Here is a 106,732-nt window from a genome sequence, read left to right as displayed (position 1 = left end):
TCGACCTTTAACTGCCAAAATGTAAAAGCATCGACTTCCATTATATACAAGCTAACTTTCCAAATTTCATTTCTTAATCATTATTTCATCTCGAGATATAAGGAACATTAAACAAAATAGACACAACTATACACGTACATGTGTGTAAATGTAAATACACACACATATCCACAAATATATTTTATTCGCGTTTTGAGTTTTACTTTCCGGCTGTAATATAACAGAGAGAATGTATGACAATCCGTCAACAAATCACACCCCAATATTCTTACATTTTCAGACTAGAGATCTTGAATCGTCGATAAATGAGAAAAAAATTTAGAGGTAATTTCTGTATGTATGGAGGTGTGTGGGGCACAATTTGGATCACCCTGTTTGAAGCTTAATAGCGAGATTGCGGCAGAAGTTTTCAACGCGAATACGTGAACGTTGGACGTTCACGTCACGTTTTAGCGTTGAAAACTTCGGCCACAACCTCGATAATAACTCCTGTGCTTTCGAAAATTTCTGAAATTCTGCAGGGAGATTTAATAAGGGAATAGATGATATTACATTCTGATGTTTAAAGGTCAAAGGGATGAAGAGATAAAACAGAGTCGTGTGTCGTATCTTCAGTAAAGTAAGACTTAACCAAGATTGCACTCGTTATTAGCATTTACAATTATTTTTATAAAACCTATCTCTACCATGAAAATTAAGACATTTGCCATTTTATAATAGTTTAAAAAATTTTAAAAATTTATTTTAATAAAATATGATAAACAGTTGGCTTCACGAAAATTTTAAATGTTGCCAGGAATGTTGAGCTACTCGTTGCTGGTTTATTTTGGGTTCGGCGTCTCAAAACATAAAAATTTGTAAAAACTAAAATTTGACACGATTTCAATACTTCCCCATGATATACACGTCGAGAAAGTAAAAGCTAGAAACCATCACTTCGTTTTTAAGTTAAAAGTAAGTCACATGTCGGTGCAAATAAAATACCATTCACATTAAGTGAATGAATTTCCTAAATGTTCGGGTACATTGGGTAAGGAGGTAAGTATATTTCCAATGCATTATTCAATTAAAACGAATTAATCGTCATTAACTGTATCCAAATTTTTAAAGCCATTTATTTCATTTAAAATATAAGACCAAGACGACAATATATATTTCAGAAAATGTACAATCATACAACATTGAACACGTAGAAAAACCACTTTTCAAGTTTTACCACCTCTGAAGCACCATCAACGACATCGGAATTGACCTCGTTTTATAGGTTCTTCCCTGCCTGTATTTATGTCAATTGTTTAAAAGTTTCGTGATGTCGGATGACTTGAAAATTTTCTTTGTAAAAAATTATGTTGCAGTGTTTGTGAAAGGATCTTCTAAGCTGTATATTTGTATATTTTTAAAACCATTATAGCCGTAAAAAGTATTTAAATTAAATGATAAAGAGAATTAGTTATTAAAATGTATTTATAATATCCGACTTGCATAAATAAATCGAAGCGTAGTTGTAAAAAGTTTGTTTATATAAAAATCTGTCAGCGTTTCTCCATCGGATAAAATGCATCTATTTGCAAATCAACTCTATAATATACGTATTTTGCTCTGTGTGAACATTGTATTCTGTTCCTTATCGAATCAGAGGTTTATTTCGTTTTTTTTCTTTGTTTTTTTAAAAACAAAGTCTACTCTTCGCCTGTAGACACTGAGAGAGACTTAAATTTATCTTTGTATACGAGTACATTTATCAACTAACAGGACTTATTATACTGGAAAATTATGGATGCAAATATTTTAGTCTTACAGATCAGAAATAATATTTTTTATTTAGTTCACCTGTTAGTTCACCAAAGTAAAAAATAAAATAAAAAAAATATTATTTCTGATCTGTAAGACTAAAATATCTGCATCCATAATTTTCCAGTATAATAAGTCCTGTTAATTGATAAATGTACTAGTATACAAAGATAAATTTAAGCTATGATAAAGGACACAAAGGCATAATAATTGAATTAAAAGAGACTGTTTTTTCAATCCCATTAAGGGTTCTGCCAGACCCAAAATGCGACAACCAGGATTTGAAAGACGGGGGCCTGAATTATCTGGACGGAACACTTCCCGAAAAATTCCAGGGGAATTTTCGACCGTACTGGTCCCGTAGAACAGTAAGCTGACACCTTGACTGCTTGGCTGTCCCACCGTCACACAGTTAGATGTATATTATCTGATATAAGCTGGAATAATCTGATTTGATAAATAATGAAAAATTTATTGTCAAAAAGCTGTTGTCTATGTGTGTGAATTCTTTATAACTCCTGCAATTTCTATCCAATCCATCTGAATTTTGATTATGTTCGTTTTATGTTTTGACGGAAAGTACAGCCTACTTATTTTGCAAAAATATTAGCTATAGAATAAACGTTTAATCGATTTCGAATCGGTCATTGCACTTACTTTGCAGTGACATCAGTGACCTGATTTAGTTCTTGCTTCAGGACAGAATTTCTAGTTGTCTATAATCGCCAGTGCTGTAGATAGTAAAATAATATATTCTAATATTATGCAAACTAATATAATATTTTGCATAATATTAGAATAATATATTTTGAGTAGTGAAATGGTGTCAATAAACTAATACATAGTTTATTGACACCATTTCACTACTCAAGTTTTTGGTAAGCAATTTGAAAAAACTGTAGACCTATAAATTTTCAATGTAGTCTCTCTGTTGTCTGTCCTTCATTATACTCGAGAACTTACTAAGATAAATAAACGCTGAGACGAGAGGTGGAAACCATAGAAGCAGGAAGTCAGGATGAACTATATACGTACTTCTGGTTTGCACTGCAAGTCACGTTACTTCAATCAAAACTTTTTTTTTTATTTAAGAGTTACTTAGATGACAGGCACGACTCTATTGCTGACAGGAAAAGTATGATGTGTAAGGGCAAGACGCTACGAATATTACACCGTATAGTTTAAGTATATACAGGTTTATATAGGTTTTAATTGTATATAGGTTTATATAAGTTTTATTATAGGTTTTATGGTGTCCCTTTCTGCTGGAGGATACACTTAGTTCTGCCGCAGTGTTGTCCATAAACGTCCTGCTACAGTTTTAATGTATTATATGGAGTGCAGAGCATTCCATATAATAGATTAAAACTGTAAAGCACTCAGTACCTGGAGCGGTACACGAGATCATCACATTACAGGCTGTAAGCGCATAGCACTATAAACTACTGGCGTGACCTGTATGGGTATGGTGCATAAGGTCTAGTAGAGGGTGGTGTTGCATAGAAGTCGATAGGACTTTCTGATACGCTCACGCAGATACAGAAAAGGGTGGTGGTAAGATCACCTAGGACGGGATGTAATACCGTTGATTTACAGAATATATCTGCGTAAAACTCCTTTTTTCTAATTTAAGGATCAATTTATCCTTTTTGTTGTCGTTAACCATATTAACAAGAGTTCCTGCACACAAGCAATGAGAGATGAAAACATTGAAATAAGCAAATTAACATACGGTTATATTAATTAATGCAAGAAAATCAAAAAGGGATAGTTATACATATATATATATATATATATATTAAGAGCGAAGCGAGAGAAGACTATGTAAAAATAAAACTACTAGAAAGATTATGCAAACAATAAAACTAAATAAATTACTGATAAAATGAATTTAATAAGCTGTCATAAATATAATGTTACTTTTATATAACTTTTGGCCGATAATGAAGTATATCGGCCAAAAGTAATTTACTAGATATTATAGATCTAAAATCGAAGATTTATAAATATCTAATGCATCAATATTCTCACAATAAAACATCTCCCATACTAATTGCAGCGTGCTGTGAACGGTATTTAAATTTTGCAACGTGTACAGTACTTTCAACAACCGAATTCTCATCAGAAAAAATCAAATACAAAAAAAAAAAAATCAAATAGTATACACAGAAAGAAGTCTAGCGTGAAATATAATGACTGCTTTATTTCTTTCATCTGTTGAGTGATTGTTCGTATATTCAGTAATATAAGTGTGTAACTATCTTTTCACCAAGCATTATGCTGTGTACGCTAATAAACTCTAATAAAGAAGGAGGGGCTGCCTGCTTTTGCAAACTTACAAGGAGACCCTATGGCTTTGGGGAAAAGGATTTTGATGATCTTCGGTGTGAAGGTAGTACACCGCGTGAGTGTACTACCTGTAAAATACTAAAGTGCAATACTCAAATGTAATCGAGAAAAATGAACGTAAAGTTTTCTTTAGCACTTTATGTATAAGTTACGCGTACTATCGCTTGAGCGTGCTGTGGCATGAGTGATAACGCTCCTGACTTATGCCTTGCATGCTCGGGTTCAATTCTCTTGTGTATAATTTTTTTTATTCATAAATACTTATAATGTATTTATTTATTTACTCATTCATTTATTTTTTATTATTTATTTATTTTAATTTAATTTCTACTGTTTCAAGTCTAATATTTTTACTTCGAAAACCCACCTTTTTCAAGTTGAGAGAGAAGTATTAATACTTATGCCAGGTTTGAACATGGGTCTAGAGTCTTTTTCACTCACTCTTTAACTCTTTGTTGACCAATTTCCACGCATCCAACACATCCAATGTATTATTGTATAATTCTGTGCCTATCAGCATAGCATCTTCAGATAGTGTATCAGAAGATGTTGCAATTAAATTATTTTCGAAAAGTAAACTCTCATAATACACTACGCCATCGTTTAGCCGCTGCTTCGATACATCACTGTATAAAGAGTGATCATCAACAGTCTTTTCGTCACAACGTGAAGAACTTGCTTCTCTTGATGACATTTTTATAATTATAAAATAACTTTTCAAAATAAATTTCACCACACAAATACGTCTATTCGTGTCAGAAATAAACTGTTATTTAGAGTTGTACAAAACAATATTCTACGTCTTTCTAGCCTAGTGCCAAAAAATAACTAGACAATGTTAATTTTGACAAAAAGTTACAAATTATCAAGTTTAAATGTCAGTTCAGATATATATATATATTCTTATTAATTTCTCTAATAAAATGTATTGAAAAATATCGTATTTAAAACTAAAGATATTAATAAATGTACGTGATTTTCTTTCGTACGAATATAATGATAATTTGATTTTTGGTGAATTTTTAAAAATAATATTCCTGACTGACCAGTATTGCCCTCGGTCATTTTACAAACTAAAGGTAAACAACAGGGCGTGCAAATTGGTCAACAAAGAGTTAAAAAGTGAGTGAAAAAGACTCTAGATCCATGTTCGAACCCGGCATAAGTATTAATACTTCTCTCTCAACTTGAAAAAGGTGGGTTTTCGAAGTAAAGATATTAGACTTGGAACAGTAGAAATTAAATTAAAATAAATAAATAATAAAAAAATAAATGAATGAGTAAATAAATAAATACATTATAAGTATTTATGAATAAAAACAAATCATACACAAGAGAATTGAACCCGAGCACGCAAGGGCAGGAGTCAGGAGTGTTACCACTCACGTCACAGCATGCTGAAGCGATAGTACGCGTAACTTATACATAACGTGCTAAAGAAAACCTTAACTTCATTTTTTTCGATTACATTTGAGTATTGCACTTTAGTATTTTACAGGTAGTACACGCACACAGTGTACTACCTGCACACCGAAGATAATCAAAATCCGTTTCCCCAAAGCCGTAGGGTCTCCTTGTTAGCCTACTAAGAAGAAAAAGAAGTGAAGAAAAGATTGAAGAAAAGGTTCTGAAGGGAAACGTATAAAAGAAAAGGGGGAAAAGTAAAAGCGAAAAAAGTTTTTAGGACCTCAGAGCGCTGTATCGGAAATTATTAATACAACAGTTGACAAAACCGTTATACATTATCAATTACAAGAAATGGTCCGGTTGCAGTAGTGCGCAAAACTCATCACTTGTGGGTAGGTAGATAATAATCTTGATCACTGCAAGGTTACAATAATAATAATAACTGATTACGATTTTAATACGCAGAGAATGCAAATATTAGCTTACTATGATATAATAATACAATTTCTATTCGCAGAAAAGGTAAGTTATTTACAAGTTTCCTTACAATTGATAAGTTAACATGCCGAACGTATATAACTGAAATGAATACATATTTTTTTAAATTCTAGAATCTAAAACTAAAATAATACTAGACAAATATACTATGTACAGAAAAATTCTACATGGCCGATCAATCGCGGATAACGTCACTTTTCCGTTGTTTCACTGATTTCCTGGTCATCTTGTCTGTTCTTGTTTTCATTCTCAAGAATTTTTTGTTTCCTGTAGAAGTCTGGCAGAAGAGCCCTGGTGCTTTCAAGAAACCTTTCAAAACACTTCCAGAGATTTTTCTTATCAAAAATGTTTTGTAGTGTTGGTGGCCAATTAAGTCCTCCTTGAATGCATTCTCTATAGAATGAAATGTGTTGATCATATCGTTCACAGTGAAATATAAAATGTATGGCATCTCCTACACTATTATTGTCGCACTGCCATTTATTAGTGTTTCTCTTCTTAAAGCGGTAGCGGTAGGCTATAAAATTGCCGTGCCCCGTTAAACATTGGGTGGTTTTGGATCTAGGTTCGTAGTAATTAGCATTGATGCGTTTAGTAATAGAGGGAATAAACTGGTGGCAAAGTCTCCCCATTGTAGAACTAGTCCAATATTCCTGCCATTCAACTAGTACCCATTCGTGTAAGGAATTTTTCAGTGTTGATTTTGGTAACCTGGTATATTTATCCTGCTCCAACCATTTTGGATACCAGCTCATAAAGGACATAAAGGAAACGAACTGGCCGATTCTTTAATCGGCCAGTTCGTTTCCTTTATGCGGCCAGTTCCTTTATGAGCTGGTATCCAACTGAATTGGATATTGCGGGTAAAACTCAGATATTGTGCTACATTAATAACTTTTTTGCCCAGTAGTGTGATGTTTTCAGTTTTTGCCAAGACATGAAGAAGCACCTTACTGTCAATATGGAATTTTATATTACCTTTGTATTTATTTATCTTTTATTTGAGTGATTGCTTTGTATGTGGCCCATAGTTCAGCTTGCGTAATGCTACAATGTTTAGCACGTTTTAATCTGGCCTGATATATTATCTTATTGTTGTTGTTTTGAATGCACACACCAGCTCCCAGTCTGCCCTCTTGCTTAGAGCCATTCGTGTACACTATCCACTGAAAGTATCTGTTTGTGTCGAGATTATAATCAAAACTTATTTCGTAGCTGTGCAGTGGCGTGCCGTGACATTTGATGACAGGGAAGCTGTGTTTCTGTAAGAAGCCGACTTCCAGGGGCAATCAGTTAATTGCGCGTCAGTGATGGTCTAGGGCAGTGGTTCTTAACCTTTTTATACTCGCGGCCCACCAAATATTTCATAATTTTTTTGTGACCCCCATTTTTTAATAATAATTTATATTTGATAATTTGATAATTTATCTATAATAAATTGATTTTTTTATTATTGCTTTATTTTTTATATAATAAATGTAAATCATAATTTTATTATTTCATTATCTATTTAAATAACATTCAAACTTCACAATTAAACATGAAAACTCATTAATTTTTAACAGAAAATAAAATAAGAAACATGTCGATAAATCGATCCAATGTCGATGCTAAAACTAAACTAAAACGCCCACTTGTGGTAAGGATTTTGCATAACTTTTGCAAAAATATTTAAATTTTCAAAGCCTACTATTTTTCCTAATTATTTTTAAAATTTCAAGCATTAATAGTTTCTTAGAATTGCTTTGGAAAAAAGAAGTAAATACTACGGTGTAAGTAGCATATTTGCATTTATTTCTTCTGTACTAACAAAGTTCTATGTAAGAAGAAATACAAAATAAATAAATAAAAACTAAATAGAAAAACTTTATCTTTCTTATTTCACTTTTCAATACGATATTCGGATTATACATCAATTTTCTTTTTATTATATTCTGAAGGAAATTTTGCATAATTTGGCGGCCCCGGCAAACTTCTTATGGACCCCCAGGGGACGCGGCCCGCTGTTAAGAATCACTGGTCTAGGGTCCATTCGTATTCATTTGTTCGATAAGCCAGTAAAAACTGTAGACTTCTCTAAATGTATTTTTAATATCACAATTACATTCTGAATCGCTAGCCACGATATAAGGGTTAAAATTAAAAATAAATTATAAAAACTTACTCGGTGAAATAAAATGTGCGATGGATATACATACCTGGTACAATGTATTGTTCGATTGTATTAATATACTTTTAAAGAAAATTATAATTAAAATATAGCTTTGTAAAGAAACGTACTGTACATAAAAATAACATAAAATATTCTTTACTTTTTAAATCTTAAAACAATCCACTTTGTCAAATATCTCGATACGAGTAGCTAATGGATGGAACTAGTGATGGTCCAGATAGGTGAGTAGTGAGTGTGTGCGTGCCAAATCCCGAGGGTGCCGATACCGGTCAATGTCAAATGCCTCTTTTGTCGCATCACTAGTATATCTCAAAGGACGCCACAGGGCTGTTGTAAATTTTAAACGTTTCTCACCGTAGTTGTAAAAATCTAACTATGTTAAACTTAATAGTCATTCGTTTTCTAACTAATTCGTTTTAATACCAGGTGTACACGGAAATCAGTTTCCCACTGTACTGAGTGAGTGATTGGGTCTGTTAAGCTTTTGTTGAAGTAAAATTCTGGCTCTTTCAACAGGATTTTATTTATGTCCCCATTCCCTAATCTCTTAATTATTTAGTCACTTCTTAAGTAGAAATAAGTCGAAACCAGTTACTTTGTACCTGAATATCTGTAGTCTTGGGAAAACAGTGGAAAGACAAATTTTTATGACAACGGATATATAAATCGTAAATTTAAGGAAAATAAATTCTAGAGCTTTTTTTTGTACCATTGTATGTACTGTACGTCTCATTCATTAAATTTGGTTGTAAATGATGCTGCCAAAGTAACAGTTAATTTTTAACACTGTACTAGAATTGTACACGTTTTTTCTGCATCCCCTTACAGATGGGACATACTAGATCGTAATATTACTGGTTTAACATTGAAATCCGTAAGTAATATAAGATGGGAGAGCGGAATAAACGCAGAATAAATATATCAAATATTTTAATGGAGTTTTTTTAAACTCCTGTCAACTATACAGAACTATCATAAAAACGTGCCAGTAAACTCTTATCGGTTGGGTTGTTATAAATCTAGTCTAGGGTGGGCAACCCATTTTATAACATGGGCCAGAATAAATTTTACGTTTTTTTCCGCGCCGTAGTAGTTAATTGACGCCTTCTTGTGACTCGTAATTTTTTTAGTCTGCAAATATGAAATAAATAAATAAAAAGTTAATTACTACATTTATTTTTTTATCGTTTTCGAAAATTACAAAGAATTGGAAAAATAACTAATTAATAGTTATTTTTTCAATTTAATAATCTATTAAAGATCTCGCGGGCCGGATAGAAACTTTTTGCCAGCCGTAGCTGGCCCGCGGGTTGCCCGCCGTTGATCTAGTCTGCTCACGATTCACATAATCGGGCGAGGGTGGCCGAATATCTAGCAGACGGCTAACAGCCCACAACCGCTCCGGGATATAAAGTCGCGTACTCTTTACGCGTGTGTCGCTTCTACCAGCTAAACCGTGACGTTGGTGCTCTGTAAAGCGCATGCGCCAATGCCTATAATCTGGCTGCTTGGAAGTTGACAGGCAGGCGGCTAACAGCTCAGAACCGGTCCGGGTTATAAAGTTGGACTCTGTACGCGTGTGTCGCTTCTACCAGCTAAATTGGGTGAGGTTGGTGCTCTGTAAACTGCACGTGCTAATGCCTATATAATCTGGCTGATTAGAAACTGACCCGGTTTCAACATTCCTTCCGCCACCGAATTATTCGAATATATCATACAATAGCAATCTTATCGTTTTTTTTTCACATGTAGTATAGAAATTTGTAAAAGATACATAATGCAGTTATAATAAAATATTCATTTTAATTAATTCAAAGTACGTTAAAATATGAAAATTTATATTTTATAAAATACAAGGGAAGGTCATTGGAAGGTGGAATCGGCGCTTCCATCGCTTCCAATGACGGCACGCCACTGTAGCTGTGCATGTCTGCTGGGTATAATTCGAGGCATATATCATTACTAGTTCTATCTTATTGCTATTCAAGTATGATTTTAATTTCAATTTTCTAAACTACATAGTACTATGCGGGAGCCTTGCTGCTGCTTCTGCAAAGGAGATTCCCATTAATATAATTATTAATTAAATCAGAGTAATCGAAGTTACATTAGGTAATATGCCGTTGATGAGATCAGTAATAGAATACAATTTTCGTACAGAGTAGGATACGTATATTATAGAGTTGATTTGCAAGTAGATGCATCTTATCCGATGAGAAAACACAGACAGATTTTTATATAAACAACACTTTCACAACTACGCTTCGACCTATTTATGTAAATCGGATATTATAAATACATTTCAACTGATTTACTTAATTTGTTTATAATTTAATGATCATTTAATTTTAATAATTATTCTTACGATTGTAACAAATGGTTTTAAAATGTTTAAATATACAACCTATAAGATTTATACCAAAAAAAAAAAAATAAAATAAAATAAAGTTTTGAAGTCTTCTAAACATCCTTTTATAGTCTTTGAAACACAGTTTTATGCAATGAAAATGTTTGTCATACGACGTCACGGAACTTTTAAACAATTGACTTAAACACAGGCGGGGATGAGCCTATAAAACGAGGTCAACTCTGATACGGTTTATTGTGTTCCAAAGGTAAAGAATGAAAGTACTCTCCTTCTTGGTATTAGTTTTGAATGTTGTATAATTTGTACTTTATTTAAGTATACAATTTTTCTTAGATTTTTATTTTAAATATAGCCAATGGCACTCTTTTAACATTGCAGTTAAATAATAATAAAACATCGACCAAAAACAACCTTTAAAATGCAGCCTTTTATTAACTGATCGATCGTTTTCGGCCATTTGAATGATGTTTCTCAGGAATAAAATCCTTTTTTATTCTTCAGGAAGGTCTCAAAATTTGTAGTATTCTTGTATGTGTATATATATATATATACAGTATATACATAAGGTACGTAAAGCGCGTGTCTGTGTTTGTGTCTATTTCGTTTGATATCTCGGGATGAGGTAATCATTAAAAAACGAAATTTAACATGGTAGTTTGTATATAAAGGACATCAATGCTATTAAATTTTTGTGGTTAAAAGTCAACGGGGTGGGCAGACAGAAAGAAGTCGTGTTGTATGTCGAGTGGGGTCATATTTAATCAAGAACTATTTTTTGTTTGTTAGTATTTACGTTTTGTTTTATGGAAACCTATTTCAACCCTCAAAATTCAGCTTTTTTGCTATTTTATAATTATAATATAAAAGCTATTTTTTAACAAAATATCACGTTTGATAACGCAGGAAAAATATTTCACACTTGACAAAATTTCGAGGTTTTCTGAACACAAATAACACGCTAAACCTTTACACTTTAATATAAATATTATATGTTATCTGATAGAATTGTAGATTTGATGAGTAATACTACAGACGCGATGTACAGAAAATTATAGATGAGAGAAATTAATAGAGAATGGAGAGGAAAGAGAAAAGTAACCCATTCGATACAGTTGGTGTTTTTTCTCGTATATTTTTCTGGTATGTAATATTTTTTTCATTTATAATTGAAATTTTGTAATATAAATAACTACTAAGCTATTTATTCAGGAGTAGTCTTTTAAAACAAAACATTTAATATTTTCATTCCGTTATTTCATGTTATAATACAAATTTATGTCGTACATACAAATTATATATTATTGTTGTATTTAATTTTTCGATTTCCACCAAATGGATGATCACACGCAAATCTTTTCGTGTGCAGGATACATTGTGAAACATATAGTATATATTGACAGAAATTTATAGATTCTTAAGATAAATTAAAAAGATTTAATTAAAATTATTTTGTTTATCAAACACGAGGTATACTCTGTATTCGATGTGTGTTTAATTTTTCGTTTAATTAATGTAATATATTATGCTAAATATAATTAAAAACATAATTTAATTAGTTGTTAAAGTTATTATTTTAAGTAATAAAAATTTTTATCGTTTATATTATTATCACTCAATCAATCTACAAACGTTTTATGTAGGTCATAATGTAAAGGTTTCTAATATATATACAGGGTGGGCCAGCGAAAACGAAACGGCAGTGTGTTCGTGTTCGTCCAAGTAAAGCGCTTGGACAGGTCGATTTTACTCTCGAGGGGACATCTTTTGCAATAAAGTTTTTGCGATTCTGAATATTAACTAAGCAAACATTTTTTTCGAAATAAATGCTTGTTTAGTTATTACAAAATAAATGAGTTTTTAAAATTTTTGGTCGTCTGTTGTATTCAAAATCGCAAAAACTTTATTGCAAAAGATGTCCCCTCGAGAGTAAAATCGACCTGTCCGAGCGCTTTGCTTGGACGAACACGAACACTCTGCCGTTTCGTTTTCGCTGGCCCACCCTGTATAATTACGTAGCATTATTCTTGGTGAAAAGATAGTTACACACTTGTATTATTAAGTATACGAACAATCATTCAACAGATAAAGGAAATAAAGAAATATTACAGAAAGAAGACAAGCGTGAAATATAATTATATTTATATTTTACGTAATTATATTTCACGCTAGTCTTCTTTCTGTAATATACGTATTTGATCTTTTCTAATAAGATTTCGGTTGTTTAAACCACACGTTGAATAATTTAAATATCGTTCATAACACGTGGAAATTAATAAGGGAGATGGTGCATTGTGAGAATCAGTTAGATTTCTTTATGTTTCACTAATCTTGGATTATAGATCTAGAACAGTGTTACTCAACCTTTCTTTTTCTCGGGCCACATACACATGATAGCTATTACACGCGGGCCGCAACATAACAATTATAATAAAAAACTTATATAATTTCTCACTCACTCCAGAAATTTAGTGTGACTGTTGATATTGCAAACATTTGTTCACAATTTCATTTAAATTTGGCTTGTAACGGGGGACGCTTTGATCGTCATGGAGACTGGTGAGTTTTCGAATACACCCGGTTTCGTCAGAAAATATTTTACCCAGTTCATTTTTCCTGTGTTTTTTTCCACTATGTTGATTCTAAAATTGACTCAATTATTACTACTAATGTCCAGAATCGAGCCTAACCCAGGCCATCTTTAAAACTCCAACGAAAAGAGGTAGACCTCCAACAATTCGAGCTACGCAATCTTCGTCCAATACAAAGTCGGTTGAAGGTGAAAGCAACTTGATTACCGAATATACTCAACCACGAAGAGTAGAATCGACACTTCGGTAAGTGAATACTTTACTTCGAATTCTTCATTTGCAACTTCAAATATGGAACTATCGGACTCGTCAACTGCACTTCTTTGGACGAAGATAGTCAATCTGATTACTTCTAGTAACGAAAAAATTGAAAACCAATTTTCTCTAATCCGCAATGAAATCGTTACTATTCATAAAGAAATTAGTGACTTTACTGATCAACTCCGTTCTATGAGAGATAGAAATGACAAATTCGAATCCGAGCTTACAAAATTAAGAAACGAGAATGAGTTGCTTCAATTTAAGATTGATGCACTGCATAATAAATTAAACAATAATAATTTAATAATATACGATTACTCAAAAACATTTGCTGACGGGAATGAAGACTTATTGAATTTCTTGAATCATTCACTAAATATTCCATGCAAAATGGATGATGAAATAAAATCCATTCATAATATTTCTAATTCTAAGATTAATATCAAATGCTTAACTTTAAAATCTGATCAATTGCGAAATCAAATTATGATCACCTTCAGTAAATTAAAGCAAAATTAATTATTGGGACCATGGAAAAATTTAAACATGTCTGTAGATTTGGTTATTAATTCTTGTAAGAGAAGAAAAGCTTTACTACCTTATTATATCGATCTAAAAAAACGAAATATACAGGTTAAATTACGAGATGATTTTCTTCTAATTAAACAGAAAAAAGTAACTTATAGCTTCTCAACAAATCAACTGGTAAATGCAGAGGATTTTTTATAATATACGATTTAAATAATTCCGATAATTATCAATCTTTGACAACACTCAATAATGAAACCGATTGCAATAAAAATCAAGAAAAACCTTACCTGAACATAATAAACTGGAACTGTAATGGTTTATTGAAAAAGATTGATAGTATGGAGTTTAAATGTTTATTGAACAATGCCGATATTATGGGACTAACCGAAACCTGGTTGACTTTCCCACATGAAGGTTTAAAAAATAAACACATGGAATATACTGTTATATCAACCGTGGCGCATAAACCAGTCGGCCCGGGTCGCCCATATGGTGGATTAAGCTTGCTCATCAAGAAAAATATAGAAGTATTTAAGAATTTACAAAAACTTGATAACTGCATAGCAGTCTTAATCTAAATTACCAATCCAGACTTAGTTTTTGATAAACAAATTAATAGCCATTATACTAGTTTATATCCCTCCAGACCAGTTTCAGATTTTAAAAGATGTCTTTAAACTCATTGAACAATGGAAAATTATTACCCCTTACGTTATAATAATAGGAGATTTAAATGCGAGAATAGCTCAAAAAATGGACATGGAATACAAGGGACCCAACTTATTAATTCAAAATACTCGTAAATCAAAAGATAAAAAACATAACAAATTAGGACTGCAATTACTTGAATATATGGATCAACTACAACTTTATACACTGAATGGCAGAATCAAAAATGATTACCCGTCTGAATTTACTTGTCTGACCAACTCTGGCTGTTCAACAATAGATCTAATCATATGTTCAGAACTAATTATAGACTTATGTATGCAGATCCAAGTATTGAATTATGATCTCTCTGACCATTTTCCAATAAAAATGTCTATTCAAATAGCAAAAACTCAACTACATAAGAATGAATCAATATCTCATCAAATAATCAATTATAACTATCAACAATACCAACTTTCGATTAGCAACAGAATTAAACATTTACTGAATTATGCTCCAACAGAGGGATTAGAAAAATATTTTTAATTTGAATCAGTAATAAAAGAATTTATTCATACACGTAACTCAAAGTATAATATATCACATAAATTCAAGAAGCCATGGTATGATTTAGACTGTTACAAGCTCAAAACTAAAAAGAATAAAGCTTTAAAACAATTTAGAATAAGTTATTCAGAAGAATCTTTCAAGCAATATAAACAACTAAAAATATCATATTTCAATCTATTAAAAGCAAAAAAATTAAACTATTTTAAAAGCCTACAACAACGAATGCTAGCAAACAAAAATAATCTACTTTTCTGGTCATCAATTCAAAACTTGCGTAAAATTCGTCCAGAACGCCAACCAGATATAGACTTTTTAATATGGTTTAACTATTTCAATAGATTTCCGATTAATGAAAATCTATCAAATAATTACCAAATAGTCTTAACGAATGATTTTCTTGATTCACCCATTACCTATGATGAACTGGAATACTCCATTGGAAAACTAAAACTAAAATCATCGCCAGGATTAGATTTAATTACCAACAAATTCATTAAACTCCTACCTCCGTCAGGAAAACAAATGCTACTTGAACTATTTAACTATTTTTACGATTCGTATCAACTTACCCGTCATCGTGGAACTCCGTTAAGCTACTCATGATTTACAAAAGAAAAGGAAATAGATTAGCACCAGAGAACTATCGCCCCATTGCACTTCTATCTACTATAAGAAAATGTTTCACATCCATATTAGCAACACGTTTTCAAAAATGGACTATAAACCAAAAATTGAACTCGAAATTCCAATATGCTTTTATCAAATCTAAAGGAACTGAAACGGCTATATTCTTGCTAACTTCCTTAATCCAAATATACTTAAGAAAAAAACGAAGGAGAATTTTTGCCGCATTCATTGATATTTCTAAGGCCCTTGATTCTATACAAGTACCCTCTTTGGTTAAAAAATTAACAATATTTGGAACTGGTAATAAATTCGAAGCTACCATTATGAATCTTTTTTCCTCATATAAAATCAATATTATTTATGGAAATCAGCGATATCCTGAATTTACTATAAATCGAGGAATTCTACAAGGTGAGCCATCTGTCTCCTTATCTGTTTAATTTTTATATTAACGATATCGATAAGCTATTTTTAAATGATTCAGAAGGCATTTATATATACGGAAGAGCATTTCATTACATTCTATCTGCAGACGACCTAGTTCTATTGGCCCCACCCAAAGTTACTTTACAACATAAGCTTTATAAAATCAATGACTATCTGAACACTATATTCTTATCGATTAACATCTCTAAATCAAAAATAGTTATTTTTAGAAACAATGTCAAACTTGCAAACCAAGAGAAATTCTTCTACATAAATGATCAACCTTTAGAACTGGTCAATAATATAAAATACTTAGGTACGTTTTTCAACTGAAACGATAAATTTCAGGTGCATTTGAAATATCTTAATGTAAAAGTCAATCAACTAATCAATAACATTCTCTATTTGGGTGCTAGTTTAAAAATTACGAATCTAAAACTTCATATGAGAATGTTTAATTCAATGGTAATGCCAACTATTCTGTATGCCAGTCCGATTTGGGCCATTGATTTATTTTATGACTTGGAAAAATTTCATATCATATTCTTACGAAAACTATATAAACTCGAACGTACTGTTCCTGGATACGCTATACGTGCAGAAACAAACAGATGTCAACTTTTCCCCTTCTTTATGAAAAGACTAATCAAATTCTACTACCGATTATTGAACTCAAAAGATGATAATGTTAAATTTCTATTTCACATTATGAATACTCAAATAAATAACGATAATATCAACAAAACAACATGGTGCTATAAATTTAATAAAGTTTTACAATCTTTCGGAGTATCTAGTTCCTCATTTGACAACGATATTGACAATTGTAAAAATGCCTATTCTATGATGATGGACTCTGCATTCTCGCAATCGATGATTAGTGATCAAAATGCTATAATTAATTCAACATATCATCCTTGGTACTTTCATATTCTAAGCCTTCCTACTCAATCGAATATTATCACAATGACCACATCTTTAAATATCAAACGTATGTTACTTCAACTGAGACTCAACAAATATTCCTTAATTGTAAACAATACTTATATTGACTTTTCAAGATCATGTTCTTGGTGTAATTCCAACACATTTTCTGCACTTCATCTTCTCAGAGATTGTACAGCCTTGAAAAACTACCAAAAAAAAAAATTTCAAACTTTAGACCTATTTTCTACAAATAACGAATTAAATTATAGATCCACTTTGGCCAATCTATCTAAAATGACTATGTATAAAATTGCTAATTTTTTTACCCAAATTGTTAACGATTTGAATGTTCATTACACGAATTAATTATATGTTAAAGTAAATTATCATCATCTTTACAATTAACCTAATATTTTGTACAGTACTTACAATCCTTTGTACTTAATCAATTCCCCCTGTAACAAGGGCTCCTTTATTATGAATAAAGACTATTATTATTATGTTAAGTGAGATATACTCGGTTAACACCGGTGGCTGCGTACTATGCCGGACCAAAGTCAAGGCATAGTAACCAAGACAGAAATTAAAGAAGTGTATCAGTGTGTGTGTCTGTATTCAGGAATTTTCTCACAATATGACATGTATTTAATATAGTGGCTTTCTGCAGTGTGATGTATGTGTTTCTATTCAATTCCAATGTGCCCAGGCTTTTGTGTAATATGTGTGGTATGACACCTGTAGAGGAGAGAACAACAGGTACAATAAGCAGCCTATCCATCCTCCACAGATGCCTTATTTCCTGGGCGAGTTCTGTGTACTTGCTAATTTTTTCAGTGCTTGCGTTTTGTATATTGTGAGTGTTTGGAATGGATATGTCTATAATGTATGTGATGTTATTGTGTTTGTCAATGAGTGTGATGTCTGGTCTGTTGTGGTAAATTGTTTTATCTGTGATTATGGCTCTGTCGTAGTACATTTTGTGCGTGTTGTTTTCCAATACTGTCTGTGGAATGTATTTGTAGTATGGTTTGTGGATGTCTACTAATTTGTGTTTCTTTGCAAGCTCTTGGTGTATTATATTTGCTACTTGATTATGTCTGTGTAAATAATCTGTCTGTGCCAAGAGCTTGCAACCAGAGGTGATGTGTTGTATAGTTTCTGGCATGATGTGACATTTTCTGCATGTGTCATTTGTGAGTGTTGCATCTTTGAGTATGTGTTTTGTGTAGTTTTTAGTATTTATGACCTGATCCTGTATGGCAATCATGAATCCTTCCGTCTCCCCAAAGAGGCATCCCCGAGCTAACCAGCTGTTTGACGCAGTTTTGTCAACAAAATCCTGGGCCAGATCGTAAGGATGCCTGCCATGGAGTGCCTTTCGAGCCCACGATTGCTTAATGGTGTCTATGCTTTTTATATGTTGTGTTGTGTCCATATGATGTGAGTGTAAGTTTAATGGTGTGTTATTCGAGTCTGCTAGAGTTACTGCTTTATGTAATTGTGATGTTTCTTGTTTTTTGTAGAAAAACTCTCGCAGTGACTGTATTTGTTTGTAGTGAAGGTTAACTATGTCAATCAGGCCACGTCCGCCATCTTTACGTGGAAGGGTTAATCTTTCTGTGGCGGATTTAGGATGATGTTGTTTATGCTTAGTAAGTGTTGTTCTTGTTTTCCTTTGGAGTTGCTCAAGATCTGTGTGAGTCCAATGTATAACTCCAAAAGAATATGTGAGTACTGGGATGACATATGTGTTTATTGCTTTAACTGTGTGTTTTGCATTTAATTGTGTTCTGAGAATAGCATTTATCCTACTTTGGTATTCTTTAATTAATCTTTGCTTTATTTGTGTATGTTCTGTTAGTTTGGCCTGTTGGAATCCTAAATACTTGTAGAACTCGCCCTCTTCCATGGATTCAATAATGTCTCCATTTCCAAGTGCAAAATCTTCTTTCTTCAGGATTCCTTTTTCTATGTGAATTGTTTTGCATTTATCTAGGCCAAATTCCATTTGTATGTCCTTGGTGTATGAATGTGTGATTTGTAGGAGTTGATGAAGTTGTTTTTGTGTGGATGCATAAAGTTTTATGTCATCCATGTACATGAGATGTGACAGTGTAAACTGTGTTGTTTTTTTGTGTCTAATATTGTAACCATATTGCGTGTTGTTTAACATGTTGGATAATGGGTTCAAGGCTAAGCAGAACCAGAGAGGACTCAAGGAATCTCCTTGAAAAATTCCTCGCCTAATAAAAATTTGCTTTGTTTGTATGGAAGTGTTACTAACCCTGAGATGTAGTGTTGTTCTCCAGTGCTGCATAGTGTTTTGAAAGAATGCAATGAGTGATGGATGTATTTTGTACATGTGTAGAATATGTAGCAGCCAACTGTGTGGAACACTGTCGAATGCTTTTCTGTAGTCTATATATGCCATGTGTATGTTTCTGTGTTGTTTGTGTGCTTGCCGTAGAATGACTGAATCTATGAGTAACTGTTCTTTGCATCCCCTGTGGTTTCTACGACAACCTTTTTGCTGTTCTGTTAGAATGTTGTGTTCTTCAACGTGTTTGTATATTTTGTTTGCGATACAGGATGTCAATAATTTGTAGAGTGTTGGAAGACATGTAATTGGTCTGTATTGTGTGGGGTCTGTGGTATTGTTGTTTTTAGGTTTCATGTAGGTGATGCCCTGGGTAAGAAAATTTGGCATGTCTTGTGGATTGATGATGATGTGTGTTAGATGTTTAGCTAGTTCCTGGTGCAGTGATGTAAACTTTTTGTACCAGAAATTGTGAATGTTGTCTACACCAGGTGTCTTCCAGTTGTGTGTTCTGTTAACAGTGTATTGGAAATCATGTATGCTTATTTCAACACAGGGCATAGTTGGTATGTTGTGCAAGTTTCTGTTCTCCTCCTCGATCCAGCCTGCATCAGCATTGTGCGTGACAGCACTGGACCAAAGAGAAGACCAATATGTTGTGAGTTCTTCTTCTGTTGGTGTGCCACTGTGCTGTGTAACAGTGTTTGCTTTGTTATTGATTTGTCTGTAAAAGAGTTTTTCATTGTTTGTAAATAATTTATTTTGTTGTTTTCGTAGTGTACATGTTTTGTATCGTTTGAGTCTACGTGCTTTGGCAGCAAGTTTTTGTTTTAGTGTATCAATGTATTCTGTAATGTGTGTGTTGTGATGTTCATGTTTTGTGTGTGTTTTTATTTTCTTGAAAATGTTTTTGAGCTGTTTCCTTAATTTGGGTGTTATGTTGTTTTTAGCGTATTGTGTCAGCTTGCCTAATTGCTGTCTAATGTCATTTATTTGTATTTCTATTCTTCTCTGCCAGGCAGGCTTGTGATAGAATTTTGTTTTCTGTGTGTTTGTCTGTGATTGTACTTTCAGCCCATGGTGTGTCACTACTGTGACTGCTCCAGCATAAACTAATGTATGAATGTCTGCGAGTGTAGAAATTGAATGAATGTAGTGTGGTAGTAAGTGAGTGTTTACGTAATTTAGTGTTTTTCCTACTTCCTTTGACGTGTTGATTTTTGGTATTCGTGGTCGTTGTGTGGGATCTGTGCCTGTATATTTAGTGAGTGTTTCCTGAAATATATGTGAGAGTGTATTAACTAAATCCATGTCTATGTTATCAGTGATGGATGAGGAAATGTCTGTAGTATCATTAGTGGTAATTGTTGTATGTGTGTTATTATCAATGCTTGTTGCTGGATTATCCTGACAGGTTACATGATCTTCATTAATGTTAGATGTTTCTGTCTGTTGATGTATTTGATCAGCAACCTGTTGTTTGATAAGTTCAAGTGTTGTTTGTGGAATAAGGTTGTTGTGTATAATTGTTCTTTTTTGATCAACAACCCTTTGTTCAGTGACAGTGAGGTGAGGATACTGTTGTGTGAATCTATGGTGTAGTTGTTGTCTGTATGCTGTCATGTTTGTTTCGAGTTTTGTGATGGTGTAGTAACTACGGATGATAAACTTGTTCATTTCTACTGTCCATTTCATCCGTTGGCGTGGTTTTCCAGTCTTTGTGGTCTGTGGATGCATTGCCACAGAAACACCAAGGCTGGGTTTGTTCCTCACATCTGTTGAGGGCATTGCAGTAGCCATGCTTGGGCCGGTGCTGCTTTCGCCACCGGTAACCAAGGGAGACTGTGGCCTATTTTTCGAACGTGAGCCTCTGCCTAACCCACGAACGCGGACCTTGTTAACCCGGGCGACGTCCGAGCCGGTATCACACTTTGATCTAGTTATTACCATAATAAATATCTCCACAGAATGTGGGTGTGGTCACTCTTAGCTTCATTTCTCCCCATAAACCTTACTGGCATGGGTGTCCCTACCAGGAGCTTATGCTCCAGCCTGCATTGCCCTATGGATCAGTAAAATTACTGGGCTCTCCCACCACGACCAGGTGGTGACCACGGGAGAGCTATTATTATTATTATTATTATTATTATTATTAAATTTGGCTTGTAACTGCTGCATGCTACTCGTAAAACGGCATCCATTTGTGAATCAGTAAGCCGATTTCTATATATATGTTCTTTGCATATTTCATTTTTGAGTATGACGTTTCACGCAGATACGTTGATGCGAACAACGAAAAATTTGAGCACTTTTTTTTACAGAAGGGATAAAAGGGACTTAGCAGTGTGGGCGAAGTGACCGAATCTATTTTTTGCCGCAAAAATTTCAAAATTTATATTTTCACTGCATTATTTACTGGTCACGTCCGGGCCACTCACAAAAGCTCAGCGGGCCACAAGTTTAGTATCGTGGATGTAGAATATCTAGTGAATTATTTTTGACCGATAATAATTTAATGTTACATTTAATGCAGTGAATTTATTCATTTAATCGATAATTTGTTTATCTTTCTAGTACTGATTTTTATGTACTTTTCTTTCTCTCTCTTTTAATATATACGTGGTACGATTCAAAAGTTCGGGGACTGCAGTCTATGACAACAAAGGCATGTATTTGAAGTTACAGCGTATGAAATGGATTCTACCAAACCACCTCTACGTGTTCAGGTTAATTTCACCCATGTCATGTGATTAAACCGCGAGCGCTGCTGTTTTTTTCCGGAGATAGTTACCTTTGTTCTGCGACGTAATAAAAGTGGAGTTTCAAGAACAACCTCCAACATTAAATTTTGTCAGCGTTTAGGTAAAACACCTACGGAGACTTTAAAATTGCTAAGAAAGGTGTACGGTGATTCTATTATCGTGAAGTCGAAATGTTGGAGGTTGTTCTTGTCTTGAAACTCTACTTTTATTACGTCGCAGAACAAAGGTAAATGTCTCCGGAAAAAAACAGAAGCGCTCGCGGTTTAATCACATGACATGGGTGAAATTAACCTGAACACGTAGAGGTGGTTTGGTAGAATCCATTTCATATGCTGTAACTTCAAATACATGCCTTTGTTGTCATAGATTACTGCAGTCCCCGAACTTTTGGATCGTACCACGTATATATTAAAAGAGAGAGAAAGAAAAGTACATAAAAATCAGTACTAGAAAGATAAACAAATTATCGATTAAATGAATAAATTCACTGCATTAAATGTAACATTAAATTATTATCGGTCAAAAATAATTCACTAGATATTCTAGATCCACGATACTCAACCTGACGTTCGTTATTCAATGTATATGCATTTCTTTTCTTCAGAAACACTGAAAAAATAACATTGAACTTTACAATAAAGAAAAACTTCTTTTGTAGACAATACATACAATGTGTTGTCACTAGATATACATGCAAAAGTAGTTTATAAAAGTTGTTTCAAAAGTTGCAATATAATAAAATTTTTTAATAAAATAATTTTTAATTTAATAAAATAACATTGAACAATTATACTAATTTCTTACCTGAAAAAAGAATAAATAGCAAAATTTAAAACGTCATTGTTTGGGAAAATATTTTTGCAATGTTTATCAACACAAATAATATTTGTGTTGATAAACAGTTGTACGATAAGTTCAGTACCACCATAGCAATTTCAAAATTATTAGGACAAGAAAATTACGGTAAACAACATTAATAATTAAATTATGTCTTTTTTTAGTTGGGTTTTCCCAATAATAAACGAGGGAAGAAACCGAGTTTTAAAGGAAGAAGATTTATACAAAAGTTCAAAATATCATACTTCAGAGTATCTTGGCGATCTGCTTCAGAAGTAAGTTACTTATTATTTAGTTGTGGACATCGATATTTCAGTTACTGCTACCTAATTCTTTCAGATTAATTTATAATTTTGATAAGTCTAATCAAATTAAATAAAACAAGCGAAGGTTGTTTTATATAGGCCTATATATTAGTCATTATTACTTTTGTACTGAATATATGTAGCATAGTACTTAACAATAAAAAAAATATTGCAAAATTTATAATATTTATTTGATTTACAGTAAATATTTTACATGACTTACAACTACAATAATATTTACTTTTCCTAGATTTCGTTCAAATTTCTTTACTTCAATTTTTTTACAGACAAAATAATTTACAAAACACTTTTTAATACTTATAAATAGGTGAATGATTAATTACATTCATTGTATTTAGTGCTCTGAGTTACATAAACTGGGAGAATTGGTCGATGTTTCGGGTAAAGTATTTTATAAGTTATAACGCTGATACAATGTTAAACGTGCAAGATTTTCAATAAAAACAATTTAAAACTTAACAGTTGTATGTTTATTTTTTACATTTAACAGTTATTTTTTACAAATGATGTGTATAAGTACATGTACAGTTTTGTAACATTTTATATAAGATTTTATATAAGAATATTCTTAACCGGCAATTCGCATTGTTTGAAAAGTAGTATAAATATACCGATACTAGCTCACCTAAAAAAGAACGTCTCAAACTGTAAATGACTTTAAATCATAAAATTTAAAACACTCATAAAATTTTAAAATCAAACAACTTCAAAATCATGAAAAATCATGAAAAAATCATGAAAATCATACAATTTCAAAAATCGTCCACATTTCAGAAAATTTCAAATCATTCACATGCTCAAAACGTTTATAACTCAAAATTAGAAAATAAAATAATTACATTAATACTCAAAAAATAAAATAGAATCAAAAATAAATAAACTATCTATCAATATGTAAAAATTTTCCTTGTGGTGTACATAAATATCTTCCATGAGGTGTATCAAAAATTATATATTTTAAATTCATCCTGATAATATTATGAAATATATTTCAAGAGACTTTATAAAAAGTACATCTTCTTTTTTAAGGTTTTGTGGAGTTTTCTTCTATTGTTGTCATTATTAAAGTTGGTGAATGTAACAATGAAATAATCTCTAACTCTTTAAAAAAATGAATATTTAATAAAAAAATAATTTTTTACACTCAAAGTTTGAATATCTGTAAGAACGAATCAAAAGTCTCGAATATCTGTAAGAACGAATCAAAAGTCTCGAATATCTGTAAGAATTTCGTCGACTAACGCGGAAACTAACTGCTATTATTGAATTGTACTGTACCTGTAATTGTAGCTTTATCGGTCATGTTGTGAAAAGCGTCGAAAAATCTACACATACAGCATCACGGAAAATAGATGTAATTGGAAATTATAGAATGCCTGATGATATGCTATATATATCCATACAATTCGTTGACGAACGAGAAAATTAGCCAGTCTTTTTATCATATAACTAGGCAGACTCTAAAACAGACTACTTGTTATGTAAAAATGTAAAATTACCTAAAGATTTTTAAAGAAAACCTCTTAAATTTGTGATCTCAAGGTACGTTTCAAACAACTGTAAATAAGGTTTTATATATTGTATATTTAATTTGTATGTATTATGTATTTTAGTTGGCTGAGGAGGGGCCTTAATAAGCCCGAAACTTGCACAAAACACAGGTGCATGTATCGACTGAAATAAACTTAAGATGAAGATTGCCAATTGTTCGAGTGTCTGCACTTTATAGTGTTTAGAAGACAATGATTTATAAATAATGAAATATCACATCTAAAGATTTTTTCGTCATCTGCTTCCTCATAATACGGATTTTTCCTGTATTTTTAATTGTAATTATATCTGAAACAGAAAGAAACAGTTTCATTTATCATAATATAAGTTTCTCCTTTCTGTTTTATAAAAGAAAATACTAATTTATCATTGATAAATGTACCCACAGATATACTAGATAATACATAATCGCTTGCAAAATAAATTTTACGAATGAATCCATTAGGTTCAAATATGTATTTTAAATTGTAATTTATTCTATCACTATCATTAATAGGAAAATCACCTAAAGTTAAATAAAATCTGAACCATAAAGAGGAATCCTAGATTCACATAAATACAAAAAACCCCTTAATATGAATGAAAGGTTACTTGAAGTATCTACATAAAATTTTGTAGCAGCATCAAAGTCAAATGTAGGTTGTGATAAGTTTATTATTTTTTTATTTTTCGCGTCAAACACATCGTCTTTTATAGTTAAAGCATTATTCTCTAAATATCGTTTATTCACAACATTTTTGTTTTCCGTTAGATCATCAACATTACCAATTCTTATGTTTTTGCACTGAAAGCACCATTATGTAATTTCAGACAGACATTTACTAGCTAATTCCTGAAGTCTTTTACTCGTTTCTTTATGAAATTATTAACGCTTAAATCTAAATCATTAATATTGTTTTGTAAATCAGTTTTATCAGTTACCGTATTTTACGAACTATAAGACGCACCTTAATTTTTAAGCAATTTTTTAAAAAAATACCTATAAGATGCTACGGACTATAAGACGCACCTAAATTTTGGAGGCAATTTTTCGAAGAAAAAAGTGCGTCTTATAGTCCGTAAAATACGGTATATGATCTTCTATTATTTTTAATTTATTAGCATTTTCTTTAGCAATGCTTGAAAATCACTATTTAATTCACCGATTATATCTAATTTATTATCAATATATTCCTTAGTTGCAGCATCGTTTTCATTCATTGGATTCTAACAATATTTTAAGATCTTATTTTGCATTGCCTGGAGGACCACGAAGACCTTCTTTTACTTCATTATAATATTGACCAAAAGGAAACCAAACAATTTATTTACTTTAAAGTTTTAATAGTTTCAAAAGTCTTGTACATATTCATAAATCCTTATCTTTTTTCGACTGAAACGAAATAAAATCTATACGATTTAGCGGGTGTTTCTCTCAATTGCCAAAAGAGTTCAACTTTCAGATTATCAACATTATTATAAGAGGGATGATTAGAAACATCGAAATGAATTATAGGATAAAGTCCCCCATAGTTTGTATAACTCATTAAACAACCAGATTCTGTGCTATTTGTATTTAATCCTGCTGTTAAGAAATCTGAATAATATCTCGAATAATCTAATTCTCCGTGTTTAGAACTAACATTATAATTTACTGTTGGATATTTATCGTTATTATTTCTTAACCAGCTTCTCATAATATCTAAGTTATCGAATATCATGTTATTTTGATTCTGATCGTTTTCCTTTTCTTGATATTATGGGATTACAAAAATATTTTTAATTTCATTTGTGGTCGTATTCGCAATTATTCTACTGCTAGAGCCATTTTGAACATTGCTTTTAATTAATCTAACAGAACACCAATTAATTTCTATATCATATGAGGGATTTAGAGATAGACTATTAAAATGAACTTGGTGTTTAGGATATAGCTTAATATGTGGTAATCAAAGCGAAATGTCTGATATTATAACTTTATAATTTGGATTGTCAACGTTAGCATATATCATATCATTATTCGAATTTCTTCAAAATACAAATCTAACATCAATGTTTGTTATTATTTTCCTAAAGTTATTGAAAAATCCAAACATCCGTTTAATTGGAATCCACAATTTGATCTTGTTGCTATTTTTAGTTAATATCCATCTTTCTGTAAATCCTTCGTTATAATTTGCATTTTTCTTCAATCCTTTTAGAAAATTCTCCATTTTTGCTCTAGTTCCAAGATCTTGATCATCAGATCTGTCAAATATTAAAATTTGTTTATCTGGAAATTCTGAGGTATCAATGAAAAACCACATATTAGTTGCTTCAGAAGTAGAATAATCTTTTGTAAAGTTTATAAGACCATTAATATGATGAACCAATGAGGGAAATTCAATTCTTTCACTGAATGTCTTTCCAATGTGTAATTCTAATTTTAAGAACACATTTCCTGTATTTACTAATGTTACATTATCATTTTCAATCGAAGAATTATCTTGCTTTGTAATTTTCAATTCTGGACAGATATAACCGCTAGAAAATAAAATCATATCATTTAAATCTTTAATATTAAATTCATATTTCGCTGACTCCTTTTCATCGACTGTAACTTTGTCTTCTCTATGCTGTTTGTGTTCAAAACTTTCAATTTCATTGTTGTAATAATTTGGAAGAGTTAAATCTCAAATATTTTCCATTTATTGATGTAAAAATTTATTTAATCCTGTTCCATATAAACTTTGCTTAGATAAAATATTTCTTACTCTATTTTCAACAGTTGCTAATTTTTAGATAAAATACTCCCAAGTTTATTTTTTACAAATTGCTTCGTCTTATCCTCAACAACAAATTCGGCTTGACTTCCTAATATTTGTAATATTTTTTTACCGACTGTCTTAATTGCATCAATAAATATATTTCTACCATAATATTTTTTACTTCGAACTAACAGTCTATGCTTATTGAAATTCATTTATTTAATTTAAAATTAAACGATAAACAATTCTCTATTTGTTAAGATCGATCAAATTATCATCCTGATCGGATCTTGTGAATCTCCCTACCCCAGGTGACATACACTTGGAGTAGGGAGATTCACCTGTAGTTTTCACACTCCATTTTATTTCCTTTCTTATGGATGGGGATTATGCCTGCTTCCTTCCATTTCATCGGCATTCTTTTTTCCTGTCTCCAGATCTGCAGAATCAGATTATGGATTATCTTCGCATGCTGCTATCCACAATATTTGATGAGCTCGGGTTCGATATTTTCAGTCTCTGCAGCTTTGTGATTGTGGAGATTTTATATGATGACCTGAACTTCACTCTGAGTAGTCGACAAAAACGGAGGTATTACTGTATTATATTATTCAGTGAAAAAGTAATAACTGTAGATATTCTGTATGACAAAAGTACTTTTGTCATAGATAAATAAATTGTGCCTGATACTAATATGGTTTTCACTACAGTAGTGGCAAAACCATATAAAGATGAATTCTTTGAGGAGCTGGAGAACACAATGGCAGGGGTTCCAATGCATGACATAGTGATGCTTCTTGAGGACCTTAATGCTAAAATAGCAAAACACGGTGCTTCCAATCCACCATAGCAAAGGAGAGCCTGTATGAAACAATCAATGATAATGGAGAGCGACTTATCAATTTAGCCAGCACTAGAGATCTGATAATCCATAGTTCTAATTTCCCTAGAAAAGATATTCACAAACAAACATGGATATTTCCAGATGGCAAAACTACGAACCAAATAGATCATATACTCATTAACCGGAGATATCGTAATAGCATACAAAACATACGTAGTTTCAGAGGAGCAGAAGCAAGAACAGATCATTTCCTGCTGAGAGCCAACATGAAAGTGAAACTCCAGGTAATGACGAAGGACAAGCAAAACTATCGTTTTTCATACGATGTACTGTACATAAACTTAAAGCTAATGATACTAAGCGACAATACCAGGAAGAAATAGGAAAGGCTCTAGAATTGAATACAATAAAGGAGATGGAAATGGACCAAGCCTGGAAAGCAATACGCACATTCATCTTAGAAATAGCCATAAAACCTTACCTAGAGAATACAGACCAAGAAAACCATGGTTTAACAGAACATGTGAAGAACTGGAAAATCAAAAAAAGAAAGCAAGAATGAATTGACTGGACAACCAAGAAGACCTACACATCAAAAACTAATATGATGAGGCATCAAAACATTCTAAGAAGACTATTAGACAGCAGAAAAGGAAATTTCTCACAGATTTGATTGAAGAAGCAGAGAATAATCATAAGAAGCAGAAAGTGAGAGATTTCTTCAGAGACATTTAGACTCTATACAACACATATCGACCAAAATCTCTAGTCATCAAGGATGCATGCGGGAGACTCTTAGCCAACAAATAGGAAGTTCCAAAAAATGGAAAGAATATTTCCAAGATATTCTGAACTATCCAGAGCTAGCAGCCTTCGAATGCCATGTTAAATGTTCAGTTATTCATTATATTAGTGTTTAATATTCATTTTATATTAAATTATTATTGTTTTTAGTATTAAAAAATAAATTTATTTTATATAAAATGTGTTTTTGGTATGTATTACAGAGTGTCTAGAACGATGTAATTGGATTTACATTGATTCATATGGAAATAATTGCCTCGGTTTTGGATTTCGACGATTTTTTTCGGACGGATTATCGACAAAAACCGAGGTGTCACTGTAAATAAAAAATATTCAATTTAATAATAAGTTTTATAACTAATAGATTAAAATTACCAAAAGATAAGAAAAAATTCTTGATTTTCTAACTTTTCAATCTGAAGAACATGCTCTGTGAATTTTCGAGTTGAACACAACACACGGAGTTTCCGAATGAAAAAATGCTGACGTTTCACAGGTGCCACGTGGCTAAACTCGTAACTAAAATTCAAAAGAATATCGTCTTGACGTAACTCTTGTTGGAAATGTGGAACAAACTTCGCATTTGTTCCCAGCAAGAAACTTTCATTTCTGCATAGATTCATGTGTCAATACATGAAGCACTTATGTTGAAAACATTCAAAAGAATTAAGTTAAAAAAATGATGTAAAAAGGCGTTTCACATTAATTCATAATAACGATTATAAGAACATTGCAATAAACTTCTGACTTACTTTTGTATATTTAAGTAAGATGTGTTTTTTGTGTGAGAAATCTTAATAATTTTGAATTTTCATGAAGAATTACAGTTGTTTTATTATTATTTTGCATAAATAATATTAATAAGTAAAGACCGGTAGAAGACATAAATTAAACATTTCAAACGTATATAAAATTTAGTAGCAAATTCAATTAGCCTGGGACAAAACTGGCCTGGTTTGGAGCCATTTAAATCGATAGACTTTGAGTTTTTCTCGTTACTTTTCCGGTTGTTGGATATAACAGAAGTAAAAGATAGCGATCGCTCAAAAACGTGACTCCCCAAGTTTTTACTTTTGAACATAGGACACTAAAACGTCGAGAAAATAATTCAGAGGTAATTTCTCTATGTCTGGATTTTAGTATATGTGGCACAATTTTGTTCACTCTATTTGAAGCTTAATAACCCCTGTGCGTTCTGTTGAATATTACTGAAATTTTGCAGGGCGGTTTGTTTGTTAATAAAGCTCATGCAGTTAAATTTTGACAGTTAAAGTTTGAGGGAATAAGGAGATAAAGGAGGTTATGTATATATCTTCAATAGAGTCGGATTTAATGACGATTTTACTCGTTATTAACATTAAAATTTTTTATAAATCCTGTCGCTACCTTCCAAATTAAGCTCTTTGCCTTTTTTTGTAATAATTAAAAATATAAAAAGTTTTTAAAATAAAATATCGTAACGATGGCGCCACTAAATGTTGCCGAAAAAGTTAAAATACCGTATTTTACGGACTATAAGACGCACCTTAATTTTTAAGCAATTTTTGTAAAAAAATACCTATAAGACACTACGGACTATAAGACGCATCTGAATTTTGGAGGCAATTTTTCGAAGAAAAATGTGCGTCTTATAGTCCGTAAAATACGGTAAATATTCTTAGATTTTTTTTTCTTTTTTTGAAAGTTACGATTTATACTCCGAGTATATACTCGGAGTTATAAATCGTAACTTTTGGGGCTGTAACGGGTACTTTTTAAATCCATTCAGTTAATACTAACTTGAACACTTTTTCGTCTCTTAAGAGCAATTTAAGCAAGTCTTATGTGAAGTATTACGGGCGTTACAGTAAACAACTTGGAAGAAGAGGAGATCATCACAACCTGTCTAACACGGATCACTTTTCAAACAATAATGGTAAAACAGTATTAATTAGTTGCCGTTCACCATCCTCTCTCCCGGGAAGTGGTCAATGACTATTTCTGGTCTAATTAACTTTAACTTCCTTCTGCTGCAGTTCATTCTGTCTGCAACAGTGGTATGGTTCCATTCGAATAGCAAAATTACATAAGAAAAAGTTGCCGGCGAGCACAAATTATGTTTTATCTGGTTTACGAGGATGCCGAGTTTAAATATTTGGTCATTTTTTCGCGAACCCTGATTGGTTTCCAAATTGCCATTTGATATTCGGCTGTGAATGGTATAGTACGTTGAATTTCACATTAGAAACAAAATTAACATATATTTGCAATTTTATTGGTCAAGTAAATAAAATGTGACATTAGTATGAAAAATAACTAAACTATTTATGTTGTTTTCGTTTTAATCGTTGTTGTTTTTATTTTTTGCCCTGGCAGCGCGTCTTATCTGCTAGTAAATTGATAAATGTCTACATGCACACATTAATCGACATGTTTTGCTTACTGAACTGCTTATGAAACAAACAATATGATAATAAATTTTGCGAAATTCGTATTAATCCAACTTGCGTATTAGAAAAGTAACAATAAAATCATTTATCAAATTGATTAGTAAGTATTAAAAACAAATTTTCACTTATATCAATTAAAATGCTATGGAATTTATATTTACATACTGAAAAGGTATAAATTAGAAGAATGTTGATTTTAGATTTAAAAGTTTCTAAATCTAGTAGACGTTCTTTAATCTGTTGCGTCCTTACTTACAGGGGAGTCTAGGTGTTGAAAACGCAAAAATATTGTTATATTTAGTAATAAATACAAAATTCAATAAGTTCAACGCCACGTTTCCTGCAGACATTACTGTGCATTCTGTAAACAACACATGCTGCTCCAAATCTGTGATCTGTTTAGGCATGCTATTTACTCACGTATCAATCTTAGAATGAAACATTACATGGCTATACTGTTTTAACGTTACATTCCCTTCTGTAGTGCAGTAACGTATATAGAAGAACTCTTCATTTTTGTTTAGAATGTGACTACAGATTTTTAGCGCATCATGTGTCTAAATACATTCCGAATAGCAGAATATTAGCATGACCGGTTAGTAATAGATATTCACGTGAATAACCTTTGACTGCATTTTCAAAATAAAATAATTGTTTTAAGAGCATTACATTAATTCATAACTTTACAAAAATTCTAGAATAACATGTTGATTGAAATATTGTATTTAATTTTTAGGTTTAATTGCAATTTCTTTTCAGAGAATGGAACCAGGAATTACAGAAGAAGAATTCGAGCATACTGAAAGCTTTATTACGTTTTGTTAGTTGGAAATACTTATTAATAATATTACTTGTGCTCATTCAGGTATTATGACAACTAGTTTGAAAGACGTCAAGGATGTACTAAAATAATTAAAATAATTGATATTTGTGTTAATCTGCAGATGACAGCGTTAGTTGCAGGCCAAGCATACTTCGTAGGATTAATGATAAATTATTTTGAGAACAGACAGGAATGGAATCAATACAACGTCTATGCTACAGTTGCGGGATTTTTTATTCTACTTGCAATTTATTTATGTGTATATAATATTAGTGCTTTTATAACTGAATTATATGCAATGAAGTTAAGGATAGCTTTCTGCACTCTTATATATAGAAAGGTGAGTAGCAAATATAATGTGTTATACGCATTAGATTTATATTCTTTTTACGTTAGTATATTTTTATGAAGTGGATCGAAGAAATTAAACACAAATGCAAACTATTTGTAAAAGAATTGTTTCAGCAATTGATAGTTCTGTATTTTTACTTTTTAAAGTAATTTGAAATATATTGTCAAGAAATAAAATCGTAGTTTATATAAACTATATACAAACCCTTATTTTGCCAAGGAAAACGTTTAATAATCATTAAGGTTTTCGGCTTTTTCTACAAACCACCCTCACGCGTTATATTACATTTTGTCGTTAGAATATAAAATTCTAACGTAATTTCAAATATAATAAATTTAACTAGGAATAAAAAAACACCAAACAATTTTTAAAAGACAAACGTTACAGAAAATCAAATCATATTAATAATAAAAGTAGAACATAAAGATAAAATATAATTACAAAAAATGTTTTAATATATAAAGTGAAGCCATGTTTGAAAATGTAATATTGTTTCGTTTGAACGAAGGGCAATCTATAAATTGATACGCTTTAGTTTTTGCTCCACCATGTATTTGCTCCACCATGTACACATAGTGGAGAAAAAAAATGAGAGATTACAATCAACATAGAAGCTGATGATAATCTTACATACTCCCTATCGTTCAAACACCCGTCCATCATCTTGCTTCTGTGTTTTATAAATTTTCTGTACTCATCGCTAAGGATAGTGAATGCAACGGTTTTATAATGTTGGACTCCTCCCATTTTGCAATTGAGCGTTCCACTTGAGCCATGATGGAAAACACCATGTAACACTGTCCTATTTTGATGTTGTGTTTATGTTGTTTAAGGTGTACTTTGAGATTTTCCTTGTGAATCGGATTATTCGTTCTTGATTCCCAACTGTTCGTTTTCGTATGGAATTCTATAAACTCCTGCTTGCGCTTCTTTATTTGACTTTTTTTTATTTCTAAGAAGTCTATAAATGGTAGATGCTATTCTCAATACTAGTTCTGTTTCTTTACGATCTTCAATTTCATTCATGATGCTCTTTAAGTTTTTGTTAAATGTGAACTTAGATATTTCGTTGCTTTTTGTTTTGTTCCTACAGTGATATCTCCTTTTTTGGTAAACAATAAGTTGCAAAAACTTTATCGACAACTGAAATGCAAGAAACTGAAGAATTTTATTTAAATTGAATTAATACGATCCACAGTATTGCACTTCCTGTATTTGTTTGCTTACTTTTACTACAGTAATTATTTTTATTACTGTAGTAAAATTAAGCAAAACTTCTAATAGAAATAAAAACATTAACAATATTACAATTTGTCTTAACCGAATTCTGCCTTTTATGCAATGTTTAACGGCTCTGAATAAGTCTATAGAATTGAACTGTAGTATTTAATTACATCTCAAACGTAAAGATAGATTTGGTTTTAGAAAGAAAAGCAAATTAAATACAAAATTAGTTGCGTTTTTCGAAATTTGTTTTAATGTATCATTTTGAGGAATTGTTTTTATTATTGTTCTTATAATTGTTCTTATTTTGTTTTTATTAAACTCCCTCAGCAACAAATAGGGTGTTAGTTACTTGATTTTCTCCGTTTTGCTGAGTACGATTTTGTTTAACGTTCTTATTATCTTCATATAGCATTGATTCATAGTTTTACAATATCTATAAATGTTAATACAGTCGGTTTTTTATATCTATATACCGTATTTACTCGCATATATCACGAGGGATTTATTCATTTATCACAGCTTTAAAATCCCAGGTCGTCCTATACCCGCGAGCGAAAAATTCTTTACGTTTTTACGAATAATTTTTGTGAACTGTATATTCGCATTTTTTACCGGATGCTTACCTTCTTGTATTTGAAAACATAAGTATTTTATCTGGGTTGTTTGAATCGTTCTTGTATAATGTCAGGAATAAAGATGAATAGCAATAGGAAAAGCAAAGCTTTTGTATTGAATTCCAGATGGAAATTCCAAAATCACAAGGGGAGAACGATATAAGTTTTAATCCAACTGCAAGGATATTAACTGCAAAATATCAAAGGAAATTGATGATGATTTTCATCTTAGACAAGTTTTTATTGTTAGAAAATTTAATCAATTAGTTCGTCTGAGAACTTTACTAAGAATTATATTCGTACTTTTTTTTTATTTAATGATGATATAATTTCCTGAAAATATTTAGTCTATATAAAACTTTCATTTGCAGGCAATTAGGTTAAGTCCTTCGTCTCTGGAAAGATCGAATGTGGGACAAATGGTAAATCTTCTAGCAAACGATGTCGGCAAATTTCAAAATGTAAGTTAAAACTAAATTTCTAAACAACCTGTTTGATTAATGTATACTGCGTGAACCCGTATATTTCTCCTGTGTATTATACAATCTCGACAAAAACCCCTCGGACAAAAAGTCTTTTTAATATATCCTCAGTAATATCGATAAAAAAATTTTTTTGTACTTATAATTATTTTATATCGCTAAACTTTGAATATAAGTAACTATTTTTACAATTGGCTTATACAACAGCCTTCATACGATCGTTTATTGTGTCAACAAGAGCCTGACCCTTATTTCGAGTAATTTCACTCCAAAGTTTCTTGACTTTTTGATTAAACCATTCCCACTTTCATAAGGACTTTCTTAACACGTTTTTAATTCTACACCACATATTCTCTATAAGGAAAAGTTAGGGCTGCTAGACGAGCATTTTAATGTTTTCATGTTACGTTGGGGCAGCCAAGGGTTAATGGTTTTAAAAGTGTGGCAACTGCACTATTCTGTTGGAAAATAATATGTCCGTGATATTGTAAATTTTTAATGATGGTAGCAGATTTTAGTCAAGAATTTGTAAGTATTTTGCTGCATTCACTGATCCCATTTGTTAATTAAAAAGATAATTTCTCACATCTTGTCAAACATGCAACCCCTCACTATACTGCTTGCTGTGACTTTTACACTGCGCAATAGACAGTAATGATTGAATGCATCTTCTCGTTTTCTGATGACTTCAATTTTTCTAATTGCTTCTAATGCAGACTTCAAACTTCGCGTGATAATTATAAACAACCTGCTTTCATTGTTGCTGTATCTGGCAGTTGTGCTCTTTGGCCCATTTCAATCGCTCTTTTATTTGTGTTTTTGTGAGAAGAGATATTCGCTTTTGTCTACGTAAAGAGATCACATGTGACTATTGTTTTATAAAAATAGTATCATTTTCTTACCTGATAGAAACTGTAGCCAAGATTCTACAGATGGATTCTAGTTTCCTTTGTTACTTCCTTTGTAGTAACTTTTTTCTATTCGTTCACTAATTCAGCAAATGATGCACCTCGATTTTTAAAATTAATTTTACGATGATGCTTGTGATCTGTTTTTATTATAGTTCTTGGCCATTCAGTTGATTTTTGTACATAAATTTTACCAGTTTCTTGATATTTTGAAACAATGCTCTATACCAGCAGTTGGCAACCTTTCTGACCTAATGGACCACTAAACTCACAATTTTGAATTCCGCAGACCACTATCATTAATTTTTTTAAACGATACAAAATCTGTAGAACAGGTCTGGCCAACCAAAATTGTTTCGCGAGTCACTTTGACCACGCGTAACATTACGGTGGGCCACAATTTAGGCAAACATGCTTTTAAAAAAGTAAAACAAATACAAAATTAATAAGATTTTATTGTTATACCAAGAGTTCGTACTCATACTTGCGCATTATAACAATGACACATGCAAATTTTCATTTATTTAATTGTTTTGGTATACACATAACGGGAAACAAAAGTCATAATAGATATATAATATCGCTTAGAGGGCCACAAAAGTGTGACGGGCCGCGGGTTGGTCAGGCCTTCTCTACACTGTCTACTTAGGAATTTTTAATTGTTTTACAATTTATTGAAATGATTGGCCATCTATACGAAAAGTAAAAATCACTTTATTTACATTAACACAGTTTTTCCTATAAAATACGTAAAAATACTTGGGGCCATAGTAAAGAAACATAGATATTATCTAGGAAAGCATCTTTGTTCTTAAGTCTGGTGACTGCGGTGGCCATTCAAAAACATTGATATCATTTTCATTGAAATATATTCTGAGAAGCAATCCTGTATGTTTGGGACCATTATCTTGTCAAATAACAAATTTATTTTCAAACCCTATTTTTCTTGCTGATGCCGCTAAATTGTCTTCAAGAATCTGTTTGTAATCTACAGGCGATCGAAAAACAAGCCTGACTGTGAGAGTGCTTTGTGAGAAGCAAGCAAGAAATATTGCTGTGTATATATTGTAAATAGTCATCAAATAAACAGACTTAGTCTGAGTTCAAAAAGTTGTAAGGTGCTATTTTTGACAAACATTGAACGGAAATCAGAAGGCACGATTCCAAATTTTTTCTTTCATCCACGCTTTTCGAGTGGCTGTTTCTCGTTACTAAGTGTAACGGGACTCCCACCTGAAACGCGGAAGTGTTAAACTCGAAACTGAATTCGATGTTTTAATCGGAAATGAACAACATTCCTTTTACGATTTACGAGTCTACGTCGCCGTTTTAATATGAATAAGGGGTTTCTGACTACACATTTTTCTTCTTGCCTTTTTACAGAATTAAATATTTCTCTAAATCAACAGAGTTTCGCAAAGTTTGTGACGGTTCAAACATGTCCGGGACTTCCCATATTTTCGTAAAAGTCCCAAAGAATAAACAAGAACAATTTGGTGACGATCGACCTTTTCGGTAGAACACAGCGACGGATACACTATTATATGTGTTCAGAACCAATCAGAAACCGTCGAGTCCAAAAGCAATTCCGACAGAACATAATGATTCCATGGAACCGTCTAGTCCAACAAACTAAGCAATTCCGAGAAACCATTTGATCGGAATAGTTTCGTACTTCGACCAGTTCCAGAGAAGGAGCTGTACTTTTCTAACCTGTAATCCAGAGTTCGAATATCATTTAATATCTCTCATATGATCTGAATAGATTCAATATTTTGTTATAATTGTCATAAAAAAAATAAAATTAAAACGATATACATAATGACCAGTGCGCCCCCGTGGGCATTTCGAAAAACGTACCTTTTTTCACTGAAGTAAAAAATATGGATAAAAGTCAATATCTCTAGAACGAATGAACGAAGCTAGATGAAATTTGACACTCGGGTTGGGAAAAAACAACGATGACGACGATACTCAGACTTCGTTCGGGTGAGGCGTATACCTTTAGTTTTTTAATATAATGTGAATTGGGATAGACAGAAATTGTTCTGATTGTAGTATAGTAATGTTATCTGTGTTAAGCCGATCGCTCGCTTAATTGACGGTGTCTCACTACCGAGCCTTATGTAGAAAGTGCACACTGAAAGGTTACCAATTATCTGGAGCTATACAAAATGTATAGAAAAATTATAATCAGACTAGTTTTGTTTCTAAATACCATAAAAGAAAATGAAAATAATACCAAAAAACATAGCTAAGATTACATGGATTAGGAATTATACAAAATTTAAAGGAAATATATACATAATGTAATTCCTCGTACATTCATCAAACTATGTAAAAATTTCAATCCAACACATTTTTTCCTGCATTATCACAGGTCCTAAGAAGTCTTGTGTAAATTTGTCTAGATACATACGCTATTATCTAAACGTTATATATTGTCAGAAGATTGCCTTTGTAACGGGGCAATTTTCGTTATGACATTATTTCTGAAATTATTTACATTTATAAAAGAATAACCCTTAGCGAGTAGAACAAAAAGTGTGGGACAGTGCAGTATGTACTGTATGCCTGGAATATAAATATGGATTGTATGCAAGAACATATTCGTTTAAGTTTTACAAGGTTTTCGATCATTTTTGAAACTATATGGACATGCTCTCTGTAATCTTTACAGTGATAAAACAGTGGAGATAATCGATTCAAAAATGCAACAAAATGCGCGCATACAAAATGTACCATCTGCCACATTGAGAACACACAAAACTTAAGAATTTTTCGAAAATACACAAACCCAGTAACTTGCCATTTTCAATAATCTTCAACACCCTTGTACTGTAGGTGCCAATATTACGATCTTGTACTGTAAAAACAAAAGTAGTACATGCATAACTTAATACGTTCATGATATAGGCTATTTTATGATTTCAAAAATAATTATATTGAAATTTATATTTATTTTTATCAAATGAATAGTTATTAGGTATAACATTTCTATTTATTACAGAAAGTTATCTCCTTATCACTTTTATTTACGTCGCCATTTTTCATCATTACTTCGATAGTCATGTTGTGGAAATATTATGAATGGACTATTCTAATTGGATTCTTAGTCATATTTCTCTATTTTCCTATACAAATTGCTTTGAGTAAACTATATTCAAAATTGAGGTAATTATTATTTTAAATTATGTAATTGTAAATTATCTGTAAATAAAGTAAAGAAATTATTCATTATTTAATAATTATGAATAGAAATGGAATTGATGTATTTAACATACATAAAATGTTATGTACTTAACTGATATCTATTGTACAGTACATTAGCTGATATTAGAAATGATGGTCAACGTGTTATCAGAATGATCGGGGATGCCACGGTTCGAATCCATTCGAACAACCCAAGAATTTCTCATGATACAAAAATACTAGATGAAGGTTAGCATATGCAGACAAGCCATTATGGATCTTACCGAATCCATTATGGCTATATTATGATTAGAAAGACCAGAGGATTTCAAAAAACCAAACATTAAAATAGTTGTTTGTATAAGCGAAAAAATATATTTGAAAACAGGCTTTTTATTTTTGAGATGTGAGTAATTTGTGTAAAATTATACATAAAGTATGTTTGGAAAAGAAATACAGTAGAGAGTCGTTAATCGGAACCCCGGTAATCGGAATCGCCGGTAATCGGAACGATTTTCAGTCGCACTGTGTCGTGCTGAATCGAACGTTTTTGATACTAGATTTACTTCTAAAGTATAATTTTTATGTTTTTATATTGACAGGTTAATATATTTTTTCGTACATAGACCATAATCGGAACAAATCCCTAATCTGAACAACCCCAGTCCCCAATTGATTCCGATTTTCGACTCTCTACTGTATTACACGCACACGAATCATGGCGAATGCCTATTTGGATCAACAATGTGTTAATTAAAGTTCTTGTAAGATTCTATTTTTTTTTTTAACTTGATATTAACAGACCATCCAAGAACAAATCAAAAGTATAGCAGAGTGTGCTGCTATAAAATTAAAGCATGGAAAACGTTTGCGCTTATATCTGCATGATTCAGGCTAGAGTTGGTCTGATAAGAAAATAAAGATAATTCTGTAAAGATATTAAATGTTGTTTTAATTTGCATCACTGTTGTAGAATGCTTAATGTTTTCACTGTACAATTAATTATTTATTATTATTGTAATTATAATACTAAAGTATCGTTCGTACTTTGCTTACGGGCTGTTTACATGAAGTTTTCCTTGTTTTCTTCAAGGTTAGAAATATTGAAATAAGGTCAGTTTTTCATGAAAGACCTCCGGGAGGCGTTTCTCCGAGCAGATCGTCCAAATATCGCGTTGCCTTAAACAAATAAAACCTGAAACCAGACGTCGAGAGAGGACTAAATTTTATGGCATTGTCTAAGATGGCTCAAGCAGAAAGCTCAATCGTAAGAGTGAATGAGGCGAACATTATCACTCTAGTACACTCGTCATCTTTAGCAATAAACACAAAGTTTCAAATTTACAAAAGCAAATTAGTGAATAAATGTCTTGAAACACTAAACTGTAGCAACTTTGTGAACAAAAGAAACTGCGTCTTATAATAATTCACAATAAGTAAATTGATTTACAGCCTTAAATCATTCTCCAAATGCATTTCGTCTTTAGTCTAGGCTTCTTCAGTGCATTTACGTCAATCACCTGATGATGCTATCTTATCTCTTAATGCATCCAGAGTTATTCCTTTATTTAAATTAATATTATTTTCATATTTCATTATACTATAATATTATTTAATTCTTCCTTTAATCAAATTACTTTCTTTATGTAATATCTTTATATTGATTTTTATCAATTTTACAATTGTATTTTCTAGCGCTGAAACCACTGCGAATCTGTATTTTTCAATCTTACAGATGTCTCGTGTTCTTTAATTCTATTTTCTAACTTTCGTTTTGTTTTTTCGATGTAGCAGTTTGGTTCGGTGCATGTAAAATTGATTTTATATACTACTCCCAAAATCTTAAGTTCGTCTTTTTTTCTTTTTGTTGTAGTTTAGGAACATAACTTTAATAGCCTATTGCTTTGAATTGGTGTGATTAAGAAGGATAAATTATTAAAATGTTTATATTTTTATATATATTCCTTTTATAAGCGGAAAAACAAAATACCTTTTAGTTGGTTTTTCGGTTTCAATATTATGTCTAGTTAGTTAGATAATAATTATGGGAATTTTTCAAAATTCTTTCAGGTTATCGATTTGGTAGATATTTCCTATGCAGCTGCACCTTCCGCATCTTTAAGTGTTGTATTTTCATTATGAGCATAGTTCTTTTGATGTTTATAGCGCAGTAAGATTTATAATTATAGTTATTTTATTTACATTACAGATATTTTCGTACTTACTAAATTGAATTCCTTTTTCTGATTTCTTAATTGTAACATCCAAATAATTAATTATTTTTTGTTTTCTTTTTTACTTGTAAACTGTATATTTCGATCATGCAGTTGGTGAATTCTTCTATTGTTCTAATCGTAATACCGAAATTTTTAAATCATCATCAACATTCTAGCAAAAATATTATACCTTTTAAGTTTGCTATTTTTTCCTCTATACTTGACACACTAATTTCTGCTAACTTTGTTCCAAAAACTAATACCATTGATAAATCACCTTATCTGTATAAAACGGTGAAATATTTGAAATAGTTTTTATCAGGGCTGTGGAGTCGGTAGATTTTTACACGACTCCGATTTTTTCTTACGATTCGACTCCGACTCCGACCAGAGGCGGACTTGTTAAGAAAGTAAGCCCGAAAATTCTGATGTCATCAGAATATTAGCATCAATATATATAGTTCTAATAAAGATAGAACGTAGAAACTTTTTTTATTCCAAAACTAAAATATTCCTCTAAGTAATGAGTCAATAGGATAATTTTTACATTTCTGGCTGTTATATATAACAGAGGAAAAGTGTAGCGATCGGTCAAAAAATGATCGCATCCCAAATTTTTGCATTTCTGAGCTCAGAGCACCTCGAAATGTCCAGATATGCAAAAGATTCGGATTTTTTTTCTGTGTGTACGAATGTTAGACTGCATGGGAAGCACGATTTTGAATCGGAGTCAGATGGTTTAACACAGGAGTTATTAAGCTTGAAAATAGTTGAACTAAATCGGTTGTTACACATTCTAACATCCATTTGTACTTCTCTACATTTCGAGGCTTCCCGAGTCAAAAGAGTAAAAATCTGAGAAAGTCATTTTTTGACTAATCGTCATTCTTTTCCGCTGTTATAGGCCTATACTGTATAACAGCCGAGAAAGTAATAATGATGACGATTCTGGTTATTTTTAAAAAAATACAAAATAAAACGATTTTAAAAAATTAATTAAACATTCAAATTTGACACATCTACTGAATATATAAGTTCACATTTATTGACTTGTTTGATGATGGCATTGGTATTTAGTAAGCATGTATGAATTAACATAGTAACTACATTCTTATACAAACAAATTTCTTTAATAAAAATATTGTACATAATATACGAGTATATTGGGTAATATAGGGCCTATAAGTATACAGATACATTAAACTAGATCAAGAATGAGAAATATAACATTTAGACTGGTAAAAAAAAAAATTGCTTATTTTGCCACGTTGATTAATTTATTATTTTTCATCTCTGTTATAATCTGAATTACTCCTTACAAAAAAATCACTTCTATTAAAATCACTTCATTAAATGCTGAAGCTTTTAAATCATATTTAATAAGTTTAAGAGCGAAAAATAAATGCTCTACTGAAACTTGGTTGGTAGCAATGCTGTGACAATCAATGTTGTATTAATATTTTGGATAATGTCTGGATAGTGCAGTATTGCCGTTTTAACATCCAAACTTAAAGAGTGGTCAATGTGATTTATTTTTTCCAGTGCATAATAAATATCATCTTCTTTTATAAAAAAAAAAAAAACCTAGCAGATGAGCCAGATGTTGCTCATGCAAAAAGTAACGATAACGAAGATTAAGATATTTAGATTATAGCCAATTTTACCCATTACACTGAGTGCAAGAATTAGGTCCTCTCTGTTCTGAGACTAATAGACAATTTTTAGATGGATCTAAAAGTATGTTCGATTTTTCACAAAAATGCAAAATACTGTATCTAAAATAGTACAGTAGAAATGGAGTTCTTCAGGGTAATTTTTAACCCTCTTCTTCTCCCCCTGTGAGAGGAATTTCAAAAAATTCCTTTTTCGTGTACATTCTTATGATGTATCCTAACTGTGTACCAAATTTCAACTCTTAATCGTTTGAACTCTGATCTTATCATTATTATTATTACAGTATTATTATTATTGACCCATCTCGATTATATTATAAGATTGTGAATGCTAATAACGAGTAAAATATTCATTAAGTCTGACCACACTGGAGATATGACACATGACTCCTTCTATGTCTCTACCCTGTCGACCTTTAAAAAGAAACAAAATTTAATAGCATGAATGCCCTTTATACACACGCTACTGTGTTAAATTTTGTTTCTTAAACTTTACTCATTCTGAGATATTGTTTACTAGTTCGGAACAGAATAAAGAAATTAAACAAATTAGACGCCAACATACGCGCGTGGATGCGCGAATTTTTCCCTTTATTTGACATTTTTTGAGTTTATAGGATTTCCAAACGTATAGATTTGCAAAAAACTCGGAGAATCAAATGTGACACGATTCAAATACTTTTTGTTTTTTATATACATAACAAGTTGAAAAAGTAAAAAGGAGTCGGAGTCGGAGGGATTTTTGACGACTCCGACTCCGACTAAAATACCAAAACTTCACGACTCCAACTCCACAGCCCTGGTTTTTATTTAAAAACAAATGCTATTAACTCTATGATATGTCCGAGTATATTACACTTACTTAAGCTATACAGGATCATTCTAAATTTCATGGACGTATACATAAATTTTTCATCCAGGCTTATTAATGTATGTTTATATTTTCCTTTTAATATTTTATTTATTAATCAATTTGTATTTTTTATACTAAAGAGAAATTGTAGTATTATCTGTAAACTACTAGATAAGCCCAGCGTTGCTCTAGCAAAATGTAAAACGATAGTGAAGATTAAGATTATTACATTATAGGTACTGTACATTACATTATATACTTACTCAGGTCATCACCTACATGAAACCTAAAAACAACGATACCACAGACCCCACACAATACAGACCAATTACATGTCTTCCAACACTCTACGAATTATTGGCATCCTGTATCGCAAACTAAATATACAAACATGTTGAAAAACAAAACATTCTTACGGAAGAACAAAAAGGTTGCCGTAAAAATCACAGGAGATGCAAAGAACAGTTACTTGTAAATTTAGTCATTCTGCGGCAAGCACACAAACAACACAGAAACATACACATGGCACATATAGACTACAGAAAAGCATTCGACAGCGTTCCACACAGTTGGCTACTACACCTGTACAAAATACATCCATCACTCACTGCATTCTTCCATAACACTATGCAGCACAGGAGAACAACATTACATCTCAGGTTTCATAACACAAACTATTCCATATCATTTCATACAAACAAACCCAATTTTTATTATGCGAGGAATTTTTCAAAGAGATTCCTTGAGTCCTCTCTGGTTCTGCCTATCCTTGAACCCATTATCCAACATGTTAAACAACACACAATATGGCTACAATATCAGGCATGAAAAAACAATACACTATACACTGTCACATCTCATGTACATGGATGACATAAAACTTTATGCATCCACACAAAAACAACTTCATCAACTCCTACAAATCACACATTCATACACCAAGGACATACAAATGGAATTTCGCCTAGATAAATGCAAAACACTTCACATAGAAAAAGGAATCCTGAAGAAAGAAGATTTTGCACTTGAAATGGAAACATTATTGAATCCATGGAAGAGAGCGAGTTCTACAGTATTTAGGTTTCCAACAAGCCAAACTAACAGAACATACACAAATAAAGCAAAGTTTAATTTAAAAATGCCGAAGTAGGTTAAACACTATTCTTGTAACACAGTTAAATGCAAAACACACAATTAATACAATAAACACATATGCCATCCCAGTACTCGCATATTCTTTTGGAATTATACATTGGACTCACACAGATCTTGAGCAACTCCAAAGAAAACCAAGAACAACACTTACTAAGCATAAACATCATCATCCTGAATCTGCCACAGAAAGATTAATCGTTCCACATAAAGATGGTGGACATGGCATGATAGACATAGTTAACCTTCATTACAAACAAATACAGTCACTGCGAGAGTTTTTCTACAAAAAGCAAGAAACATTACAGTTATATAAAGCAGTAACTGTGGCAGACTCGAATAACACACCATTAAACTTACACTCACATCATACGGACATGACACAACATATAAAATGCAGACACCGTTAAGCAATCGTGGGCTCAAAAGGCACTTTATGGAAGGCATCCTTATGACATGGCCCACGATTTTGTTGACAAAACTGCGTCAAACAGCTGGTTAGCTCGGGGATGCCTCTATGGGGAGACGGAAGGATTCATCATTGTCATACATAGTTTCTGGCATGATGTGACATTTTCTGCATGTGTCATTTGTGAGTGTTGCATCTTTGAGTATGTGTTTTCTGTAGTTTTTAGCATTTATGACCCGATCCTGGTCATAAATATTAAAAACTACAGAAAACACATACTCAAAGATGCAACACTCACAAATGACACATGCAGAAAATGTCACATCATGCCAGAAACTATACAACACATCACCTCTGGTTGCAAGCTCTTGGCACAGACAGATTATTTACACAGACATAATCAAGTAGCAAATATAATACACCAAGAGCTTGCAAAGAAACACAAATTAGCAGACATCCACAAACCATACTACAAATACATTCCACAGACAGTATTGAAAAGCAACACGCACAAAATGTACTACGACAGAGCCATAATCACAGATAAAACAATTTACCACAACAGACCAGACATCACACTCATTGACAAACACAATAAAATCACATACATTATAGACATATCCATTCCAAACACTCAGAATATACAAAACTCATGCACTGAAAAAATTAGCAAGTACACAGAACTCACCCAGGAAATGAGACATCTGTGGAGGATGGATAGGGTGCTTATTGTACCTGTCGTTCTGTCCTGCACAGGTGTGATACCACACACACTACAGAAATGCCTGGGAACATTAGAATTGAATATAAATACATACATCACACTACAGAAAGCCACTATATTGAATACATGCCACATTGTTAGGAAATTCCTGAATACAGACATTAACACTGACACAGTTATTTTATTTTAATTTTGTTTTGATTGCTATGCCTTGATTCGTCTGGCATAGTACACAGCCACCAGTATAATACTGGGTATAACTCACTAAACCTAACATAATAATAATAATAATATCAAGTATACGTCACATCGAGTATACACGATTGGAGCATTGTGTATACTCAAAGTGACGTATTCCTGAAGTCAGTGTAATCCGTTCTCTCTGCCTGAAAAAGAAGAAACAGAAATATTTGGCTTTCAGCGCATAAAAATCATGTGCATGCAATTTCTCCTTAATGAAGGTGTGTTGCCTCCCCATTGCAACTGACCGATAATACTAAGTAGCAGTCATCAGAAGATGTTCTAACTCGAGAGCGACTCGAGCCGGCGTTCTTCTTACTGTTCGAGTAATTTGAAATTGGGTGCACAAAAGAAATTACAGAATGGCAGACTCTGCAAAATTGAGCAGCTTTTTCAATAGGTTGACCGGATTCTAACCAACCCACGGCTCGCCAGCCATCTTTGACCATCATCGAAATGACTTCTTTGGGACATAGCAAACAAACTGCTTATTTTAGAATTTTACTGTCATGTTCATAATTGAATTATCAAAGAACAGAATAAAACACAAGTTTTCACGTATAATTTCATTTGTATACTTCGAACAGAGGTAATGTGCACTTCACTCGTGTTTTAATGTTTGCTTTCACACTGAATGTATACAAAAAATTCCATACAAAAAACTTACACATTCACTCTTTATTTGAGAATTAGCATATTGTGCTTGTTTTTGCAGGAAAGTGTAGTGTAAAAAGTTATTGAAATAGCATAAACAAAATTTTTGTAATATTTAGTGATACATAAATGAAGGTCTTCGCTTTAAAGTAACAATGTCTTTAGATATGAAATATATATTCAGAATTTAATTTTATATAATTTCATGACAGTATATATTTAAATATAATTGCATAATAGATTACAAGCAGCTGTATTAGCAGATGAAAGATTGAATCTGTTGAACGACATGATTGCTGATATGAGATTAATCAAGATGTACACCTGGGAATTGCCGTATGCTGCATTAATAAAAAAAATAAGAGAGTAAGTGCAATAAAATTCTGTAAAACCTGTGCAAATCGTAACCAAAATAATACAAATATCTTTCTAAGAGGAAAAATGTTTCAGAAGCATGTTTCTGTTATAAAAAGTATACCCTATTCAGAACATAAACATCCCAAACTGGAAAAAATATTTGACACCATCTGATTCCGGTTTACACGGGTTTTATTGTAATTTAGACACGCTAATGTGTTGACCTTTACGTAATTACTTTCAGAGGTTTACAAGTAGTACAATTTAATTGTTTAAATTTGCAGGAAGGAAATAAAAAAAATTCGAATGTTTTTATATGCAAGCGGAATATCGTACATATTGGCGTATCCTATATCGAAATTATTCATTCTCCTCACGTATCTCGCATTCTTTTTAAATGGAGGACAATTAAATGCCGAAATTATATTCGTCACAATGACTTTTTCAATGTATATCTGCAGCAACATTGTTACTCTCTTTTCTCAAGCAGTGGGTTTCGTTGCAGAAATTTTGGTTTCGTTAAAGAGAATACAGGTAATGAACAATTTTAGAATTATTCTTTTCATATTTTATTACTGAAATACTAATTCAGAAATAATTTGAAGATATCAACATATAATTATTAATATTGTGGATAAAGATATCAAATATTAAAACTTGTCCATAACGAAATCTGAATAAATTGAAAACCTGCCTAGATAAGAAAGGTTACTAAATAGAAAATATTGTGTTAAATTATACAACAATCCCAAAATGTTTTTAACTCAAAACTGTAAAAGTTTTTATGTATTAAGATTGTCTGAATAAATCCTGAAATTAGGATTCCGTTTGTATATGAAATCGTTTCTATCTACCACGTACGTGGTAGATAGAAACGATACGATATCATGATACGTGGTCACCATGTATCATGAAAATGTATTCTGTGAACAAGTTTGAATCATTTAAGATTAACGAATGCCACGTGATGATCTAATTTCTTTTAATGTTATTGTTTGCTGAATTTTATTTTAGAAAAACCAAAAAATATAATTAAATACTTTTTAGAATGGAGAATATTCAAGATTTAATGAACTTTCTGGAAACAATTCTCATAAATAAGCAACGAATGAAATTCATTGAATATAATAAGAATAATATAACACAGCGAAGTCAACTTGCATTGTATGCAAAAATTCTTAACTGAAAAGCACGCAGTAATCGAAAGAAAGTTGACTGAAATTATTTTATTTAAGAAATATTATCTGACTACGTTGAAGACGATTAGATTTTTTCAAATGAGACAGAATCACTGTTATATGTTTTTGTTTTTTCTTCCTTAAACTCTGTTTCTTGTATCGGTTTTTAAATGCGCTATTTATGCCCATACGAGTTTGGTCAAGCCCATAGCATGAAGCTTATACAGGGTGGGCCAACGAAAACGAAACGGCAGAGTTATCGTGTTCGTCCAAGCACATCGCTCAAACAGGTCGATTTTATTCTCAAGGGGGACATCTTTTGCAATAAAATTTTTGCGATTCTGAATACAACAGACAACAAAAAATTTTAAAAACTCATTTATTTTTTATTAACTAAACAAACATTTATTTCGGAAAAAAGTAACACAAACTATTAACAAACATTAAGAAAATCTTTTAAGCTAGATCGCATATGCAAGGAAGAAAATTAATAATAGTTTTTTTTTAAACTTAACAGTTAATCGTCACAATTGTCGATATTGGTCAGATAATAAACCAAGCATATTTCATGAAGTTCATAGCCAAACTCCGCAAAGGCTAAATGTGTGAGCCGGAATCTTTGGAGATCGACTACTTGGCTCCATTTTCCTAGGTAATCAAATGGGAGAAAGTTATTTAGATTTACTTGAAAGTGTTGTACTGTACTGTACTGTACGTCCATTACTTGTTGATATCGTCGAACATGACGACCGATACTTAGAAGATCGCCTTACTTTTCAACAAAATGGAGGCCCCCATTATGCAAGACCGGTTACATAGTTTTTGAACACGGCTTTTTCTGGGTATTGGATCGGACGTAGAGGTTTTTTAGAATGGCCCGCTAGATCCGCAGATCTTAGTCCTCTTGATTTTTTTCTTTGGGGACATTTAAAAAGTAAGATCTATGCAACCGAACCAGGATCTCTTGAAGAATTACGACAAAGAATTATAGACGAGTGTTGTCAAATAACACCCGAAACATTCCGAAGTGTAAGAAACCGTTTTGAGTACAATTTGTATTATTGTATGGAGGCTAGTGGTGATCAATTCGAACATTTATTGAATACTTGATAACTCTTTCTTATGTTTGTTACTTTATTTGAAATAAATGTTTGTTTAGTTAATAAAAATAAATGCGTTTTTAAATTTTTTTGTGGTCTGTTGTATTCAGAATCGCAAAAACTTTATTTCAAAAGATGTCTCCCTTGAAAATAAAATCGACCTGTCTGAGCGATTTGCTTGGATGAACATGATAACTCTGCCGTTTCGTTTTCGTTGGTCCACCCTGTATATGATGGGTTCTTTTCAATAGAGTATTTCATAAATGAATTATCGGAGACTGGCTTGCCTGCGATCAATCCCATATTCCTCAGAATGATAGGCTGACATTTTCACTACTCTTCAGCAGTTCCAAGAGTGAAAAATTGGTGTCTTGGTTTTTCGGCTTGTTCACTGTTTTAATAACTCACTTGGTTAATGTGCGAGAACTTGTAACATACAATTATTCAGCACAAGTTTTACCAACATAGGGCGAATGGTTCTATCTTGAAAAAATTTGAAAATCAACTTAAACACTTAATGTCACATTTAATCAATAGATTAAGTATTTAGAGATAAATCGGCTATTCTGGAGTTTTTCAGTCGCTCGTAGTCGATTCTGGAGGAGTTAAAAACCGACTTAATTTCCTAGTTCATCTCGAGCTTGTGTACAAACTTTCATTCAAGATACTAACATTTTTGAAATTTTAATTTAGGATTTTCTCCTCCTTCAAGAAAGAGAGGACAATGCAGTCAAAACTGCGGGAGAAAAAGAAAATTCAGCCGTATCCAAAATACGGATGGATAGTGTCACAGCTGCATGGAAAAACGTAAGACATGGCTTCAAATTTAATATAAGTTCTGGGATAAAAATCATGTTTTTTACGATTTGTTTAACTCGATAATTTTAAAGTCGAACAAATAACACTAATAGTCATCAATTAGAAGGTTATTAAGCGCTTCTTGTCTTTAATTAGTTATATTATGCTTATGTCCACTTTTGAAATTCTTGTGAAATAGTACTGCCTCAGTATAACAAGTCCTAAATACACAAAAATGTGCGGAGTGGACATAAGCATAATATCAATTAGAAGAATTTTCACGTAGAATGTTGTGATTGTCACTGGTTATTTTTTTAAATTTATATCTGTTAAAGTGATCAAATGAGTTGAACGCGAGGAGTTTTTCGAGTTTCGTTACGTGTGTGATTTCTAAATTAATGAAGCATTTTCCATCGAAAATAATTCCAGAAGACATTGTTCTCTTCGCGGATTGCATTTGGAATTCTACAAACATTTCATCACTTTCTAAATTCTGGGGTCCCGTGCATAAAACCCGTAACTCACAGGTGTGTTAAATTAAATAAAATGGGAATACACTTAATGAACCATACCTTTGTTGTGTCACTGCAGGTAAAGAAAATTAATTATTTTTATTTTATTTGTAAAATTCAGATACCATTGCATTATGCCTATTAAAAATTCATAATATTTTAAAAAGTGGGTGGCTTACAAATGGCAAATCTTAACGTAAAAAAATCTGTATCCTACAGGATACTATCTCAAAACTAAAATCTATCTCAAACGACCAGGAAGCTGTCTGAAAGAATGATTACTCTATTTGTAATCAGATGTGTCTGTTCGAACTTGATGCCTGCTCAACGTCTGACTCTTTTTGAGTTACTGTTGCGACTTTCAATGTTCTTCCACAGTTTTCTGGGAGTGTCTTTTCTGATATAAGCCAAGTCAGATGTAGAAATTGGTTACCTTTCATTGTAGAGGTGTGGAAGTGAAACATTGCTTCTTGGAAGTCTTCTCTTCATCCTGATAGGTGCTTTCTATAAGACGTTCATGGCATTGTGAATATACCCAATGAGCATTGTCCACAGTTTTTTTGGAAGTTTTTATTTATTTAACTTTCTGCCTTCGCAGAGGCTCTCACGAATTTCTTTTGTTTTAAAGCTCAGTGCACTTCGCATTTCCTGTATTGACAGAAAGTGTGTTCACCGTGATATTCTGGCTTGCCTGAAACATTACCATAAATTAATTTATAGTTTATTATTATTATTATTTCTGATTTATAATTTTAGATTAGCTGTGTATATTTTAATAGCTTTGCTTTTGTTTAAAAAAAGGGATTCGAACCAACATTAAATGGGATATCACTAAACATGCAGCCTAGAGAATTATTGATTGTTATAGGTCCTGTTGGATCAGGGAAGGTAAATATCTGTTTTAAATTTTAAATTAAAATTATACACTTTATGATTTTAAAATTGTTTAAAAACTTAATAAAATGAATTAAATAAATAGTTACATTTTCTTATTTATAATAAAATAAATTTTTAAATTTTTATATTTTTACGTTTTGTTTATATGATTTGTCTGTTTTTGATTTTATTTTGATTTGAGTTTAATTCTTGAAAGGAAAATATACATTCTGTGTACTTATCAGACAAAACGGCGGATGTTATTTGTGAGGATACTCAGCCGGGGACACGGAGTTTTGGAAGTACTCGTGTGCCACTTAATCGGCAGTGCAGTCGACAAGACTGACACTCAGTTGTCTAAGAGAATGGCTTTAAATAAAAATGAAGTGCGGAGGAAAAGGATTGTAAGATCCTGTCTCCTAACGTCAGGATTCCTTGAGACCAGGTTATCAGTTTTCTATAACGAGGATAACCAGGCGTTGGTTATTATTCTTTAGGAAGGTTTTTTCTATTTGTGAGTGGAGCGGAGACTAATTGATAAGACCATTTTTAAACAATAACAATATATTTAATAAACTGATTAAATAGATAATACAATAATATATAGATGATCAAATAAAATACAATTAGTATAAGAATGAAATAAATAGATTTGCTATCGATATATCCAGGCGGCCTATCCTAATGGAGCTACTAAGCTATCTTATACACCAGGGATGGCCAACACGTAGACCGCGGTCGACCGGTCAACCGCAAATGTTTTGTAAGTAGCCCGCGAAGCTAAAGTTGAACAATTTGCTTTCACTTAAATTAATGTTTAAAAATTTTAATTCGATAACTTATTCTTATAATAATAGACTGTCTGTGCAACGTGCACATGCTGTTTGTATTTATCCCGATGAACAATGCAAATGAATATTAACTTTTAAATTAATTGTAGTCGCCATGCATGCGCATATAAATGGCAATCGCATAAAATGTCGCAAAATCATGTGTCAGACAGTAACGTGACAGCCTCTGGCTTCAATTCACTTGTTACTCCTTGTTTGTGCACTTAAATTTACTTTCAATTTTATTTATTTATTTGGGTGTACTATAGATTACCACCTATGGAATTTCAGAACTTTGATTATATATTTGAACTCAGGGGACCGAGACGAGTTCAACGGTACCCTATTTTTGGACCGGAGACGAAAAATAAAAAAGTTATCATACTTTTTAAGTTGTTATACTTTTTTAATGCTCTCGTGAAGACGGCACCATAGTTACTAGTACTGCCATCTTGCGATAAAGTCTGCAAACCATGACGTCGGACTACGGTCGTCTCCAGTAGGGTTAAACACGCGGAGAGAGCGACGCGACTTCCGATCATCGCGCGATCGCCATTTCGGTTAATGTTACTTAAGACAGCGAACATGGCGGCCGTTCCTACTGTTCGTGCTCCCGACTGACCTCCCGGAGGGGAGCCGCCGGCAGGCCGCCATGTGCTAAACGTCACTAGTTATTGATTCACGGTAGTTCTTGAACAAAGTAAAAAAATAAGAGGGAAATGTCTACTAAAGGCAATTTTAACGGCAAGCGACGCGACTCCCTATCATCGCGCGATCGCTGGAATAAAGTATGATAACTTTATTATTTTTCGTCTCCGGTCCAAAAGTAGAATACCGTTGAACTCGTCTCGGTCTCCTGAGTTCAGATATATACGCAAAGACCCGAAATTCCATAGGTGGTAATCTATAGTATCCCCATTTATTTATTTATTTTTTATTTATTCATACAGCGAACAGAAGCAGATATGTTAGTTTAGTAATTATTGTTTTAAATGTTATTAATATTTAATCCTATTATTTTAGAATGAATAAACCAAGTACAGACCGGAAAAAATAAAAACTTATCATTATTTATTTATCATTATTATTTTTTTATTAAAATATCTATGAAAAATCCTAAAATTGTCTGCCTATATTCATAGTCGCCCGCAGACTATATTTTACCGAAAAAGCAGCCCCTAGGGGGATAAAAGTTTGGCCATACCTGTTATACACTATGCCTAACTCGCGTAGGAGAGTTTCTAGGCGCGTGAGAGAGAGTTTTACATCGATCTATTTAAATTATACTACCTTAATAGTTGATTTAGCCGATTTCATTGTCTTCATGTTGGGAGATGATCTTGAAGAGACAAACTTATATTTGGGCACAAAATTATATCCGACTACTATGTGGATTAATGGTAGTTGTAGGGTTCATTCTGGTGTCGAATTGATCTCCCAGGAACTGCGCGGAATGGCGGGAAAATCATCCCATTTTATAGTCTTTATTTCTTCCAGCTTTCCTTCAATTAAGACGAAGTATTTCTTATACGTCAATGAGGGTGACTGACGTTTAGACTTCGGTGATGAAGGGGAGATAAGGACTCTGTCAAAAGGAAGTTGACTTCCTCTTTAACGGAAAGGGGTGAAACTTCTTTCCCTTTTACAAATCGATGTATTTGGAGATTTTAGGACCTTTTCCTGTCAATTCTAACATTATTTTTTGTGATATAACATTTTAAAACTGAATATAATATTTTTCCTCTCTCCCATTTACACATAATAGAGAATTAAACCCAAGATGCGAGAATCGAAAGTTCAGCACACTTTATCCCGGACGTTCCTGGTTGAATCATCCTCTGAAAAATTTGTCGAAATTAAATTAATCTAAATTTTAACGTAAATTTTACAATAATCCATTAAAATATCGACCCTGAAATCCTTCACATATTTATGTACTATAACTCGTGTGCTTAATCCCTTATAGAATTTTCTGTTACGTTTATTTTTTACATAAAACGAACTGACTGATAACAAGGGAAAATATTATCGAAAAACTGAATGTAGGAATATACAATTACGTGTAAAAGTCATCTTACAAACTCAATTTAAACATGAATATTTATATGTTCTTGAAACCGTGTTTTTACTGTATATTGAGCATTGAACACAAGACCGTGTTATTTATCAAACACCTGGTAAAAGCCAGGTGTTTGATAAATAACACGGTCCACCTTTATTAGTTGAGACGAGGTCTTATTTACGGGTACATTCACTCGTTTCGGGTACTTCTCCAGATAATTTCTATACAATTTATTGGTGTATATTGTATGATTTAGAATACCGTATATATTATTTTCTATTAGTTGGCTGAAGAGGGGCAAAATACCCGAAACGAGTGAATGTACCGGTAAATAAAACCTCGTCTCAACTAATAAAGGTGGAAAAAGCCAGGTGTTTGATAAATAACACGGTCTTGTATTCAATGCTCAATGAATATTTATCTAAAATTATCATCACCGAAATTTTTATCATTTCACTTTCGTCTTAGAGAATTATCTAAAATTATTCATAACACATAAGTTATTCTTATTGCTTAATTAACAATTGTGTAACATTATAACAATTTATTTTATACAAATGTCTGCAATCTGTTTTCATTAAGCCAATAAGTTGTTATTAACACAAATAAGTTTTTAAAAAGAGAACTGTAGAATCATATTTGATCTTTAATTTGAAATTTCAGCGGAATCATCTTAAAAAAAGATTAGATTGTATCTACCGATATGTTTAACTGAAGGGTGCCTGATTCTATTGATATCACTACTTTTTAGTTTGATTATATTTACGACAGATTATTTTTTGGCATAGTTCAGAGACATATTCATGAACACGTCTAACGTTGTCACAAGAATATTCTGCACGTATGATTTAACTTCCATTATGATTTAATTAATATATCCTACGTAAGTCCAGATTAAATCTTAGAGAATGAATGTGATGTGGGAGTTTTCGTTACCAATTGATATAGTATCTTTTATCATCCCTTCAAACTACATGCAATTTAAAAAGAAATCAATTAATAATTGAGAAAATATTCTTATACATATACGCACATAGTTTTAAAATGTTTATGTATATTATTTATGCAAAACACTTCCTATAAAATAATGGAATGACATTAATTTTCTTAGACGTCTTTATTAATGTCATTGTTAAAAGAGATTCCAATTACTTCTGGTGAAGTATCTGTGAAAGGAAAGATCGCTTACGCTTCTCAAGAAGCTTGGGTGTTCAACGCAACTATCAGAGAAAATATCTTGTTCGGAGAAGAATATCAAGAAGACAAATATATAAAAGTTTTGGCATATAACGGCTCTAGAAAAGGTAAGATGTATTCTACTCTCAAAAGCCCTACTTTGATTTTCTTACTTCGTTTCTAGACGAAAATTGATTTGATCAAAACTACAAAAGCAATTTTTTTATTAAAAAAAACTTTAATAAAAAAGTTGATTTTGGTCTTTACTAAAAAACGTTATAGGAGGCATAACATAAAATTGAATGTTATTAGCCCAAATAGTGCTTTTGAATACAAAAGACACAAATTTTTTAATCAAAACACCATATTTGTATATTGTATATTTGCATTACCAGTTCAAAAACCCATTTGTGAACATACCAGTAATAAGATTATAGCGAGGTTGCGGTCGAAGTTTTCCTCTCTAAATCGTGAAAGTCAAACGTCAAGCGCCGCTATTTTGTAAGCGGCGCTTGACTTTCGACGTTTACGTTTTAGAGATGAAAACTTCAGCCGCAACCTCGCTAATTGTTATCGATAAATTCGGTAAAAAGTCAAATACTTTTAGAAATAAATAGTTATGTTTAGTTTTAGTAAAGTTGTCAATGCACATTACGTAGAACATAATTATTTTGTATTTTTATATTTACTACTTTTAGGATATTAGCTTATTTCCTAAAGGAGACCTGACAATTGTAGGGGAAAGAGGAGTGATAATGAGCGGTGGTCAGAAGGCAAGAATTAATTTAGCAAGGTGAGACAGGTCTTACCTAAAATAAAATTTCTAGGTGTGCAAATATAAAAGTACAATTTTAATAGGAATAAGACAAATATACCGCAATAATAAATACATTTTAATGAAACTAAAATATTGTTTATTCGTATATTGGTTTTGATTTCATTTCATTCTGATAAATAGTGTCACCTAAACCTATATCGTTTCACTTCTCAGCGATGTTTTATTAATTCCCCGTGGTGTATTCCTGTAGTCGCTACAAGATAGAGAAGTAAAAATAATGTAAAATTTAAAAAGTATATTTTTGTTCAAATAAAAACAAACGGAGTATTTTTCTGTTATCAGATAAAACCACTTTAGACTGGTTATTTTGTGATCTGATAGTACGGGCATCGTGTGCTTGACTTCTATACTTTATCTGACGCGCTCTCTTCTACTTCGTAAAATAAAACACGGAAAATACTATTAAACGATGGAACAAAAAATGGTTTTATTTATTTATTAATGGTGATACATTTTTATATTTTCCAGAGCGCTATATTTGGATGCTGATATTTTCCTCCTGGATGATCCACTGAGTGCAGTTGATGTTCCAGTGGCAAAACATATCTTCGAAAAGTAATTATTTAAATAATACTTTTGAACATTTCAATTCATTTTAACTTTCACTCTATTTCAGGTGTATAATGGAATATTTGAAAGACAAGATCTGCATTCTCGTTACGCATCAAATACAATTTTTAAACTCTGCATGTAAAATTTTAGCGTTAAAGAAGGTAAATACATTAATTGTTTATTAGTTTTGTTTTGTAAATTACTTCTTAAGGTAATAACGACATTCTTAATCTATTTTAACAACTTACGAATTTTAACACGAAAGTGCAAATAACTCAACACAAAATGTTACGAAGTTCATTGAACTTATTAAATAAACCATCACAAAAAATATTATATAATGATTGCATAATAATATACTGTATATGGACAATACATCGGCTATGTACAGAAAAAAATATTCGGGAGGGACGTTTTCAGGAGAATGACAGTTATTTCAGTGTAGATACATGTTGAAAATTTGTGAAGCTGCATCAGGCCAGTCTTTGGGTGAAGCAAAAATCTATGACAAAAGACTAGTGTTAATGATTTATAGCCACTGTACTGTACTGTGGTGAGTTTGAAAACAGCTACATTGTTTTTTTTCTATGTACGGAAGTAAATACAGAATAGAGATTGCATTACCAGTTCAAAAACCCATTTGTGAACATACGTAATAAGATTATAGCGAGGTTGTGGTCGAAGTTTTCCTCTCTAAAACGTGAAAGTCAAACGTCAAGCGCCGCTATTTTGTAAGCGGCGCTCGACATTCGACGTTTACGTTTTAGAGATGAAAACTTCAGCCGCAACCTCGCAAATTATTACCGATAAATTCGGTAAATATTGGTAAGCAAGTAATAACTTTTCGAATTTAAATTTGTGTATATTTTCAGGTATACAATATTTGTATATATAAAAGCATAGAATTAATTGTATTTATATACACCATTAATATACTTTAGGGAAAATGTGAATTTTTTGGAAATTTCAATGAATTGGAAAATTTGGAAATGCGTACAGGAATACTACAAAAGGAAGAAGTCTCTGAAAATAGCATTGATTTAGAGACTGCGGTTTTTAATGATGATGATATAATTGGAAGGTTTCAATGTGATATGAATGATGACATAGAAGACAGAAACAAGAGTAATGAGGTAAGAGTTATTTATTAAATAATTATCTGAGTGAAAAATTTCAGAATGAAATAAGTGATGTTCAGCAGTTCACATTTTTCGATTGATTTCTCCAAGTTTTGTACATAATGAATTTATAATTATAACAAATAATAATTCGATTTTTGGAATAAATTACTGTTATCAGTCTATTTCTAAAATTTATCAATATAAACTTTTTGATCGAGTAATACTAACATCAATAGACGTATTTATATTAACATTACAACTTAAATGGCAGAGCCATCAGTTTGAATGCAAATCAATACAATACTAATTTTAAGAAGGGGCTACTTTATATCAGTATTACACAGAAAAAACAAAATACTTTTTGTGCGTTTCAAACGAATTGCAAACTTAAATACTTCAAGTCTTTAAAATAATTTTGTTATATTTTCTCTTACTTCGGGATATTCTTAAAGTATTTACTCTTTCAAAGCTATTTTATATCTAAGATTTAAATCAGAAACAGAATTTTCTTACGATGTTCGTTATAGAATATTATTCTATAACGAACATCGTAATAATATTCGTAATAATATTCAACTATAATAATATTCTATAACATCGTTATAGAATATTATTATAGAATATTATTCTATAACGAACATCGTATTTATTATTATAATTTTATTTTAAAAATTTGCTGACAAATTTGCACGTTAATAAAAATACGAAAGACTAAAATGTTTTCACTCTCGCCATGTCCGTTAGTGAAAACATTTTAGTCTTTCTACGTATTTTTACGAATATTATTATAAAGTTGTATAATAATTAAGAATACTTCTAATTTTAATAATTAATTAAGAACAACTCTATAATATTTTCGTTACAAAGTGTAACGAAAATATTACAGAATGTAACGAAAATCTTGTTAGAATATATCGTCGATTTCGAATCATATTCGTCATTTTATATGGAAAACTAACATTGGAGATATAAATATTATAATTTAATATTCTGATCTTTTCCACAACAGAAAACATTAGAAGTAACGAATATTTCATACGAAATATGTTACGAAGCATATATTGTTCTTCTTAAATTTTTCTCAAAATTATTTAAAAAACTTAAATAATTTCTGGGAAAATTAAACTGAGCTGAGCGGTGTAGGTTTTACTATTTCGGCCGACACGAATACACAGATCTGGTGACATGTTTTGTAACGTTCTGTCTAAAGCAAGTGAAAATCCACAAGTTCAAGCGAAGACGTGAATGTCCAACGTCATAGCAGAAAGAAACTTCAAGAAACTTCTCAAAACACTGAATGTGCAACTAGCGGCATACACGTGAATTCAGAATCTGGTTAAAACACGCACATGTGCGTGTTTTAACCAGATTCGTGTACACATGTGCGCGTGTTTTGGAAAATTAAATTTTTTCAACGTCGTACATGTTAAACTCCTGTCGTAAAGAACAAAATAAAAATTGTGGTAGAGATCGATGTAAGTTGACAGTAATCGTAAGCTCGATTGACGTATAGCGCGACAATCAAACCACAGGATTTACATGGCAAATTTTGAACTCAAATGTCTCATAAATAAATATTAATAGATAAGTCATATAATAAATAACTCTCCATAAATAAAATTTCAAAATTCGTTTTCTCATCACATCGATCTTGTCAGGTTAATAAAGAAATAACAAGCAGGTTACAGAACAATAGAAGGGAATTTCGCTATTGGGTTATTATGACATCATATAATAATAATTTTTATCAAAAACAGTAATAAAACAATAACGTATATGAATTTTAATAACGTTTTGTAGGTTATACTTGTATCTAAATGACGAAACCTCTTCAACACTTAATAAACAATACGTTTACCTTATTAATTATTCGTGAACTCTATCTGGCATTGTTTTAATAAGATATTTCTACTTCTCATCTGTGAATTCGCGCCAAGCATCAGTTATTGCCTTATCTTAAATAATTCTACTGATATATATTGCTTATTATTCCTATATAATTTCCTTGATAAGATACCAACATATCTTCGATGAGAATAATATCAGGTGAACATGTAGACAGTCAACAACATGCACACCATTTGCTAAAAAGCAGTGCCGAGTTGATTTAATTATGGGTGGGTTGTTTTATCCTGTCGAATTTAGAAAACTACTCTCCAATTTGTCCGCAAATAGTATTATTTCATATCTCATATGTAGTATTTGCTGATATCCTATAGCAGGGGTTCCTAAATTTTTAAAGAAGTCCACATTACTAATTTTGTACCCGCTAAAGGCTTGTATTTGTAGTTCTTATTTAGAGGCAGAATTTGTTTCATATTCTTATTGCGTATATGACTAGATAACTGTACACTGCTGATCTTAAAGCATTTACGACTAGATGAGGTGTAATTTGCTTCAGCGCATTGTACAATTGTTGTTTACAGCGAATTTAGTTCAGGGTGTTTTCCAGATGAAATTTTGTTGTTTAATCTTCACTACATTGATTTAATTTTCCACAAAATGATGAGAATGATGTTTATCTTTCTATAATAAAACCTATAATTTATTAGGTGCATTCCAGAACTATATTTTATAGAAATTCACTTCTAATATACCTGCGGGCTATTTTGCATATTATTTGCAATTTGACGGCAGAAGCACGTATTTCTTTATTATTTTGGGACAAGTATATCCTATCTAACATTATTAAAATTCATTTATATTGTTATTTTATTACTATTTATTGATAAAAATTATTTTTATTATTATAGGATATAATAGTGAACCAGTAATAGATTTTATTTTGTAGTTTTGAAATGGGTGTTTGAAAAAGAATAGTGAGGGAAAGAAATAACTGTTAATGTGACAGAAATGACGGGAAAAGGGAGCTAGGTAAAGTAACTAAATCACAGGGACGATTGATTACATGTTAATTTAGCTTATAAATATATATTTTTTACTATTATGTCTAGATTTATTTATAATAGCAATGAAAAACCCCTATAATCAATTTAAGAATGTTTTATTTTTGAGAAGTAGGGGAGAGCGGAGCTACAAGTTCCGTTTTTTAATCAACCTTATATTTTGTTAAGGAAACATAATTCTAGCATAAGTATTAAGAGATTAAAATTTAGTAATATATCTAACTTTGCTATAAATACAGTTTTTGAGGTTGATTTTTTATAAGTTTTTTTTATAATTAATAATACAATACCTAAAGTCGGAAAGTAACAACTTACCCCGATTCGGGGCTAGTTGTTAACAGGGTGAGGCAAGTCGTTACAAGATCTATGGAAGGTGTAATATGTAAAAAAAAAATAATTTATTTAACTAAGTATGTATTTAAAGACTAATCAATAATATCTTATCAATAATTAGTTGTTTTTCTTAAATTTATTATAAAGAAAACATTTTTACGTTTCAACATTTATAACTTTTACTTAAAGAAAAGGGAGAAAGGAACATCCTTTCCAAGTTCTTGTATAACACCAGAAGTTGCAGGCAAATTTACAACTCCTGATGACCCTGGCTGACCCAAGATTTGTCTTTCGTCAGTAAAGCTTACATTTAACAAATACTCTGCTAACTTGTTTTCCTGTTCTTCAATAAAGACCAATCTTACTTTTTTGTAGCCAATCGCAGCGTTTTCTACTCCAGATTTCAACTTCTTTACAAATCTATATAACGTCATATGACAAATATCTAATTCTCTGGCAACAGTTTTTATTTTTTAATCATCTTTAATAACTGCATCTGCTGCTCTTTGCATCAACTCCTGAGATACAGAACCCCGTGTTGTTTTTCGAATATAAGTCTGCATACTGCAAAAGGAAAAAAACATTATTTTTTCTGCATTACCGGCACAGATGAACTGGGGCAAGTTGTTCCAAGGTCACAACACGCCCCCAAAGAAGGGAACATCTAGCCCCGATAACATATGGGTTCAAAACAGCAACTATTCGATTAGGTTACCAGACATATACAGTTTTAGCGTAGTATATCAAGATACTCGATATATTTTTGAATAAAAATACCAAACAACTAATCGCTAATTATTAAAATTCGCCAGATATACCAAAAATATCAAACACGAAAATATTTACTTATGTGGATCAGCGACGTACAGGGTCTCTTTCCAATGTACCGGACGTCACTGGCTTGATTAAGATAGCTGCCGTCGGTGTGCAGAAACGTTCGATTTCATGACATATTTACTAATTATATATATTTTTTTTCCTTGTGGAGCTATTTCAATCGGAACAACTTACCCCGGGAACTTTTAGCCCCGCTCTCCCCTAAACTTATTGTTCTTTGGACTTCTTTTGAAAATAATCTACAGTATTTACGAACCTTTAAAATTTTCAAGGCATACCTACGCTCCTTTTGCGGCACACCGGTTGAAAATCACTGTCCAGACGAAATTTTAAATTCCGGTTTTGTCACGACATCGATCTTGTCGAGTTGTACTATACATACTTGCAAAAAGTCATCTTTAATGGTTGCGTAGTTGCTTGAAACTTCGAAAACACTTTCTGACTTACAAAAACCTCTGCTTAATCTTCGTCTTCGTTGAATAAATAGTAGAACTAAACGAACATTTTAAAATTTATATTAATTTACTTTTTAAATCATTGACATAGAATGAATTTTATTTTTAAATTAAGAATATAAATAAATATTATAAATGATACAATTTAACCTTTTTTTATCATAAAAAATGGCTTTTAAAAGAGCTGGTAGTTGGCCAGTTTTAAAAATATCGGCAATTCTGGCCTTTCTCATAAGAACGAATTCCTATTTAACTGCATAAAATACCGACTTGACAAATCTTTTGTTCGTCCGCACGGATTTCTTCTTTCAAACTTTTTTTGGGCCCGCAACTCCGGGTTCGTCTCCACTTCATTCGTATCTTTGTTTTCGATTTCTTCCTTTGCCGAGTTCTTTCCTTCTGGCCCTCGATTAGTTTGATAGAAATGGAGGCTCTCTTCTTGTTTCTATTTGATTTCACCTTTTCGATCTCGGAAAGATCGATGAGCTCTTTTGTAGAAAAATTTTACTGTTGTAAAACTAATAACTAAAGTTAAGTTTGTTAAACTGATTGTTCAAAAATGTGATCATTTATTGTATTTACTTTGTTGAGAATAATTGACCATTAAACATTGCTAGTTTTTAAAAAAAAACTGAAAAATTGTAGTGGTCTTATAATTTCTTAAAAGATAAGACATTTCTTGACAAATCTCTTGTTCACAATTTCTAGCAACACACAATCCTCGCCTAAAACAACCGTTTTGTGGAGGGTAAACGTCCTCAAAAACGAAAACTGGTTAAAATGTACTCTGATAACAAAGCCGCAATTAAAAACAAATAAACAGAGTGCCCAAATTATCAGAGACAGTATTGAAATATTTTAATACATTTCAATACTCTTCTTATAGGGGTTTTTCATTCATTTAAAAATTTATGAAATATTGTGTTGCTGGATCAGGTATCAAATGAAGTTCGTTTAGTATATGCTTACAGCTAATTTTTATGTTTATATTGAAAATATAACAAATCTGAATCTATGTATAACCCCGCTTGTAATGTACTTTTTTCCCATATAAACTTTCAGAAATTTACGTAAACTAGCGTACATATTAAACCAGTTGCTATAAGTAATTCTGATTGCAAATAAACAAGTTTATTCCCATAACTTCCTACCATGGATTTCTTTAGTTCATCCAAGAAATCGTAAAATGTTTTCGAGAAAGGGGAAACACTCTCCAGGGAAAACTAGGAAAAAAACTACATTTTAGTTTTACACATCCACAGTTCTTTGAACTATTTCTTAAATCGGGAAGTTTATGTAGCAGATTTGACAAAGTTGCCAAAAGAATACATAAAAATTCTGTAAGCTGAATGCATAGTGTGGAGATATATCCGAAGGTGTAAATACAATCTGTAGAAATCCGTAGAAAAAAACAAAATTATAAATTAATCATGCAAGAGCAGGCGTATTGTTCGGACCAGAAATTATCTGATGTTGACAAACGCTGACTGGAAGAAAATAAGAAGGTGAGACAAAGCACCATTTCTTGTTTATTCATCAGACTATATACCTAAAAGAAATATAGGCAAGAAATCTAACTCTGTGATGAATGCCCTGGGTCTCTAAGACCTAGCGCGACTTTTGCGAAAAAATTTGTATTTTTATTTTATTAGGAATATTTTGGTCTACTAGGTACTTCCTAACTCTGCTAATACTTTTGAAATCGGGTTTTACTGAATGGCCACCTTGCACTTGCTTCACTGTATTCACTACATCCTGGGTCTGTGAGAACTTAGGCATTCATTTGTGTAAGTGATTGTGTGTTTTGATGTAGATGAATAATGTCTTATTTTAGTTATTTCTTTAATAATTGATATTTACATAATACTAAATTGAGAACTGAAAATTAGTATTTTATATTTATTGATCGACGTATATAAATAACAGTGTTTTCTTATCAAACACGTAGTGTTATGCTAGAAAACCACATTTACGGGTGCAACATTCGATACAATTGAAATATCTCGTTTTATATTGCGGTTATTTATGAAAATATTAAAGAAACAAGTGACGAAAATGCTGTTTTGGAAGTTTTATTTCAATGCACTGAAAACATCTAACTCCTTTTGCTCTGTTTGTAACTTTCTTATGCTGAACACAGTGTGAGAGTCGGGAATTTTAGAGAAAATACTCTAGAAAATTAATAGAAAATTTGTTAAAATTTAATGTAATAAATCGAAAATTTTATCAATCAAAGAGAACAAGGAACAAATGTATCCTGTGTTGACAGCCAGTTCCTGAGAGAGATCTTTATCTCCCATGACTAAAAGGCTGACTAAAACCAAAAAGACTCATAATAACACCCAGTCAGATGATCCTTAAGCTCGATCTCCATTGGAAGAGATCTGGAGAAATTAAAATGAATAAATAGAGGACACACGCTAAACTCGTGGCAGATATCCGTAAGAAGGTAGCCACATGTAATTAGGCAGTTCAACAGAATCCGAACCTTCCATAGGAGACCATAAACTGCCATAAGAAAGTCTTCCCGCCAAACTTAGTATAAGGTGTGCATAGAAGATTGTTCCACTCATTTTGCATTCTCCTCCCGATCTTCTCCCTACGTAAAGAAGAACGTAAAGTCAACTGAAGCCAAGAATAAACCTCAAGTGAAGGTAATATGAATTGTTAGTTTAATGTAAACTCTCTCTCTCACGCTCATAGATTAATTAAGAATAGGATAAATAGTTTGATCTCTCTCCCCAAGATAGGTTTTAATATATGATATTTCATTTATAATCCAATTTATTTGTATTTTTAATTCATTCGATTTAATTACATTTTATTGTTATTTGTTTAATATGGTTTCACCCTTGTCTCAAGTCTTAGCCTACGTTCACTCCACTTACTCTCAACCCTCCCACTCGACATTCCTCGCGAACGAACGTTAGCGTGCTTAACGCTATAACTAGGCTGGTGTCAGGAAAATCAAACTTACAGGGGATCTTTCCAAACACTTGTTTCACATTAAGTCTAAGGAAGCCATCCTTCGACAACCGCGAGCCAGTCTTACTGACTGCACTACCGATTAAGCGGTAAAGAGTACAATCTAAACTCTCTACCCATGGCTAGCCCCTCACAACAGCATTTGTGAAAAGAAAAAAGAGCCCGATGTAGATATTGAAAAGAAAGGAAATCTGAATATACCTGTAAAAAGTGCAATATATACATCTGTTAACAGCATTCACGTTTTGTTTGTGAAAGTTCGATAAACTAAATAAATAAATAATAATAATGAAACGATTTTTTATTGCCTGTTAAATAAAAGTCTAAAAAAGTTATGTAAAAAACATAATATGCAATCTTACGTATTAATAAAATTTTTATAAGTATATTTGTTACTTGTTTGTTTTATTATACAGTTCCAAATTTTTTTTAATAAAAATGTTACGTAGTCAGTTGCGCTGGTCTGTCATTCAGGGTTAATAATCCACCATGTTATTACAGACGAGTTAAGAATACACATTCTTAAGTGAATTGGCGCATAGGAAGTTAGAGGTTTGTTTCCTGCGATGGAACTACGAAAGATTAGAATATATATTATTCTTCGGAAACATCTACACAAATTAAAACGTAAACTTTTCGAAACACGAGCCTTTAATTTCCAGCACGACAACGCCGTCTGCACTATGCTTGGACCAAATCCTGGCTGCAGTCTTTGATCATATAAGTGTACTCACTCCCCTGACCAGAATTAACCAAGACATGTCTTCGACAGAAAATATGTGGAGATGTTTTGCTGCAGGATGCTTTAATTTGGCACTAAATACATACATACATTATTCAATACATAAACATATTTTAACAAACAATATAGTTTTATATAGTGATGACAATTTGGATCCGTTAACATAAATAACGAAGATATACATGTACATTTTTATTTCCGTCCGTCTCGTGTATAATCTTGGCATATTGGAGGGACTGGTTAGTAAAACAATGACAACTGCATTTCAAATTCTCCAACTTTATAAACGTTACTTTACAAGGAAACGAGCTGTAAACATCTTTGTAAATACATACGTTGGTTCGTACCTGCTAAGTTCAACTACAGGAGCGAAAACGTTGGGATATAACAGATTTTATGGGATATCACAAACAAATATTACTTTGTATTATATCACTTGCCTTCTTTCATCATGTCCAGTAACGTCTGAAAGTTATTCGCCTGTGACGACATAGTACGTAAAATGTGTGAAAATAAATGCTAAGAAATAAAAGTCTTATTTCACAATGTTAAATAATTAAACTTACATTGGCCTTTTTTTTTTTTTTTTTTGCTATATCGAGTGTTTACCAGGTCCTCCAATTCGGTTCAAGGAAGGAATTCAAAAAAAATATTAGGAGTTAAGAGTTATACGGAACTTATACAGAATGCAACTTTTGTTTACAGCGTTTTTTATTCTTCGATTGTCAATGATAATGTTTTATTCAGATATATTTCTTATTCTTCTGTTTTGTAATTGTTCATTTTGTATTAGAAAAAAAGCAAATATTCAAAGAGTGAATAGTCTTTCATTCGTCTGTATGAAATAAGAATAACATATGTAATTTCTATTTATATTAAGAAATTATCTATTAGGTTCTTATAGTCCGAAAAACATATTAAAATATTTATTCCAAATTTAAGCAAAATTCAACGAATAATTTATATACGTTTTAAAACATTATTCCTTGTAGGAAGCCGAAAATAACGAAACACCACTTGACAATGAAAGAGTTAAGAAACCAGGAATTTCAGTTTATAAATCATACGTGAATGCCGGAGCGGGACTTTTCTTCAAGATTGTTATTTTATCCATGCTAATTATATCGCAATCCCTTACAAGTGCCAGCGACTATTGGCTAATCAAATGGTATGATATTATTATAATTAATGTATACTTTGAAACGTAAACTGAATTTTTATATAAAATGTTTAATCAAAACATCATTACATTATGTAAAGTCCCATTCAATTCGGTATGAAAACAAGTTACCTGTATAATGAATGAAAAAATTTTGTGAGTTGCAATGAATATAATTTTGGATCTCTAAATATTTCCATACAAGTATTATAATTTGACATTTAAAATAAATTTCAGCATAAAATTATTTAATTTATATATTTAATATAAATATTTTTCAAGGAATTCGTGAATATTCATTCCAAGTGTATATCTTAAACAGGTAAATTTCTTTTTGGATTATAAATTTAAACGTTAAAGTGATTATTAAGAAAAATTAAGTTAATACTTTTGTGTAGAAGACATGTTTTGTTTGTAATCGTGGAAATGATTCATTTTCCACAAAATTTCAATAATAATCTCATCTTGACTACACTGCTTGATTAATGCAGTTGTCTGTAAGAACTGGTACTGAAACAATCAAAGAAAGATCTCACTTACACGATATCTTTTTTAGTGCCAAGCTCTGTGGTAATAGGTTTTAACTTCTGTTTCTTTAGCGGATTAAAAATCCGCTAAAGAAATGCAGACTGAAGAAATGTCAATGTATGGGCAATATTGCTCAGTAATTCCAGGCAAAATTAAGCTGCAATGAAATTGGTCGCATAGGTAAGAGATTGCGATGTCGTCTACAGTTATACATCTTACAGTAAATGATGGGAGTCTGGCTTAAATTTTCACTGAAATCATCATATGTATTTATGCAGATATATTATCATTTCATCATTCGGTATATTTCAACCTGATTTATATGTATTTCCTTATATTTAAATTACGTAAGTGCATTAAATAATTTCATTCTGTTAAACAAATAGAAAAGCACAACGTTTAATTGTTATTTCATGTTAATTTTCAGGTTGCAAGATATTAGAATCTATAACCAAAGTATAAAGAATCTCGACAACATTACATCTAACACAAGTATTTTTAACAATATCGAAGACAAAGATTTTTATCACAGTGAAGAATTCAACATGTATGTTTACATTGGATTGATATTTGCTGTATTTCTAACGACGTTACCTTCTGGATTATTGATATACAGATTCTTTACAATTGCTTCTTTCACGCTGCACAATAATATGTTGCGTTGTATCATTCGAACTCCGATTTCATTTTTGGATAACAATCCCGTTGGTATGTAAAATGTATTTATTTATTTCATTGTTAAGCTTGGGAGTTTTTAATGAAATTCGGTAAGAAATTTTTCGATAACATGTAACTTAGGTGACTACACATGCTGTTTATACTTTCGTTTATCGTATTACAAATATTCATTATTGATTTATATTACGGCATTAAATATGACAATTCATAGCCTAATACATGTTGTGTTCTATAAAAATAACTAGTAAAACCAGGTTGAAAAACTAAAGCTCAGCAAAATCAACTAACTAAATGAAATTTTTCAAAGTAGTTGCATAAGAATAACGGAATCAAAGTTGACAGTAACACTCAATATGTGAATAAAATGCACATTACACAGACTACAACTACGGAAAGTTTTGGATAAAGCATTGTTCCCATGATCATAAAACGGAAAAATAAGCATTGTCACAGAAAAAGGCATAGAGCTTTTCTTTGTGCCTCGAACTTTCTTCACTCTTACTGTTCAAAGGTGCTCTGGTATTCAACCAAATTATTGTAGGTGTAACAACATTAAGGGAGAAAGAAGTGCTCAAAACCTTTTTTGTGACAATGCTTATTTTTCCGACTTATAACCCTGGAGACATTGATTAACTCAGCAATGCGATTTCTGAAGAAAACATGCCAGTCCCAAGCCTCGAAAAAGGAGGAGGGTTGGTTATATGAGTGTGCTAACTATAAAACAACAACACGAATGAAATCTGATGTCAATACAAGCAAAAGATAAAAACATGTCGGCTCAAACGTCGCCTGTATAAACAAGATCCACGACACCAACGAAGCAATCGAGGTTGAGACGAAAAATTGGCTACCGAAAGAAAGAAAAGGAAGCTTGACCCAGTAACACGAGTCCTTTCAGTAGGAAATTAGAATGTCAGAACGTTATGGTCACCTGGAAAACTAGAGTTTCTTCGGAAGGAAATGGAGAGATATCAATGCGACATATTAGGCTTAGCAGAGATGCGCTGGACAGCATCGGGAGAAATGAATGGTGGTGAAGTCATCTGGTCGGGAAATGATACAAGTCATGAAGCTGGTGTTGGATTTCTGCTTAGTAAAAGAGCACGAGCAGCATTGTTAGGATACCATACAAATAATGCAAGATTGATGATGGCAAAGTTTGAAGCAAAGCAATTTAATATATCAGTAATCCATGTATATGCACCTACCTCAGATAGCAGTGAAGAGGAGATTGAACTTTTCTATAAAGAACTAAGCATGATAATAGAGAAAACACCGCGGAGAGATGTGATCATCATTGGATGTGACTGGAATGCTAAGATTAGAAATAATAATGAAGGTTGGAAAAGAGTAATGGATAAGTATGGGTATGGAGCAAGGAATGAACGAGAGGAAAGACTGTTTGAATTTGCCCTAGAGCAAGACTTAATATGTAACACCAAATTCCAGCAAATGAACTGTAGAAAATTGACATGGAGATCAAGTGATGGAACAACAAGAAACATGATTGATATGATTTTGATCCAAAGGAGATGGCCAACATCAGTTCAACAGTGTCGAATCTTTCAGGGAGCTGACATAGATTCTGATCACAGCTTAGTCATTGCAAACATAAAGATAAAACTGAAGAAGAAAGTTATTGCACATTTCCAAAAGAAAAGAGACATTTTAAAGCTAAAAGATAATTCAAATAGGGTGCATATACACTTGAGAATATACATATAGAAATACACTTGAGAAGAAGATGAAAACCCTAGAAAAGATGGAAGAGCTAGACACAAGACTGGAAGAAATAACAAAGGTAATAAGAGAAGCAACATAAATCAACAAGAAATGGATCACATAAGAGACCTAAAGCTTATCCAAGAGAAAAGAGCTCTGAGGCGTAGAAGAACATTGCAGAAGAGTTGGGAAAACAGTACAAGGTAAAGTGCAATGAAGTGAAAAAGCAGTTGGGATGGATAAAGCAAAATGGCTACAGAATCAGTGCAGAAACATAGAAAAATATTATGGAAAATGTAAGACTAGAGAAGTTTGTAAAATGATCAGAAATGTCAACCAAAAATGGAAGCCATAGCATAGATTAGAATGGGAGCCATAGCATAGATTAGAAGGGAGAGGTTTTAGTGGACAGGGTGGAAGTCCTACATAGGTAGACAAGTTATTGCTCTGAACTATACAATGAATCGTTATATACGGTTGTATTAGAAAATCTGGTCTTAGCTGAACTAAGGAAAATACCACCAAAGTGTTGAAAATGAAAATGATATTTTGAGAGAAGTTGAAAGGGCAGTGAAATGGTTAAAAGACAATAAGAGTCTAGGACATGACAAAATCACAGGAGAAATGATTAAGCATGTAGGCAAACGCTTAATTGACAAAATACACCAAGTGTGCAATGAGCTAAGGAAACAAGGAGAGATACCTAAAGAGTGGGCAAAATCAGTATTGGTGACAGCAAAAGAAAGGCAGCATAAGAAAGGCAGCATGTTAGAGTGCAAAAATTATAGAATGATTGCTTTAAGAAGCCACATAGGAAAAATTCTGATGATCTTAAAGTAGAGACTAAGTAGTTTGATGGAAGAACATTTAGCAGATGAACAGGCAGGTTTCAGGAAAGACAGAAGTACAACGCAGAAGATACTAAGATTACGGCTATTAGTTGAAAAGGCAAAAAGAAAGCAGAAAAACATCTATTCCTGCTCTGTGGGCTTTCAAAAGGCAAAACTGTTGGCCATCCCTGGTCTATGTGATAACATAGACCAGGGATGGCCAACAGTTTTGCCACGAGGCCGAATTGAAAAGAAAATTTTTTTTTCACGGGCTGAACGAAATATTAAAATTAAAACATGTTTAATACAAAAAAGGTTTGTTCAACAGAATTCCTGACGCATGGGCAATGTCATTTTACAATGCAAAGAAATGTAGAAGCAAAAAAAGGTCAGGAGGCGGGCAGTGCTGCACGTCACACGTCAGCATAAACGGAGTAACATGGCGGAGTGACAGACGAGTTTCAGTGAGTGTGGGGTCTTTCGTTCTTCAAATGGTGTAAATTTATAACAAACGAATACAAAAGTTGTAAATTTCTACAATGGAATTTTTTTAAAAATAAAGAAGTATCGCAAATCCATTTGACCAATCATTGGAAGTTGAGTAGCTAATATTGAAAAATTAATTGCGGGCCGCATAAACTCATTACGCGGGCCATATGTTGGCCATGCCTGGCATAGACTATAAAGCCATCTTGGCAGTGCTAAAATCTTGTAGAGTGGATCATAAACTGATAAACCTGCTAAGTTATATTAATGATAATGCAGAAGCAGCTGTGAGATTGCATGGGAAGCTAGGAAACTGGTTGAAACCAAAAAGAGGCACCAGACAGGGAGATCTTATATCCTCAACTATCTTTATAAGTCTCTTAGAAAGAGTCATGGATAAGATGACGCAAGAGATGCAGGTACATCAGTTCAGTGTAAAATTTAATAACCTAATGAAGAAAGAAAAAGACATGGACTGTCTATAAATAGCGAAAAAACCAAGACAATGATATTTGGTGATACCAACATGACAAAAACATCCTAGTAGATGGGAAAGAATTTAAAAATGTAGTGGCTTTACATATTTAGAAAACAAACTAACGCATCTTCTCCAGCGTGCTGTATGCGTGGAGACATGGGTAATAACAAAAGATACTGAAAAAATATATTAGCAATTGATAGACACCGTTACAGAAAGATCTTGCAAATAGGATGGATGCAGAAAGTCACAAACGAAGAACTTTATAATATGATACATATGAAAAAGAATCACTCACAAAAAATTATACAACGAAAACTTCAACTGTTTGGACACATTACAAGAATAAATGAAAACAGAAAAATTTAGACTTTAGTTTGTTGTAATACTAGCAGGTAGGCCCGGTGTTGCTCGGGCAAAAGTAACGATAGCGAAGATTAAGATTATTACATTATAGTCACAAAAATAGAGTAATTTCATCAACGAACTAAGTTCGTCTAAAGAAAGGTCGAATTTGAAAATCGAATGTTCTAATATTGTTCGATTTTTACGACGTGTTCTGATTATATCCTTCGATTTTCATTGAATATCATAAAGAAGAAAGGTCGAGAGAAACCGAACTAATCTGTTTAAATTTGAAAATCGAATATGTTCCAACATATTACTCTCTTTCTTTTTTCTTTTTTTTTCAAGCGCCCGTAAATCTTGCACGTCGCTTTCTCTTGTTCTCTATTGTTACTTAACACTTAGGGTACCAGATTTAAGTACCAAACTGTGTACCAAATTTCAACTTTCAACTCCTAACCGTATGGACACGTCTCGATAATGTATATAGAAGCTTTAATCCCGTCCGAAGGGAATTTCGAAAAATCCCTTCTTAGGGTACGTCACGAGAACGCACACCAACTGTGTACCAAATTTCAACTTTCAACTCCTAACCGTTTGGGCTCTGCGCTGATTATTATTATTATTATCAACTCGTCTCGATTATATATATAGATGGATAGATCCAAAAAAAAGGCAGACCATATAGAGAATAGATTGATGACATGAAGAAGTGGTGTGGAGCAAATGTACAGGAATTGAGAAAAACGGCAAAGGATAGAAATAAATGGAAGAAAATAGTGGAAAAGGCGTCAGACACCAACGGGCAATGAGCCCAGGGTTGATGATGATGATGATGACGACGACATTGCGTCTTTCAAAAATTTTATAATTGTAGTCTGTGTAATTTACACTTTGTTAACACGTTGAATTTCACTGTCAAATCTGCTTATGGCACAACTTTCGAAAATACTTTATTTACATATTTTTGCTGAGTTTTTAACCTGGTTTTAACAATACTTTTAATGGATTTCAAGTATTTTTCTGTTATTGTTAACTTTATAACAGAATACATTTTATGATAATTCTATATTTGTGTGAAAATCACGGGATAGCCTGAACATTTTTTTCAGGATCTTAGAGAATAAGTATAAAATCTTTGTCGCATATCGGGTTTAAGAAGAAGAAGGTAAACAAAATTTGTATGTATACACAGTGGTAAGAAAAAGGATACAAAATGCGCATGGTCAAATTAGACACGATTCCAATACTTTTTTTTGTTGAACATAACAGCCAGAAAGGTAAAATAGGACATTAATTCATAAATATTGTATTTTTAAATCGTTAAGCTTGTATTAGTTAAGAGATTACTTAAAAGTAATGGTAAATATTCATGTCACGTGATAGCTAATTGTTACTAGCTTGCACTTTCTCATATACGACGTAACACGTTAATCATTTTATAACTTCGTTAGTTTTGCGGGCAACAAAAAATTTAATGATATTATTAAAGTACGAAATAAAATGCTACCTCTGATTTTTAAGCATCATCATTTTTCGATAGTTATTCGTTTCTATAAAAATAATAACTAAACAGATAGGATACAAATAAATGTTTCTTGTTCGTATAATACAAGCGTAAGAATAATACCAAAGGCCGTTGTCGAACTCTCCTTTAAGATGATTGATTTGAACAAGATTTAAACGATTTAAATATTGTTTGGTATCAATGCTACTTTCTGTTGGATTATAGAAAGTTACAATTTATAGTTTTATTTACTTTAAGTTTCTAAGAAAAAATTCAGATTTTTGAATTATTACTTTTCTGGCTGATATATATAACAGAGAGAAACTAGGGCGATCATTCAAAAAATGTCCTGCCAAAATTTTATATTTTTGGATTAGAACACCTCGAAAAGTCGCGAAATGCAAAAGCATTCGGGGTAATTTATGAATGTATGAATGTTAGCGAGTATGTGCGTATAGCTGTATGGGGTGGAGCAAGATTTTCTTCACCCACTCTTAAACTTTAACTAACTAACTAAGAAGATATTTAGAAAAATCACTCCTGCGCTTTGTGTTGAAATTTTCTGAAGTTTTGCACGGAAGTTTGCATATTCCTCAAAATTTAATAGCATCGATTTCCTTAATCGATGCTATTAAATTTTGAGGAAGTGTGGTTACTTGTAGAGCCACACTGAGTGGTATTTCTAATAATAAAAATAATGATATTCTAATAAATATGTTTTACATAAATATTTAATTAAATTAATATTTTTGGTTTATGTATTTTCTAGGAAAAATCTTAATTCGGTTTTCTAAAGATATTAAATCCATGGATGAATTGTTACCTTTCTATACTTTCATGCTGATAAGAGTAAGTTAATTTTGAATATAGAGATTTATGTAAAATAAATTATAAAAAGTAATAAACATTTAACAGGAATAGCCAGTTACAAAGGCATCTGTGTGTTTACACAAATGTAACACAGAAAAAGTAAAATTAGCATTGTAATCTAATTTTTAACATAAACGCCGCCGGTATTAAAGTATTTATGGGAGCGACAACCAAGCCTTTGCGCCTTTTTCTTCTTTCCTGCATCTTCTTATTTATATTACCCATTTTGACTGTTTCTCAGATGTTATCATTTTTAATTCTGTCCTTTGTCACACCACACATCCATCTCAACATTCCACTCTTCACTGTCTCCATCTTCTTTTCCCGGGCTCATGTAATTGCCCACCTCCTGGCACTGTACGTCATTGCAGGTATTACGTCGTTTTTGTGTAATTTTTCTATCATTTTGCAGCTTAAATAAACAAGTTTTTGTGTGTCGTCTTGAATAATGAGTGCGCCATTTTTGTAATGTTTTGCCTTACATCTTTTTGAACTTCGTCATTACCGCCTCTAAACAACAGACATGTATATAACAACAATGATTCCAGAGAACTGTATATATTATTAACAATGAAACTTTTAAAGGCAGCGGAAGAATTAGATTACTTATAATATCTAAATTTTAACATTTTGAATTACTTACTAGCAATTTATATTTTTTAATTTTAGGGATGTTTTCTTGTTGTCAGCGTGTGTGTTCTTCAAGCAATCCTTTGTCCTTATCTACTTATATTGATTGTTGTCCTTTTAGTAATATTCTGTGCTTTATGGACCATCTTTAACCGAGTGTTAAAAAGCATAAAACATTTAGAAGGAAAATGTAAGTATTTCGAATATAGAAGAGCATATTTTATTTAACTTAATCGCATGCAAAATATTCGTTTCGGAATGCGTGAACAGAGTTTTAAACTCGGTGAACTGTTTATTCTAAGATGCAAAGTTACAATGCAAAAGAATCAAACCGTTTATTTTATTTCATAAGCTATGCAATTTCTTAAAAATCACGTGACAGAAGATGTTTTAATTCTGTACACGAGGAAAAGGTTTTGCTTGTGTTAGAGCTTTATTTCTTTGTGACCGTTAAATCCAGTGTTTTCTTTTCTTTATTGCCAACTGCCAGACAATCACTTACATTATGAAAGAAAATAGATTGAATTACAAGTACAGTTTTAAAATGTTTATGAAAAATTATTTAGAATAATTCAATAAATTGTAATACATAATCTGTTTACCTGTTTGAAATCAATTTAAAAAATATCAATTCAAATACTGTATATAATTACAAATTTTTACGTTATCCTCCAGATTATCAATGACTAAGCATGAAGCAGTGGACTATCCTTGATTTGAATAAAAAGATTTACTGTATTTACAGGAAACATTAGAACAAGTTACAGGTATTTCTGAAAATTTTGATGTAAAAATCTCTTTAAAAAATCTGTCTAATTTTTTAATAGACAAACAATTTTCATGTATATTACAAATATTGTTACAAGAGAGTTCAAAATTAAATCGCTTTTTAAGAAAGGACCATTTAACCAATTAGGCATACAGAAAATTTATTGTAATGCCTAGAATTGTTTAAAGCGTTGAAATTGAACATTGAACACAAATTCACTTTAGAATTTCACTTTATCAAAGAAAATGAAACTTTACAAGCACTACATTACAGCATTGTACAAGAAATTTCTTTGTAAATTGTAGATATACGGAAATGCGAATTTGTCGTTATAAGTGATGATTTAAAAATATTATGAGGAAAAAATAAGTTGTCCATAAGTGTGAAGTATACAAGATGTCTCCTAATAAGCGAGACAGGATAATATCTAGAAAACTGTCAGCTTTATATAATGCATGCTTTTATGAATAAACGAGCATGGGCTATTCGTTGTTGCATTTATGAATTTTCTCATCTGTATAAACAGAAGGAAAAACTTATCTCAAATGCTATTGCGCATAGAACTGCATTTTTAATTGTAAAGTACTACAGCAAGTCGAAATTATTGCATTCTATACTTTTTTCAGATCAAAAATGATTAAGATAGCCCATCGAATACTTGGCAAAATTTGAACGGTCGTGTAACTTCTCAGAATGAGATAGAGTTTAAAAACAAAATTTGTATGGTAATTTGTACACAGGAGGCATTGATGATTATATATTTTAGTGGTTAAAGTTCGCCGGGTTGGGAGATAATTGGGTCGTATGTCACATCTCAAGTGGGGAATAACTATCAAAATTGAGTGGGGCATTAACATTTTCCCACTCAATTTTGATAGTTATTAGCATTTAAAATTTTTTAATCCAGTTTCAATTTTTGAAGTAAAAAAATCTTGTTGTCAAATCTTTTAACAAAACTTTGCATAATTTACCATATTTCTTAAAGTAAACAGGAAATTCTTTAAAAAAATAATAATAATAATAAACTCTGAAAATACACAATTTCACACAGCAATTTTATCATGACAAATAAGGCAGATAACATTTGTGGGCCGAGGTAGCCCCGACGTAGGACGGGTCGTACCTCTTGGTTGGTTAAACCTGCCCACTTGTCAGAGGATAGCTGGTTTACGTTCTATGATCTCGCGGGGTCGGGATTCTTTTTGTCAGGTCGAGTGGAAGAGGAGAGAGGGGTCGTCGGTAAGGCGTAGGCAAGAAAAGAGTAAATAACACTATAATTTAACAATGAAACAAAAATTTATTAGATAACAAACAGACGATTACAATATCTAACATCGAGAACCTATCGACTTAGTTCTCTAGCTTTCTATTACACGTAGTGGGCCGAGAGAGAGTTTACGTGAAGTGTTATCATACCTCTTTGATGATTCCACGGAGGTTCGATTTCGTCCCTGTTTAATTATTCGCACAAAGTTATAAAAATCGCGACTGAGACAAGGATCGCTCTTAGTAAAAGTTGGTGCTCGGAGATATGGCTCTTCTATAGACTCCTCTGAAAGTTCCTGGACGTCGTTGAGCTGGTGGTTGATGAGAGACTTTCCTCAAGGGGGAAGAAGCGGGATTTTATAGATTTGTCCTGGGAAAATACGTCACGTGATGAATTGTTTTCGGAGGAAAAGGTTATTGTAGGAGGTGTAGAGGTTAAAGGTGTTCCCAAGACCAAACTAAAGTGATGAAATCAGACGTTAATTGTAAATTTTAAGTCTTGCACTATGAGAATTAGTGCCTGGATGGATGAATGTTTACATTCATCCATCCAGGCACCTCCTTTGAATGTTTGCATTCAAAAGGAGGGTTGTATATTTTCCAGCATAATTTTCCCAGTTGTTTTTTCACGAATTCTTTAAGCAATAGGAAGGGAAATAATCAGGAAAAAAAATCTATAAAAATTCCGGATTTTACATATGTTTCAATTACGAAATATTTTTCTGACCAAGAAATATTGAATTTTTTCTTTTCTTATGTTTTTTTTTTCTTCTTAGTATAATACGCCATGACCAAATGCTGTGTCATTAGGAATATAAATTTAAAGTTGATAAAATAATTATGAATACAATTGGAAGTTGAATATACAATCAAACCTGTTTTTATGCGGTGGATAGGGACTGCATAAAACAACGCATAAAAAATCACACGAAACTTCACGAGTGGCTATAAAAAATAGTTTTCGCAACACAATTTTAAAAATATTTTTTTTATGTGGTGAATAGAGACCGCATAAAAAAAGTCTCACATAGAAAATAACTTGTTTTAAAATCGTAGTCTTAGTTCCTAAGGAAATTACCTTCCTCTTTGCTTTGTTTTTGCCCTTATTCATTTTCAAGGATTATGTCTAAACAAAATAAAAATCCTAAAATTTTATATCTAAATAGAAAAAATAATACAGTACATTCACCTTCAATTTACGCTTTGAAATTAATCTTATTTTAATGGTCCAAGAATGTGAAAGCACTTTGAAGGATTAATTAACGTAATTAAAAAGCACATAAAATTTATTGACAACAGATGTCAGCACTTGACTGCATGGTCTCGTCTAGCGTCTGTTTTATATCTTTTTGTCCAGGTGGTGTTTTGTTGACTTAAAAAATAAATTATTTCATTTTTCGCATATTCATGCAATAATATTACTATAATAAGTTCATTTATGCTATAATAAGTTTATTTAGCTATAATAAGTCAACGTGAGACATGACAAAACGCATGAGACTAGTCGCCAACTATACCGCACAAATAAAAAATCGCATTTAAAAAAGATCGCACAAAAAAAGACCGCATAAAAACAGGTTTGACTGTATTTAAATTATTACGTTAGCAAAAGTAATAGATAGATAGATCGATGTCTTTATTGTATACCAGTAATTAAAAAAAATGCCGAAGTGGAAATGTGTAATTTATTCTTTATACCTATAAAGAATAAATTAGCCCTTTTCACTTTTGCTTTAGGCCTAGCTTTGAGTCAATAAAAATGGCTGACACTTTTTCAAAATATGGATTGTGTATTTTTTATCCTCCTCTCTCTCTCTCTCTCTCTCTCTCTCTCTCTCTCTCTCTCTCTCTCTCTCTCTCTTTCTCTTAATAGTCTTTATTTCTTTCCCGACACCGCGAGGCACAGTCAGGTAATGTACAGAGTGGCCGTTTGGCTTGATAATTGGCAAGATCCGAAATTAAGATAGAAACAGTCAGGTATAATGCCACGTTCTTGTGGCAAACAAACGACTTACAGAACCTGGGTCGTGAACCATGATAAGTCACAACCCAACAGGTACAGCAAATTTGACAGTTGATACATCGCATGTGAAGAGAAGGGACAGAAGACACAAACAATCACCAGACGCATATTACAACATTGTGGCACAAAAAGCTAGTTACCCGATGCAACTCCTTTCAAACTACCGCTTGATAAGATCTTTCAGTAGGAGGTAGTTGTCTTTGTTCTCAAGAAAGAGGCTCAGATCACAGGGCCAATTCACATTTTTAGCATGCAAATTAAGTTTTACAAGTTGCCTTACGTCGTGAATCATTGGGCAGGCATAGATATAGTGCCGAACCCCGTCCTCTTCTCCGCAAAAACTGCATAGCTTTGAACTTGACTTATGGAATCGACAGAAATACGTGTTAAATTGCCCTGTCCTGTGAGAAACTGAGTCACCTGAAAGTTTTGATTAAATCACCGACTGTGGAGATGTCGCTCGATGCTTGGAAGGAAACTCCTGCGGATGTGATTCGGAGGAGTAGATTCTCACTCCTGCTGCCACGTCTCAATCATTTCCTTGCGAAGGAGAAGATTAAGTCTCGAGGCTGGAAGAATACAGTAGTCAGGGAAGATGTCACGACAGTTTCCCGCGCCAGCTGGTCAGCTCTTTTGTTCCCTGGAGTACCACAGTGTCCTATGGTCCACTCAATAAAAAAATTGTTGGAACTAGTTGAGATAATGTTGAGAATGTCCATGCACAGTGGATGAAGACTGTCCTTGTTTTTCAAGGCATGCACAGCCGCAGAGCTGTCGGTGATGATGTTAATCGCCCTTCCAACAAGGTTCTCCTCAGACCAACGAACTGCCAAAAGAATGGCAAGGACCTCAGCCTGAAAGACTGAGCACTCCGGGTGAAGAACACGTGTCAAAGAAAATTTCTTTTCCACCCGAAAACACAGAAAAGGCACACCCAGTGCCATTACCAGTCCTCGATGCATCGATGAAAACTTCCAAGTTTATCAAGTAATCCTGTCTTGCATATAGCCCTCTCCTGTGAGGAGGGTGTGGAAGTTTGTTTACTTTCCTGTTAATATCGTACGTTCCCGTAGGAAAGAAGAAGCCTCCAACATCGATCTCAAACCCTCTGGAGATAAAATATCGCTTAACATCGTGCTGAAGCTGTAGGTGGATGGGTTGGATGGGTAGCTTTTTAGCAATAACTTGCAGGGACTGATTGGAGGCAGTAGAGTATGCACGGGTGAACTGGATTAAGGCCCTCCTCTGTGCCGATAACATTCTGCGCCTGTAGAGCAAGTGGTTTCAGGCCTCACTCCAAACGGCACATGCATAAGTGATTATTGGTGTGAACACACAATTGTGAATTGGATTGATAGCATCAAAACCCGGACCCCACTTATTCTTGGCAACTCTTTGTAGACTGTTGAAGATAACGTTTGTTCTATCTGTAACATGCTTAATATCCGCCTGTCAGGTAAGTCGTTTGTCCAAAATTACGCCCAGAAATTTGAGTTCATCCACCTGATGAAAGGTATCCATTCTTTATCACTAACAACATCATTAAAAAAATTTTTGAAACTAAAGCAATCACAATGACAGACCATGCTGCCAACATTTTCTATTGGTCAGTTATGTATTATCTCACCAATTTTGTCTTTATGACATCAAAGTGTTACCAGTGAAACGAGAATAATTTTTACGGCATTCTTTACAAAAATAAATGAAAATGTACCTAAAAAATTTAGGGTGCAGTAAGCCGCATCAAAATATAAAGTGGGCCACGGATTGGACATCCCTAATTAAGAAGAATATCTTCTTTTACAGTTGTTGTTTCATATAAATAGTACAATGTTTTGCTTGCATTTTAAATTCTATGCAATTCTGATCAGTAGTTTGTTAAATATAGGTAAATATGTTCTGCTGCTTTCTTATATGTAATAAGTTAATAATTATTATATACAAAAAGTAATATAATTCAATTCTATAATAGAAACTTTGTAAAATACTTGAATTATATATACAAATTTTTTTGACAGTGAGAAGTCCAGTATTTTCTCATCTGAGTGTATCTCTTTATGGATTGACAACAATTAGAGCCTTTAAAGCTGAAAGCAAATTTCAATCTATGTTTAATAAGTATCAGGATAAACATACTTCATCGTTATTTATTTACGTGTGTTTAATTCGATGGATTTCCATATACGGTCACGTAATTTCTTTCGTAAATCTAATTATTACTGTTATTATTTTTGGTGTTTCAAGTAATGCAGGTGGGTGAATATATTTCAATGTCTGAAATCTATAACACAAATTTTTTTAAATTTATATTTGCTGCTTTAGATGACGTAGGAAGCGAAATTGGACTTGTATTGAATTACGGAATAATAATAGTTTTGAATTTTCAATTCCTTGTCGCATTTACATCTGAAGTGGAATTTCAGGTATTGCATATATAATCAACGCGATAATTACTCCAAATATCAAACGAACAGCCAATTGCTTTATCGTACCATATCCAATTATTCGAACACGGTAAACTTTTTGGAAGAATCTTATTATGATAATGCAGCAGACGTTTTTATACTATTTTGTCCAACATATTTTAAGAGAATAAAGTCCAATAAATTAATCCGGGTGTTGGTTTGATAATTTTGGTATTACTTCTTTAAAAAGTTAGTAATCATTTTTCTTAATAGATAATTGTTATGTTTAAAACTAGTATAAATTGTTATGTTTAAAACTAGTATAGTTACTAGAAGATTCCAGTTTTCTCGAACTCAAGAAAACCACCTTAACTTATGCCCATTCAGTTCCTTCTGAACAGAAATGATCAAGTTTTCTTATAAAAATACCGCAGTTATCGTATATAAATTAGTGAAAATCATTTTTTAAAACAAGTAAAACGGCAAGGCCATTTTTTTGGGACGAGACTATGTCTCGGAGACTATGTCTCGGAGACTCAGGTCTAGACTGTGCACCGTTTTAAAAATGAGCATTAACCAATGAAGAAAAACTGACATCGGTACTCGGGCTCCTTGCGTCAGTGGCGTAGCGTGGCTGTCAGCCGCCCGGGGCGGAAGAAAATTACGCCGCCTCCTTATTTAGGTATCTCAATTTAAAAGATTAAAATATATAGTAATTCTAAAGAACTTTCAGCAAGAACATCATCATTATTGTGTATTGTACAGGTTCAAATTTTTACAAGATATTATTATTATTTATTGTGAAATTTTGCCGCACACTAAAAATGCCACCTAGGGCGAACCGCCCCTGCCGCTCCCACTACGCTACGCCACTGCCTTGGTTAGATTACGGCGGGCTTCGTTGCGGCAGTGGTTACCACGGGTCGTGTAGTCACGGGCCTGTTCTTGGCTACGGTAAGCAGGAAGAAACACTAAGACACTAAGACCCCGCTTAACGCTGATTTGATATAACGCGGTCTGCTCGAAGCATAAAACAGCTCAAAATTTATGCCGATTTAAATTGTCGTGGCATTTCATTGATTTGTGTGAGGGCCAAAAATTGGTGAAGAAATTTTTGTTCGATTTGTTAACGTTTTTTTTTTTTTTTGTTTTTTGTTAAAAGTGTTAAAGATAATTAAACTGTTTCCCATGGTCTTACTTCCCTGCTGAAGGTAATACATTAAATGTGTCACCCGCAACCAACGAATGAACATTTGATTATTGTTCAAAAATACTAAACATTTAAACCAAGTCATGGAAAAAACCCAGGAGTAGCTCCTCAAATAAAAGAGAGGGGTGATGACAATCCGGGGCAGTCATCATCAACCTTTTCCTCAAGTGTGTGTGTGATCCGACCCGCCATTCCAGCCGTGGTCGCTCGCTACCTCTTAAGGCTACGGTTACTGTGGATGCGAATTCTGACGAAATCTTGTTCTGACTAGTTTTGACGAACAAACAAATACCTGTTTTCCAATGAGAGTGTTTACTTTGGCAGCGAAGGGCATGTCAGAACACGCACGATGTAGTCAGAACCATTCGAACAAGTTTGAAACAAGTTTGATTTTTTCGTGCGTTCTGACGTTGAATTTCGAGTGTTTTGGTTTTTCAACATGGATATTGATAAATTGATTGTGTTTGAGAATAGGTGTTTGTGGGACATGAAAGACAAAAACTATCACAACTTAGCATCGTTCTTTTCAAGTGTAACGCCTCACAATATAAATTAAAAATGCAAGTGCCATCTGTTTGTTTTTGTTGCGTATTTTATTTCACTTATTTGTATTTTCAGTTTTAAACATTTTGTATTTCCATTGAAGTTAAGTACTGAATACTTTATGAAACTTTTTCTTACCTTAAAGTTAAAGCCAGTGTTTTTTTTGCGGAAATACATTCACGAAAATTGGAGTACTTAGTGATTCTTTCCTCTATCCCCTTCAATATATATTCAAATGTTGTTGGTCTCATTCTGAAATACTTGAAAAACTTTTGCGGGGTGCCCCACAAATCTTAATAGAGCATTTGGAACTCACTCTTATCGTCTCTTGTGGAAAATAAATGGTTAACATGCTCTGTTTTCCCACCTATCGACAATTACTTAATCTGAATGTATGTCTCTTTAATCCGAATGAATCAATCCGGTAGACTTCCTCACAGCTATTAGGTTAGGTTGTTTTTTATTGGAAAATTAAAATGCATTTCGGGCCTATGTAGCGTTTAAGCCCCTCCTCAGTGTAATGCTACAGAAATATTAAAATTAACAAACAACTTAGTTAATTTACAAACAAACGCGTGTGTAGATGACCTTTACAGACATAAAACATTTATTACATACCATAAAAATTTATTACATACTTATGGTATGTAATAAACTTATTATGCCTACATAGGCCCGAAATGCATTTGTAATTTTCCTAATAAAGAACAACCTAACCTAATAACTGTGAAGAAGTCTACCGGATTGATTCATTTGGATTAAAGAGACATACATTCACATTATGTATATATAGCTACCACATCTGACATTGAGAATAACTTAATCAACGGACTTTCAAGAAAATAAAACTCATCAAGGTCGTCCATTTTGCTGGGAGGCAGAAACGTACTGGCTATCAGAAAACACGCACAGTCTACAGTATCTGTACTCACCTTTTTTGACAAGGATTTCGGACGTACTCGTCAGAACAATATTTCGTCAAAATTCGTATCCACAGTAACCGTAGCCTAAGAAGACAAAAAGGGGTTACTCTCCGAACGGAGTTGCCGAGCAGTCACACCTACATCGCATCGATACGTCTAGGACTTACGAGTATTTTAAGGTATTTATCATCTCGCGAACTTACTGAGAGGTCTCTCTCTAGATGAGGGACGTGATAGGTTTATCCCTCTCTTTTTAGCTATTGTGCTAAGCTTGTTGTCAAAAAAATTTGTAAATAATATCCATCAATAAACGCGGTTTTTTTAAGTGTTGTGGAGTGTACTACTTCCGGTTGTTTCCATCCGCCTTCATTTCGGGTCCGGAATCCCGCAAACGCGACCGCTCGCGTGACGATCGACGATTGACGTGACGTGAGATTTCCGTGTCCGGCAGATACAGTGGTGTCCATCCTGACCAGGCATCAAAGAGGTGCTGACCCTGTTGTCACATTTGTATATACCTGTAATACGATTATTTGCTAACACGAACCAATTAGCAAAAGGCGGCAAAAAGGTGTACTTTCTTTACGTCTATGTTTGTTTGGTCAATTTTGGAAAAAAATAAAACATCATGGATGCCATAGACAATATCGACTACGCTTTGCAAGAATTAACTGATAAATGCATGAACGAAGTGTGGAATAAGTTATGGCTGAAGGTATCCAAGAATTCTCAACGAGAAGAGCCTATCGCTGTATCGTTAGGTTGACAATTTAGTCAACCTACAGCAGGACTAGGAGATGTAGACGAGCAGGATATTGAGGAGTTACATTTCTGGTGAGAGCCTTAGCAACAACGACGACCTACAAGAACTGGCAGAACATGGAATTCATATGGATCTGAAAAATAGAGATTCTGAAAAGGAAGAACCCAAAGAATTTCTCTGCAGATTTCCTTAGTAAAAGTTTGATAACGATAACCGAAATCGTTGATCAAATTGTAGCGAATGATCCAGATTTTGAAAAGAGAGCAAAAACAAAACGGGGCCTTTTGGAAGCGATCTTCAACTACCGACATTTGCTTAAGAAAATAAAAAAGCGACAAATGAAGCTTCACGATTTTATTGGAAAAGAACAAGAATTTCAGAAAAGTCAGGACCTTCGTCACAAAAAATGAGCTTTACATTTCGGTGTGCCTATGTTTATGTGTTATTTAACATATATTATTTTACAAACTAATATAGAAATAACTTAAAATTAAAGTAAAATTTGGTTACTTTTGGTTGCGTGTTCCCCTATCGCTATTTACTCTGTTAAAATGATCTCCTTTAACGTTGTTTCGCTTAGCTCTTTGTTGTCTAGGAACGCATCCCCCGCGTTAAGCCGGGTCTTACTGAATTTGTACCCGAATTGTTTCGATATTTCGCCATCCTGTAAAACGACGAGAGCTAAAGAATACGTGCGTAACGTGTGTCAGAGGTTTGTCAAAATTCGATTTCACTACGTTCGCATTTCGAACTTCCCAACAAGCAACGCATGCGCAAATCTCGCCCTCTTCCCTGTTTGTAGTGTGTTGCTATTTTGTATTTTATTTTGACTCGATTCTCGGTTCCCTGACTAACTACAGTCTGCTTTTTTTCAGTGATTTGGGCACCAAATAATCGGTGCCAAATTGCAACTCCTGTCATGTATTCCTTCATATTTCTAAGGTGTCCAGCCGTTGACAGCAGCGCGATTTTATAGACAAGACATAGTTTCGTCAACAATTGCGAAGTATCTATATTTCAACTTTTTTTCTTAGAGAAAAATTCCCGCTCAAAATTCATCAAGATGAGACCAATTTGAATCTTAAACATCAATCAACAGGAAATGTAACGATGTTTACTATACATCACTTCGAATAAAGATATTCCAATCATTAGTGTCATTGAAGTTATGCTTATAAGATAATCTCCTCATAATATATAATCTCGAATAATATATCTTGTTACGTCAACAAGTTTCATACTTTGTAATACTTCATAAAAAGTAAATTTTCCAGATGAACTCGGTAAAGCGCATTCTGAAATACAGCAAATTGAAGTCGGAAGCCTCTTACGAAAGTTTGCCCGAAAAACGACCACCCTCGGACTGGCCACAAAGAGGAGAAATTCATTTCGATAATGTATCTTTACAATACTCCAAGGATAAAAACACCGTTTTAAAGAACTTGACATTTCGTATTCTCTCCGGAGAAAAGGTAAAACAGCTGCAGATCAGAGAAGTATTGTTAGTAATTATTGTGTAAAATGGTTTCTATTATTTACTAATTGCAGATAGGAATTGTTGGAAGAACAGGAGCAGGAAAGAGTTCTGTAATTGCTTCGTTATTTCGGATGACAGAGCCAACGGGAACAATCACCATCGATGGAATCGACACTAAAGAAATCGGTCTTCGGGATCTACGTAGTAAAATATCGATCATTCCTCAAGTAAATAAATACTAATGCCGTCAACATATTTCCTAGTTAATAATTTTCATATTCTTTCTGTGACAATGTTTTCCGTTTTTTCATTCGTAAAACATTAATTTTTAAAATATGATAAAATATATCGTTCGTTGGCATACTTCATGCTAGATGGTCGATCTGTGTACGCGTCAACCTACTGTTGCATGGACCAGATATCGAATTAAAACGAAGTAAAGTACACAAGAATGTTTTATGGGTGGTCTGTTCCGGATATTTCGAGTACTGTCCCCTTTCGTGCACCTATCTTTTGTGGAACCGACATAACTTAACAGTGGCGTATCGTGGGGGGACAAGGACGGTACTTTGCTAGGGGCGGCAAAATCCCTATTTTTAAATTAATATTAAGAAGTCTTTGTAGTATGGAGAAATGACCAAAAAATCAATGAGTTTAAGAATGAGATCAATAATAACAATGACGGCCTTAAGTTGAAGATTGAACAGAAAGGTTCCTCCTAAAGGATATATTTTATCGACATAAATATTGAATTTCAAAAAAGGGCATTTGGTCGCTAGTGTGTACGTCAAACCGACGCATAGCCCGCTTTACGTCCCGTCACACTCTAAAGAGTAAAGTTTCATTTGTGCAATAATGTTAATAAAGTTATATTTAAATGGAGTAGGAGCATTAATTAATTAACTGTAATCGATAAATTTCTCTGCGTCGTCAGAATTCTAACAATTACAGCCAAAAAGTGTATAACTCTGTATCTATGAAAATTAGCCGATAATTTGTAATTGATTAATTAATAATGCCAGATGCACGTTTTTTGATGACCGTCTGTCAGATGATTCGTTATTTCCAATAATCCGGCAATATCCTGATTATCTCATGTTCCGAATTAATAACATTTTACCAATTTCTTAATTAATTAAGAATCAGAACATGAAAATTATATTAATACACTAATGTCTTGGCAGTCAATTTGAATGGTTGGAAGTTCAAACTTATCTAAAATGTTTTAATACAAGTAGTGAAAAGAAATAATCAAAGCATCGCTTATGCATTAATGATATAAGTATCATGCGTATTCTAAGATAATCATTGAAATAACGTATTTTAATATTTAGTATACTTTTTCGTAATTGTAACGCATATCATTTAATATTAAAAATTATTGTAAAAAGAAGAGATTAACACATTATTTTTTTCAGAATCCGATGTTGTTTACCGGTCCTCTTCGAAGAAACATCGATCCTTTCAATGAATATTCGGATAAAACGCTATGGAAAGTTATAGAAGAGGTTATAATTAAATAAATATTTCAATTTGCTTCCTGATTTTCTTTTTAATTCTTTTAATGATTAAACTTATTTATCTTGTATCTACTTTAAAAAACATCTCAATTAAAGGTGCAGTTAAAAGAAGTTATTAGTAAATTGCCTGGAGGATTGGATACACATTTAACAGAAGGAGGGCGAAATTTCAGCGTGGGAGAAAGACAGTTAATTTGTCTGGCCAGAACCATTCTTTGCCAGAATAAAATTCTCGTCATGGATGAAGCAACGTCCAATATTGATAAAAGGTTAGAACACTTGAAAAAGAAAATATTATCTAATTTCTGTTATAAATTTTGTTTTTAGTTTGTATTGCCTACACAATGGTTATAACTTTTTGCAAACTCATAGATATTTGTGCTATTCACTTTGTGTTTCCGTTTGTAATTTTTTTAATTATTATTATTAATTAAATATGAACTTGTTTTACTCACAATACTTTCCAAATTAAAAACTTATAAGTTATGAAATTAAGCATAAATATCTGTTAATCGAGTCGTAATATAACCATTTCCAAACGTTAACGTGGAGAATGGCATAGATGACGATGTTTTAAGTAAGACTGTTCATATTCAGGATGATTAGATAAATGTTATGCCAATAACTAGATGAAGGATATGCAGTGGTTAAAGTTTCAACCTATCGCTCTGCGTATCTGGAATGAAATTCTAACCAACACTCACAAATATATTATGCACGATAATTTCAAAATATGTTCTACCTCGTTTGGGTTTGGCGAAATCAGGATGAATGTGGAGTAAAGGTTTTATGTCTATAGGGCAAAAAGAACCAAGCATTAAGAAAACTTCATAATTCAGATTTACAGTAGAGAGTCGTAAATCGGCACCCTGGTAATCGGAATGGCCGGTAATCGGCACGATTTTCAGTCGGACTGTGTCGTGCTGAATCGAACGTTTTTGATACTAAATTTACTTCTAAAGTATAATTTTCATGTTTTTATATTCTTTAATATATTTATTTTGTTCGTACAAAATGCAGAAATAATTTTTAACGATACAATAGCCTCTATTATTATTATAAAAATTTTCGTTAGGCTTAAAATCGACGAAAATTCAACACGAAGCGACACGCAACGGAGAAAAATTCAACACAAAGCGACACGCAACGGAGAAAAATTTGAACATCGGACAGGTTAATATATTTTTTCGTACATAAGACCATAATCGGAACAAATACCTAATCTGAACAACCCCAGTCCCCAATTGATTCTGATTTTCGGTTCTCTACTGTATAACTTAATTAACTTATTACATCTGGATTTAAATACAAAATTATTAATTAAAAAAAAATACTGTTCAAAAAGAAAAATATTGGCGTTCTTAGACATAACAACAAAACTTTAACAGAAAAAATAATGGTAGTAATAATAATAATTTTAACAATATAACTTTAAAATGTAAAGACGTTTTCCTGACATGATAAATTAAATTGTACGTGTTAATTATCCTTTGTTTATATATTTTGAGTTAAGAATGGGATACGCTTTTAGGATAGTTATTCGTGATTTTATGTATAAAATTTGACATTTTTCGTTATATTGCGTTTTTGTATAGCACAATTTTTCGTTATTTTTATTTTCTTTTTTTTTTACTTTTTGATACTGTATTCACTCGAAATTTTCATTGTAAGTCAATAGTTAAAAGTCACTAAATATTGAATGGAATTTCAATGAAGAAACAGGTAATGTCGTGTGATTGTCGCACTTCCTACACTGATGTAGACATAAATTAATTTACTAGCCACTTATTTCACCCTACAATGTTCCCGTTAAGAAAAACATTTCATTTCCGAATACCGATTCGGAAATGAAATCGATCTTACAGAAGCTGTTCAGTGAGTGTTTACTATAATATTCCTACATGATGCTACAGTTTGATGCGGCCCCATGAAATAATGCACGTTTCCAATGAGATGTTTATTTGTTTCGTCCTGTCCGTGTTGATTGGTAATAGGTTGTAGGATTTGTAAGATAGAGAATAACAGCCCTTTCAGGTGAAATACTTTGAGCGATTTCAGTACCAGATAATTCTATCTCATAAAATGTAGCAATTTGTTCTTAGCATCGTTAGTTTGTTAAAGAAGGTTAAACTCTATATATGATACTCAATACTCAACATAGCCCAAACGGAAATTGATTTCACTAAGTACAGTAAGTATTGTTTGTTCGTATTATGCTAGTGTAACTTTTGTCTAGAGTGCAATCACTTTACAGTAACGTGTCATTTATGACTATATTATCAGTTGACTACAGTAATGTTAACTCCCACGAGTATAATTATTTTAAGATAACGCTGATATTATGCAATTAGTTGCGCATTTTCAGTCAAAATAAACCCGACTTTACTCTTTTGACCAGAAACCTGCTCTGATAATAGAGAGGTTTCATGTCGACATCACGAGTGACGTCATGAGCATGCGCAATTGTTTAGCGCCATCTTTGTGACTGTTTGTGACTTGTTTACGTTTTGTGTATGTTCGCGTGCGCTTTAACTGGAGTTCTTGTGTTGTTTTTTTTCGTCGCGAATATCACTATGGTGATTTGTTGTGTAATTGGGTGTAATGCTAGTTCACTCAAGAACAAAGGAACATCATTTTTTTTAAAATTCCCGGCATTATTTGTTATCAAGGGTCCCAAACTGAGGAGCTTTCACGACGAAGGCAAACTGCATGGCTCTCGAGAATAAACCGGAAAAATTTCGTTACGAATAAAGTGAATATCAATACAAGAGTTTGTCAGAAACATTTCATTTCAATATTTACGTTAATAAACACTAAGTTATATTTTAAAACGTAAAAGAGTTTACTGATTTGCTTATATTAATTTATCTCGGTATAGTGCATTTATAAACGAATAACTAATGTAATTTCAAGCTTTAGCTAGTGCAAACTTATAAACATTACACGTTAAAACTAAAAGCAAGTAGGCTTATTATATGCTAGTTTTCAACTAGAAAATAAAGGTACTGAACAATTTGAATTAAAAAATTTCCACAGCTGTTTTTAATTAGACTTTTACTTTCAGACAAAAATTCTTAGTTAAGAAATACGTAAAAACACGAGTTTAAACAAACAAAAGAAAACATATCTTTCCAGGCAATATTACTTCGCTGTTATTCATTACTTTTACTTTTATATCAGGAGAAACCCAGCCACTTGTTAAATAGTTATGGGCCTCTAAAGATTTATAAGCTTTCATTTGTGACAGGGTGTAGAAGTCTGATAAACTGGCTTCGTATGGATTGCCTTGAAATAACGAAATTTTCTCTTCGTACAGAGCTGCATCTCGTCCTGTTAGACCGCTAGAATAGCCCACAAGAAAAGAATCTTTTTTAACTTAATCCATGATAATAGAACTGCAGTATTTTTGTACGTTTAAACTAAAAAAATACGTCGAATAACAGACCACGTGCAAGCTAAGCGAGCGAAAACTACCACAAAAATGGCGAATGGGCGGAGCAAACGTGTGTTTTATCACGTGACATGCGACCTTGAAACCTCTCTATAGGTTTACTAACGTTCCCCACGATAAACGTTTTCAATATATGTCAGATTTTAGATCTAGGTTAGTTTTCTTCAGACATATGCCCAATTTGGAATAGTGTAAAGCTTTATATGTAAAGCTGTCGTCGTCTTCTGATCTTCAGGTGTAAAACACTTAGACATAATTATTGCTGCTGCTATCGACTAGATTGACTTTTATACAAAGAATTGTAAACAAAGAACTAGGTTTTCTTGTCTGCCTTAAAGTGCCTCTTGCACGTGAAGCGATTTATTTAATGGTTTTCCATTCGTGAGAAAGATTACGATGAACGGAAAATTTGCCGTTTATCTTACGCGTTCAAAGATCGTAATCATCGTAATAAAAACTGTCAAAGATACCAGCAGCAATTTATTTTCGTTCTTATATTCTGTAGGTATAACAATACGTATGTATCTGGATTTATAGTATTTGTTCTACCACTTTGACTTTTTATGTGCAGAATAATTGAAACTGATAACAACCACTGTATCTGGTTGTGAATTCGCGGCTCCCTAACCATCTGACCATTGAAATTGAAAGTCTTTCTGACAGGCAATGTGGTTGGAAAAAATTCCCGTGTGTTAAAAACTATTAATTTAGTTTAATTCAGCCAGTTTGTATGCTGTGGGATATTTTTTAAATCAAAAAATCTCTATTAACAAGTACATAACAATATGATGATTGCTCTGAGTTAGTGAAAAACGTTGTAAATACTGATATTTCGAATTTTACTATTTTCGTACGTGTTTTGTGTTTATTCTAATATTAATGTTTTTAACTATGACGTACATTTTATTTATTTTATATGAAGGACCCGATTCCTGTCTACAGAAAATAATTCGAGAGAAATTCAAATCTTGTACAGTGTTGACAATAGCCCACAGATTAAACACAATTATCGATTCGGATAGAGTTCTGGTAAGATTCTTCTTTTTCACAGTATAAAAATAAATACGTATTCTAAGTACATATTTTAAATTTCTAGGTACTAGATGTAGGAAAATTGAAAGAATTTGACTCGCCGTATGCATTACTGAAGAACATAAACGGTATATTTTATACTTTGGTAATGAAGATGGGAGTAACTGCAATGAATGAATTATACAAAATTGCCAAAGAGAAATATTACGCTAATAAAAGGGTCGAACAAACAAAACTATAAAACAGTGGATTGTCTTCAATGTATATCCATCTTTTGTAGATCTGATGTTATCTTTATTATTTAATTCTGTTCTAGACATTGTGTCTAGTAGCATTTTTGCACATCAAGTAAAACTTGATGTGCAAAATTGGTAAAATTGGTAATAAACATTTGCGAGTTCAACTGTTAAATTTATCTATGATAAATATTACTGAAATATAATCGGAAGTTTTTTGAGATAATATTTTTATAAATACTTACAATGGTTTAATTCCGGAAATGAACTGAATTTTAAAGTATTAAAGAACAGTAAATGGCTTTAATTGAAATAATTTAGTACAAATTTTGTTTATGATTTTCATCAGGAAATGCTTAATCTAGAATATAATTTCAATAGTAAATATGTATTCTGGCAGAAATTTGCTTTACGGTAATAAGTAAACCTAAAATTAAACTGTTCTGAATGTTTTCGCATTCGTATTATCTTTTTTTTTTGTATCTAATACTTAATCGACATCTTATCGAAACAAGTATTTAATTTGTTTTATTGATTACTAGCATCCCCGTTGCGGCCTCGTCCGCTCTTATATACATATGGAACTTCGAAAATTTGAACTAATCGTTGTGAAGATCCTAAAATGGCGCCGAGAATTCGGTTGTTTACAAGATCGCTACCTCGGGAAATTTCGGAAAGTCAATCGGAGCAAGAACGCGCATCGGGCTATAAACCGGACATCTGTAAAGCATTTCTTCTAAAACAAACACAACGCGGTAATAAACGACGAAGGGAATGTCGCGGTGCTCGTATACAAGAGTCGAGATGTAAACAATTAACAAAAAAGGGGAGAAAGAAGAGAGACAGATGGTCAAGGACACCTGCTAGACCATATGAGCCCGGGATCGTCGCGAAGGGGGGGGCAGCCACAGAACGTTTGGCGGATCGGTTCAGCCCGATGTCCGCGAGAGGGGGGCAAACTGTGTAAATTATGTGAGTAGCTGTCAACGCCCGGGCGCCGTCCCCGGCCGAATTTGGTTTTCGTCTTGCTTAGAAACAGTAGACTGACCAATCGAAAAAAGGAAAAAGGGACTTAAGACCAATCAAGAGGGAAGATTCGGGGGAAAATCGTATAAAAACCCCCGTATCAAGGTCAGAAGGGGAGACGACGGAGCTTTCTACCCGGAAGTGGACGACGGTACTCCAACCAGCCACCTACTCCTTCGCCGACGTCCGTCACCGACCCCATCGGACTCTCCTACCCGACTGCCCCGGGGCTTTACCGACGACTCCGACAGCCTTCTCCGATCGCCGTCATCCGGAGCGCCTTCTGCCGCAGACGATCTAGATCGCATCTTGTACTGTAGGCCTACCTTGTAAGTTTGTTTTGAGGTTAAAATAAACGGTTATTGTAAGACACTTGTCATCTTTGCCTCTGCCGCCACCACCCACATACGATCGGTCCCTAGGTTTTTCCTGACGTGCAATTAACTAATTGCCCCCATATGTCGGCAGCTTACATTGGTGTCAGAAGCTCGGGATTTAATAGCCCCACAAAACTTTAGTAGGTTACGCCGACAAAGAGTTTTTCTAACAAGTGGGTCGAACGATGGAGGCAGATGCGAGTGTCCCGACGCGACCTCGTGACGGTGGCAGTGGCGGTTCTCTTCCCTCCTTTTCCGCGTTTGGAGGATTGATCCCGACGTTTTCGGGTGAATCAGGGCGCGTCACCGATTTCTTCGATACGTTAGGAGAGATTGCTAGTCTGGCAGGATGGACCCCTCGGCAGTGCTTGAGCATAGCCAAGTGCAAACTCGCGGGTGTAGCCCGAGATTTTGCATGGCGAGACCTCAGCATGAAGAGCGTAACGGACTTTGAAACTTTTCGGAAGCTGATGATCCAGCGTTTTGACCAAGAACCATACAGCATACGTGTCCAGAAATTCCATACATGCTCTCAAAAGAGAGACGAGATGGTCCAAGAATTCGCGGTCCGCTTGCAGTCCCTTGCTAGCGCGACAAGCATAGATCAGACGGGTGCGAACGAAGAGGAAAACGCAATTATCAAACGCTGCCAACAGCGTGAACTGGACGAGAAATTGCGCGTTCAGTTCCTGCATGGCTTAACTGACAAGCTAAAAAGAAGAGTCATGACTCATGACCCAGAAACTTTCGCTGATGCATTAAAAATAGCTATTCGCGAAGAAACGATAGATCAATTGGCGGGAAAGACGCGAAATTCAATTGCCGGCATCACTGATGCAGTGGAAAGCCACGACACGCTGGCGGAAGAATCAAACTCACGAAGAGAATCGGCTCTCGACGCAAAAATCGCGCAGCTTTCGAAGCAATTAGCGACAATAGGGAAAAGACTCGATCAATCGCCCGCGCCTAAGCCCATAAACAATTTCCAAACAGATGAGCCCTCGCGAACAAACCGGACACAAGGAACTGATAGAGCGAATGATGGGATGCGAAATCCACGGCATTCCCCGAATGCGCAGCGACGCCCGCCGCAACAATTTCCCTCGCGATCTCAGCCCGCCAATCTGCAAAGACAACCCCGTGCGCGATATCCTTGCTACGGTCCCTATTCGGAACAAGGTCCAATGCCCCCTTGGAGAGGGAGTGGGGATGGATCACCAAAATTTCGCGCGATGAATCCTAATTGGGCAGAATACGGAGGTTATATGCCGTCGCCACTCGACTGGTACGGGGGAAACGCTTTTCCTCAGTATCCCGGGAGGTGGGGAGCGAATCAAGAAGCCCCCGAATGGCAAACCCCCATTAGAAATCTGCCAAACGCCTTTAGAGCTAGTCGGTCAGGACAAATACCCTTTTCCCCTGCGCGATTTAGACAATTCGAATACGAAACCAACCGACAAGGTGCCCCGTTGCCCTTTTATCCCCCGCGTTACGGTCCAGGTTGGCCTGGAAGTAGCTTCGAAATGGAGCGCACACCGAACAACGTAGCCGCTCCTCGATTTTTAGCGTTGCCTGCCCCTGAAAATAGACCGGTAGACAATAAACAAACGCGAGACCCCGACAGAGTCACATCAGTTGCATTTAGAGACCGAAACAGCGAAATAAATCGACCGTCAGTAGGTCCCGACGTACCACAATTAGCGGGAATCAATAAATCAAGAAGTAGAGAATTACCTCCTTGTACCATGATTTGTGAGATAGAAAATAGGAAAGTTCAGCTGACGATAGACACGGGCGCAGCTGTTACCTTGATTTCTAGGGATCTATTTCCCGACACGGCGCAATTGCAGCAAGCGGAGACTAGAATGGTAGAGTTAATAAGTGTTACCGGACACGTTATCGAGACATTCGGAAAGTTTAAGTTAAAATTCCAAATCGGACGTTTGACCTTTTTCCATGATTGTTATTTAGTGTCTCCCGAAATTACGATGCCTAACGATGGACTCTTAGGTAGGGACTTTATCCAAAAATATGACGTTACAATCTCGGTTAAAAACGCGACGCTCAGTTTCCCCTCAGGAGACACGGTGACGTTTTGGGGATTAGCCGATATGAAAAAACCCGACAATGGTTCGGAATTAAAGGAAATCACCGAGGACAATCGCACGCAACCAAGCGCCGAGCTAAGCGTACCGCCGAAAGACGATTTAAGTTTACCCTTAAATAGCGACAGCGAAAATAGAGTTTTGGAAAGCAAGGGGATAAAAAGGAAAAATAAACGTACACAAAAATATAAGCGAAAGACTAAACGGGGGAAGTTAAAACAAATAACGGTTGACAGCCTAGAACGGGGAGAGGACGATTCTCCTAAGGAAGTAACGTTAGTCAACGACTACGTTATTCCCCCAAGATCAGAAGTCATTGTAGAAGGGAAGGTCCGCAACCAGCTGACAAGTCAATTAGGAGTTGTTGAACCAACACCTCAGGAGCGAGAGGGAGTGTTTATTGCTAGCACGTTAGTTAAAACACGGCAATTTGGTAAAGTACCCGTTAGAATAATGAATGTAAAAACACAACCGGTTAAATTAAACAGAGGGAGTAAGTTGGGAAATTTCCTCTTAGCGGAAGAGGAAACAAAAGAAAGCGCAGAACAAAATAAGATGACGCGATCAAATGCAGACGATTTGACTAGAGTTCAATTTGCGAATTTATTCGATTTTAGCGAAGTAGGAAAGGACAAATTAACCCCTTTGGTAGATTTATTATACAAATACAGACAAGTATTCGCGAAAGACGATTACGATCTAGGCTATTGTGATTTAGTAGAGCACAAAATAGACACTGGAAACAGTCCCCCTATTTGTCGTGCCCCATACCGAATTCCATACGCGCAACGGGAAATAATGGATGAGATAGTGGAAAATATGATCAAAAACGGCGTAGTTGAACCGTCCAGTTCCCCCTGGTCGGCACCTGCGTTATTAGTCGCTAAAAAGCCCCAAGGCTACAGATTAGTTGTGGATTATAGACAATTAAATAAAGTTACCAAGGTAGACCCGTACCCGTTGCCCCATATCCAGGAGTCATTGAGTTTGCTGGGAAAATCGCGATACTTTTCCTCCATGGATACTTTAAGCGGATTTTGGCAGTTGCCTTTGAGCCCCGAATCGAAAGAAAAGACGGGGTTTAGTACTCCCTCGGGGCACTACCAATACAATCGGATGCCAATGGGCGTTACCTGTGCCCCAGCGACATTCCAAAGATGTGCGGATTTAATATTAAGCGGTCTGAAGAACAAAATTTGCCTCGTCTACATGGACGACATTTTGGTATTTAGCCCAGACTTCGAAACTCACTTAGAACGGATGGAAATTGTCCTTCAGCGCCTGGCGACAGCGGGTCTGAAGTTGAAGCCCCGAAAATGCCAGCTGCTGAGGCAGCGAATAAAGTTTTTAGGGCACGAAGTGTCGGAAGATGGTATCCGGCCCGACCTGTCTAAGATCGAGTGCGTTAGAAATTTTCCCCAACCTCAGAATGAGCGAGATGTTAGAGCATTTCTGGGACTGACAGGGTACTATAGACGTCACATTTCGCAATATGCAAAAATTTCAAAGCCCCTTTCGGACTTACTTAAGAACGATGTAAAGTTCCACTGGGCCGAGGAACACAAAGCCGCGTTCGAAAAATTAAAGGAAATTTTGATAACTGCACCCCTATTAAGATCCCCAGATTTTGGCCGTCCTTTTGTGTTAGCAACAGATGCCTCAAACACCGCGATAGGCGCTGTGTTATCACAGGAAGATGAACGGGGAGAACTCCCAGTGGCATATGCGAGTAGGCTGTTAAAACCAGCCGAAAGGAATTACAGCACCACAGAAAAGGAATGTTTGGCCGTGATATGGTCAATCAAACACTTTAGACCCTATCTTTACGGGAGAAAATTCACAATAATAACGGATCATAGACCCCTTAGGTGGCTTATTAATGTTAAAGACGAAAGTTCGAGACTTAGTCGATGGAATTTGGCGTTACAAGAATATCAATTCGAAATAATCCATAAGCCAGGCAAGGCCCACACGAACGCAGACGCGCTAAGTCGAATGCCCGTGGCAAAGATCAGCGAAATGCAACCTATATACAGTAAGGTGCAGATAAAAGAGCAACAATTAAAAGATCCCTTTTGTAAGCGAATCAGACAACAATTACTGAGAGACTCGTCCTCCCAGGAAACAAACCGAGAAGTCGCGGATTACTACTTAGACGCCGACGAAACACTCTATCACCGAAAAGAAAATCCCGAGAGAAACGAGAAATGGGATAGAATAGTCGTACCCCAGGTTATGATAGATTACGTTTTAAGACTGTTTCACGATATCCCTAGTTCGGGACATGTAGGTAAGAAAAAGATGCGAAAGAAATTACAGACACAGTTCTTTTGGCCAGAGATGAATAAGAACATCACCCATTATTGTGATAGTTGTCAAGAGTGTGCGGTGAGGAAAAGGCCCCAACACGGACATCAAGCCCCATTGCAGACGTTCCCTCGAGTGTCGAGGCTCTTCGAACGCACGGCACTGGATATCCAGGGTCCCCTTCCTATCACTAGTAGCGGCAACAAATATCTATTGGTCTTTATCGATCACTTTTCTAGATGGGCAGAAGCGATTCCGTTGCCCGATATTACCGCGAAAACAGTGGCGAAAGCGTTCGTCACGCAAATTATTCTTAGACATTCGGTCCCAAAACAATTACTCACTGACAGAGGATCCAATTTTGTCTCCAAAGTCATGAAGGAGGTCTGCGAGCTATTGAAAGTGGAAAGACTCCTTACCACAGCTTATCATCCCCAGTGCAACGGAATGGTTGAGCGATTAAATAAAACGCTAGTTGACATTTTAACGCACTACGTCGACGCGGATCAGAGGAACTGGGACGAGATGATCCCGTATGCGCTCTTTGCGTACAACACTACAGTACACTCAAGTACCAACGAGACACCTTTCTTCCTCCTGTACGGACGTGATCCGACCTACCCCTTTGATATCGTCATTGAACCGAATCGACCCCGATATGACATAAACGAAAATTACGCGAGCGAATTGAGAGTGAGGATGACCTCAGCTCATAAATTAGCTCAGGAACACGCGGAAAAGGCCGCGAACGATAGAAATACCTATCATCAACGTAAGCACAAGCCATACAAATTTTCAATCGGAGACAGAGTCTTCGTTAATGAGGTAGCTACACCCGCGGGAGTGAAACGAAAATTGGCTGTTAGTTAGTAAGTTGGTTAAAGTTTATTGGCACAAGGCCACATAGGCCAAGCTGCGCCACAACTTATGGTATATATATGTACATAAATAACAATAAACAATAAAAATGAACAAAACAAAAAACAAAGAACCAATAACAAAAATATACAACAATTAAACTGTGTATAACAACAAGATGTATATAGATATAATAAATAAATAATTAATTAAATTTCTTTATGAATATTTGTAACTTTTAAAAAGTTCAATAATTTATCAACATTTGGCCTCTGGCCCAAAATCTCTTTAAAACTTGCATTTCCAAAATGCTGCCTACGAATCCGTTCAGAAGCGATGCAATTGCTCAGTATGTGCTTAACACTTACATTACAGTTGCAATACTGACATACAGGCTGGTCATCACCCTTCAAAAGGTATTGATGAGTCAGTCGAGTATGTCCAATTCTCAAACGAGTAAGAATGACCTCAGATCTCCTGTCATAGGGTTTCTTCTGTGTCCAATTTTCTATCACAGGTTTGATCTCGTGTAGTTTATTGTGGACTTGTGCGTTCCACACATTTTGCCATCTCTCTGCTAGTCGTTTTTTAACAACTAGCTTCAAGTCACCTCCTTCAATAAACATTGTATGCTGAGAAGGTCTTGCTGACTTTGCAGCTGCGTCAGCTTCTTCATTTCCTCTTATACCTACATGGCCTGGGACCCAACAAAATTTTATAGAGAAATTCCTCGCAAAAAGATGGCAAATCAGCTTACGAATTTTAATCACTATGGAGTGAGAACTAGGTTCATACGAGATCAAAGCCTGAAGTGCACTGACTGAGTCAGTGTAAATCACGCAGCAATGATGACCTTTCCTATTTATATACTTTAAGGCTAAATAAATAGCCTGCAACTCCGCAGTAAAAATGGAGGAATTTGGTGCAATTTGTTCTGCCACAATTTCATTCTGGCAGACAAAGGCTGACCCAACGTAATCATCCGATTTAGACCCATCAGTGTATATAGGAATTAAATTCCTGTCACGATGTCGAATTTCAGCAAAGTACTGTCTATACATGTAATCTGGGGTGGATTCCTTAGGAAATTGCTTTAAGCTAAGAGTCGACATTTATCACAGGAGTTGACCAAGGTGATATACTGTAAAGCTCAGACTGTGAAATGTTGCCCATATCCAGGTCAATCGTGCTGCTGACATTCTCCATTCTTATGCTGAATGTAGGGACACTACTAGGGCGGGCTGCAAATAATCTTATCAGCTGAGTATCTGATACTATACAATCAACTGAAGATTTAATCTGAGATTTCTGCTTAATATAATAGAACAGAGACAACTGCTCTCTCCTGAGAGATAGTGGAGACTCATAAGCATCCACGTACAAACTTTGAACAGGAGAAGTTTGAAATGCACCAGTGCACAAACGCAATGCTTGATGGTGGATTGGATCCAGCATCCGAAGAGTAGATTCTCGCGTAGAGCCATAGACAACGCTTCCATAGTCCAGCTTAGAGCGAACGAGGGCTCTATATATCCTGAGCATCAAACATTTGTCTGCTCCCCAGGATGAGCAGCATAATACCTTTAAAAGGTTCAGAGATTTTAAACATCTACTCTTCAAATTGTGCAAGTATGGTAAGAACATCAATTTATGGTCAAACACGACACCCAAAAATTTTGCTTCATTGACCATTGGGATTTTAACCCCATTTAGGTAAATTTCCGGGTCCAGGTGCAAACCACGCCTTCGGCAAAAGTGGATGCACGAGGTCTTCTCTACGTTAAAACTGAAACCATTGGTCTTGGACCAATTGTCTATGCGGTTTAGCGAGGTTTGCAGTTGTCTCTCGATGAAACCCATGTTACTAGACTGGCAGGAGATCTGAAAGTCATCCACATACAGAGTGTGTTTCACACTGGGAAGAAGACACTTAGCTATGCTGTTAATTTTTACTAGGAACAGAGTCACACTCAAAATACAACCTTGAGGAACACCTTCTTCTTGTGTGTAAAGCCAAGATACAGTGTGTGTCCATCCTGACTTAAAATCTTCTATTCGCGAATAAAGTATTTTTATAAAAATTGACAAATTATCCCGCAAACCAAACTGGTGCAGATCACGGAGTATCCTGTATCACCAACAGCAATCATAGTGTCTGTGTTTTTCGATATAGAGAAGGCCTAAGTGCTGTTGTCTAATAAACGCTTCACATATGGATGTTTCAAGGTTTACTAAATTGTCTGTGGTACTTCTGTTAATTGGCGCCTCGATGGCACGGTCCCTATAGGATAATAGCGGAAACGAGCCCCGTAGACTTCATAGTCCAACACATCCAATCCGGGAAGAAATTGCCTACTCATGCTAATAGATTGAAGCCTGCAATCGCTAGGATGGAGTTCGTACCCTCCGATGCAGGAGAAAAACTCCCCGACGCGCAAAACGCAAAATCATCAATACCAACCGAAGCGCAACCGCAGACGGAACCGGTTGACCCTTGGGATGAAATTATTTTAGAGTCGCTGCATCAAAGCCGGTTAGATACCACGAACGTTGCCGAAAGCACAGGAGTTGATCAACCTCGCAACTCCGTCGCAACCTACACACACCTATGCTCTCCGAAGCCAAGGACCAGTAAGCGAATATCCCTGGGTCCTTCCCAGATCGTCGGGAATTATACCGCCAAAAGTGGGGGTGTTGCGGGAAGCGAAGATTGCCGAAACGGCTCAGCAAAGTGAGGGCCACCCGCAGCTGCCACCTCCCCCTCCGACTGGATTATTTGGCAATTGTAAATGGTAGCTCCTCTTTATCACGAAAGAGAGGCTATCATCTCCTAAGCGGAGAGAGGTCCATTGTAAATACGCGTGTTCATTTAAACAAATTGTCGCGAACCGGGACTAGTAGTAATGTAAGACTCCCTTTTTGATAGATGACGATGGAAAAATCCGTAACAATATATTTGTTCGTGCTGATAAGTTACATTGTGTATGAAGTGTCAACAATTGTGCCCGCCTTGACCAAAGGTGTCGTATTTCTTCACCAAGGAAACTTCCTCATGACTACGAGCCAGTGGACCATGGTTATAGAAATATCGTTCAAAAAATATGACAATTACCTTCGTGGATTACATCATCACCTGTCCTCTTTAACTCCGGTCGTCAAAAGAGGGAAACAGAAGCAAGATGATCCCATGAAGCCCTTATAGACTCTAGCCGACGCGGAGTTGACAAACTTACAACAATCCCTCGCCGACTTCGAGGCGGAATACAACGAATTAAAATCCACCGTAACCCTAGGAAATCCCTCTCGAGCAAAACGAGGATTAATCGACGTCGGAGGGAAAATCTTAAAATTCCTTTTCGAAACCGCTACCTCGGAGGAGGTGGAAACAATGAATAGCAGGATAGACAAATTATCCCGCAACCAACAAAAGTTTGTACACATATTAGACGCCCAGACAACCGTCATGAACCAAACCCTTCAAGCGGTCAAGGACAACCGGAAATACATCGATATGATGATACGACGACAGGACTATTTAGATAAGGAACTTCAGGTATTCAGTTACACATTCGTCGTGAGTACTGCACTTCGATACGCCGAAAATGCCGTCATGGAATTCCGAATCGGCATCACGAACCTAAGACAAGCGATAGAGATGCTAGAAAACGACCGACTTAGTTCCTATTTCCTGCCAAGGTCACAATTGGTAGAGGCGTTAACGGAAGTAAACAAACACTTGCCCAGCGGGATTTCGCTGATCGAGACTTTAAATGAAGACAATGTCTTTAAATACTATCAATGGATAACCACTACCGCTGTAGCACTTCCGTCAACACTAAGAATTTTCGCAAAATTCCCACTAATTACTCCGGAAGGATACTTTGATCTATACGAGGTAGTGAAATTCCCCGCTTATTTCCCTATTTCGAAGACATTTGCTCATTATCAAACCGAATATCCGTACATCGCCTTGTCCAGGAATCGGCAGCTTTACATGCTATTGGAGGCCCACAACTTGCAAAAATGCACAAACGGCTTAACCACTATCTGCGCACCGGAAGTTGCAGTCTGGAAGCTTCCGTATCAATCGTGTGAATACGCCTTATTCATGGCAGACGAGCCAACTGTAAACCGACTGTGTAAAAGAAAGGTGTCAGTTTATCCAAAACCAGTGTTCCGCCGTATCGACGAGGAAGGAACTTGGATATACTCCACCCCGTCACCTTTAAATTTAGTCATCGAATGTAGTCAACTGAGAAACCCACGACGTTCACCAGTTACGATGATTAAGCTAAATAACACAGGAATCTTTAAGTTGCCCATGACTTGTTCCGGCCACGTACCCGGCGTGCGACTCACGTCACACTTCCAATCACGGACTTCCTTTAAAGTTACACTCCGAAACCACTATGTGATACCAGCAATACCGGACGTTCTCAATCTTACGGAAGCGAAGATACTACGGGACTATATCCAAGAAAACGTCACCTTAAACGTCCTTCGAACCAACGAACACGATTGGTCATTGGAATTTCCGGGATGGAAATTACGAGATATAAGCCGAGAAATAAAATCAGTTAACACGGATATTCTCTCGACGACACCGAGTGTGTTAAACTATCCCGTCTCAGCATGGAACACGATCCTCATAGCCTCTTGCGTTACTGTTCTGGCGACACTTTTAATCGCTTGGGGATGCCGCAAACTATTACGCTGCATGGGAACCCGAAGATCTGCGAGTCCTTACCCCTCTTTCCGACGGGAAGAGCGAATAGAACCGGACGCCGTGGAAATGATCGAACTGATACCCGTAACTGCGGAAGCCGGACCATCGTCGGGTATCCCGGAAGCAAGAAAAGACGAAAGGGAGAAGTTAACCGTAGCCAAACGGGAAGAGGTAGTGACGCCTCCCGTCAGAATTGAGACCATTCCTACCCAAATGAGACGATTATAGAACGGCGCGAGAGAATTAAATCATCTTAAATAATAGTATTTTATGTTGTCCGTGGCTTAGAAAATTTCTATTCAACCCAACTTTCTTTTCCTTTTGTGTAGAGACGAAAATATGGAGGAAGATCAAGTTGTGACGCCCCCCATGGAAACATCAAACCCGGAACAAGATCCGATCCAGGAGTCACCTCCAGATCCTGCCCTGGTCTCCCTATTTGAATGCCCCGTCTGTTACGACTACATGGAACCCCCTACCTTCCAATGCCCGGCCGGACACACGATATGTTCCCGATGTTCGCTGTACGTCCGTCAATGCCCGCTTTGCCGGGGAGAACTCAGGAATTACCGTAACTTGACGCTGGAGAGACTAGCCGAAATGGTGGCCTTGCCGTGTGTCTACAGAGGTAACGGCTGTCCGAAAACAGGACTTGTTCCAGAGAGAAAGGCCCACGAACAGGATTGCCCGTATCGAACGTGCTTATGTCCATCAATGGACGAAGTCTGCACATGGGAGGGCGTGTATCAACAGGTGATCCCCCACCTGACGGAACGACACCCTCACATAGGTCACATAAATCACGACGCTGTCAAGTTAGTCCTCATAGGGTTGGAAGCAACTCAACCCCTCGTATGGATAACACATCTCCACTGTCATCAGCGAGACTTTATTGTCCAGGTTTTTAAAACGGAAACCAGCGATGAAAACTCTCCCGTTTATATCATTGTACAGAATGTGGGAAGCCGACAAGAGTCGGGCCGCTTCCTGGGAAGAATCGAGATTCGCGGGCGCGGTAAGACGATGCTTTGGGAGTCCACTCCTCAGAGCGTAACCGACGATCTAAAGGCCACCCTACGAATGAAGGACTGCTTAACCCTCAACGTAAAAATGTTGGAGAGAATGCTCGAGGATCACATTTTGACGGTGATGGCGACCATTTACCCTGTGGGAACATATAGGGGCGGCGAAAGGCCCGAAACAAACAAAGCGGCATAAAGGACCCTAACGCCAGGAAATACGGACCTCCTCTTTTTGAGAAGGCAACCCCAATCGCGAATAGAAACCGATCTCCGAAAAAGAGACGGGGGAAGAGAGGAGAGAACCCGCCAATAAAGGACGCCTACGTCATTAACCAATAAAACCTTTTTCTTTATATTTGGCAGACAACAAAACAAAAGCACGAGTAGACAACATGGCAGAAGCAGCCGAAACCTGGGATTTGGAAGAGTTGGATTTAGAGACAGTGGCCGAACTTTTCGGGTGGAGTGACGAAGAAGAAGAAGAAGAGGAGGAGGAGAAGTTCCATGTGTGTCCGACGGC

The 106,732-nt window shown here is 33.9% G+C and overlaps 1 protein-coding gene and 1 pseudogene across 1 annotated transcript; both read left to right on the top strand.

Moving 5' to 3' along the window:
- Positions 1–11,533: 11,533 nt before the first annotated feature.
- LOC136982321 (ATP-binding cassette sub-family C member 4-like) lies at positions 11,534–93,863 on the top strand (annotated as a pseudogene).
- An 11,666-nt stretch (positions 93,864–105,529) lies between these two features.
- Positions 105,530–106,408, top strand: LOC136982320 (E3 ubiquitin-protein ligase SIAH1A-like). The gene has a single exon (XM_067278797.1). The coding sequence runs from the start codon at positions 105,530–105,532 to the stop codon at positions 106,406–106,408; it is 879 nt and encodes a 292-aa protein (XP_067134898.1).
- The last annotated feature ends 324 nt before the right edge of the window (positions 106,409–106,732 follow it).

The sequence above is a fragment of the Centruroides vittatus genome, unplaced genomic scaffold, assembly GCF_030686945.1.
Source record: "Centruroides vittatus isolate TY-2023 unplaced genomic scaffold, ASM3068694v2 contig_82, whole genome shotgun sequence".
NCBI lineage: Eukaryota > Metazoa > Arthropoda > Arachnida > Scorpiones > Buthidae > Centruroides > Centruroides vittatus.
Note: the sequence above shows the minus strand (reverse complement) of the source record. Positions and strands in the feature narration are given on the sequence as shown.

What these genes read in the sequence shown, in the direction of transcription:
- LOC136982320 (XM_067278797.1), top strand. Translation starts at nt 105,530, where the DNA reads ATGGAGGAAGATCAAGTTGTGACGCCCCCCATGGAAACATCAAACCCG.